The sequence below is a fragment of the Podarcis filfolensis genome (genome assembly GCF_964270895.1).
Source record: "Podarcis filfolensis genome assembly, chromosome: 14".
Lineage (NCBI taxonomy): Eukaryota > Metazoa > Chordata > Lepidosauria > Squamata > Lacertidae > Podarcis > Podarcis filfolensis.
The window spans coordinates 33,472,367-33,586,636 of NC_139616.1; the positions used below are offsets into that span (position 1 = coordinate 33,472,367).

Below are 114,270 nucleotides of genomic sequence, written 5' to 3' on the forward strand. Positions count from 1 at the left end.
TCGAATTTTAGATTGTAAGGTGGGTGACAGTGTGTCTTAGTTTACAGAAGATGGCTCTCAGTTTGGAGTGCTGTTAGAGGACAGCTCTCTGTCTGAAAGGCTGTCAGATCCAAAGCCCACTTGAAAAATAAGTTAAAGTCATAAAAGGGAGGAGGGGGTTGCAGTTGCCCACCACGAGATAGCACCTAGACAGAGGACAGAGAAGGCACACTGGTCCCCCGGGTCAGTCTTTCCCATCACGATGAGATTTGGTATGTCTGTTTAAATTACAGTAGTTATTTCTAAATTCGCATCAAATTAGCATAGTATTTGCGTCAAATTAGCGTATGCAAATTTTATGCAAATACACATCCTGTTCCAGCGTAAGTGCCCGCCTTAAGGACACAACAATAAACAACCACAACGAAAACAAGAAGACACTTGCTGCTCCTAATCTCAGGCGAGCAAATTCTGTGACTCCGCTAGTTTGCCACCAGAAGGAGCAGTGAAACCACGCTTCCTTTTTCCGCTCCTGACTTTGCCGCTTTTGAAATACTTTTCACGTGATGGCTTGTCATGTGACCGTGCGACAGGCTCAATATGGCGGCCTCCATAGAGCGCCTAGTGCATAGAGTAGGCGAGGGGCAGCGACCGACTGCTTTGGTCGTTTTTTCTATGGTGCTGCTCCGCTGCTTTCTGGGAGTTCAGGGTCACGCCGTAGCTTGGTAAGTGCTCAAACCAGAGGAGAAGCCTTTCCACCTCTAAGCATCCTGTGGGCGCGGGGGCGAGAGTTTCCGGCTCTTCCCACCCGCGCCGCATTTAGCTAATCTTTAGCTGTGCTTGTACGTGAAGGAAACTCAGGTGATAAGAGGGCCGAAGAGATCAAATTGACAATACCTGGGCTGATGTCCCGTTGAACGAGTAACACTGCTTGCAAATATAAAGGTAGTAGAACAAGGAGAGGATTTTGGAATAGCGCCGTATTCCCAGAGTGTTTGTTGTTTAAGGCTAGAGAGTCTATATGCATACGCATACAAGTCCTTGCAGAGAACTCTTTTAATTTTAAAAAAATGCTTTCATTCCCACCCCACCCCCAACAGTAAAGCCTTATCCTGCCACGTCAGTACTTCCCCATCTTATCACATTTGTGGATCTGGCGGCTGTGTGCAGGAAGCTCTCCAGTTTTCTCAAACATTCTTCTTTGTAACTAAATTAGTTCTGTTCTAGAACCTGGTGGTAGTTTTGTCAGGTGGAACTGGGGGAGTGAGACCTATTAGGATGGTTGCTTTTCATTTCCCCTGTTCCAGTTGCTTTAACACAGAGATTGAGTGAAGTTTTTCCAGTGGTGGAGAAAACTCAGGGCACCTTAATTTCTGGCTCTCAGGCTGCATTAAAAGGCACTGGAGTGGGGGCAGTAGTTTTCTTAAAACCACTGAGTGTTCCTCCATCTTCTTACGCAATGTGGGTTTCCTTAGGATCTAGTTTAGCGCAGAACTGCCTACTTACAGATGTTCAGCCCTCGAAGTGTGGTTCCTCATCCAAGCACAAGCCTGACCTTGCCTGTCACCCTTTTGATTTCTGCCCTGCTTAGTGGCAGTTGTTTGCAGTCCCTTGAGTCAGAGTTTCTTCTTTGGTCAGCCCCCTCCCCTGGCCTATTTAGCTCAATGTAAAATGACAGGCATGGGAAAAGAGCAAACTTAGTGTGTTTATTAAAGGTAAAGGGACCCCTGACCATTATGTCCAGTCGTGACCGACTCTGGGGTTGCGGCGCTCATCTCACTTTATTGGCTGAGGGAGCCGGCGTACAGCTTCCGGGTCATGTGGCCAGCATGACTAAGCTGCTTCTGGCGAACCAGAGCAGTGCATGGAAACGCCGTTTACCTTCCCGCCTATTTATCTACTTGCACTTTGACATGCTTTCGAACTGCTAGGTTGGCAGGAGCAGGGACCAAGCAACGGGAGCTCACCCCGTCGCGAGGATTCAAACCGCCGACCTTCTGATCGGCAAGTCCTAGGCTCTGTGGTTTACCCCACAGTGCCACCCATGTCCCTTAATGTGTTTATTACCTGAGCATTAATGGAACGGCTATTAATGGCTCATTAGAGCTGCCTGTGGAGAAATAGAGGCGTTGTCTCAGAAAGATCTTCACTCCACGTAGGTGGAGAGGTGGTGTTTCCTAATGGATACAAGTCTTGTAACAGATGGCATTTCTTCCACCCAAATATACTCCCAAGTTCTAAATGTCTTCCTCAGTGCATCCTATGATAATTCAAAAAAGTAATCTAGAATTTAAGATTTCACAGAATAATAACATTATGAGGCTTGCATAGTTTGGAGGTGATATCTAGCTAGCAGGAGGTCCCACTCCACAACTTTATTTGTAATGCAATGCTTTTCAGTTAAAGGGGTCATAACACTGAGGATACCAGCTATCAGTCCACATTTAATTAAATGGGCTTTGCATCTCTTGGCCCAGCTTTGTACAGATTTATTAGAAATTTGCTCCAAATAACATTTTGGGGTCAACCTTGTATCTGACATATGCTGTAAGGAAGCAAGGTGGTGCAAACAATTTGACAGGGCAAGCTAGTGAGTCTGAACCTGTATGATTCACATTGGAAACTTGCAAAATTTCAGGAATTCATTGAAGGATGACCTATTACTGCCGTATCCTCCACATCGACACGGTCCGCGGCATCACCATCGGTACGTTCGGGACTGTCAAGCTCTCCGACACGGCAACACAACACATGAGTCCTGGCCTAGCAATAACAGCACTGTCTCTCCACTGACCGCCACAAGCATCTTCATCTCTGACATCCCTCCAAAGGGTCAGAATAGTCGACATGTCTACGGCCATCTCACTACAGTGAGGGACCCCCTGAGGACGTTCTCTGTGTTGGAGCCTGGTGGGCCAGGGGGCTGCCGTAAACGCAACCGAGCAACGGTGGAAGAGACTGCCAGGCATGGCAAGTGCCTTGTGGCCCAGAACGGGGGGTACTTCAACACAAAAACCGGAGAGTGCCTTGGGAATGTTGTGAGCAACGGGCATCTCATCCAGTCCTCCGGAGGGATTCAGAATGCTCATTTTGGCATCCGGAAGGATGGCACTCTAGTCTTTGGGTAAGGGATCAGCAACTCTTCCTTTTAAACCAGGTGTGGGGAGCTGGAAATCACATAGTACCTGTCAGGCCACTGGGTCATCTAGCTTAGCATGGTCAACACTGGCTGGCAGTGATTTCAGGATTTCTGAAATCCTAGAAACCATGATCACAGACTTGGAGTTTGGAAGGGACTACGTTTTCATGCAGTTCAACCCCCTTGCAACGCAGGAAACTTTCACCCAACGTGGGTCTCAAACCCACAACCCTGAGATTACAAGTCTCATACTCTTCCACCTGAGCTATCCCTCAGGTCATGGTGAACTGTGAACTTGGAAGGGACATTGGTGGTCACACTTGGCTCAACCTGCTCTTCAGGGCTGTGTTTGCAGTGCAGAGTGTACTGCAGCATCCCTGATGGAGAGCCATTCAGCTTCTGCCTCATACCACCTCCTCTACCACCTCCTGAGATAGCCTGATCCACTGGCCATTAAAGCTGTAACATACCACAGTCATGGCTTTCACCAGAGGATCCTGGGAAGTGTGGTTTATTAAAGGTGCTGAGAGCGGGTCCCTATTCCCATCACAGAGCTACAATTCCCAGAGAGGAATTGTCCTTTAAATATTTTCAAATGTCTCTCCCTCCTTATAACATGGCTCCTCTGTTGTCTTTTCCAGCTACCTCTCTGAGGAGGACGTGTTGGCTAAAGACAACCCCTTTGTGCAGCTTGTGAGCGGGGTGGGTTGGCTCTTGCGAGATGGGGAGGTTTACGTGAATCAGAGTCGGGCAGTGGAATGTGACGAGACGCAGGAAACAGGTAAATGTGGGGAAGGGGCCTGTTCCTTTTATCTGCCTGATGCACTGGATGGTCAGAAGGAGAGATAACAGGGGGTGTGTATTGATCTGTCCATAATGGGAAGCCCTCACAAGGCTTGGTAGCCTCCCAAGAATGGAGAGGAACTGATGTGTCTTGCATCTTTTCCTTCAGTCCACTGCCTTTCTGTGCCCCCCCATGCTTTCTGCGCTGTTGGGTGGGTGAAGAGCTATGGGATTCACTTGGTTCCTTTGGTGAGTAAGGCTTGGGTGTGGGGAGAACATGTTCCATGAAGGTCCTGGCATGACATGACCTAGCAAGCTCTAGACCACCCCAGGCTCAGCAGGCTCAAGGCCAAGGCTGTCCATGGCCCTAATGGAAAAATTAAGATGTAAGATGTAAGCATTAGGAAAAGGTAATCAAAAAGACAAGTGGTGATTTGTGGTACTGTTCAATTGAATTTTGAAATATACTCAGAGTCGCAAAGTGATTTCATGCTCTTTATTCAGCTCATAGTGGTGAGGATGAATGAATGAAAGTCCCCTCAAAGTATCTGCTTTATATAAATTATTTACACAATGGGCTGCACATGATTGGCCAATTCTGGAATTCTACTGTAAGCCAATCAGGTTGTGGATTCACTTATATCTGGAGCATGATTGGGTGGTTCCTGCCAACCAATCATACTGCTGCATTGTTCTAGGACCAATCAGACTGCTGCATTCTGAATCCTATTGTTCTAGGACCAATCAGACTGCTGCAATTTGGATCCTATTGTTCTAGGACCAATCAGACTGCTGCAGTTTGGATTCTATTCAACTCAGTACATAACAAATTTGTATGCAACAAAGAAAACCATTTTGCACCTCCTCAAACACACCAGTGACTTGTGGTTAATGGACTGCAGCTAATCGTATTAATTTTTATTTCCTTCCCAGAACCAGATATCTGGGGGGGGGGGGGGGTTATGTTCTTTCATTATAATCACCATGCCCACGCTTCAGTGAAACTGAATTCTTGTATTCTCTCTTCAAATGATTCATTACATTTATGTTTCTTGTCTGTATGCTCATGAAAATTAAATACATATGTTTATATATGGTGAAATAAAAGACCAGAACTGTGATGGTACCCAGCTTCAAGCAGACAGTATTTAAGAAAACAAAACATGCTTACACCATTCTGCTGTAAGGAGAAGTTTTGCCCTGTGATTTTTTTTATTTAAAAAACACACAATTATTGTAGCAGAGTGATTATGTTTCTCAGCTGTTTGTACTTTGTCTCTCTTTCTCCCCACCCCTTTGTGGTAGGTACGTTTGACAAGTTCATCAATACTGTGTCTGCCAGGACAGCCGTGGGGCATGACAGGCAAGGACAGCTGGTGTTGGCACACTTTGATGGGCAGACACATACAAGGGGGTAAGTCTGTAGTTTTTTAAGTCATTCCTCCTAGTGGGGCAGGTGATCCATGCCTCAGACTGAGCTCTGTTTGGAGGGTCTCTTTGTCTCCTTGATGTGTTGTGGGTCAGTTTTCCTTTTTTATTTAAGTAACAATTCAGGAGAAAAGTTAAATAAGGAATCCAACTGTAGGTGCTAGCATTTAACATGTAGGTGTCTGAGGACTTTCCATCCTATGACTCAACAAAGAGTGATGAGATTTGGGCATAACACGAAGCCGTGGTTCAATAAACCATGGTGTAGGGACACTTGGTTCTGGTTTGTTTAGCAAACTAAGGCTTAAACAATTGTGGAGGACTTAGTGTCATGTGTGAACCAGGCCTGCCTAGCACCAGACAAGTATGATTCTTTAATGTATCCTGGTTCGCCCATAACGCTAAGAGGTTAGTTCGCAAACCTTAGTTTATGCTAAGTGAAGTAAATCATGGCTTACAGGCTAAGGCACTGGGGCAGGTTCAGATGATTAAATTAAACCACGGTTTGGTTAACCAGGCCTATATGAAAGAGCCTTCTTTTTTTAATGACCTGAATTGACTCTCTTCTTAAAGAAAGCAGAGCCAGGTTTGGAAGGTTGTGGTACGTGAATTCTCTCTCACATGAAAATATATGGTCATCCCCACCAACCCAACCCTCAAGCTGTTATCTTGTCTGTGCTACAGTAATCGCTGGTTCTCTTTTCAGGGCTGCCCTAAGACTTCTCACTGCCTGAGGCAGATGGTGAAGTCATGTACAAAAGCCTAGCAAACAAACAGTTTAATCTTGCGTTGACACTGTTAATGTGCCAGAACATTCCACTACACACAAGGACCACAGGCTAGCGTGGGCAGGAACAGAGCATGCCACATGGCTCATCCAGTCCTAACACTTAACTTTCGCTCCCTTCTCTCCAGCATTTGCCTCATTCCTCCGCCTAAGGATAGGGCCGGCCCTTACTCTTCTTCCGCCTATGCAAGGCATCTTCTCACAGCTATCCCCTTTATCGTTTGCACAGCCTCAGCCTTTGGGATATGGCTGATTTCCTGAAGCAGCAAGGCGTCGTCAATGCCATCAACATGGATGGCGGAGGGTCTGCAACCCTGGTCTTGAATGGAACGCTTGCTAGTTACCCTTCAGATCACTGGTAGGTGCTGTTGCTGTTTGCTAAAGGGGAACTCTACCCAGTACTCGTGGACAATGCAGAAAGAGCCCCCTGCTGTCACACTTCTGGTCCTGAAGTGGTCAGGCTATGTTTGGGGGTGAGACAGTTTTCTGTGGGTCTGCATCAGTGTCAAAAGAAGTTACTACAGCTGAGAAACCTCGCTGTTTCTGCCAGCATTAAAGAAGGCCCAGGATGCGTACTAGGGCTTAGCCTGGCTGTTGTTGTTTTTCTTTTGGTACAATCAGTATTTCTTTCTCCCCAGCGAACCTTACCCCATGTGGCGCTGCCCCAGGCAGGTTTCGACTATCCTGTGTGTCCATGAACCTGCCTGCCAGCCTCCGGACTGCAGTGGGCATGGACACTGCATCCTTGGGGAGTGCCAGTGCGACGGAGCTCTCTGGAGAGGACCAGCATGCAATGTCTTGGACTGCGGCCCTTCCAACTGCACCCTGCATGGAATCTGTACAGAAGGCAAGGCCACGTAGGCTGGGAGAGGTGTGAGCATGTGGGTCAGGTAGAACAGGTGCCTGGCCTCCAAGTCAGGGCTGCCTATAGAGATGGGGCTCTTGAAAGCACATCACAAGTAGCAAGTAAAAGGTAAAATGGTAAAGGACCATTAGGTCCAGTTGTGACCGACTCTGGGGTTACGGCGCTCATCTCGCTTTATTGGCTGAGGGAGCCGGCGTACAGCATGTGGCCAGCAGGACTAAGCCGCTTCTGGTGAAGCAGAGCAGCGCACGGAAACGCCGTTTACCTTCCCGCTGGAGCGCTACCTATTGATCTACTTGCACTTTGACATGCTTTCGAACTGCTAGGTTGGCAGGAGCAGGGACCGAGGAACGGGAGCTCACCCCGTCACTGGGATTCGAACCGCCAACCTTCTGATCGGCAAGTCCTAGGCTCTGTGGTTTAACCCACAGCGCCACCCGTGTCCCTACAGCACCCTTGATTTGGAGGCTGGCTATAGAATTAGGGTTCTAGAAAGCGCATTGCTATTAACAAGTAGGACTCCTGCCGAGACTGCTTCTGGGCAAAATGGGGTTTTTAAAAATCCTTGGATATATAGCAGTGGATGCTTTTTCACTCCTTTTTTTTCTTTTGGTTAAAGGCAGCCTCGGACTAACCTGTTCTGATTTGTTAGGATGTTGGCTCTACCATTGGGCAGAGTGAAGCAACTTCTTGGTATCCAACATAGGATCAGTGGTGGCAGTTTCCCACCTACTCCTCCTGAATCCCCCATCTTGGAGGAGAGAGCTGTGTTTGCTCCCCAGGCTCCCCTTCGCCCCCTAAAGTGGCCTTTGGCTTTTAACTATCTGTTTCCTTTTTTTGTTGATGGGTTTGCTTGTTTTTAAATAGAACTGTCTTTTAGACTTGTTAATGCTGTTTTAATGTATTTACGTGTTTGTTACTTTCTTCAAATATTTTCAGTTGCTTTGAGTTGTCCATGAAAAATAAGGTGACTTATTTAATAATAATATTCCCCAAATGTCTTCCGTTTCACCTTGGCCATGGCTTATCTGAAAATCCCACGTTCTGTCCTTTGCCGGCACTGGTGTCTCTATTCCCGGTTGTGCCACAACTTACCTCTCTGTGCCCATGATCTCACTGCTCCAAAATCACATCCATTTCTTCTTTCCCCCTTTATTGCAGAGGGATGTCTTTGTGATGCTGGCTGGCAGAGCCCCAACTGCAGTGAAGGTAGCTGGATTTCCTCCCTAACAATCCTTCCTTTGGAGAGTTGTGTGTGTTTGTGAATATTTATTTATTGCATCAGTTTGTAACTTGGGAAACCAATTGCAAAAGTTAGGGCAGCATTTGCCAACCTAGTGCCCTCCAGTGGCCTTGGACCGCAAGTTCCATTGGCCCCAGCCATCGTGGGGCAGAGTATAAACTCAAACAAAACAAAACAAACTTTTCTCCCTTTGGCCAAATAATAAGCTGAATTGTTACAGTCCTTGAAAATACGCTGCAGTTGATTGAACTGGCAGTAGCTGTTTTTCTCCAGTTTTATTGATTTTATTGCCTTGTTCTTCTTTTATTGCTTTACTTTGTGTTCCTTGCTCCAAGCATTCTTTGGTCAGGATAGAAATTAACTACGGTAAATATATATTTCCAGGGCACCTTACAACGTGATTGACTTTTCTATCTTGACTTTGCTACAGATGTGTTGGGGGGAGGCACTTTTGGTGGCCTGCATTGTGGCCACCAAATGCTGAGTTTTTTTTATTATTATTGTGATTTATTCCAAAAGAAGGAGGAGCTTATGCAAACTGCAGAAACGACATGGGCTGCATTTTCTGTCCTGGGACAGATGTGGGAGATGGAGAGATCCACAGCTCCCCTCTTATCCAGCTTACTCATGTCCATGCAAGGTCCTTACCATCTGTGTTACCAGGCTAGTGCTTAAATGCAAGGTTGGAATAACTGTGTGTGTGACCCTTCGTAGCAGGGAAAGCCTGCAAGTGTTCTATGGCTGTTCTTGTTGTTGGACTCCCGAGCCTATCAGCCCCAGCAAGTGCGGCTTGTGGTCATGCATGATGGGAACTGTAGTCTAGCAACATTTGGAGGCTGCCACGTTGGCTATCCCTGCTTTACAAGGGAGGGGTAGAACATGTGCTCACTGGTAGAACATGTGCTTGGAATGCAGAAGGGTCCCAGCTTCAATCCTTGCATTGTATCAATTGTCGGTATATAAATACATCTGTGGGGAAGGCTGGGCAAGTCGGCCATTCTGAAAGCATGGAAGCTGCTGCCAATCAGTGCAGGCAGTACTGAGCCAATTGAAGAAATAGTCTACTTTGGTATAATGCAGTTATATTGGGGCTTCCCTTGCTCTTGACCTGGAAGCTGCAGGCAATGCAGAATGCTGCTGCACAGCTGCCCATGGGACTGACTGAAAAAATTAGAGTGTTCAAAGCACCAGCATATAGCACCTCTGCTCAAAGATCTGCACTGGCTTCCTACCAGGCCAAGTTCAATTAGTTTATTACTGTTAGTATATAAAGCCCTTAACAGCTTGGGAGCAGTTTACCTGGGCTTTGCCCTACATAAGCCCACTTGACTGCTCTGAACTGGCCCCGTTAAAAGTGTCACATAATATTTGTTCAGCATTTGTAAGAAATCAGCGTTGTAGCATGGCAGAACCTTCGCTTTGGCTCGCACTATTGACATCAGGCAGAGTACTTACAGCGAAGGCACCTTTCTGGCGCCTACTAAAAACATTTTTGTTTAGACAAGCCTACCCACACCTGTGGAATGCTGGCATGTGTTTTCATTAGGCTTTTAGCTTATTTCTGAAGATTTTAAATTGGTTTTTAACTGATAATTTTATTGCTTTATTCTTTTTTTGTAAAGGATTTTAGGTTGTTTTCTTTTTGTAGAATAAAGTGCTGTATATAATTTTTGCAAAGCAAATAAACAGTAAATATATATTCCTTGCCACCCAAAGTTCTCATGGTGTTTTGCGTGTGGTCTCCTCCCTCCCTCTGTCTCTTCTGCCATAGCCTGTGCTCCTGGTTCCTACGGCGACGGCTGCCTTCAGAAGTGCCTCTGCCTCAATGGTGGTGCCTGTGACCCTGTCCACGGAACTTGCAATTGCTCAGCTGGCTACCAAGGCATGCATTGTGAAGAAGGTGAGAGATCTGCTTATTTTAACTTGGCTGTGGTGATAACGTATTTGCTCTACTCCCTTCTTGCCGAGTTAAAGCTTGCTGGTTAAAACCGCACTGTCTGCACCTGGTACTTGTGACTGTCACTGCTCCCCTCCCAGTCTTTATAATTCCTTAATGTGGGGAGGCATGCTTTGGGCTCCAAAGAAATTGGGACAGCCGGAAGACGGGGTGTAAGCAGCGAAGAAATGGGCGAGTTAGCTGACAGGAGAGGCTCAGTGGAGCCAGCTAGTGGGTGAAGAATGTCCAACCTTTCCACATCTTCTTTGTTTGCATCACAGATTCTACACACAGTGCACAGTTAAACTGTGGAACTCACTGCCACTGGAGGCAGTGAGGACCACCAACATGAATGAATTGGAGAAATTCATGGTTCTTAGCCACAATGGCTTGGTTCTGCTTCCACAGTCGGGGTATTCATGCTTCTGAATACCAGGTGCCAGAAACCACAGGAGAAGAGAGCGCTCTTGCACACACGTCCTGCTTTCTGGTTTCCCCACAGGTATCTGGTTAGCCTCTGTAAGAACAGCTTGTTCTGGGCAAAGGCAGAGAAGGGCTTTGTAAGCCTTGGCAATCAGCTGCTCATCTGTGCCTGAAAACCCTGCTATAAGACAGAGAGCCAGGCCTGATTCTGCCAATGTGTTTCCTTGGCCTGCTTGCTGTTGTGTAACCCCCAACTTGTCTTCTCTGTGATTGTTTTCTCAGCCTGTCCCAGCGGACGGTACGGGCCAAACTGCCAGGATGCCTGTCTCTGCCCAAACCAGCGTCCTTGTGATCGGAAGACGGGCAGTTGCAATGTTTCTGCTGAATGCCCCCTGCCTGACGATGTAGACAGAGGTAGGTGGCTCAGGGGCCTTGTGACTCAGGAGGAGACACAGCCTGAGCTTTTCTTTCGGAAGGTTTGGCCCTTGGCCTTTTTGCTTCCTGTTTAAAAGGGTCCTGGAAAGATAGGAAGAGGCCTTATTTTGACTCTGGCTCATTGGCCCACCAATCTCAGTATTGTCTTCCCTGACTGCCAGCTGCTCTCCAGGGCTTTGGGCAGGGATCTCTCTCATGTTGTGGAGGGGGCTGACTAAAAATCAGCCCTCCTGCCAGGGAAATATCTCCTCACTCATACATATATATATGAAGCAAAGCTTTAATAGTAGAAAAGTGTAACATGCTGACTGAGAGAAACAAAACATATTGAGGCAAGTGACAGGTAGCCTTTTTTAAACAGACAACCTGAAGAGAGGGGCCAATTCTAAAGTACAGCATAAAAGCCCAACTCACTAGAGGCCAGGTATTCTATTGATCAAATTAGGCCTCAGTGCTTTTCTTACATCTTAGCCCAGGCATAGGCAACCTCGGCCCTCCAGATGTTTTGAGACTACAATTCCCATCATCCCTGACCACTGGTCCAGTTAGCTAGGGATCATGGGAGTTGTAGTCCCAAAACACCTGGAGGGCCGAGGTTGCCTTTACCTGTCTTAGCCCTACCTGGAGATGCTGGAGGTTGAACCTGGAAGCTTTTGCATGTGAGGCTGTTGCTCTGCCTCAGCCATATGGTTCTTCTCTGTGGTGTTATACCTGGGACAGCTCTTTCTCTCCCTCACACCCCGGAGGGCTGCTGCCAGTCAGAACAGCGGTACCGTGCTGAATAGGCCCAAGAGATTTGATGGCTTCATATATCCCAGCTACCCTCTTCTTGGTCTACATTTCAGAGTGCCTGTGGATTTTGGGGTAGCTTTCTAGTGGTGCAACGTACAAGGGAAGACGACGGATCAAAAAGCTGTAAGAAAGGGGAAATGGGATGATGCCACTGTATAGAAAAGTGGGGTGGGAAGCGGACTTTATTCCTGGTGTGTTTCAGGGGTGCCTCTTTCCCAAGGAGTGTAAACACTGTAAACTGAGGCTTTGAGCCAGGTGAAGTTAAGACCTGCTTGAGTCCCATTGGAAATCTCGTCAATTTCAAGGGTGCTTAAGCTCCAGTTGCATTGTAACCAAAGTTACTATGTCTTGATCTTTGAATGCTTGCTGAAGTTGAGCAGATTACAAATGGATCGAGTCTGATGGAATGTATGGATTCTTTGAGAAGGAATTCCTTGAAACAAGTTAGAGCACTAGGGGCGTCGTCTCTTTTTTGTCGCCATCCCACCCCTACACAGTTGTCACCTGCGTTCGTCTTGAGCAAACTGTCCTGCCCATCCCTTTCAGGACAGCAAGAGAAATCTAGGCTCTTGATCTGACGCCACAATTAAGCCTTCATGGATCTGTTTCAGTCTATTTGCTGCATTGGAGATTTGCCTTGTCCCTTGTGCTTGGCAATTAAGCATCTAAATGCATCTCTCTCTCACAGGGCAGTGCTTGCTGAAGGCTGATGAGGAAGGTGTGCTCCTTGCGTTTACAATGTAAGTTGTGTGCTTTGTGTTTTTGTAGTGTGGTTGTGTGTTGTAATATTTTCTAGCCTCCTGTAATAGAGCTGGTCGCAGAGTCCTAGTCTACAAGGCCCACTCCACCTCTGCTGGTCCAGCCCCTTGCCCAGTGCAGGCAGTATAGATCACCCCCAATAGACGGCTGTCCATCCTTATCAGGACACAAGAAGAGGCCTGCTGGATCAGGCCAGTGGCCTATCTAGACCAGCATCCTGGTCTCACGGTGGCCAACCTGATGCCTACAGGAAGGCTGCAAGCACTCTGCACCTGCAAATCCCAGAAAGTAGTATTCAGTAACATTACTCTGGAGGTGGAGCATAGCCACGGCAGCTGGTAGCCTTTGTTAGCCTTTTCCTCCATGAATTTGTCCCATTCTCTTTGAAAGCTATCCAAGTTGTTGGCCATCGTTGCCTCCCACGGGAGCAAATTCCATAGTTTTGACTATGCAGTGTGTGCCTCCGCTTTGAAGAATCTGCATCATGGGAGATGCTCACCACCTCTCTAGGGAATCGGTCCCATCTGGCCTTGCCATCAAGAAGCTTCTTCTAATGTTCAAGCACAGTCTCCCCTCCTGCAGCCAAAGGCCATTAGTTCTAGCCTCGTCTGCTGGGACAAGTCTATTCTAGCAAAGTGATTACAAGGATGAAATGGGAATCTCTTGACTTCTATTGTCAGTTCGCAAGCTGCTGTGTTAAGGCACTGTAAACATGCTGATTATTATTTTCATCGGTTAACATTATTAATAGTATTTTTATTTTGTTTTTTTTACAGTAAGGAATGGTTTCTAGGAGTCTTATCTGTGCTGCTTCTGGTTAGCGCCGGGTTCAACATAAAGCACTTTTGCTGCAGCAGCTCCACAGGCCGGCAGAACTATAACGATTACTTCTCCAGGCGTCCCAACAGTTCCCACTATGAACTATTAGGGAAATCAAACAGTTTTCCACTTGCAGGAGGAGAGAATGAAGACTACACAGAAGACACAGAGACCTAACACAGACGCCTGTGATCCTTTGATGTGAGAACCAGCAGGAGGCCCCATCCATCACTCTTGTGTGATGACACACTGTAGCGGAACCTTCCAGAAGGAACTAGTGACTTCCACGTAGAACTTGACTACTGCTCCTCTCATTGGCCTCGCCTAGGGGCAACGGACCTTTTCCCAGTCCAAGGCCCCATATTCCCATCTGGAAACCCCCAGCAGCGAGCAGGGCCTAAGGCGAAAGAGGGCAGAGCAGTTAACCCAAGTTTTACCTTTTTGTGTACTGTAGGCTAGTTTCCACAAACACACCTCTGTATCCTCCATTGCGCTAAGCAAGAGGGAATATCAGAGTTAAAGGAGACATTTCAGCTGTCAAAAGAAACACCTGGGGAAGTGTGGGGCTTGGGAAGAGGGGTTGCGCCGTGAGGAGGGTCCTGACGGACAGATAAGAGAAGGATAGATTTGGCCTCCAGGCCTGAGGTTCTCCACCTCAGACCCATCCTTTCCAGAATGAGCCACTGCCCTTCCAGATGTTTTAGGTTGGGGAAAGAAGTCTAGAAGTTGCTGGAGCTGGCCTTGACCTCTCTGCTGCTCCAGTAAAGGACTCCAAATAGAATCCCCTGCGCATAAAAACAACCACCACATTACAGTATGGACTCCAGCTCCCATCTCTCTCAGCCACCATGGCTGATGGTCACAGATGAGGCAAGTTGTAGCCCAGCAACAGCAAAAGGGCTGGAGGTTCCCCACCTGTGATGTGTCATGAGCCAAAATGGCTCATGCATAACTACCAGTTTTTCCTTGCTGATAACAGGTGGATGTAGCCAAAGTGCAGAGTGGGGCTGTTTAAAAGCCTTCTTGCAAACAGCCCTGTGCTGTTTGGCAGAGGCTGCTGCCTTCCTATCTTTCCCATGCCCCCTTGACAGCCCAGATCCGGCCCAAGCCTGTATGCCTCTGCCCCACTCCCAATTGGTTTGGGATCCAGGCTTGGGCCGGATCCAGGGGTGTCAAGGGGCAGGAGAAAATTCTGGGTACATCCTTACTAATTTCTTTAAGTGGTGGTTGCAGCTTTCGCTGGGAAGACTAATGGGCTGCTTCAAAAATAATGTTAAACCCTAGTTACAAATTAACTGGCTTGATGCAAATGAGCAGTGTGCTGGTTCACAGCGCTCATTACTTGTTCTTGTATTGCTCCAGTCTGTGCCATGCTGGGGGGAGACGTACCAGAGCCTGGTTCAGCATCACATGTTGAGAAAGTGCTAAAAGAATTAATAATGAAAAGGGCTTCACTGTGAGGAATTTTACTTCCAACTCTGGTTATCAGAGTGCTTGACTCTTAACGCCTTAAGTATGATGGCCTAAGTTAGGCTTATAGCGTACGATCTTATGACAAGTTTTTTAGTAATATATTTTGTAAGATGTAGCTGCGGGTGGGGTTGCCTTCCGATAATTTATTTTAAAGCAGAAATTAAGCCTGTCTCGGCCTGAATACATAAACCACTTTTTCTTTCTGTTGCACTTTGCCTCTTCCTTCATAATGCCAGGGGTCTTTGGCAGCCCATGTGAAATGTTGTGCCATATTTTAAATTGTGTGTTTTGCTAGCTTCAAAAGTTGAAGAACAATTGCAGCAACCATCCATGTTTGGTGCAGGGATATACTTTTTATACAATCAGGACTAGATACTTTTTACACAATAAAGTGACATTTTTTCCTCTTGAGTTCTGAATCTTGTCTTTTGCCTACCTGTAAGAGGGTGCCAAGACTTGACATTGTTTCCAGATGCATAGTGACAAGAGTCTTGTCCATTTTTACATGGTCCCCAGATACCTTAAAGCCTACATACAAAATTGGAACTCTACAAAGGTTCAAATGCACAAAAATACTACTTTATTTTAGATCAAAAATTAAAAACACATCTTACTAAAAACTTCCATCTTACTATAAATTACAAACAAAAACTCTAGCAATGTAGTTATGTGTTAAGGCCACATTTGAGATACAGTAATGGAAATATTAATTGTTTCACTGCCTGGTTTATGAGCAATTCCATTTCTATCAGCTTTGCACCTCAGAAGCAAACTATTGCCCAATCATCTGTGCATTCTAAAAAAACACAAACATTTGCAAAATCTGAATTAAAAAAAACACACTCTAGAACATCCCTGATAATACTCCTTAAAAATATTTTTCTTTCTGAAAAAAGAAAGGCAAATTTCTGCTCACAAAGTTTACATTCAGTGTTTATCCTTATCATGGTCATGGCTGATTTTTGTGTGTGATTTTATACAGCAAACTGCTGCAGTGTGTGTGTGTGTGTGTGTAATCCCTTCTGGTTCTCATACAGGCAACAGAAAACTTAGTAAAGAGAACCATAAAATCAAAATTTAGTATTGGGACAGATGAGCGAGGAATAATGAACCCATTTCGGTCTCTCTTTTTGAGGGGAGAGGGAGTAATGTTCAATGTGTACACATTCTTAACGCTAATAATCAAGAAACTCATCCTAATCCACATGTACAGCAAAATTGCATCTTATACACATTTAACTTGCGTGATTTGAACCTTACGCAGTTGAAAACCAGCCAGTTGAAATCAGACAGATTGCTTGCACCCATGATGGGGGAGCTTAAAAGCTCCTTTTGCACAAGGTTTACCTGACCCAGAAAGAGCTTTTAAGCTCTCATACTTGCTTACTGGGTTCTGGGAAGTTCTTGTGGGAGAGTGGTTTGAGTATGTGTGTTTTTGCGTATATGCGCCAGCCCTGGAACATTACCCCTGTGCAGGATGCAATCGTACTGTAATACATAACAAGTTATAGTTGGGTATAACGAGCTCAACTAATATATAGTAAAAAAAATAGAATGAGATCATCTCTTTGTCAGCATTTCAAAAGTGACATTCTGGAAGAGTATCTAAATGACCACCGCTGCTCTTCACAAGGGGCTGGGCTATTTCTGAGTGACCACTGCCTATCCTTCAACCTCAAGGGGGTCAAGGAAGTGTGAAAATGCTGGTGTGTTGGAGCCTGATCCTGAGCAGCTTAGGTCACCCAGTCCTAGAACCTTCCCATTCAGAAAATGTGGATGAGGATATGCCCTGCTTGCTTGAGAAGTGGCTGTTATCAGATACCTGCATCGATGCCCACTGCATCCAACAGGAAAGAGGGCAATAGACATCCCCATAAAATCCAGGCATCAACCTACAGCTTGCCTGCCCCAAATTTCAGCAGCTCTGATCAAGCTAGCTGTCCTACCATGGTGAAAAAGGAGATAAGACAGCCAGAACGTAGGAAAATGTAGGAAAGGGGGACTCCTTCCCACCCTCCATCCCAATATGAAGAAGAGGGAGGTGACTGACAGGTAAGGGACTTGTACGCCTAAATGGAGGAGAAATGCATTGGTGTTTTGGCTCCCAATCCCTGCAGGCTCTGGCTAATTGCCACTGACCACTTTCACTTCCTGGAATGTCAAATGGAGATCATGGAATGGTCCTGCTTGGTTCCAATAGGAATGGTCCAATGGGGACAGCTGTGCAGCTCCTGGGCATTTCTGGTTGCTGAACTCAGAAACAGGAGGCTGGAGCCGCTGCACAGCATCAGGATGGGCTGTGAGGTAGAAACCATGTTTGCATCCGACTCAACTGGTGATGGAACCTGCTTTCTGCGTTCCTCTGCTGTGGACCTCCCACACCAGGATCTCATTATAGGAAGCTGTGAAGAGGCGTTTCCCAGACGGGGTGAACCGGCAGAGGCACACAGCATCATCGTGGCCCAGGTAGTCTCTCTCGGCCTTCTTTGGGTGCTCGATCAGCCTCAACATGCGCTCTGTAGGGCAGACAAAGCCACAGGCTAAGAAAACATCCTTTTATAAATCAAGGACAGTGCCATTCTGCATTTGAGGGATGTGTGTACAGGTGTAAAAATCATCTGCCCAAGAATCTCAGCCAGGGTTGGCATCAGGATTTTCGAGTTCCCCAGACAATAAATCACCAGGGTACCCAGCCCTCTGGGGGGGAGGGCAGAGACATGAATAAAGAGCACCCAGGAATCTTCTGACCAGATGACTCATGCAAGTAAGTCTACATTGCTCTGAAGGTTTTTTTAGCAGCCATGTGAAATTGGTCATTGCTTTGTTTGTCACCTGAGGGAAAGAAAAAAAGCAAAGGCAATGCAGTGCCCGAGTTGGAAAGTTTTGCTAGCTTCCTTGGACCTCCTCGGTAGGCTCCCTGTGGGCTTTTAGGCAAAGCCGACTGCCCTACTTTCTGCTCCCTGAAGGTGAGAATGATCTCAAGTTTCTAGGCTTAGTGACTACAAACGTATGCTCAAAAGCGTGAGAATAACACTCAGCACCAATGAAGTCTCCTGCAAGTCCATCCCTATGCACAACTGGATGGCTTTAAAAACGGATTAGACAAATTCATGGAGTGTAAGGCTATCAGTGGCTACCAGCCATGATGACCATGTTCTACCTCCACTGCCTAAGGCAGGACACCTCTGAGTACCCAGGACTCATAAGTGGGGAGAGTGCTGCTGCACTCAGGTCCTGTTTGTTGACTGCCCATGGGCACCTGGTAGGCTTGTGTGACAACAGGATGCAGGACTAGATGGGTCATTGGCCTGATCCAGCAGGACTCTTCTCACAAGTACCCCACCTGTCTGATAGGTGATAACACTTCTGCTGGGCACTGGAAACACAAAAGGGGAATGCTCAGTGCTAGAGCATCTGCCTTGCATGCAGGAAGTCTCAGGTTCATTCCCTGGCATCTCTAGGTAGGACAGGGAGAAACTCCCAGTCTGAAAACTTAAGAGTGCTGCTACCAGTCAGTGTAGACCATACTGAGCTAGATGAACCAACTCAGCATAAGGAAGCTTTCTATGTTCAGTGCTGTATTTCCATTGCAGGCGGTAACTACACCACTCTTGACAGCCATCCAGCTTCAACTTAACTACTTTCATCATAGGAGAGCTCCATCACCTTCCGAGGCAGCCTGAAGTGCCATAGATATTTACCGTAAGTAGAGCCTGGTGGCAGAGCATTTGCTTTGCATCCACAGAGGTCCCAGGCAGCTTCTCCAGGTAGGGCAGGGGAAAACCCTCTATCTGAAACGCTGAAGAGCTGCTGCCAGGCAGTGTAGCAATACTGAGCAAGATGGACAAATGACCTGACTCCATGTGAGGCTGTCTCCTATGTTCCTATGCAAGGTTACTTGGCTCGTTCCATACACAGAACTGCCTTCCCAGGGGTCTTCAGACACTACCCCCGCCTGCCCACTGGGGTCTTCTGAATACCCACCACTGAAGCCAACAGCTATAATGCAGGCAGCAGGAGACAAGCTTAGCGACGTGGCAGAGTACGGCAAGGAAATCTTCTCTATGACCTGCACACAAGCGAGAGGAAAAGTCCCAAAGTGTTAGAATCTATTGCAAAATGAAGAGGAAGTGTTATTTTTGCAGTGTGGAAAAGGCTGCTTATTTTTCATCCCAATACACACCAAGAAGGCATAGGAGGAGAAGCTTCTCCCTGCAGGCATTTTTGAACAGGAAAATGTCCAAATTAACAAAGGAATGCACCCCCTGTATGTGTGGGCTTGCAATAAATGTTGCAATCTGCTCTAAGATGAAATCATATAAATGTGCAGTAATGTGCAACTAACAATTGCAGCATCTTGCAGAGGGCACAAAGGGTGGAACCCATTAGGCTGGGCAATTTGACTCTGCAAAACGGAAGATTCTGCAGGAGAATCTTAGGCATTTGAGAAAATGCAAAAGAAAAGAAAAAGGGTGGGGAGAGAGTCAACCCCCCAGATATAAGTTGAATGGTCTATTGAGAAAACAGAGCAATCCATGGGTTGCTCTGTCCTGTTCCATTTCTGCTGCAGTTGGGCATCCAGTCCTGCTCAAGTCCGGGGGCGGGGGGGTTGAGTTATACAACGTCCAAATCTGTTGAACTGCAGTGACCTGCTACATCTCAACTTCCTTGGTGCTGCTTTGCTTTTCAGTCAAACTCTATGAGCTAAACACAACAAGGAGAAGCTCCCTGTAACATTTCTGGTGCTAGGGCATGTGGCATTTTTGAGACTAAAGGCAGGGGGCTACAAATCTTCATGCTTCTCCCACAAAGGAGAAGGGTCATGGCTCAGTGGCAGAACATCTGTTTTACACGTGGAAGGTTTGTAATTCAATTCTTGGTATCTCCAGGAAGGACTGGGAGAGACTGCTGCCTGAAACCTTGGAAAGTCACCGCCAGTCAGTGTAGACAGTAATGGATCAATCATCTGATTCAGTATAAGGCAGCTTCCTATGCTCACCAAACCACAAACACCTAGAGACTCACGCAAATAGCCAGAAACTTCTTGTGTATGTGAGTTTTGCATATATAACAAACATCCCCTGCTGCTGCAGCCTGAAATTGTATAGCCCAAGAACATATGAAACTACATTTTGTTGTTTGCTGGTCTTTCTAGCTCAGCACTGTCTACACTGACTGGCAGCAGCTCTCCAGGATCTCAGACTGAGCTTCTCTCTCAGCCCTACCTGGAGATGCTGGGGACTGAATCTGGAACCCTCTGCATGCAAAACAGATGCTCTAACACTGAGCGACAACTCTCATATGATGTCAAGTTTCTGCTTGTCTAGTGGAACAGCTAACAGAGCTAAAATAGACCCATAACAAAGATTAAGGGAAGCATGCCAACAGAAGGTGACCCACCACCAAGTCCACGGCTGAGCCAATAACATTAGGCTCATTGGTCAGATGCAACTCCAGCAGTCCTGCTGGTAGAACACACAAGATCTCAGACAAGCCAAGATATGAGGCACCTGTTTCTGTTGCAGGCTGTAGAAGAGGATCTCCTTCTGCAATCCAAAGCCTGTATAAGCAATCATGCTCCTGTCCCAAGGGCAAAATGCTGCTAGGCTGGGAGGCAGAGGGTTGGGTACCTGGAGGGGAAAGGCAAAAGCATGAATGACAAGGCAGGTGTGCATCATTTGGAGCTAACCAACCTCCAGTTCAGGCACAAAGTTAATGAAATCTGAACAATTATTTCTTCTGGGGTGTGGAGTGAAGCACTTTCCCCTCTTCGAAATCTGGAAGCTGAATCCAGAAACCCTTCTAAGCATTTAGTGCAAACTAAGCCTGCCATTTGAATACGTACCTCTTTTCCACAAAAAATGAGGATATAGAAACTAGCCCTTTATTTAAAGCCAAAATTATATAGATTCTTTGTGACCATGGTTTTCTAGATCTCCTGAGCTACACAGCTAGCCTCGTCCTATATATTCATTTGGCAAATGCCAAGAAGGCACTCAATCTGCTCTTGCTTCTCCCTTGTAAAATTTTCCAGCCTCAGGAAATTTCTGAGATATCCTCACCTCGGGACCTGTAGGAGCTGGGAAGCTTAGCCAGTCAATGAGCTCACATTTGTCCTTCATCCAGTCAGAGACCCAGACACTGACACGTCGATCGTCACTTGCAGCCAACCAGAGATCATCACCTTCAACGCCAAGTTCTAAGTGCTAGAGGACAGGATACCAAAATGACAATGGCTCTTGTTTTACACATCTGTCCTCTGAAACTGCTGGTGCAGGGCATGATGAAATACCATTGTACGGATAAGTAAAAAAAGGGAGTAACAAGGGCTCAGTATAAATCCAGAGTGTGTTTGTGTCTTGAGGACTAGCCACCCTACTACTGCTGAATATATAATGTGCAATAAACGTAAGGAGGGAACAAGAGAATTCATTAGGGGCACAGAACTGGTTACATATGAAATAATAATACAATTAGAAAATAGTATGAGATTGGTTAAAATGGTATACTCTTATTTTTAGACTGTCTTTCTCTACTGAAGGTTTTCCAAATCATAAGCATAAAGGCCCAAATTACTTGGAGAACAAATACTTGGAAGGAAAGTCTTTCCCGATACCAACTGGCCCATGATTCAAGAGCTGCAAGGGAGGCCCTTGTGTTGCCTTGTTGCTGGATGTAGTAAACTGCACAGTGATGCACAGCAGGATCTTCTCAGCAGTGGCACCCTGTTTATGGAATGCTCTTCCTTCTGACAGCATGGTCACTGTTTATTTTTCAGTGCCAGCTGAATAAATACCTCTTTACTAGCCTGCTGTGCTGTGAAAACTAGTTTAGGAATTTGCCATCAAATGTTTTTACATTTCATACTGCAATTTTCTTTTTCTGATTTGAACTGAATTGGTGAGTCTTACACATGAGTCTTCTTAGTGGTTGAATTATTGCCTGGAATGAGACAAACCAACAGCCCGAGTCTGGATGTAATGGGAAGACAAACCATGGCAGCAACAGCAGCACAGAGAAAGGAGTGCAGTACCTGGCACCTTTGTTCAGTGAAACCACACATTTGCTCATTCACGCTAAGTCGTGGTTTGGCTTTGTGTTATGTGCAAACTGGGTCAAAGTGGCTTACAGCACAGATTCAATTAAAAATCAAATGCTGAACATCCATTGATCTGCCAGTGAGGAAAGGTTATTCAGACGTCACACAGATTTCTGTCTCACCTGCTTTCTTGTGCAGTGGATAACATTGATAGGAGATGATCGGTGGTCAGTCAGGACACGAATGGTCATCCCTGTGCGTGGACTACTGACAGCCATCATCCCATCTTTGCCTCCAGACAAGATGATTTCCCCTAGAGAGTGAAAGGAGCACAAAGAAGGGGGGAAAGAGACTCTGGGGTTGGATGATTTCATCCGCCTTGCCCCACTCTCCAGCCCTAGGAGCCGTCAGAAGGGAGCTGCTTAATGGATACTTGAATTCACCCACTGTGTTTACTTAAAAGCTTACGTATGTTAAATGAGATGTTGATTGTTATTATTAATTTTTAATGACACCTAAGCAGTGCTTTTTATTATTTTTACAAAGTAATAATCATAAATAAATAAGAATAAAAATGTGCACCCCACCACTGAAACCATTCCATTGTAACTATCCAACTTCCCAAAATTTCACACCTCTCGCAATGGTTGGACCCCTTTCCATTTTAACAGTACAAATTCTACAAACACTCTCCATATTGCCTCAAAATCATTTCTCCTGCATATTCCCCATCTTGCCTTAATGGCACATGTTAATTTATCATTAATAGCTATATCCCACACCTCTTTATACCATTCTTCCATTTTATATTCTGCTTGCCCCTTCCACTTCCTAACTATAATAATGCATGCAGCTGTCAATAAATTTGTGAGAAAGTCCTTCAAAGCCTGCGAACCTTCCACCCCATTGCAAATTGATAATAATGCAGTGCTTTTTGGGGCAAGATTTGATGTTGGCATCTAACAAGGTCCTACCGTCTGCAGAGTATCCAAGTGCGGTTACAGCCACAGGGTGGGGGTGCATCTTGAGTTCCATCTCTGTCCGGGAAACGCTGAACACCCGGATGGTGCCGTCGCTGTACCCTGCCACAATATGCTGGCTTTCTGCCCCACTGACAGTGATGGCCACTGGGCTCCACGCCAGGCAGAGGGAACTCTAGGGGGGAGTAAGGAACATATTGGGAATACCCATTGCTTCTTTCAGGCTCAACACCACAAATATGAAACTTCTGGGCTAGGAGGTTATACCATCAAAAGAGTCACTCATCTCTAGTGAATTCTAGGGTGTTGTGAGACTGCATTTCATCTCGGCAATTACCTGATTGAGCACTTGAAACTGCACCACCAGCTCCAGGCTGGCAAGGGACCAAACTCTCACGCTGCCATCCTCCCCACAGGTAGCACAGTGAGACTCTCCAGGGCTGAAGGCCACCTCGCTAACCTGCAGTGGCAACAGAGAGGATAGAAGAAGAAGAAGAAGAAGAGGAGGAGTTTGGATTTGATATCCCTCTTTATCACTACCTGAAGGAGTCTCAAAGCGGCTAACATTCTCCTTTCCCTTCCTCCCCAAAAACAAACACTCTGAGAGGTGAGTGGGGCTGAGAGACTTCAGAGAAGTGTGACTAGCCCAAGGTCACCCAGCAGCTGCATGTGGAGGAGCAGGGATCCGGTTCACCAGATTACGAAGCTTTGATAAACTTCCAAGAAGAGTGGTCTCTTTACCATCAAGGAACTGCTTACAAAACCTCTTACCTGGTTCTTGTGCCCGCTAATCAGCCGGATACTGGTGTTGTCTGCCCAGCTGACGTACCACAACGTCCCTGCCGTCGTGCCAACAATGCCCATATCCATACAGTCGTCGAAGGCGGCACTTACAATGGTTCCATCCAGGGTCATTTCCTGTTCCAAAAGGACTGAGCTAGACCTACAGGGAGGGAAAAGCAGAACAATAGATCACACTCTGCCTGGGCTTCAGAGAAGGGGTGGGGAGCCTTCTTCAGTCTGAGGGCCACATTCCCTTCTAGGCATCCTCCCAAGGGCCGCATGCCAGTGGTGGGCAAAGCTAGAGGCATGATGTGAATTTTACCCTTGTACAGCAGGCTAGTTACTACACACATTCCAACTCTCCTCTATGTTCTCCCATCCATACATGGAAGAGGCATTCTCAGATTTCAAGGACACATTCCAGGCAGGTGCAAACACTCTGGGTAAAAAGACAGTGGCGGAGCATTCCAAGGGCCAGAAAGAGGGGCTGGGGCTTATGGGAATTGCATTCCAGAGCACCAGGTTAGGCAAGGCAACCCTAGATGCTCTGTTTACAATAAGGCCCATGTAAGAGCCATGTCTGTATTCAGTTCTTCAGTCCACACAACGTGACTGTTCACTAGAGCTTTATAATGCAAATTATTAACATGATCCCTAATATTCATTTGCAGACAAATCAGGAAAGAATCATTAAGCCACCTCAGTTAAGCAAAGAAATATTCTTTTGCTTGGGAGTAGTCATTTCAAACACAAAATATTCTTCTTTTGTCAAAGATAACCGCCTAGAAAAAGTGTGAAAGCACTTGCTGGTAAAAATATAAAGGAGCTGCTGCTCTCCAAAATCAATAAATGGCTCATTAATCAAGCTTATCTTTTCTTGATGCTGGCCTGTGATCAGGGAACTGTTGGCTCTCCAGTTGCTGATGAACTAAAAAAACCCATTAGCTCCAACAACCATGGTCAGTGGACAAGGATGATGGGAGTTGTAGTTCAGCAACACCTCAAGGCTGAAAGGCTCCCCACCTCCCTGTGATCATGGAACTGATTTTTAAAATATGGATTGTTGTTCTCCCCTCCACCCACCCACCCAGTACAGGTTCCTAAGTGGACATCTGAAATATCACCTCTCTCTAGGGCTAAGCAAACCTGAGTCAGATGATGCATTACCTGGCACTGGAACCTTTTACTCTCAGCTCCTGAACCGCTGCCACTGACCACAGCTGAATTCTTTTGGTGTTGCTGCCGCTGACTAGCCTGTCTCTGTGACACTGCAGCACCCCTAGACAAGTCAAGCGTTTATTCTGGTTAATGGCTGGGTTTCCTCCTCTGGTGATGTCAGCACCATAGAGACATCCCTTCCAGAGATCTTTGACTATCCAAAGCGGAGCATTGAGGGTACAAACCACAAGACTCTTTTCTTCCAGCCTTCGCTACTGCAGCTCCCACAGCCAATGACACAAACAACTTTGAGAAATCAGCAGCAGCTTGCCAGGGTGGCTGTGGGAGCTACAGCAGTGAGGGTTAAGGGGTGCTTTATGGAAAAAAATGACACAGACAACATAAAAAAACATCTTAAATCCAGCCACAATCAATTCTAGCATCTGAGAATCAAAACTGGGCTGGACCAAGGTGCTAAGACAAAGCCAGAACATTTCTCCAAGTAGCTTAGTACAGTCCACACTGACTGCCAGGGTTTCAGATAGGGCACATTCCCGCCTGTATCTGAAGATGCCAGGGATTGACCCAAGACCTTCTGCATGCGAAGGAGATGCTCTTCCACTGAGCCATGCCCCTCCCCTGCTTCTCCTGAAAGCTTGGTTGTGCGAAGACAGCTGCCCAAAGACTCACCAATCTCCCCCTCAACAGCTTCCCATGTCATGAAGCAACGATTCGTCTGCATGTCCCACGCACAGATCTGTCCCGTGCTGGTCCCAGTGTACAGAAGGCAGCCGGCACTGTAGCACAATGAGGTCAGCTCCACTGGACCAATTGCATCAGGGACAGGGACTCTGTGAACCTGAAGTCAGAAGAAAAGTAGTGCCTTGGGAGCTGTTTATGTCCCCCCGCTGTCAGCCTTAAGGCTGAACTCCTAACCTTTTGACTCTACTCCTTTTCTGGGTCTCAAAAACATGGGTAGGGCACCTGTTGCTGCCCAAGGGCCAGATTCTCTTATGGGTAAACAACTGGGGACCACATGTCATGAAGGGCCTGAGGCAAAAGTAGGTGGAGCAGCTATCCCAAACCTTGCAGTAGACTACTTTCTGCACACATTCACCCACCCACCCTTTCTATCCTCCATCTAGGTAAACAAGAGGCATTATCAGAGTTCAAGGATACATTCCAGCCAGTGAAGGATGTGGTCTTTGGAGGGTTTGTGTGGTCAGGGGAAGAGTCCTGAGGGCCAGATTAGGAAGGCCACATTTGGTGTCCTTGCCTGAGGTGCCCCACTGTCAGGATGCTGTCAGCGGCTCCCAGCTGGTTGCCCAGGAAAGTATAAAGACAAGGAAAAGTTTCTTACAGCTCTTTTTTATTGCAGTCTTTACAGAGACAGCCTATAGAGCCCAGCCTCTTGGATAATGGGGTTGTCCCAAGTGAATCTCCACCCCCTACCTCTCCCAACTTCCTCATTCGTCATCCTCTTTGAGCTCTTTGCTCTCCTACTTTTAAGGCTCGCTGGGTTCTGGGAGATGGAGGGTCTGGAATGCTTTCTAATGGCAACGTGTCAGCCAGGTTTTGCTCTGGTTCTCCCAGGATTTCCCAACTTCTCCCCTCATCTGCCTCTGAGCTGCGACCTTCCTCAAACTCCTGTTGTAAATCTATACTGTCTTCCTCTTCCTCCTCCCTGGAAGGGTCAGGATGGGGGGGGCAGTCACCACCATTCCTCCTCTGCCCAGTCCCTGACACCCACTCCTGCTGTGAAACACCAGAGTGTGACGCAGGTGAAGTACCTTGAGGCTAATGTCAGCTCCCTGTTGCTCCGTTAGCCAGAAGGTCACCGCTCCATTCCCCACGCAGGCAAGGTGTCCTGCAGAAAGCGGACTAAAAGCGATTTCGTGGACTGGCTCGGAGACGCGAGTGGATGACATCAGCTCGTAAGTGTGGACATTCCATAAGGCAATGACTCTGTCAATGTAGTCCCCTGTGAACCACCGAGTACACATTTCAGTGTGCAAAAACACATCAAAACGAACAAACCCTTGAACAATAAAAGCCAAGATGCTGTTCAAACCATCTCTCCCAGCCCCACCCTAGCCTGGAGAAGAGAAGATAGACAGGTGATATGATTGCCATCTTCCAATAACTTTAGGGCTGTCATGTGAAAGATGGGGCAAGCTTGCTTTCGGCTGCTCCAGGGGGTAGGACCTGAACCAATGGATTCAAATTACAAGGAAGAAGTTTCTAACTAAACATCAGGGATAACTTTCTGAGGGTAAGAGCTGCTGGACAGTGGAATGGGCTACCTCGGAAGTAGGTGGACACAACTTCATTGAGTTTTTTAAAGTGAGGCTGGATGGCCATCTGTCAGGGAGTCTTTAGCTGTGATTCCTGGGTTCCAGAGTTGGACTAGATGCCCCTTGGGATCCCTTCCAAACCTACAATTCTATACCTGCAGAGTCCAAGGATTGAACTCTAGGTCTTTCAACATGAAAAGCTCTGCCAATGCCCTGTGTGCTCTTCACTGCTTATGCCCACCTAGAGTAGCAAGGAGGCAGTCATCCCGAGAGTACGCCATGGCTTGGACTTGGGTCTCGTGATGGAACAGAACCTTTTGGCAGGATCCATCCTGGACATTCCAGATGCGAATTTGGCAGCGAGACTCTCCACGACCCTGACCAGAGGCAGAAGCAAGCGCCTGCAGGGATATTCATTCGTTCATTTTATTAGTTAGCATTTTTCTTATCCTGCCCTTCTACTGACCTGGAGTGCAATCTGGGCGGTCAACAATACAAATCACTCAAGCAGCAGCAGAGCCAAGCGGCAGCCCGCTTTGCGTCAGGGGCATGAACAAATACCCAAATGGCAGACCAAAAGCTAAACACAGCCTAAGGCTTAGCAAAATGCTTGGCAAGCACATTCTTCCTCCTCCCGTTAGTGATGAGAAAAGGGAGCAGAGCATTCATAGCCCACTGGCTGTTCAGAAGCGCTGTGCCTGTCACCAGAAGTACCCACTGCATTAGAAGGAAAGCAGGTGGTTTGTGCTAGCCAGACCACCCAGATGTTCTTCATGGAAACAGGAATGTTTGTACCTGAGCATCATGGCTAACAGCTAATGTTGAAATCTCTTCAGGGTGACCAAGCCAATGCTTCTGGAATCCAGAGTGCAGGTCTTCGACAATGAGCAGACAGCCACAGCTGTAGGCAAAGAAACCTAAGGAGAGAGAAGAGATTGGACTTCAGTGCTTGGAATTCTGCATGCAAAGGATGGGCAAAGCCACAAACCACCAAATGCAGTCAAGTTGGAAGTAGGAGCCTGTCTGGATCCACCATGTGAAAAAGCAAGCACCCTCTGAGTGTCCGCTGCCTGGCAGGCTTTTACCTTCCAATATCTCACTCAGCCAATTATTGCATCTCCCACATTTCCAGAGAGTAATAGAATTATAGAGTTGGAAGGGACCACGAGGGATGTCTAGTCTAACCTCCTGCGATGCAGGAATCTTTTGCCCAACATGAGGCTCAGACCCACGACCCTGAGATTAAGAGTCTCGTGCTCTACCAACTGAGCTAGAGGAGATAAGCCAAGGGAAGTAAAAGAAGGAAGATGTCTGCTGCTGAGAGACCTCTCCTTCTCTATCAACACTGACTTCAAGGCAAACCCCTTCCGCTCTCCTTGGAGGTCAAGAGACAGCTTTCACAAGAAGCGCCTTGCTAATGGGATGAGCAACTAGACTCTAAGACCAACTGATTTCAGAGGGCTTTGCACTCCACCCCTGAACATGCTACATAATTTCAGTAGAACTGATTTTCTTGTAATGAATTTCTGACAAAGATGCCAGCTGGTTTGGTCGTCCAGCTGAAGGTTTGGGTACAGAAGATTTACAGATTTTGGAATCTCAATTCGCAAACGCAGACTATACCTGTATCTGGATTCCAGACCATATTTCCCCGGCCATTCCCATTGTAGCCAATGACTGCTTTTAGTTTCAGGCCCTCGTTACTAGTTACAGCAGAGGAGAATACCTAGAAGAGAAACACACACAGCTTCAGCGTAACTTGAGAAGAGATTCCAGACATGTCTCTCACACTGCCTTGAGAAAACTTGACCATGTGCAAAAGGGGCTCTCAAAAGCACCGAGACTCTTATTTTGCTCAGAAACCATTTCATCAAGTCTTGAGACCAGACCAGTATCGCTCTGAACACCAGTTGCTGGGGTTTTCAAATGGGGGGAATCCTGTTGAACTGGGGTCTTGCTTGAAGACTTCCCATGGGCATACTGCTGACCACTATGAGAAGAGGATGCTGACCCCAGTTAGGCCTTTGGTATGATTCAACAGGATTTTTATGTTTACACCAGGCCATTTCTTACCTTCTGGGGTGCCGATGTTTTGAAACGAGGGGTAAAGTGCCTGTAGCAGTCTGGGCGGGTGTTGTTTTGGGGTTTGGATCCTTTGCTTTCCTTTCTACTTTCTAGCACGCAAGAGAAAACAATTGGAAAGTATCTTTTAGCACAGAGTTTATGACAGCATTATTTAAGAACCATTGTTATATAGAATTTTAGCATGTTTCCCAATACGAGCTGTGAAAATTGGTCTTAATACTTTGCAAATTTGGGAAACGTATGAAGCATACAATCAAACTGGATGTAGTAACATACATATGGATAAAAAGCAAGGATCTGCTATCTTGAGAAGAAGAAAAATTAGCAAAGCCACTGTACATGTTGACTTACCATTCCCTGCATGGCTATGGGGTCTTGGACAAGGCTGAATAACTTCAGGTTTCACAGCCAGAGAGTCTTCACTAGAGACAGTGCCCTTCAATGCAAGAACTAACCGGACTTTATCCTCCTTAACAGCCTCTCTGTGGCTGCCTTTCTGATATTCTTCCTTTTCTTCTTCAGATTCAGAAGTATCTGAAAGAGAGGAAACAGGGGAAAGTGACTGAAAGAAGAGCAACAGCCCCTTGTTGTACATAAGTTTCTGGAGCTCAAGTATAGCGATGGAACACTTTAGCTTCAGTTCTTTCATTTAGGTACTCCAAAATACAAAGCCCCCTGAGAACCATGCCTGGAAGAGAGACCAGGCCAGTTCTGCAGGGCAAGTCCCATGAATTTTAACTTACACCAAGTGTGCTACGGATGAAAGTGCCAGGAAGAAAGGGCTACTTCCAGCCTTCTGCCTGAACAGAGAAGGAATCAGATTGATGTTTTTTCATCCAGTTTGGTTACAGTGCTGTTCACAGCAAGCGGTAAGGGGGAGGGTCATATCTCAGTGGTCAAGAATCTGCTTTGAACACAGAAGGTCACAGGTTCAATTCCCAGCACCTCTAGGTAGGGCTGGAAATGCCCCCTGCCCTGAGACCTTGGAGAATCGCTGTCAGTCAGTGCCTACAATATGGAACTAGATGGTCTGATTCAGCGTAAGGCAGTGTCCTGTATTTGGATAACTTTTCAGTGTTTGTTTTATGGGATGCAATTGATAATCCTTACCCCAAACAAATGGAATGTTCACCTAGGTCTACTCGGAGTAGACCACTTGAAATTAATGACATTACTCACTTTGATTTATTAATAATAGTAAAGGTTAGCTGGATACAACCCACTTTGATTAAGCATGGAAGGGAATGAAAATAGTAAGTGGCAGACAACAATGGTTCAGGGCGCCTGAAGGATTTTAAGGGGCTGACAAGGATTTGCTTCATTTGGAGTGCTCTCTGCTCACCGCAATGCCCCATTGGATGGATGGAGCTGAGCTCCAGACAAGGCGGGGACACAATGGTTGGCCGAGGAACCACCTGGCGGGGGATATCATTAGCCCTGGGCGTCAAATCATGTGACCTTTCCAGATTGGCTTCTGTGAATAAAGAAGAGAAAAGGGGGGTGAGAGGCAGGGTGGTTTAATGGTTAAAGTGCTCAACTGGCACCAGGGAGATCAAGGTAAAACATTCCACAGTCATGAAGTTTACTGCGTGACCTTGGACCAGTCATTCTCTTGTCAGCCTAGCCTACTTCCCAGGGTTGAGAGGATATAAAGGAGTGGGGGAAGACAAAACCTTGAACTGACCTGAGAAAGGATAAGATACAATTATAATGAACAGAAGCAACACCTTTGTCACCTCTTTTGATGGTTGTAGTTGTCAACAGCTCTAATGTCTGTTAGGGTTAATCTGAAAATGGTTATGTCCCCATTTTTAATTTTTTAACCCCCCCCCCAGTCAAAACAGGAAACTTCCTGAATTTAAAAGGTCATAGTTATTAGCCCAAACCATTTTTACTGGTCCCTCTGCCCCATATATCAGGCATTTGGTCCATAAAAGGAAATAGCCTTAACCATCCGTCCCTGCTCTGCTCCCCTGGAAAATCTCTCTACTTGCCAAAGACAACCAGGAAAATGTCTGTCTACAAATCTGTGTCAAAGACATACACAGACAGTAATAGATGCAATGGCAGAGCTCTTTAGAGACTACTGTACTGATGAACACCCAGTCCAAACCCCCTGATGATCTCTCCCAGCGGCTGCATGTAGATGTTGAAAAGCATGGGGGAGAGGACAGAACCCTGAGGCACCCCACAAGTGAGGGCCCAGGGGTCTGAACACTCATCCCCCACCACCACTTTCTGGACACGGCCCAGGAGGAAGGAGCGGAACCACTGTATGACAGTGCCCCCAGCTCCCAGCCCCTCTAGACAGTCCAGAAGGATGGCATGGTCAATGGTATCAAAAGCCGCTGAGAGATCCAGCAGAACTAGGAAACAGCTCTCACCTTTGTCCCTAGCCCGCTGGAGATCATCGACCAGTGCGACCAAGGCAGTTTCAGTCCCATGATGAGGCCTGAATCCCAGACTGGAAGGGATCCAAATGGTCGCTTCTTCCAGGTGTGCCTGGAGTTGTTCAGCAACCACTCGCTCAATCACCCAGCGAAGTAATGATAGCTATTTCATTGTAAGACAGCTGTGGGATTTTGCAAGTAGCATAACTCAGCAACAAATGCAGACTTACCAACTCTGTTAGAATCTGAGGACTCGGAGGAATCGATTCTGGAACGGTAACAAGTCCAAAGTGTAAAAGACGGGAAAATGAAAATGCAGATGTAAATATGCAGGCACCTACAGACTATCGTATTTCCAAAGACAATTGCTTTATTGAGGAAACATTGGGCTCTTACTCATCCTTGAAGGACTCCTCTGCAAACACACCTAGGAAATCCCAGAGGAAGATGGCATCTCCAACACTGATGACTTGCCTTTGGTCAGGGGTGAACCTCACCTGCTGTATTGGCTCAGAATGGCCAATAAACACCTGGAGAAAGAAAAGCAAAAGCAGAATGTCCTTTGTCAGCCACGGCCTCTTGGAACTGCATTGCAGAGCATGTAAAGACAGGGAGACCCAAATTATTATAGCTATACCATGCAGACTAGTGGTTAGAGTGTTGGACTAGGATCAGGGGAGAGCAGAGTTGAAATCTCCAGTCAAACATGAAACTCCTCTGCGCTACTTAGGATTTCAATATTTCATTTTCAGGGGTGTTTACAATGGAAGCTTCAGTAAATATATTATTGCATATATTTTTGGCAGATCTATCCTTTTGTTGTTGTCAGCAATCTTGATTAGATGTAGGTAATTATTTCCAAACAATACGTGAAATGAATAAATGAAAACTTACATGCTGAGGGCTCAAATCCTAAGCATGCATACTAGATAATATGTCACACTGAACATGGTGGGACTTACTCCTAAGTAAACATGCATGTGACTGTGCTACAGAGCGACGGCACTGCAAGCCACTAAAAAGATAGACGCAAATTTTAATCATCACAGAAGACAAGCCAACTAATTTTTCTATCCAAATCACACCTGGTATGTTCTTTAATTAAATTTGCACCCCATCTCAGATCATTCCAAATCACTTCAACTGATTTACACTACGTTTTTCAACAGTCTGCTCCAAATCAATTCAACTCCCCTCCAATTTCCCCCACTAATTTACTCCCGAAATCATCTCTAGAGAAAGTCGTCCTATCTTAATTTATTCCCTCAAATTAATTTCTTATTCAGTAATCAATGTATCCACTGTATTCAGAAACATAACATGCAGAATGAAGTGGGGGTTTTTTCTCAACAACTGACCATTGCAATATATTTACATCTTTATAGGTTTGCTTCTATTCAGCATTCCAGTCAACCATTCTATTCTCTCCTCACAGTTTCTCTTTTTTTTTCCTTTTCCAAGTGAGATTCAACATTCAATGTCTGCTGAACATTTTCACCTCTCCTTAATCAGTTTCAGGGAGTTCTGCACCTCTTGGGTGTTGTTGTTGTTCGCCGAAAGATATTCCCCCGAGCACAACGATACTTCTCTCCCCTGTTTGTTTCTCTGTGGCCCTGTTCTGGCTCCATTTCATCACTTGAATGTTCTACTATGCTGTTCACTGTACAATCTAGCCTGAACACTGACAACTGGAGGGGAAAAGACTGCCCTGCTGTTGAGTGTAGTACCTGAGAGTTGACATCAAATCTCATGCCATAATCCCACACCTTGAGGACCCTATCGCCAGCTGTCAAAAGAAACCGGGCATCGGAGCTGAAGGCCAACGAAGAACAAGACTGCTTGTGCACTTGCGGGACCTGCAATCAAGACAAACCACCCCCAATATTAAACCTACCTGTTTCCACCAAAAAGACAAATACACTGAGAACAGACACAAAGAAAAGAATGTTTGTTAAAGAGATAGGAAGTAATCAAATAAGCGGAGTTAGCAACCCTGCGAAGAGATTTATATAAAGGTGAACCGTATCTAGTGTCAATATTTCAATGCTTTAATCTCCTAGCTACTGCCTCCACTATTACGGTCCCCATGGAAAACTGGGTGGGGTCCCGGGTAGCATTGGCAATGGAAGCTACCATTTCAGAAATCGTGTGTGTGTGTGTTTTTGGACAGAGTCATTATGTGGTTGCTCTACCAAGCCATCCAACCAAACCTAGCAGAGAAGGCTGCCCTAAGGAAGAGTGAACACAGGCTCCTGAGTAGGGTTCAGGTCAAAGTCTGAGCAGTGCTCTGACACATCTTTGAGAAGCGCATCTCCACCAGTCTGCTACAAAGGCATCCACTGCTGGGACTTTAAGGTCCTCTATGGCTTGCTGATCAAAAGAATAAAATCTTTGTGCAAAGCCATTAGATCATTTGGCTATGTCTAGCCCATTCTGACTTTGAAAGATAAAAGGGAGAGGAACTGCACACTGAGAAGATTTTGGTTCATGAAACACGGAGGGTCTTTCAAGAGGCTGCAGTAGACAGATCCTTTGAGACCAGTTGGAGACCCAAGGATAAGATTACTTTGAAGAGGAATGGTAAGAAATCAGCATCATTAGAGTCTGGTATTGGAATCACCATCTATGTGGCCTCATTCCATTTCTCAAGATCTGAGAAGAAGAGTCCTGCTCTGGAGCATGGGGCCTGTGGGGGTGGCCTATTTGTGGGCTACATTAAGCTGCTGGGAACCAAATGAGGACAAAGAGATTCATTTCCCTCTTCTTCAGAGGAGTGCTGTCTGATCAGGATGATTAAGCCGAATGGCCTTTGCTCATTCCTTTGCCATCACTATGTCTACAGCATGTTTCATTTTTGGGTACCAGCTCCTTAGAAACGTCAACCAGGAGAGTATCTTTTGTTTCTTTGAATAAAGAATGTCTCCATAATACATTAAGGGAATAGGGAGCACTAGCTTGATCAACTGAGAAACTTCAAGAGATACAAATAAATTGGCATCTGGCAATAATTTAGTAATTTCAGAATGACACAATCCCTAGGATTTTCACTGCAGAGGCAAATGCACATGGAAGAAACACCCTGGAAACTGTGTGCGAGCCCAACCTCAGAACACAAAGAAGTGACCACGGGAGTCCCTTACCACTCTGATCAAGCGTCCAGACTTGGCATCAATCACCAGAACCTTTTGTGAGCATGTCGCCACCAACAAGTGGTCCAGAGGGAAAGGGGCAAAGCAGAGTCTCTCAGCCATGTCCAGAACAGTGCTGTCCAAATCCAAAATGCTCATATCTACTCTCAGCAGCTGCCAGGCAGAATAATAATAATAATAATAATAATAATAATAATAATGATGTCCCATTTCTTGAAGCAAAATATTTCTGCACTAAAACAGAAGACGAGGAATATTTAGAAAGAGAACACTCAGGCCTGGTCTATACATACAGCACAATTAAGTGAAGTGGACTGTACAACATCATAAGGCATGAGATGCACTATTTATCAATAAAGGAGCAGAGGCCGACCTTAGTAATACAACCCTCATGCCACCTTCCCGAAGTCAAGTAAATGGGCTTTTGGGGAGGAGGCGCGAGAGCTCTCTGGCAGGGTCTTAGAGCCTTCCTGTCTCCTTCCCAAAGCTGGGCAAGCATTAACTGGGCTTTGAAAAGGAGCAAGGGGGACTCTAGGACCCTGTCATAGCCATTACACCTCCTTCCTGAAGCAAGTGCTTACTAGGCTTTGGGAGAGATGGGAAGGCGCTCCCTTGGCCCCTTCGACCTGTGTGGGGAAACCAGTCATGCTGTCCTCAATCCACCTCTGCAAGAAGGGATCCTGGCCAATCAGGATCAAACAAATGTTTGTCAGGAGAGAACGGCAGCACTATGTAGTGACAACGGTGGACAGGAATAGCCCCCATGTTTATAAAACAAACCGAAGGGGATGTGCATATCACCCTGCTATTACTGCAGCCCAGCAGATGTAGCTAAGGGCCACCCTGACTCAGAACAGGCCAGCATTTCAGGTGCTCCCTGGGTTTAGACAAAAAAACCCTGCCAACTTTTCCACTCTGTAACTGTGAGGGTTACGTGTTTCTGGAAGCTTCTTTCCTGAGGAACAGCGAGTTGTGGGCAGGTGTCAAGTTACCTCATCTAAGGAATAAGCATCCATGAGAGTCACAATGTATTTGGAAGGTCCCACAAAGGCCAAGAGACGTCCATCGCCGCTGACAGAGAGAGCATCAGGACCGAGGTCAGCATCTTGTGAGGTGACATTTGCTGAATAAAAGGTAGATATTTAGTATGAGAGGTTATTTGTTTTATTAAATCGGTGCATTTCTACCCCACCTTTCCCTGCAAGGAGCTCAGGATGGCTCATTTTATTCCCACAACAACCCTGTTAGGGTGGGACTCAGTGATGGGCCCAAAGTTACCCAGTGACTCATGGCAGAGGGGTATATGAACCCTGGTCTCCTGGGTCCTGGTTGGGCACTCTAACCACCACACCAAGGAAGCAGAAGGAAAGAGCCCCTAGACCATCAAGTCACACCAAAATCATAATGCAGCACGAGTTCACAAACCATTAGGGCCGGAGCGAGGACCCCTTTTCCTGTCAATGGCCACATTCCCTTGGGGGTAATTTGTTGGCTTCAGCACACCAGTGGTGGCAGAACCAGACCCCAAAATGGGTGGGGGGCACCCCTTTTCATGGAAGCCGTTCCCAAATGAGAAAATAAAAATGGAAAATGAACTTTGGCAAAAGAAACGCAAGCAAAGGCTCTTGCTGCTGGTGGAGCACCACTTAGTTAATAGCCGTTGCGGGGATAGGAATGCAAGAGAAAGGAAGCAAAGAGCAGGGTGCTTTAATGGGCACTAGTACAACTAATTGGGCTTAAGAACAACTACTTAAGAATTGTTACCTGAGTTTGCTTGCTTCCTCTTCCCTCCCTATTCCCTTTTCCTTTTGTGCCAAGTTGAAAGAGTGCAGACAGGAGCTGTCCTGTTTTAACTGATGGTATACAAGCTGCTCTGGGACCTATTGAAGCTGAAGGGCAGTGTACAAATGTTCTAAGTAAATATATTAACAAACAAAAACCTTACCTAGTGCTCTGATAACGTGGCTTTTCTGGATGGCAGAGTTATAAAGAGCCAGGGTCCCATGGCTGCAGGAACTGTACATGAAATTGCCATCTGGGGAGAAGGTCAGACCTGTGATTGACCCACGGTGCTGCCTGCAAAGTGCCAAAAAGAACAAAAGAAAGCAGAACGGGGAACCGGGAATTAAGATGGCAATCAAACTAGTTCATGCATCGATCCTTTATGAGGCAGCACACATGTCAGAGCCATAACACTTCAGATAGCAGCAATGAGCTCACATGATGGAGTTAAAGAAACATATGGAGGGCAAGGCTATCAGTCGCTATCAGCCACAGTGGCTAGGTTCTACCTGCATTGATGGCAGCAGTATGCCATTTGCTTGGAATCTCAAGTGGGAAGAGCACTGTTGAACTACAGGCATTTAGTTGGCCATTGTGAGAAAACAGTGCTGCACTTGATAAACCATTTGTCTGATTCAGAAGGACTCTTCTTATGGAATGTTCCTCCATTAAAAACCAAAACCTTTCACATAGAAAACAAGAAGGATTCTAGCCTAGCCTTCTCTCCAACAGGCAGGTTTTCTATATGGAGGGATACATATTTTTTTATAATGGAGGTGTTGTGTCCCACCATTTGATTTCTCCCCCCCCTTACACTCTAAGTGGTACAGCCCATACAGAGCTTTTACCATTTCACTGGTCAGAACCAGGTCCATGTCAACAGAGAAGCCTGCCTGCTCTCCTAGACCTCACCCTCACCCTGCACCTTTAGCCTCTTTTCCAGCTTCTCACAACATCAGAACTGGAACAGAGAACTCCAAAGTCTGCAAGAAGCTAATATCTACACAAGATAATGTTGATCTCCCACATTTCTGTTCCTGTTGAAAGAACATCCAACTGAGTTGTATCCAATGCTACTCAGAGTAATCCCACTGAAATGGATGGAGATTAGTAACAGGTTTGTTAATTTCAATGGCTATTCTTTGAGTAGATACAACCCATTGCCCTCAACTTTCATCATTTTGAATTGACACATGGAAGAACGCTCTGGATGCAACTTTGAAAGTATATATTGAAAACATACTTGTGTTCCTCAAGGAGTTTTGAGGCAGCCAGACTGATGGTCCTCACGACACCAGTATCAAAACCGCAAGCAAAGATAAATTGTGAGGGATGGAAAGAGACGGCACACGGTGTTTCATCAGAGGCAGTGAATTCATAGAGCTATAGGGGACAGAGGATCATGCTGATCAGACACAAGACGGGCTGGCAATAACAAGCTGCCAAAGTCATAGGCCTCATTCTCACTACACATTTAAAGCACTATGATACCACTTTAAACAGCCACGGCTTCCCCTAAAGAATCCTGGGAAGTGTAGTTTGCAAAGGGTGTTGTGAGTTGTTAGGAGACCCCCTACTCTCCTCCCAGAGCCACAATAACCAGAGTGGTATATTAACCAATCCGTCTATCCAGGGAAACCTGAGAGCTGTAGCTCTGTGATAGGAACAGGGGTCTCCTAACAACTCAGAGGAGCCTTAACAAAACTACAGCTCCCAGGATTCTTTGAGTGAAGCCATGACTGTAATACTTTCTTGTTTCAATAGGCTTCTGGGAATTTACTATTTTTTTAGGAAGGAGCTGTTGCTGTGCTGTTTTTATTGTAAGGATTTGAATGTGATCTTCTATATGTATATATTTGAATTCTACCATTTTTTTAGCTGTTTCAATTTTAGTTGTAAGTAGCCTTGAGTCCTATCAGGGAAAAAGCCAGGATATCAATAATAATAATGTGGTATCACAGTGCCTTACATTTATAGTGCAGATGTTGCCTTAACCTCAAATCTCAGCTCCATGTCACTGGAGCAGATAGGCTTGAACCCAACAAAACAACCAACAGGAGATAACTCATCAATTCAATCCAATAGAAGTATCAGCTATTAAGGAAGGACTAAACTATGGTGGAAGGAGGACTGACATTAGTGCTGTCAACTAGACCTAAGATAGTCACGTCCATTGATTTCAACAAGCTGACTCCAAATAGAATTAACGTTCGATATGATCCTCTGAGTCCCCGGTAGACTTTACGAAAAAGGCATTCATGACATTACCTGCTGCATAGACTCAAGGTTCCAGACACGAATGGTGTTATCCTGAGAGACAGTCACCAGCTGCTTCTGGGATCTCTCCACAGAGAATGCCAAAACAGAATCCAGATGGGAGCGCATAACGGTGCAATAGTCCTTAGACTGGATGTCCAGGCAACCCACATTCCCAGAGGCAGTTGTGCACAAAACCTTCAGGTTATCTGGGCTGATGCGGACCGAGCTCACCGGGCTGTGATGCTCTGCAGGAAGACAAGCTGCCCAATGAAGCGTCTGCAGGTGACATGCTTGCAACTCATTTATGCAAAAACTTATTTATGCAAAAACTTATTTCTCACTTCCAGGCATGAGTGTTTGTGCTTGTGAAACCAAAGCGACACCAGCCACAGGTTTGGCAGAATGCATTTTTTAAAACAACAACAACAACAATACCCGGAGGCTCAGAGGCAGCATGCCTCTAAATACCTGTCACTGTGAAACAATAGCAGGAGATGGCTATGGACTATCCTGCTTGCGGGCTACCCAGAGGCCATCTGGTTGGCCACTATGGAAAACAGGATGTTGGACTAAACAGGCTTCTAGGTAGGCCATGAGAACTCTTCATATGATTAGGGAAGCAAATGGGCACAGATCTTACACAGTTTTTCTAAATTTACATGTAGCCTGTTAATGAGACAATGAAAGATGTCCATGGTGAATAGGTTACTGGAGCCATGCCTGCAGGGTGAACATGCCACAGGGATTGGTAGTGGAATTGCCACAGAGCTCTGTTTTTTTAAAACAGGGGACCATTTATCAGTCCGAGGGCCACATTTCCTTCTGGACAACCTCCCAGAGGCTACATATCACTGGTGGGCAGGGCCAGAGACAAAAGAGGACAGAACAAAGGATGTGAATTTTACCTCTGCACAGTAAGGCAGTTTCTGCACATGTTCTGCTATCTCCTCCATCCAGGCTAGCAATAGGCATCATCAGAGTTCTAGGACATATTCCAGCCAGGCAAAAACTCAAAGAGGCTGCAAGGATTGGCCAATGAGGGGTGTGGCTTGGGAAGAGCTCCTGGGGCCCGACGGGAGAGGCTGAGAGGACCACGTGGGCCTGAGGATCCTGATCCTTAGTTTACTACACAGATCTCGTCTTGAGATGTCTCAATTATACACCTACGCAGAGCTTTAACAGCATGATCCCGAAGCTCTACGCACCTGCCTCCAAGAAGACTTCAGAGAAGTCCAGTGGCCACAGGCGCAGGTAGCCATCTTCAGAGGCTGTGGCACAGAAAGTTGATGAGAGACATATGCTGTTCAGTGCTATCCCAGGACCTGAAAGAACAAAGATCCAGTACACTCTGAAGCACAAGAGGTGGGAGTGAAGGCCTCACACTGTATAGAGTCAGCTGTAATCTGAGCAAGATTTGGAGCTGGCCCAGATACCCATGTAAGCCATTGTGGGATAATTCTGAAACCCTTTCCGTGCTAGAAGCCTTTACTGCAACCTTCCACAGCTAGCCAGAAGTAGCTTGTGTAGAGGAACCTGATGAGATCTATCCCTCAATCAGCCATTCATTTCTATAGAGCTGGGCAGGAGAATATTGCATGGGTCAGAGCCATATCCCACCATGACACTCTTAAAGGCATCAGAGCCTAGCTGATTTCTGCCGCCAACATGTTGCTATTTGAGCGCTAGGAAAATTAAGCAACACCGAAACAGAAATTATTCCTTGAAAGAAGACTGCTCGCTCCTGCACAACACCTGTGTTACAAACGGATTGTCTCCAGGCTGTTTTGAACTACAAATCCCATCACCCTTGACCATTTGGCTATGCTGACTGGGACTGATGGGACTTTTATTCCAAAACATCTGGAGGGGACCAGGTTGGGAAAGGCCAGTTTGGCAAGTTCCCAAGAGGAAAGTTCTGTAGGCAGCCATGGAGAAACCTATGCAGCCCACCTGAGTTAAAAGTTTGCTTCTCCCGCCGATGAGAGTGCTGCCCTTCCGATGGCAAGAGGCGCCGGGCATTTCTGACAGCGACATTCTTATAGTTGATTTCCAAAACGTGTCCACTCCGGCTGCAAACAAACCTGAGAGGAAAGCAGCAAGGTCACCCAGCAGCAACATCATTATAGGACCAAAAGCAATTATAAGACTTTTAGGGGTGCCAGCTTTAAATCAGTAGGTCAAGCAACAAAAGTTGTAGCTGATTAAATCTACGGCTGGCAATTTAATTAAACAGGAAGAGAGTTAAGGGAGCTCCTGCTCATTTCATGTATACTGTATTTCTCAGAGAGTTATGCAGTTATCAGCTTTTTTCAAAAGCATTCATCAAGGAGCAATAAAGTGGAGCAGCTTCTTACAGTGTCCGGTCTTGTGGCTCTCGCTGGGTGGAATGGCCTGCTTCAAAGTCCAAGTCCGTGAACTCCATGGAACGGTACTCGCCCAAATTTACTGGGCAGGAGCGCAGTACTCCACTCCGGACCCGCCACAGCCTCACGTTGTCTCGGCCACACGACACCATTCTGTTATGAGAAATGCTGGGGGTATGAAACTAGACAGGACTTTGTTTTTAAGGTACAAGTCTTGCATTGTGCATTGTCACAGTTCAGGTTCCCACAAGCAAAGGGGTGCCTCTTTCTCTCCTCCTGCGTGATGCTGCCTTTGCTTTTTCAGCCTCTGCTTGCTGCCCTGGGCTCCTTTGGGAGGAAGGGCAGGATACACATACAATAAAACAGCAACAACAAGCTCCACTCTTTACCTGGTGTCATCAAAAAAGGCAATCTTTAAGGCCTGGATGTCCACATCTGTGTGCGCTTTGGCAAGCATCACCACCTCTCCCCCATGGTTCACCTGAACAGTATTCCACACCACCACCATCTGCAAAGGGAGGAGAGAGAGAGGCAGCTGGGTGGGACACAGGAGAGCCAGGCTCAGATCCCTCCTCTTCCCTAAAAGCTCACCAAGTGGATCTAGTCAAAGTCAGCACAAACCAAACAAACACATTGCCAGGAGCTTCTGCACAGACCCCAAAGGCAACTTCTCCAGCAAGCGTTAGACTAGGGCCCTGCGGGACTTGACATCTTTCCACAGGGCCTGTAAGACAGAGCTGTTCCACCTGGCCTTTGGTTTGGACTCAGTCTGACCCTTATGTTTCCCTCCCCTTATGGTTTTGATTTATGGGCTACTATTAAAATAAGGCTGCATTTTAAATTGTTTTTCAACCCGTATTTTAATAAACTGGGTTTTTGCTTTTTTGTTTTTGTTTTTTGTCCCCTCCCATTATGTTTTATTGTAATTTTATTGGTGTTAGCCGCCCTGAGCCCGGCTCTGGCCGGGGAGGGCGGGGTATAAATAAAAAATTATTTTTATTTTTATTATTAGACATTCAGTGGCATTAAAAACACAGCAGCTCAAGGAGCAGACCACTAGCCAAAATCTTGGAAGGCCTGTGGCATGAGCCTGACCCTGAAACAACTCCAGCAACTATCTCAAAAAACAGGTCAAAGACATAGCCCTTGCAGAAGGGGCACGTATCAGTAGTGTAAAGGTAAGGTAAAGGACCCCTGGATGGTTAAGTCCAGTCAAAGGCGACTATGGGGTTGCGGCATTCATCTCACTTCAGGCCGAGGGAGCCGGCATTTGTCCACAGAAAGCTTTCCGGGTCATGTGGCCAGCATGACTAAACTGATTCTGGCACAATGGAACACCGTGACAGAAGCCAGAGCGCAACTCAGCCTGACATCCACCTGCAACTCACCCTAAAGCAGCACTTCCTTGTCATATAATCAATGCAACACTCTTCTAAGGTACTGAGATTTTTTTTTTTTAAGCAATAGCAGCTCTAGTAAAGTTTCATTTGGATCTCAGTACATTAACAACCAGGTGAATAACTGATCAGGAAAACCTTGCACCCCCTTCTTGCCACATGCTATGACAGAACTCACTCAAGAATGTTAGACAGCAGAGACCAGAGATGGGCAACCTCAGGAGAGGGCATGGGGAGTGGAATGCAGCACCGCAGGTGTTTCTAGCCAGCCCTTTGGACGCTCCGCCCACACCACACCCACTGCAAAGAAAGAAATGCTGATTCACTCACTGTTTTCCCATGTCGGTCCTTCCCAGTGCCACACAGGATACCCCCACTGTAGGAGAAGCTGCAAAAGAACGAGGGGCCAGAGCTCAGCAGCACGCAGAACAACCCGGGTTCAATCTCCAGTTAAAAGCATCAGGTAATAGCAAGTGATGTGGAAAACCTCTGCCTGAACCCCTTGGCAACCTTATGCCCATCAGAGTAGACAGCACTAGCATAAGTGGAGAAGCAGTCTGAGTACTTACTCTAAGCCAGATTCCGCTGTTCACTAAAAACCCAGTTTTGACAGCATCAAAACTGGGAGTCTTTCATTTTCTACCTTGCTGCCATGAGTCCTGTGAAGGGGTCATGAACAGGGTGTGTGTGAGAGAGAGAAAGAGAGACCTTAAGGAGGAGTTTGGGCATAGCAGATTTTGATCAAGAGACATCTGTTGAGATCTGCCCTCCAAAGGAGGCTCAGGAAAACTCTCAGAGGTGCCTTCTGTTATCTTTGTTCCAGACACACACTCCTCAGCTTTACCAGCCGAGATGTCTCCAGTGCCTTCCCGTTACACAGCAGCCTTCCCAGGAAACAGAGGGGAATACATTTGATGCCAAGCTGGCAACTAGGGCATGGAGATGCCAGTGTGCACAAACCTCACCTAGCCAACCCACTACAGAAGGAGTGCCCTTTTGCCTGCCTAGCCTCAGGGCTCTGGCTGCTTGGCTTGCTAAATGCTGTGCCCTCCTGTCCCTCAAATGGAAGCTGCAAGAGGCTTGTCACTTGTCGGTTCAATATTTTAGAGCATGCCCAACCATGCCTTTGACCTCCCATGTAACCGCTGGTTCTTGCAACCTGTGACTTGCCTTACGTACCATACTAATCTTAAAATTAAAGCCTATGGGAGTCAAGAGTTCCAGCTCCTCCTTGCGCCCCAGCCTACCCTGCTCCTTCCTGCACTTACCTGAGGCAAGAGATTGATTGCATCCCCGTTTTAAACATGCAGAGGCACCTCCCCGATGGAAAATCCCAAAGACGTATCACACTCAGTTGTCCTATCTGTGCAGAGGCCAGCAAAGTGCTGTTGCCGTTGAACGCCAATGCCGCCACCTGCAGAAAATTGAGACATTGTGGGAAAGGGTACCCTGTGGCATTAAGCAGAATTGGATTCCTTTCAGGAGAATCATGTGCCTTTTACATAGGAAGGAACTGCCTGTCACTGCTCTGCTTTCAAACCACACCAATTTGCCCAACATACAGGAGCTGATCAAAGAGCTGAAAGGTAATCAAATCCTTCTTATGGGGTTTTTATTAAACTGGTAACAAAAGCATGAAGGTCTCCAGAGAATGGCTGTTGCTGCTGTAACCTCGGCCACCACCTGCTACTTAGCATTCACATAGAACTGGAAGAGCTTCACCTTCACTCCCATCACCCCTAGCCAGCTAAGCCAACTGCTGGGAGTTGTACCTCAATCTGGATGACCACAGGTTCCGCAACCCCACTTTCACAACAGCTGGGTGAAGATACCGAAATACTGCTTCTAATTCTACCCAAGTCTCAAAATGCATTCATCTGACGTTATGAATGCTCCTGGTGCATACCAGGCTTCTTCAACCTGGTGCCCATTCCTGGCCACTGGCCATACTTGCTGGGGCTGAGCAGAGTTGCAGTACATAACATCTGGAGATCCCCAGGGTGAGAAGGGCTGGTGTATTTTTAAGTCTCTCCTGTATTTTTATTGACATGTAGAAAAACAAGACAAAAGAAACAAATATTACCTTATCAGTGTGCCCAGCAAAGAACCGCTGTCTGCCAGTGTCTAACGCAATTGCTATAATCAGAGCGTGGCAGGGGTAGACCACCACAGATCCATTTGCAGCCCACAGAGCCTGGGTGACAAAGACAAAAGGTCAAATGAGAGACTTCTGCAGGGAACGGACTACACTTCTTCCTTGAAGCATTAAGTGCTAAATACGTACGATGAATAAATTCAGGCATACTGACCCATTTGGTGCTGCAGCCTCCAAACCCAATAACTCTCTTCAGCTTCAGGATTGGATCTGGCAAGAGCTTCTGGAGGAGAAAAATCAATCCGTCATCAGATTTAAGATACAGTGGTACCTCGGGTTAAGAACTTAATTCGTTCTGGAGGTCTGTTCTTAACCTGAAACTGTTCTCAACCTGAAGCACCACTTTAGCTAATGGGGCCTCCTGCTGCCGCTGCGCCGCCACTGCACGATTTCTGTTCTCATCCTGAAGCAAAGTTCTTAACCCGAAGTAATATTTCTGGGTTAGCAGAGTCTGTAACCTGAACTGTCTGTAACCTAAAGCGTATGTAACCCGAGGTACCACTGTACTCTGCTAAGGCCAGGACTACGTACAATAATACACTGAAGTGAGCCTCCATCTTTTCCATTCAGGAAAGGAATCTCGACATGCGTAGAAGTTTCCTTTGAGGGCATGTTACCCAACCAAATTATGGGATGGGAGAGGCCTCTCCTTGACATAAGGACTGTTGTTCTATGACAAAGCGCTTGCTTTTCAAGCAAAGGTCCCAGGTTCAATCCCTGGGTAGGGAAAGGTCTTGTTGGAAGATTAAGGACGGATAAAATAAATAGCTCCCTCACACAGTGCATAGTTAAACTAAGGAACTCACTCCTGCAGGAGGCAGTGATGGCTGCCAACTTGGCTTTTAAAAAGGGAATGGAGAAATTCATGGAGGACAAGGCTATCTATGGTGACCATCCAGAATGGCTATGTTCTGCCTCCAAGGTCAAAGGCATTATGCCGCTGAATATCAGGTGCTGGGAACTGCGGATGGGCAGAGTGCTCTGGTTAGCCCCTGTGAGAACAGGATGTTGGACTAGATGGGGCACTGGCCTGATCCAGCAAGCTCTTCTTACGTTCTTAAGATTGCTGGCCGAAAGGCCTGGCGAGCTGCTGCCAGTCAGTGTAGTTAATACTCACACAGATGGACCAATGGTCTGACTTGGGATAAGGCAGCTTCCTGTTTCCAGCAGCTGCTCCATGCACACATAGCTTGTGGCCAAAATTGGAGGGTTGGCAGCCACTGCTAGCGCAGGGACTGATGTGGGCAGCAATGATCATAGGAAAGAGGCCAAGACTCAAGAGATCCACGACTTCTCCAGCCAACCTGTGGATTCAGAATTGATCCTGATTTGCTTGTACGAAAAGCTTTTGAAGTGGTAAAGCCATGGCCAGTCTTTATTGAGCCTACGTCATGATTTGTTAAAGGGGTGTGTGTGTTACATGACAATGAGCATTTATCCTGATTTGTTTACAGGGTATTTGCACATCTTACCATTAATTATTTGTTCATATCAAACTTTTCAATTCATTTCCTCGCTGCTTTTCAAACCACTAATAGTCTTGTTCCTTTTTAAAGTGGATCAGTTATACCAGGGCAGTGGTTTTCAACCAGTGTGCCGTGGCACCCTGGGGTGACTTGAATGATGGTCAGGGGTGCTGTGGGCAACACTGGTCTCTGTCCCTGTTTCCTTCCCATCCTTTGATGCCTTCCCACATCTCTGCTTCCCAAAGGCTTGCACAACTGTTTTTTTTTTTGCAGCAGCCCTGGCTATATGTTCCGCAGGTGAACGGTGCCTCTGGGAGGCACCTCTATTTAGTGGGGAGGAAGCTCACCAGAGACCAGGACAGCAGCAGCAGCTGCCTGGAGGACTCCCAAGGAGAGGGGAGAGGAGACTGAGGGAACACTCCACAAGTGAGGGTGTCCGAAAAAGTGAGAGGCTGTCAGCTCTGCAGGCAAGGGTTGCCATAACTGGACTCTTGAGCCCCACAGGGTTGCCGCAGAAAGAATGGATTTAGCTGGTTAAGAAAACAATGGCCTCAAAAAGTTTGAAAAAACTCTGCACCGGGGTAAGAAGTGTGATTTAATCCACTATAAATATGCAAATCTAAAGTTTCAGTTTGTGCCTGAAACTCTCCTGCAAAATACTGACAGTCTGCAGCTATCAGTGGCCGAAGAGGCCTGTGAAATCAAGGCATCTCTTCCAAGTAGCAAGGGGAGATGGGAAGTTAAACAGTGGCACTTTAAATAGTACTAAAAGGCAGGATCTCTCACCATGCAACGAACTGAGTCCTTGGTGGAGATCACCTTTGGTCCCATCGCTTGTGCACACACATCCTGGAAAGAGACAAATTAAAATGTTGGCATGGGAGTCAAGAACTATTTAGGGGTGTGTTATTATTTATTAGCCCTCCAGATGTAGTTGGACTGGCCAGCATGACCAGTGGTCAGGATGAAGGGGGTTGTAGTCCAACCTCTGGAGGGCGGTGGGTATCCCACCCATGTCATAGAGCGTTATCTTGTTTCTATGTTGCTTGCACTCTTTGTGCAACCTTATAAAGGTGAAGTTCAGTCTAGTGGCTATATCCCAGATGGCTCCCCATAACATACAATTTCACTGCACATAATACTCTCACAATCAAGCAAAAGGAAGTAGCCATTGAACACTTCTCCTTACAGAGACAAGAGTCATCTTGCTGCCCTGGTGTTCTTTGGAAGGAAGAGTATTATATATCTTCCCCTTAACAGGTAAGAGGTTCTCTGGGAAGCAGCAATGGTGGCTCTTTTGCTGTCTATTTCTTGAGGACTAGCAGATAAGCCTTCCTCATCTGACCATCTCTTCCAATCAAAGGTGAAAACAAGCTATGGATTTGTTATTCTAGAATGTGCACTCAAAAGTCATGGCTATGGTGCATGCTTACCTCGTCAGAATCAACACTGACAGCATGAACAGTAACATCCCCATTTTTGTGGGCGTAAACATGAATGCTGCCATCGCCCTCTGAAGGTGCTGGGAGAGAGGAATCCCCTCTGGCCTGTGGTTCTTCCCTCCAGCAGGTCTGGTCCACAGTGTCTACTGTCTGTAGAGGTGCAGAGGTTGCCCGGTGAATCTTGGGGATGCTCTTTGTAAGGAAGGGAGACCGGCGAGGAGTCTGAGAAAATGATAAGCGTTGAAAAGCAAGGATCACAGTCACAAATCTCCAATTTCTAAGGAGGGCTAAATCAAGACCCTTTGCCAGATGCCATAGAGCACTGCTTCCTGAAAAGGCAGATGCAATCCAATTCCAAAATATACATGGCTCTGGGCAAGAGAAATAGCTACCAAGGCATACTCACTCGCTTCGGACTGGTAATTTGTTGGATGAGAGACACTCTGTCCTGAACAGGCTTGCTCAGAAATACTTCCTTTGGAAGCTGGCCAACTGGATTGTCTTCTACATGAGCAACTGAAAGGACAAGCAGAAGACATGCGACAACAATCCACTGCAGGTTTGCTCAGAAATAAGTCCCACTGCATTCAATGGAGCTGTGCTGTCAGGTAATCATATCTAGGCTACATAACCTCACCTGGGACTTCCTTCTGAATAGATATGTAAAGGATTGCACCATTAGGTTCTTGAAGACCTCTAGGGTAAACTGTCTCAAATGGGAATCGATTCCAGGACCGGAACAAGCCACACATTGCTGCAAAAAGGACTGTATTCTATTGCTAACTCATTTCTTACTGAATTCAGGAAGGGAGAGCAGAAAACGTCTGGAAGCAGGCCTGAGTGCAACAATGTTCTCCCCAATTTAGGATTCCCAGAAGCTGATACGCTGCCTCCAACAGTGGAGGTAAAACACAGTGATCGTGACTAGTAGCATCTTTTAGTACAGGGTTAGCCAATGTGGTTCTCTTCAGAAGTTACTGTACTACAACTCCCATCATTCCTGACCACAGTCCATGCTTGCTGGAGTTGATGGGAGTTAAGAGTATCTGGAAGGCAGCACATTGGCTACTCCTGTAGTAGATGTTTTGCTCACATCCACTCTCATCTGGCATAAGGTGGTCTGTTTTGGACGCATTTTGTCCTGAGATGAAGAGCTTCCATTCCCCTACAGCCTCGGTTTTTTTTCTTTTTTGCCTACCTGCAGCAGGATTCAAAGTGCCTTTTTGAATAGAGTCAAACGGCATCTTGGACCCATCAGAAGGAAACCTGAGAAGAAGATCAGAGAAAGGGTGACTGGTAAAAAGCATGGAATGTAAGGAAGAAATGGTTTTGTTTCACTGGCTCAAAGGAGGATGCTGGACTACCAGACAAAAACCACAGAGTTACACTGACTATGTCCATTGAAATGTGGCCAGATGCAGCAAATTCTGCATGTTGCAATAAACAACCTGGACAAACCAAAGAGAGTGACCACATATCAAGATACTCCTAATGAATGGTTAGCAGCCAAATGGCTTTCTTCAGGGAGCTTTCTGTATTTACACATATGCGGAAAATATCTAGTTCAAAACCCCAAATGCAGTAATAGGAATGCAGCCCAATGATGTTCCTTGGTCCCAGCACCATAGAGGTGTTTATCGGGATCTTGCCCAGTGCAGTATCACTGCCAACACTAAGTTCTGGAGGGGCACCTCTCTTCCTACTGAGCTATATGCCAGACTCGAGAACCACAGAAATACAATTCAGCAAACCATACCTAACATAATCGTAGAGGTCATGCCAATTTTCACCTTTCGGCACAGGAAATGTCATTTCTCGTGGCATAGGGGAGATGACCTGAGTCGCTAATTTGGACTGTTGAGCCTCAGAGGAGGTCACACCTAAAAGCACAGAAAGGATGAAGGAGGCAGAAGCATCATTTGGGTTAGAAAAACAGCTTGCAGAACTCCAGTATCGACCTCTAGAGAACAGTATTACACCAGCCCAATCCTATGGTATGCAAACTAGTCAGTATCCTATGACTGATTGGCAGACTGAGGTCTGTTTGTGCTATAAGTCTCAACAGCTGGAATTCATGACTTCCAATTAACAAGTGGGGCTCGGCATGAACATGTTGCAATCTGGAGTGTCCAGGGTTCCAAGCAACTGGACTGCATTCCTCGCCTTCTCAGTTTTCTTCCACATTTCAGTTAGTATTCCGTGCCCACTGAGGACGCTCCATCCTCACTGGTCTATAGCTGTAGGTGGTGATTCTTCATTTTGGATTTTGGGGTGAATACAAGGGGGGCAAACTTGTGCCCAATCCCAGTTACATAATGATCTTTGATTTTCTTATGTTGAAAAAAGGCTGTTCCGTTTTGCTGCTAATGAGGCTGCTTGAAATGTGGATTTTTTTGTTTTGTTTTTCCATTTGATTTTCTTTCATGTTCTTTTTTTGATATATTGTTACACTATGTTTGTGATGTTTGAAGAAATGTTGTGAGCTGTGTATTCCCCGCCCCCCAAGTAACGTGGCATATAAATGATTTAAATAAATAAATGCCCTAGATATAAAACGGCTTTAACCATGAGATTTTAGCAGCCACGTTCATGCAACTATTAAGTCAGTGATCCTTTATACAAGTTCCTTTTAATTCTCACCTGGATCAAAGAGCAAGTCACTAGTGAACAGGTTTTTCACCAGCAGGTTGGAGCAGAGCTTGACACTCTTGAGATGGCTATAGCTTCTGTTCAAGTACAGAGAGAGGATGTAGCGGAGGTCGAGAATCAGGCAGGTCCACCGCACACTGCTGGGAGCCAGACCCACCAGGTCTAAAGGTCAGAAACACACCAAGGAAACACCTGAATTTATATAGACATTCAACACACTAAATCCCAAACCTTAGAGGCAGAATGGGCTTCACTCATTAGACCACTTCTAATTTTCAAATGCTTTGTGAGGAAGTGGCTATGATTGTGAGCTGGGATCCAGGTAGGTACCCAGTTCAAATCTCTCCTAGGTCCCAAACTTCCTAGGGAACCAATAATCTTTCAGTGCCTGCTTCCCATATAAGGTATAAGGATCATCATCATGGTCTACTTTAAAGGACCCTTAGAAGGATTGCTGTGATGACATATAGGAAGCGCTGGGAACAGTCAAAGGTGCTATTATATAGATGCCCAAAGCAGTATTATTTTGGGGATGGCAAAGCTTTGCTTCTTCATCCATAACCACGTTCTGTTCTCCCTACCAGATCAACTCAGAGTCTGACCAAAAACCTAGTTTCTCAAGGAACTTTTTTCCCCCCAAGTAAATTTTTATTGTTTTCCTTACATATTCTTTTCCAACAAATTGTAATAGCACCATACATTCCCTTTGACTCTGCCGAGTCGCGACCCCCCTCCCTCCCCACAACTGGTATATTTATCCTCTTTCCATCACGCACATCATTCTCATATTAGTACTATTATACATTGGAGGCATTATGTCAATCCTGCTAGGATAGCAGGTTTCTCAAGGAACTTTTAATTTCAGCCACCAGCATCCTGAGGACCAAATCAGAAGGCATTCAGAGCTACCTAAGCTTGCTGAGCAAACAGGAATTTGGTGGGTCTTCTTTGCGTTTTACCTTGCTTGGAAGTCTTGGATGTGCTTTCATAGACTGACCCTCTGGCTGCCCCACAAATAAACGGGAACTGCAGCCATGTGGCAGTTGACTTGAACTCCTTAAAGAGATTGGAAAAGGAAATGCGGACCACCTGGCTGTCCTGGAAATAAAGAAATGCAGACTATTCACATGGGTTAGCTATTTCAATAGGAAGGCAGCAAACACCCAGTTCTTAAGAAACAATAAATATCCATAACAATGGCTGATGAAAGAAAACCTACATTTTAAGCAAAGCTACATACTGTGACCCATGTGGACCAATGATGGGCAGAAGGTAGTTCAGGATCTACTGAGTGATCTCTGGATGATCAGCAAGGTGTTCTAACTCCCAACTGTTTGGCTCCACCTTCTTTGAACTGTGTTCATTCCAGCTTGGTATTACAGGAACAACAACAATCTAACTTTAAGAACTAGTGTCTGAGTTTTTATGGCTTCCCCCATCTTCCCGCCTCGCTTCCTTTTTCTTTTTTTGCTATGCCTTTCTGACTGTCTGTTGGTGAGGAATGTCTTTTATTGCCCCTGATTATATGTAAGCTGCTCTGGGAGGCTTTTTGGCTGAAGTGTGGAGTAAAAAAAAAAAGTTAAGATTAAACTAGTGGTGTGAAGGATTTCATTTGAGCTTTTCTGTATGCACAGCAACTGCTCTATAAGTGAGCCAGGGAGTGGGGAAGCTCTGCCGGGCAATGACTTTCCATTCATGTCCCACAGTAATCTTATTCCAGAGGACCTTTGAGATTTCTTCAGGCCTGTCTTTGACAACCGAAAGGACTAGAACTTTGCATTTCATAAAAGCGAAAGCTACAATGCTCACAAAGCCAAGTTCTGCAAAGGTGAATGGACCAAGGCCTCCAAAGAGGATAGGCCCACTCGATGGTACCACAAAGGGTACTGTAAGAGATCTGCATTTCCTCAGACCACCTAACATTGCCCTCTTGCTCATTTCATTACACAACTGGTCATTAATAAATAGGACAGAAACTCTCACCCACCTCTGTGGCAACGTCCAAGTGCACCACGAAATATTTGGTCGGTGCTGGCTTGAAGAGGATGTAGAGGTAGCGACCGGTGAGACCCAATGACTGTGTGCTGGTCTTGGGGAGCTGGAGGTAGTTACTCGCAGGCACAGCACCACTGATGCGGTACACTGTCCCTTTCAGAGTCTTGTCCTGGACACAGGAGGATAAAACAGATGGAACAGCTCAGGTAAAATAAATCAAGTCACACAAAAGCTGGAGGAAACCAAGGATGCTGACTCCCGTATGTAGCATAATGGCAATTAACACAGCATTAAGGAAATATCAGCAAAGCACTTAGTGTTCCATTTCACTCTCCCTGATGTGATCCCCAAGTGGAGGGGGACAAGGATCCAGTTCAATTCCCAGAAAGCTCCAGGTTTGAGACCTCCAGCAGATGGAAGTCCTGACACATATGAAAATGTACAGGGCTTTGGTGTGAAGGCATATGATGCAGAAACCTTCCTAAAGCCAAACAGGTCTGTGGCTGACCCAGCCTTCTTCAACCTGGTGTAGTGGGTCAGTGCGCCTGGCTGTTGACCAGAAGGTTGGTGTTTCAAATCCACCCAGGGATGGCTGTGGGCAGGATTCCTGCACTGCAGGGAGTTGGACTAGATTACCCTTGGAGTCCCTTCCAACTCTACAATTCAATGATTCTATGATTACAGGGGTTTTGGACTACTACTTTGTTGTCCAGATATCTGGAGGAAAAGGTGCCCTTATGCATGCTACTTTTGAGTTCCATTAGGGAAAGGCAGGATAAATTTGTCGCTCTTTCCCTCTCCCCCCTATTCATGGAAGAGAGAGCTCACATGCAGCAGTGGTGGCAGTGCCATACTTGGTCGTCTGCAGACTATTTCCACTCACCACAGGCGACCAGCTGAGTGCTAATACCAAGGCTACGTTTAACTACCCAAGAAAGGATCAGGAACTTCTGACGCTACCATAAAGGTTGTCACATCGCCCTCCTTCGTGGACCTTTTCCATTCCTCAACTTTAAAGTGCTTGAAGATGTTTAGATAGGGATGCTGCCACACTGTAGAGAAAACAGATCAGTTAACCCACAAACAATGTAATTCCTGCTCTTGAAACTACTTCCCTCCCTTTACACAAAGCAGGATTATCCCTATGCTATCTTCCAAAATTAGAATTAGACTCCTAAACAGAACGACAGCTATGAGTCTCGGGGGGGGGGGGGGGAGGAATTTGTATTTTTGCTAAAATGATCTCATTCTCTCAATTTTCCCACAAAACAAACTGTTAAAGAAAATCAATAGAAATGCCATCTTACTTTCCAACATCAAAAAATGAAGAAAAAGAAATAAAAACTCAGCCAAGGTATATGTGAGAAAGATCAGTGCCTAAATAATGACCTTACTTTTAGTAAGGGGATGGGGGTTGATTCTTGTTTTGTTCTATGTGACTTTTTGGAATGAACACTTTTAGTATATTCTGCTTTCCCAGATTGTATTTTACTTTTTCTATTAAGGCACTGTAAGTCCTACTGAGCATTTAACTACTGCATATCAGACAGATATCTAACAAATGAAGACCCCCCCTTCATACCAAAAAACTTCACTTGTTGAATTTCTACCTGTCATATAGCTGCAAAATGCCTATAACAATCATAGATGCAAACTATTTTTCCTAACAGTGTTCCTGTGCATTGAGCTGCATGGCAGACAGAAATATAAGAGGTTTTTTTCCAGGGATGAATGAAGAATAGTTAGCAGTGCCTGTTATGCACTGTGAAATGTACAGGAGCTCAACCCAACTAGGAAAACAATAATGTATCTCAAACAATGGAACACCTTGATGGAAACCAGAGCTCATGGAAACGCCGTTTACCTTCCCGCCACAGCGGTACCTATTTATCTACTTGCACTGGTGTACTTTCAACTGCTAGGTTGGCAGGAACTGTGACAGAGCAACGGGAACTCACCCCATTGCAGAGAAGCTCAGTGGTTTAGCATCCCGAATCTCAAACAATACTGCAGAAACAATCTAACAAGTAGAGTGGGGAGGCAGAAATGGGGGAGGGGGCAAGAATAAGCCTGTTGTGACTTATGCCCATCATACTATATATTAAAAAATTTCCCCTAGCACAGCTCCTGTGCATTTTAACACTGGTATGTGAGACAGAGATCTGATAGCTGGACTTTGTTTAATCAGGGATGGTAGAAATCACCACCAGTTGCATTTTATCCATGTTGTGCAGCTGTTTAATACAACATCGTATAAACAGAGTTCCTGTGCATCCCAAGCTTCCTTCCTCTCGGGGAGGGTGGAAGGCTGGACCTGTGGCAGCTATTGTTGTTGTTTAGTCGTTTAGTCGTGTCCGACTCTTCGTGACCCCATGGACCAGAGCACGCCAGGCACTTCTGTCTTCCACTGCCTCCCGCAGTTTGGTCAGACTCATGTTTGTAGCTTCGAAGACACTATCCAACCATCTCATCCTCTGTCGTCCCCTTCTCCTTGTGCCCTCCATCTTTCCCAACATCAGGGTCTTTTCCAGGGAGTCTTCTCTTCTCATGAGGTGGCCAAAGTATTGGAGCCTCAGCTTCACGATCTGTCCTTCCAGTGAGCACTCAGGGCTGATTTCCTTAAGAATGGATAGGTTTGATCTTCTTGCAGTCCATGGGACTCTCAAGAGTCTCCTCCAGCACCATAATTCAAAAGCATCAATTCTTCGACGATCAGCCTTCTTTATGGTCCAGCTCTCACTTCCATACATCACTACTGGGAAAACCATAGCTTTTACTATACGGACCTTTGTTGGCAAGGTGATGTCTCTATACGACTGCTCAATACAATACAGTGGTACCTCGAGTTAAGTACTTAATTCGTTCCGGAGGTCTGTTCATAACCTGAAACTGTTCTTAACCTGAAGCACCACTTTAGCTAATGGGGCCTCCCGTTGCCGCTGAGCCGCCGGAGCACAATTTCTGTTCTCATCCTGAAGCAAAGTTCTTAACCCGAGGTACTATTTCTGGGTTAGCGGAGTCTGTAACTTGAAGTGTATGTAACCTGAAGCGTATGTAACCCGAGGTACCACTGTACATGCAACTTACCGGTACATTCACTTATTCATTAATTGCCCTGTAACACAGCTCTCTGGGCAATGTAACAATAAATGTTTAAACGCAACTTGCAAAATGTTAAAAAGACCCCCCCCCAAAAAAAACCCCATCCCGATTACGGTCCAAACATACCACAGCTAAAAAGATCCAAAACATCACAGACTATTTCATATATATACTGTATATGCATATCTACCCTGGGCTCCTCCTGGGGAGAAAAGACAGGATATAAATCCAAATAAACACACACACACAGCAACTCATCTAGTCCTCCAGAAAGCCAAAATAATCTCATAAGCACTAAAAACATAAGAACTGCGTCCAGTCACGGCTGCCTACAGGCAGAAATCCAGCAGGCGAGGAGATGCGTCTCCCCTCATCACAGAGAGGAGCGAAAAGGCTACACCTGGCGAATTTCTGCCTGTCCTGTCATGCTGCTGCTGCTTTGAAAGCGCAGGAGCCCTGTCAGGAAACAGCAACAGCAGCAGCTCCACGGGTTTTCTTTGTCTCAGAATAGGGGAATCGGTGGGGCTGTCGGGGACTCTTCCCTCTCCCGCCCCGTGGATGCTCTGGCTCCGAGGAACCTCCAAACCAGCCCCGCCTGACCCTGCTGGGGTCCTAGTGCCTCTCATTTCCCCAAAGCCCAATACCCGCCCTGGCTCCCCTGCCCTCCCGCTTCCCTCGGCGGGCACCTCTGGCCATGGCTGCCCCGCTCTCTCTGCGGCTCCGCTTCAAGCCCGCTCTCCCTTCCCGCCTCTGCCGGAGAGGAGCGCGCCCAGCCTCCCACAACCATAGAGTCGCCTCGGGCGGACCGCGGAGGATGGGGGAAAAACCTACTATCCCGCTAGGGCTAGAGCGGCCGCCCCATTCCCCCTGGATCACAGAGTTCATGGAGAGAGTGACGAGCGACGCTCTCGCTTCCGATTTCCGTCTGGGCGTTCAAGAAAGCACTTCGCGCGCTCTCAATAAGGTGCGTGGCCTCTCTGTCACCATTATATCTCTATGGTAGGCCTGTTCCCATGCGTTCTATTTACGCAGAAGAATCTATAAACCGCTTGCCCGTAATGCATTAAAACCCTCAGAAAAGCAATAGGAGATGCAACAAGTAGAACTCCTTTGTTATGTCAACTCCAGGGAAAAGGAGCAAAATAATGAGAATGCAGCCGCTTGTGTTGGGTTGACTTCGCTTGGGGGAAAGAGCTCTGTTTTTGTGTGTTTATTTAGGGCACTTTATATCACGCTTTCTGGTGCTAAAATCAAACTCAAGCCGCTTGCGATGAAAATATAAACAAACGAGCAATCCCTAACTAAATGTTTTAAATAGTTTAGATAATGGGGTGTTTTATTTCGTTACTGTAGCAACTTCAGGGTGAGTGCTGGCGCCTATTTTTCTAGAAAAAAAGCACTGCACACACCATGTCAAAACCATAAATGAGAACTATCAGCTCACTGAGGGGAGGCAAATCCAGTGCTTTTTTCCCTAGGGGGACGCATACCCCTAAACATTTTGTGAATCTAAGTTTGGCCTCATTGAGGGGCAGTATTTCAATATGAGTAGGAAAATGAGAGTACCTCCTAAACATTTTTTTAGAAAAAAAGCACTGGTCAAATCCATATGACTTTCTTTAGGTCAGGCTTTGTGACAGGTCTTTTAGGAACATAAGAAGCTATCCTAACACCAGTTTGTTCCCACCTAGCTCAGTATTGTCTACACTGGCTGATAGCTGCTCCTGAGAGTTTCAGACGGGGCATTCTCAGGCCTACTGGGAGATGCAAGAGATGGAACCCAGGACCTTCTGCATGCAAAGCAGCCGCTCCAACAGACCAGCAGTCCTTTCTTTCCTTCACAGGCACACGGAATTGTTATGCATGGAATAAGGGATGTGTTTTCTGCTCTGTTCGGATTGCTACGCAAACTGTGTTTTTGCACAGAGGGTAAAGTCCACCAAGGTCACAAAGTAATTTCAGTATGGCCATTTTGGCTGCAAATGTTAAAGGACTGGAAGAAGATTCGGTAAGTTTCTTGTTGCAGATTCTCTTATTAAGCAGGAGACACTTATTTGCACTTTATTTTTTTAAATGGTTTGTTTGTTTTTTAAAGTCTGACTTTCCCATTTTCCCAAGCTGCCCTACGGACCAGAGATCTGTCCTTTTTTTTTTCTTTTCTTTTTTCCTTTTTGCAGCCAATACTGCAGTGGCAGAGATGCAGCATTTAACTAGGAACTGATTTGCACATTCCTTTGTTTTTGCAGGCATGGATCATGACGACATAGAAAGGCTGGCGGCAGAGCTGCATAAAAAGGGGAGTTCCTGGAGCCCTTTCCAGGTGGCAGCAAGCACCAGCTTGGTCCTTTATTTTGCCTGGGCCGGATCTCTTGCCCTAAGCCTGCGCAAAGTGTATTTGCAGGTATCGGGGGGGGGGGGTTACCACCATTTTAAAATGTTAGAGAGCAGAGCAAAGGGAACAGGAAAAGCTCCAGGTCTGTGGAGGGTATGGGCAATAAGTGACTTACCACAAGGGGGCAGCAGAGCACACATCCAAAGGGTACTGGATGATTGTGAGAAAGGGGATAATTAGGTGGGGGTTGGCCAAGGGCTAGGGACACAGGTGGCGCTGTGGGTTAAACCACAAAGCCTAGGACTTGCCGATCAGAAGGTCAGAGGTTCGAATCCCGTGACGGGTGAGCTCCCTTGGCTTGGTCCCTTGTCCTGCCAACCTAGCAGTTCGAAAGCACGTCAAAGTGCAAGTAGATAAATAGGTACCACTCCGGTGGGAAGGTAAATGGCGTTTCCGTGCGCTGCTCTGGTTCACCAGAAGCGGCTTAGTCATGCTGGCTACATGACCCGGAAGCCGTACGCCGGCTCCCTCGGCCAATAAAGCGAGATGAGCACCGCAACCCCAGAGTCGGTCACGACTGGACCTAATGGTCAGGGGTCCCTTTACCTTTACCTGGCCAAAGGCAGACTGAAGCTGGCTGGGCTGTGCATGATACCTCCGTATTGATCATCTTCCATGGCCTAGGGACTAGATACAAAAAAAAATCTATGGGAATCACCCCACCCAATCTCGTTCTCTGGTTTTATTATCTCCCCTTTTACATATTTTTTTGAGACTGGCCCTGGTAACCCTTACCAAAGGGATGGCAGACAAATTCATTCAGTGAATGAATGATTCATCTTAGGGGAGGACCAACTCTCAGCAGTAGAACACATGCTTTTCCTGCACAGGGTCCCAGGCTGAATCTTTGGCATCTCCAGGTAGGAGTGGAAATGTCCCTTGCTTGAAATACTGTATACCCTCCAACATTTCTCCGATGAAAATAGGGATGTCCCATTCCATAATGATAATTTTGCTATTTATACCCTACACACCTGACTGGGTTGTCCCAGCTACTCTGGGCAACTTCCAACATATATAAAAACATAATAAAACATTTAAAAAACTTTCCTATGCAGGATTGCCTTCAGATGGCTCGGGGGTCAGAGAACGCCATACCCTCCAACATTTCATGTGGTATAAGGCAGCTTCCCATGTTCCTAATATCCATGCCTTTTGCAAAACTCACCAGCTTCTTTCCTATTTAATCCAGGTGCCATATGTACCCTCCAGTGTCAAGCAAGTGAGGAATATGATGTCGCTGCTTCAGGGGCGCTCTGGGAAGCTGGTGGATTTAGGATCGGGTGATGGCAGAATTGTAAGCACATCAGAATGCACCCGAGTGTGGGATTGCCAAGGCCGTTAGTGCACGGCAAGGATCAGCATCTGCCTGCAACACTCACTGCTCAATTGTGATTGAGATAAACTAGGGATAAATGACCTTTTGTTGATAGGGTGGGGGCTGTTTAATTACAGGGGTGTTTTTTGTTCTAACACTGAGCTATATACGCGCTTCCTCAAATTTAACACCAGAAATCCTACCCTTTGCGGCTGTGCATTGTTTCAGGGGCTAATCTGCACCGTACATTTAAAACACTCTTATACTGCTTTCACAGTCATAGCTTTCTCCCAAAGAATCCTGGGAATTAAATTCTGCTAATTTCACATTTTTTTATTACTATTAATTTGTACCCTGCCCGTCTGACTGGATTGCCCCAGCCACTCTGGGCAGCTTCTAACAAAACATAATAAAACATTAAAAAGCTTCCCCTTTCAGATGTTTTCTAAAGGTTGTATAGTTACTTATCTCTTTGACATCTGATGGGAGGGCGTTCCACAGGGCAGGCGCCACTACCGAGAAGGCCCTCTGCCTCGTTTCCTGTAACTTCATTTATTGCAGTGAGGTAACTACCTCTTTGCCCTCAGTGTTGGATCTCAGTGTCCGGGCTGAACGATGGGGGCGGAGACGCTCCTTCAGTTATACTGGGCTGAGGCTGTTTAGGGCTTTAAAGGTCAGCACCAGCACTTTGAATTGTGCTCAGAAATGTACTGGGAGTCATTGTAGGTCTTTCAGGACCGGTGTTATATGGTCCTGGCAGGTGCAGTTCCCAGCAAACTATATTTCCCAGGATTCTCCATAACTATTGAAACAATAAAAGAGGGTTTAAATGTGTGCAGATGTGACCTGCGCCATGAAACTAACACAGCATTAGGCAATAGACAATGTGCCTGATTCTAGCTGCACTTCCAGGTGTTGGAGGCTTACAAACAAGGCTTCAGGCCGACTGTTGGCTATGAGCTCAATCCATGGCTTTTACAACTGTCCAACTTTCGTGCCTGGAGGGCTGGGTGCTATGGAAAGGTTTTCTTCCGGCGAGAAGACCTTTGGAAGGTAAGCTCTTCCCACACGGAGGCAAGAAGCTAGGCCTATAAGGAGCAAAGTGCAAGAAGGAGCTGTCTGCAGTAGCCATCTCACCTGCATCTTAAGTGAAGCTCAGGAGAAGCAAACATTAGCAGCAAGGCTTCCCCTAAGTTTTGCAACTTCCAGATATTGTTGGCCCCCCCAGCTGCTATGAGCACCAGCAGCATGGCCAGAAGGCCGGGGTTGATGGGAGTTGTAGTCTAACAACATCTGGTGATGGGAGTTGTAGTTCAACACCAACCAACCCACACTGGTTGCTCCTGCTATATAGTTTAGCTATGTGTTGTGAAGCAGTGTTTCCTTGTGTTTGTCCCAAATCTCCCAAGGTTCAGCATCACTGGTTGGCCCCAGGTTCTTTTAAGAGAGCAAGTTCCGTAGCTGAACTATGTGCTGCAATATCTGAGACCATGGGACTGTGCTTTGCCTCCCAAAGCACGGTGGGAAATCGTCCAGCCCAGAATAGGAAACAAGCATTGAACCAACTCTCTTGACTAATTGTCTGCCGCTGGTGCTGTTGTTGTTTTAAGGCAGATCTCTCTGACTGCAACAATGTCACTGTGTTCCTGGCTCCCAGCTTGGTGAGTAGTTTTCAGATAAGCTTGTCTATATTACCTAAGCAAAACCAAGGATGGTCAGTGCAATGCCCAGTCTTCACGATATCTAATGGACTAATGCCTTCAATTAACTGGCAGAAGTATTATGCATTCAGTCTTATGAACCTGCTTATGAACAGTCTTAAAATTGGGTCTGAAACCCTATTTGTTAGGCTCACCTCAGTATCCATTAGGCTGGTGAGTACTGGAGACAGGGCCTTATTAGTTGTGGTCCCATATCCTTGGCACTCTTGCCAAAAGAACTGCATATGACCCCATCTTTCTTAAGTTGTAAAGGTCTGTTTAAAAACAAATTGCATTCTATTAAAAAGTGTGTTGGGTTTTGAACGCCTGCTGTTTATCCTTTCTATAATTAGATGTTTGCTTTCTTGCATTTATTAATTATCTTCTGTAAGCTGCCCTGAGAGGGCTGGATCTGAAAGGCAGCATAGAAGCATTTTAAATGGATAAATTCATCGTCACAGCCAACGAGCGGATAACATCTTCTGCAAAACACTTGCTCTCATTTTCCCCAGCAGAAGGACTTATCCCCATCTGCTTGGTACTGTCCAGCCTCTGTCCTAGAAATCAGTCGAGACGTAGACATTAAAACCTTATACTAACAGTGGTGGCAGCTCCATTTGAGCAAAAGGGGCACAGCCAAACAGCCTCTGTGTGCCTGCATCTGACTACTTCACTTGCAACCAGCCTGGCGAGTCAGCTCCCTCCTCCTTAGTCCCTATACAACTCAACAGGATAACTAGAATTAGTTTTCTGCACCTGCTTAGTAAGGTGTGTTTTTTTAAAAAAAATCATACTCCTGTACTGACAGCCAAAGGGGATTTAACAATCTTCACCACATACTGATTTAGTTGTTTTGGCAGTGTCTTTCATTTTAACACTGTCTGCTGGCTTTCCTTTGTGGGACCAGGTGGCAACAACTGAGTTCATCCATTGCTAAAGAATGACGATTGCCCTAGAAGCGCCCAGCAGTCTTGCTGAGGCAACACAACTGTGTGCTCTATTTACACTGCTGCTGTGTAGTCACCACAGCCAGATGCTGAGCTTGCCAGCTTCCCCCACCCCCCAACTGCAAAGTCAGCCGAAAGCAAATAATGTTGCCTCATTTCTGCAGAGGCTGCAGTTTGAAATTCACTATTCCCAAGTCACCTTATGCTAGATGCTGGTCAGTTAAGAGAGAAATTGGCCCAGTCTTCTCTTTGCAGCTTCCAGGAGTCACCTTGAAGGGTTTCCTTTAATTGATTTAAGTCCGGAATTACCAAACTGAATTCTTTCTGAAGGACCATCTGCCCCTGTATGCATCGTCGGGGGGTGTTTTAAACGTAACTCTGCCTCTGCAGACTATCATAGGGTATGCAGACTGAAAACGGGTCTTTTTCGCTGTTCCCACTGCTGCACAGGAAGAGACATCATCAATTTGCTTCAGACACCTTGTAGAAACACCATACAGTGGTACCTCGGGTTAAGTACTTAATTCGTTCTGGAGGTCCGTACTTAACCTGAAACTGTTCTTAACCTGAAGCACCACTTTAGCTAATGGGGCCTCCTGCTGCCGCTGCACCGCCGGAGCATGATTTCTGTTCTCATCCTGAAGCAATGTTCTTAACCTGAAGCACTATTTCTGGGTTAGCGGAGTCTGTAACCTGAAGCGTATGTAACCCGAGGTACCACTGTACACTCAGATAGTTGAAGCTCCAGTTTGGCAATTATCAGATGGTGTTGTTTCAGCTCAAGAAGAGGCTGATCTATTCGTTCATTTTATATTAAAAACAAAACATTATGGCCCTGTGTCTCCTCCCATGTCCCTAATAGAAGCTGGCTGCCTTGCTTCGATGAAGCTTCTATGTTAGGCAATGGTAGAGGAACATTCACATAAACTCATCGCATACTCCACATGAATTTGGGAATCAAAGGAGCAGTTAGGGCCAAAATTCATAGAAATAGAACAATTTTCCTGTAGGTTTTCTTTTAGTTCATGCAACAAATGATTACGCTTCAGTCTGAAGTTCTGTACAGCCCAGTGGTGGCTGGTCCCCTTTGGAAATGGTAGGGCAGAAAGCAGAAAGACCAGCAGTAAGTGGCGCCAGAGCCAAGGACAGGCAGAGCCAATTCACGGCAGATCCACACCATACTTCTAAAGCCTTTTCAGTACACATTTAAAGCATGTGACTGCCCCCACAAGGAATCCTGGGAACTATGGTTTCACCTGCACAGAGCTGCAGTTCCCAGCACCCTTAAACTAGTTCCCAGGATTCTTTGGAGGATGTGTGTTGAATGTTGAATGTTCTTACATATGCATTGAATGTGCCTTCAGTGTATGGTGCGGACCTGCCCTAATTCTCGTTTCATCCCCATCCTCTTCCCTGCTGCATTCTACAAAGGCAACCCTGAGACTAAGGGGCAGAAAACGGATAGGCGGTTCAATTCCTGGACTGATAGTTAAGCAAGGAGGCATGCAGATGGGGGCTGACTGAGTGCAGATGGAGGTTGGTGGGACTTCGCCCTAATAGACCAACTTCTGCTGATAGAGAAGCACTTTTGCCCTCCCCAAGGCTTTCTTTGTCCACTCTGAGATTCATTGTTTGTCAAATCTTGCTGCTGTCAACGTCATTGTAAAGCAGACCTCTCTCAGCAGGTCCCACTCCTGGAGAAAAAACTGCTTTCAGAACTCCCAGATGGGGCCTGCGTGGTGGCTGCCCGCTTCCCTTTCCTCAACTGGATTCCTACCAGCATTGCTGGAGACAGCTTAGAAACAGCCTGGGCCTATAACATCACAGCAGTACGGCAAGCAGGCAGGCAGATGCCCAGCCAAAGGCTAAACCTGCTCCATAAAACTCAGCTGTGCAGGGAAAATGGAAAGGATGCATGAAATTGACAACAGTGCTTTTTCTTTTGCTAGTAGTTGTCTTAGCTAGTGGGGGGGGGAGTTATTGGTTTGCATTTGCTTTTGCTTTATTATATATTTTGTATTCTCATTTTATATTTTTTCTGTTGTGAACCAACCTGGGATCTTCAGATGAAGGGCGGTATACAAATTTTAATGATGATGATGATAGGTTATCATGGTCCCGCAGTTCAGACGAGAGGGCCAGTAAAATAAATTGCCCTAAATAACCACACACTTATGCCAAATGCAACACCATGACACTAGCAGTAATCCTTTTTTTTCTGTCTCCCCCACCCCACCCCTCAAATAATGGCTTTATCACCTTAAGGGGCTGGTGGGTACTTAGAAATACCAGTGGACGAATCTACCCACATTTTTTATTTCATTTTATCCTTTTCCCCCCAGTCTTAAGTTCAGTTTACCACATTGGTTTGCAATTTGTTCCCCTTAAAACCAGGTAGTGGGCCTTCTCGGTATTGGCGCCCGCCCTGTGGAATGCCCTCCCATTAGAAATAAACAACTATCTGACTTTTAGAAGACATCTGAAGGCAGCCCTGTATAGGGTTTTTTAATGTTTGATGTCTTACTGTGTCTTAATTTGTTGTAAACCATCCAGTTTCAGTGCACATTTTAATATGCCCATTTTCCAAACAACTTCCTGTTTATGTAATGCATATTTAAATGCTACTTTCACTGGCATAAACATACTTTTACACAATTTCCTCTAACATGCATGATCTTTTGGTATGAGAACTGTGTTGCAAATTTCAAAGATAAGCTGATTTTTAGTTTGCTTAATCATTCTGGGAAGTATGAGTTAGGCTGATTCCCACTGAAATGTGAACCCACCCAAGTTTCTACACTTTACACCTTTACAAACACAAGTAAAGATGAAGAAATTATCCTGGGAAGTATGTAGGCATCATAAGGAACAAAGAAATATTAATGTGACTATGGAAAAATGGAATTGGCATGATTTAGGGCAGTATCCAACTAATGTGTCCAGTCAGTGCAATTTCTGCCTGCGCAATGGAACATCCTCCCTCTGCTCTCCCTGTGTGCCCCATATCCTCCCCAGATTTGTTCCAGAAGGCTGGAGGAACCCCCATCATAGATTTAGGGAGCACACAGAGCAGAGGTCTTTGCACTGATGGAATGAGTTATTTAACACTACAGTACTTTGGATACAAGATTCCCCAAGATTACTGATTTGGTGTCAGTTAAGTCTTCCTATTTAAAAATCATCTTTTCCATGAAGTTTGAAATAAGTCGTCATGCCAGGTTTCTGCCAGGAGGATGCTAGATTTATTTTGTTGGTGCAGTGCAGAGAGATGTGTGTAATGTTTTCTGATTTCTTGAACCATGATTAAAAGATGAACATCAGGCTGCAAGCTTGTGCGTTCCCCGCTTTTCAGTTTTCATGATTTAGCATGCCATCTGCAGAGGGAAATATTAACCATGGTTACCTTTAAACAGATTTTACAAACCAGCCTCAAATTCCCAGTATCGAACTCAGCTTTGTTAAAACTAGTCATAAAGAGTGTTGACCTCAGTGCAGACTGCAACACTGTAGGACAGATGGGCAGAAGATAGATTGGAATCTCCTGGTGGTTATTTGCAGTATAGATTGGAAAGGGTTTCTCCCTCCCTAGAGTTCAACACCAGCAAGTAGAATTGGTAGGACAAACCTGTGTATTAATTGGTTGCTGGTCTTTGCACAGCTGTATTGGCAACTTTTAAGCTTGCATTTTAGAATCCTTACTCAGACTGCAATATATAGCTCTGTATATATCAGGGGCTACCAGTAAGTTCCATAGGCACCAGGTTTGTGGCATAACACAAAAGGTCTGCCACATTTAAAAGAGCAGAATAAAGAGACAAGAACATAGAACAGGGCAGGAATATTTACCAAGATCTTTTCCAGATACCATAGGAGGTACTGGTGGGCACACTGTCACACACAGGGCCAGGTTGGCAGTCCCTGCTATTTATGCTATATGGCTTCCTGGGTAAAATAGGTAATTGGCACCATTATTTTGCACCTGACTTTGAAACGGGTGGGGCAGGAGTGTGTGTGGGAGAGAAGAGCGAATGCACAAACCCATGAGGCAGTCCTGATCTCTTGACCACAAAACTGCATATGGAGATGTCACACTTTCCTCAATGCTTTAAGCCAAAACCAACTCGTCTCCAGTTTACTTTATTTTTCTCGTTTTCAGTTACAGCAAAACAGAGGACAGAAATGTATTAGTAATACCTAGCTTCTGACAGAGACACTGCCACAACATAGCTTTCGTATCACATTTGCTGATCACCAACATGCATATAGTGATCTGAAAATCTCTTTTTTTTCACAGATAGGAATGAATCTTCACTATAAAATAACAGTGACCACTACATTAGCTTTGCCGTCCGTGCATTCAGAATGTCTATTTCAGCAACTCAGGCTTTTTAAGTGCCGCAAAAAATGATTAGTCATCACACTGGAACCAGTTCAGCCCCTGTCGATACTGATAGCCATCCTTTGCAGGAGGGGGAATTTTAGCAGCTCCTGTAAATCTAATAAGGTACTATTTGCAAAATCTCTGTAAAATGCCCTTAATATAGCCTTTGCCATAGGCTGTGCAAAATGGTTTACTATCTACATTATTAATATTAATTATTTTTGCATTGAAAAGGTCACAGTATAGTGGTTTAAATAACTAGCACAATAAATAATAAATTATTATTATTATAAAGTGGAAAGAGGAGGAGTCTAGTTAAACAGCATCAAAGACAGCAGCTAGGTGTATGGCACTTCAGTTCAACGTACTGAGGGCATATCTACACTTCCTCTTGTCCTAACACTTTCCTCCGGGGTAAACTGCTCTTTAGTGCTCAATCTGGGTTTTCTCCAGGTTGATGTTTGCTCCGATTTAGCACTAAAGAGCTGGTTTTCCCTGGGAAAGGAGCAGGGGGGAACTGCTTGGACCTGTGCTTTTTAGGCATAAGACAAGCAGAAGTGTAGATGAGCCTTGAGTATCTTCACATATTAAAATAGGGATCAGCACCTGGTGGCCCAGAGACTAAACCCCCTCCCTCGGCAAGAGTTACCATCAGGCCCCTGGAGGAAGCAAAGGGTATATATGTACATGGGAATTGAGGTGATGTCTATGAAATGTTCCTTTGCTGGCAAAACCATTTGGGACTGGGGTGGGACCCTCCATCCTTTCCTCAAAATGGCTCAAGAACTAGCTACTAATCAGGGCATCACGATGGTCTGGTCTCTCTCACACTTGAACAAACCCAAACAACCAAATCTGCAGGAAATCAGGAGTCAAATGATGCAATCCTTGTGCCATTTTGATGCTTTTGAGTTGCAAAATGCAAAAAGGAACCAAGTTGAAACAAGAGCACTCTATCCTTTTTTACCAACACACTTCCCTCCGTCCCATCACCTTGACAAAGTACAACACTCATGCCTCAAAACAATGGAAGAAGCCAAACACTGAATAACCAGATTCAACAGTGGCTGGTGATCTTAAAATGAAGGCTTTGTTCCATGTGAACTTGAATGTGCTGCCCACCATGGCATCTAGAGTCTCAATCTTAGCTGGCATTTTACAAAAACCTAAAGGTCCTAGTCCTCATATCTGCAGACTAAAGAGTGAAAATGCAGGTGCAGCATCTTCTAAAAGGTAAGGTATGGAAGGGGAATCTGATCAGAACTTCTGGTCAAAAAAGGTTATCTACACAATCCCTTTCTATGATCCCTAGTTCCTCATACCTTTTTCCCTTTCATATCTCCTCCCATTAGCTTCCAGCCTTTTGCCAACACGGAAGGGGCAAAAAAAGTTAATTTAGGTTTCTGTAAATTTACCCAGGATGGATAACGTAAGTTTCCTCTGGCAGAGTTCAGGTTTTTAATAAGTACATAGCCCTGTTCTAAGGTTAATAAGAAAAACATCAGAGCCCTTCTGGGTCAGACCAAGGGTCCATCTCTTCCTGCTTCCTACAGTGGCCAACCAAATTCCTCACAGACCTGCAAGGCTTTGAAGGCAATAATAGCACACCACGTCTGAATGTGGAGGTTATCGTTATTTCAATTTACCTACCTTTCTTCATATAGCACTAACAGCTGCTGAAGTCATTGATGTACTTTCCATGAATGCATCTGAGCTCCTTTTAAAGACATCTAAGCAGTGACCCTCACCACATTAATATGGCACTGTATTCTATGAGTTAACTGTATGGAGAAGTACTTCTGCTTATCTGCCCTGAACCTCCCACAAATCAACTTTGAAGGATGAACTCAAATTCTAGTACTGAGAGTAAGAACAGCTGCTTTTTAAAGGTTTACCCTACCTTGCCTTCTGTTCACAAACACACCTGTTCATGTGGATAGCCGTGTTGATCTGTCATAGTCATAATAAATAACAAATATAAGCTTTCAAGGTATGAGCTTTCGTGTGTAATACACACTTCGTCAGGTACTCTGAAGCAGAAGTATGTATATATATACACCAGAGCTTATATTTAGTTGATCTTAAAGGTGCCAATGGAACTATTAAAAAAGATATTTTCATCTTTCATCTTGTAATTTCTTACACCTGTTCATGATAGCATCTTAAGCTCTACCCCCAGCTCAGAAATGTGCTTCTGTCATGTGGTTAGAATAGCTCCTTAACCTTCTATTAATTCCAATAACAGAAGAGTATGGTTGCAAGGCAAATTCACCCAGACCCAGCAAGGAGATTGCCTCAGATCACTTGCAAATGCAATGGCTTAGTCTAGCTAAACAGTCTCTGGCAGACTGACACACTGCTTATAAGTCAACTGACCTGGTAAACCTCTTCAGTACCATGCTCTGAGTTGGCAGAAATAATACCTATTACAAGGGAAGTGTCACGGCACACACAGGGGCGAAAACTACCCTGTCCAGCCAGCAGCCTGTCAGGATAACTCTCCTGGCTGCCTTATGGGCCACCTGGAACAGGCCAAGGAGGAGGAAGAGGAGGAGCAGCCGGCGACACGGCCAGTCTGCGCCCCTTAGACCCCTGCCATTCAGGTCTCGCTGAGGGGGCTGTGAGTGCATCGCTCCCTGCTCGACTCTTCCTTCCCTCATCTATTTTAAAACTATGCTGAAATGGGGCAGCGGTGATGTTTCAGCTACTAAATCTGGAGCTCTTGGCCCATTTCAAGCAGCAAGCATGTCAGTGACCGATTTGACAGAAAAGCTGGTACAAAATGAACAGCTGGTAGCAGGACTCAAAGAACTTGTCAGGGAAAAGGATAATGAGTTATGCCTTAAAGCACAAGAATTAAAGAAAGAAAAAGAAGCACCTGAAACCAAGATTTCCAAATTAAAGCTGCAAAACAAAGCCAAAGTAATATCCTTAACAACACAGTTAGAGGAACTCAAAAAGCAATGATCAGGAGATGAAATCCAAGAAGGAATATACAAGCAAAAGAGCTGCAAGCTGTGGAAAAATATTGGTACAATCATACTTCGGGTTAAAGTTGCCTCAAGTTGAGTGTTTTCGGGTTGCGCTCCGCGGCGACCCGGAAGTAACAGAACACGCTCAAAATGACATCAAGCGCATGCGCAGAAGCGATGAATCGCGGGTTGCGTTCTGCTCAGGATGTGAACGGGGCTCCAGAACGGATCCTGTTCGCATCCAGAGGTACCACTGTACTTAAAAAGAAAGTTGAGGAACTCGAAAAACAGAATGCCCCCATAAATGAAGAGCTACAGAAAAAGGAGGTGGCTGCATCTTTGTTCTTGGTCTTCAACTTTGTTGATAAGGTTCTGAATCAGAAATTTCATACTCTGCAATGAAGCCTCCTTTGAAAATTGACCTGCTGGGAGCCTGAAGGGCCCTGCCCTGCTTCTCTCCACCTGGCTTGGGGCGAGGCCTGACAGGCTCCATAAAGAACTGCTGCTGCTAGGCAGAGAGTGCTCCATTTTTTTGTTTTTTTTAATTGCTTTTATTTTTTATCTATGTCATTTTAAATTGTTATTGATATTAATGCTGTATTCTTAGTTTTAGATTTTATGATTTATGTGGAAATTGTTTTCCATTTGGTTGTGTACTTTTTGATGTGTTTTATTTATTGCTTATGACTTTTGTTATGTTGGTAATTATGGAAATCTTGTCATGTTGTAAGCCATTTTGAGCTTTTAACTATGGAAAGGTGGCATACAAATAAAATGATGATGTCAAGGATGGCTATCTTTTTAGAGAAATCTGACCTGTGTGGTTTTTGTGTAGTTGCTCCCCGCACCCCACCTCCTATGTTCTGTAAAATGCCTAACACACTTGTGAACATGATTAAATTCTAAATATATAGCAGCAGCAATATTGTACTTGAGTGCACCCTGGCCCAGGACCCAAGTGCTGTTCACCTGACTATAGTGGGAGCAGGAATCACTGAACACAGCAATAACATCTCGCCTTTTTCATGTTGCTATAAGGGGAATAAACTGATAGTAGCTTGGGGTAGATTCTAAATTATAGTTACAAAAGCAGCTGAATGAAAACCTAAAGAGCAAGTCCTGCTTTCTATAATTAGAAAAGACTTGTTGATGAAACTTTGAATGATTATTTAGCCAACTCAGACTGCTTTAAGCATTTAAGTAAGGGGGGGGAGGCAGAGAGCCCTTTTAATGCCAAAATATCTTTTAATTGCACAGTTAGTCTCTAGAAGAACCAAGCTAGTCTCAAAATACATTTAAGGAACCTCTAAGCCCCCACATTAGGCCCAAGTTTCCATCAGACATAATCAATGTGAGACACTATAAGAACAAAAGAACTTGCTGGATGGGGCCAGTGGTAAATCTAGTCCAGCATACTGTTCTCTCAGTGGTCAACCAGATGCCCTAACAGGAAGTCCGCAAGCAGGATCTGACCGCAACAGCACTTTCTCCTCCCCTGTGGTTTCCAGCAACTGGTATTCAGGGGTATACTACCTGCAACAATGGAAGTAGAACATAGCCATCGTGGTGCTCAAGGCACTAACAAGACTGGGCACGTGGAATAATGAGGACTGGCAAAGCTTCCCACACTTGTGCACCAGCAATTTGGAGTGTGCCTTAGACAACTAATAATGGATGTTCTTTCCATGCTAATAATAATTAAAGGTTATAGTCTTAAAATACTTATTGTACATGGGATCATACATTTTTACTTACATTTATATCCCATCTTTCTTCCATGATGGAACTCAAGGCAGGATGCATAGAGTTTTCAGGCAGTCTCCCATCCAGACACTGACTTCTGCAAGGCTGCTACATCCTTTGTGTCCAAACTATGCCCTAGGGCCCATTTGGGCAAACAACACATATATATACCTCTGTTGTTTCCAGCTGTTACAGGTCAATATGTACTGGGATCTACAATGAGATGGAAGACTATAGGCAAGGCGGGAAAATTATAGGTAGAAGCAAAGGTCTGGCTGCCACAGGAAGTCAGTAAGATAGAGCAGGCTGGTTCACGTACCAAAGCTGCCACCCTCTTCAGAGGTTGACTCAATCAAGAACTAGGCTGTTTGTCAATTAATAGGAAATTCAGGTTGTCACAGTTAAAACTGGGTTGGAGGAGAATGGGAAGGGACAGAGGACTCTTCTTCCTCCACTGACAAATGGTAGAGAAAATTGTTTTCCCCATCAATATGGGAAGGATCAGTTCAGTTATATTGGTCATGACAGGGCATCTCCAATCTTCATCTCCTTATTAAGTCTTTGCACACAAGCTTCATTCATAATCAACAGCATGTCTGCATAACCCTCTACCATCCTTCCTATCATTCATATTAGATTCACTCTTGCAGAACAGAGGTGCTGATTAAGCAGGCCCTAACCCTACTAGGTTGCAGGAGAAACATCCTCCCGAGTCTAGACTCAAGACTCCTCAACATCTGAGAAGGAAAACAAAAATTAAGCTTTAGAGAATATATGCATTTATAAAGCTGCCGTCATCATTTATGACACAAAATAGGTCTTTAAAATGAAGCAGAATCTGACAGTAACCTACAGATTAAGTAGTCTGCTGAGACCTTAGCTGAGGCAGATCACAACCTGCTTCACTGTAAGAATACTTAAAAGTGGAACTGGAGACCCTCTTCATTTTCATGGGAAACCTAAAGTACCTGGTATTTCTTCCTCTACAACCCATGCAACGTTTTTGAGACATGCCATTCCCAATACAGTCCAAGAGAGAGAAAGCAGCCATAATTTTCCTTTAAAAAGATAACTGGAACCATCTTAGACTAGGTATTATTCCAGCAAAGTTGGAATTTGCTTTAAGGATTAAAGTAGATGTTACCCCCAAAATATTAAGAAAAAGCAGCCTCAGAAGGCTATGACAGGAACCAGAACACTAATGTTTATGCATGCAGTTACCGGTAACTCTTCCTCTCCACCGTCTGGTTTTTCAGCTCAAAATTGCCCCCTACCTGTTCCCTGCCCCAAGCTGCTTTTCATTAAATCTCCTCTCAGGAGATTGCATGCAACATTCAGCCTTGGACTAAGATAAAGCAACCGAAAGTGTTACTTACACATTACAGCTATTTCCTCAAAAGGATTGCTTGGAATTAGGCTTCTAAGGCAAGCTTGGGCAGCTAATTCCCTGCAGTCCCTCTGCACAGAGAAACAGCAACACTGACACACTTTGCTGTAGTGACTGGTCCTGCTTGCTTCCCTTTTCTCTCCCCAGCACTGCAGTGCACCTTTGAACAAACACACAGGCAAGCGAAGGCAGCTGGAATCTCAGCTGATTTGTCTTCTTACTTATCCCCTAATTACAGGAAGTAAAAATGAACCTTGCCAAGGAGAACTCATGTTTCATGCATACTCAGAAGTATCTCAACATTCACCTCTCCTTTTCTTCCCTTTCTATGTAACTTCACAACAATCTTATTATCAATAAACCATGCCCACCCCACAGTGAAGTTTGTGCAGTCCCAGGTGTTATCGTTCCAGGGCATATAAATTTTACAAAATCAAGGTCCTTAATTATTCAGGGCCGTATTACCAGAGCAGTTTTCCAGTTACAATGTAGGCCACAACCTTATCAAACTCAAAAGATTAAATGGAGACCTGTGCAGGTAATTCTGCATAATGCAGTCCTGTGCTCCAAAAATATCCAGTTATGAAACCATGTTTCAGTGAAACAGCCTTACAAAGCTGAATATGATCAGAATTCCTCCTTCTGGCCCCAAAAGATCAACACACCAAAAGGGAAGGGCATATTTCATAATACATACTTGAGTTGTACCTATAAAATGATACAAATAAGTTATTAATTTAAGTCTTAATCTTGTTTGAATAAAGAGGAATTTTCATATATTCATGCACACACACACACATGCGCACACGCACACACACACACACACTCTTAAAGTGCCCACCCCAACTTGAATTTGTGCCTGCTTTCAAAAATAAGAGCTTCGTCAACACTGTGGAGTTGTTTTGTGCCTGTAGAAATTAAATATTGCTTTGCTTAGCCCTTTGTAATGGAATTCACTTCCTACCCTGAGAGAGGGATGGGGCAGAGATCTACTCATTTATTGCTCATAGACCTGAGAAAAAATGGGGGTGGGGGGGGGGGAGTATCAGTGCTTACTCCTTTAAGAAAGAAGGCGTTTCTGTGCACTGCAGGAGAAACTTATGTACATTTTTGGGGTCTCTCAGGGATGCCAAAGCATGTTAAACTAGCTAAATCTAGGTATCTAACCTCAGATATGTTTCCTACTTGAAGTAACCTGGAAACCTTGTTTCCTCCCACCCACCCCCATCTATTTATGTACATATTAGCAGTTTGCATGTAATCCCTGCTACCGAGGCACCTTATGCATCTTGTTAAAACACAAATGGCACTGGCTGATGCCCCGGTGAAACTAGACTAGTTTTTGCTACACATAAGAGACAGCTCTACAGGTCCTAATAGGTAAGGCAACACCAGATAGCTCTACATTTACGTAGAGTTAAGTTGACTGGAAAGAGCCCTTTAAACCATAGGAATCACATAAAATTCATGCAAAAATGATATGCAGTCTAATGCACAGATTTGTTAATACACGGTCCAGGAAAATCAGTCTTCAAGGTTTAGAAGCTGCAAGTCTATTCCCGAAAAAGCAAGGATTTCAAGCGGCTCCCTAGAAACATCTTTGTGTCCAAACTGCTGTTACTTGTGTTCCCCTAGAAGGTCATCCCTAGGCACTAGCATTCCGCCACAGGACTCTTTGGCTCGTTCTATGGAGCAGACCTGAGGAAAGCATCTCAGCTGAGCAGTTCATTGATCAGTGTTCAGCAAGTTCCTAGATGATGTTATCTAGAAATCAGAGAGCTGCTCTGCGATTGGTTGGAAGATGTTGTTGCTCCACTGAGCTGTGAAAATCCACTGTTGCAGGATTCCAGACTTGTCATGGATCCCCTGGAATAGAAAGAAAGAAAGAAAGATGAAAGTTAGTGGGTTGGGGAAGGGTCAACAACCAATTCACCTTCACTTCTTCCATGAAAACCCCAACAGGATTGGTAATCTCTCATTTGCTGCCAAAAATCTAATTCCACCTTGAAAGAAAACATTTTAAGTGGCAATCCTGATAAATCCTATGAAAGCAGAAACTGGTAGCAAGATTAATACCATCACCATTTTCCATGCTTGCAGCTATCCAGATATGCTTAACTGGATCACCTGGAAGACACATACCAATAGTGGAAAGAGACTGGTGGCAGAGCTCTGTTGTCCTGGAGAACTGAGTTCACATGGTGATGCTCCAAAACAGGATTAAAAAAATTGGGAATGCATTCACATTATTGGCACTTGTGAACTACTGGTGTGTTGCAAGCTTATTATCTTATTAATTGAGCAAAACATTATATTGGATTAAAGGACAAAGAAGTAGATCAAAGAAAGCAGCAAGGCAGTTATTAGAAATCCTGCTGATAGCTTTCAAGAACCATACCAAGCACTGAGTGATGCCCGTCATCCCCACATATAACAAGTCATGCAATGGCTCCTCCTGCATCCCTCCTACCTGAATTCCTTGGATGCAAGCACCTCATAGTAATACATAATCTTGCACTTGTGGTTGGAGACCTGGAGTGTAGCCAAGACATCATCAACCCGAGAGAGGCTGGTCCCAGCACAGGGCGTTGGGCTGTGCATTTTCCACTGGAGGATATAAAAGCCAGGCCAACGAGTCACATGAGAACCCTGAAAAGTGATAGATAGTGAGAAAACCAATCAGGTAAACATAAAGGATTTATGTTTGTTTGGCTTTGTTTCAAAGCCATCTTGGCATCTTGAAACAAAGGCCAAAAATTGAAGTAAAACTGATGCATGCAGGCCAGGGGAAGTCAACAGGTAGAGTCGTTAACACTTTCCAACTAACTGGGTCTTTTTAGCTGAAACAGGGATTTGCAAAGTGTGATCCAAACGCACATAATCTGAGGTTCCTTGCAAGTTTATCAGGGGCTCCTCAATGACAAGCTTAGTAATGGTAGAGGAGCTTGCTGGGCCAATACCAATCTTTCCCTGCAGTGTGCAGTCAAAGAAGAATATTGGGTGTGCACAGGAATGCACACCTTCAGTTCATACAGGGCAATGGTGAAGCTTAGCCAGGGCCCTTCATGAATTGAGCATGTGACATAAACAAGTTCCACTACAACATGCCAGGATTCCATTGCAGATTTGCAGGGATTCCTTGGCAGATATTGATATGGAAAGATCTTAAAAGGAAGAAATTTTGAAACCCATTCCTCTAAGACATAGAACTTAATTCTGTGGAATAGGTTTTCCCCCTGTGTTTAGTCAACAGTAATAACCAGGGCATTCTACTGCATAAAGTATACTGGGCTTTAATATGAGAAGCCTGGGTTCATGTCCAGCCATTAACATATTAGAGGGCTTTTGGCAATTCACTACTCTCTCTGGTTCAGTTTTCCATCTATAAAAGGTAAACAGCAGCAACAAAAATAAAATGCAGTGAGAGGGGGCACTTCACTGCACATTTAATATATTATAAAATATGTAACATCCCAGAACTAAGTGCCACAGGAAGCTTTTTTTCACAGGACAGTTGGTGGATCAAATATGCTCACTAGCAGTTGATATCAAGAAGCTCCTCACCCATGTTGGAATTTCACAGAACAATGAAATGGCCTTATTTCCAAAACTGTTTTGAGTTTGTAAGCCACCCTGGGAATATTTAATGATGGGTACCTACATTAATGTAATTTTAAAAATGAAAAAGGAAGTTCCCAAATATTTATGACAATCAAACCACAAAGGCCCAGCATGAGATCTTAGGCACGGAACCGCAACTGACCTGGATGCTCTCGCCTTCACGACACACCAGCTGGGACTCCACACGGCTATAGTCCACCCCCAGGACCCAGCTCTTGCCTATTAGCTGTATATTATCCCCCGCAGTCAAAGCATTTGGCACTGTAGGCTCCTTGCGGCAAATCTCAGGTGCTCTCTTGGAATGGAAGAGGCTGAACACGACATCTCCTTTCAGAATGTCGAAGTCCCAGGTGATCACCGATTCACCTTCCAAGATTTCCACAACTATCTAGATTAGATAAAAAACAACAGCATCCATCCTGTTCAATTCAGTGCTGGCGTTGCCCCAAAAATCAATTAACTAGTGCAGCAACATCTGGCTCTAAGCAACACAGAAATGATTCTCCTTTTTGGGAGGAACTAGCAAACTCAATAAATATATTTTAAAAATTATTCCAATTTTCTCCTGACTGTGAAGAACCTAAGCACAAGATGCCAAGCCTCACACACTAGCTCTGTATTTGTGGACAACAGTTCCTCCATGGGGTGCCCCGGTTCAGAATGTATATTAGTTGGGTAATAGGGCTTAGGGAGATCTTAAGTCACAGCCATCCACCAGCATTCCTACCAATACCAGCCTGAGAACTTCTTACAGAGACTCAGAATAACTATAAGTAGGAAGAGTAGAGTTTTAATTCTTCCAAGAATGAAGTATTTGGAGCATATACATCAGGAATTTGAAGAAATGCTTCTAGACCCCAGGCAATGTTCCTTTCCTTTACAGCATCTCCAAAACCCCACCTAAACCTAACTGCCAAATCTAGAAAAGCACAGAGCATTCACCACACACACATACATTTTGGTCTACTACTTTCAACACTTCTGTTGACCAGAATAACTTCCTCATCCTACCTCATGAGGAGCACCTTTGAATATATTTGCAGAGTGATAGATGGTTTCTGTCCAGAGGCGGATATGATCAGAGATTTCAGGCTCTTCATCTGTTTGATAGAGTGATTTGGGAACAAGGCCACCTTCAGGCACATTACACTGTGGGATGGGGGAGAGATGGGGAGTGAATTTCAAAATGCAGATCAGCACTTTAAAACAATGCCAACTGACAGAATATTCCCTACCATTTCATACAGCACAGCCTCACCTTCCTACTATTTAGCAAGTAAAGTGAGAGAACAGAAACAATCTCATCCCCCACCCTGCCCACTAAAGCACCTTTTAACTAGATGCAAACAAGAATAGATATAGCAACCAGATGAATTCTGAAAGCACTTTTATTATTTCAATCTCACTCATTCATCCACATATACATATACATACTTTAGAGAATGACCATTATTCGGACTCGCATGTCCTCAATCTTGCTGTCAATGAAGTAGAAGGCTGGCTGATAAAAAGGCTTTGCCAAACTAAGAAGGTAAGAGGGTCTACTGTAAATAGTAGGAAGCCTAGTCCAGCCTAGAAGCCAGACAGCAAAAAATCATGGAAGCATATTCTACATATTTAAGACAGACACTGCAGTCTGTCTGCTGCTCCTTCAAGACGGAACATAGCAGAAAATGGGACAATGCAGTTATGCAGTTTGTATGAATGTATGCAAACATTAATTTGCAAGACTCATTTTGGGGATTACGGTTAAAGAGCAAAAAGGCAGAATCTGAAGAATAACAGGGAGTTTGGATCTTCAATTTGGTACAGTGTGTCTGTATGCTGCTAGATGAGCTAGAATGCACTGTGAATAAATGTGTTGCTCTGTGAATTTTCTGCTTGTTTATTAAAAATATGTACCTAAAATAGCATAGCATTTAAAAATAGCATATTTTTAAATTGTCTAAGTTTGAATTTTAAATTGCTGCCCTGCCCTGTGACCTTAGGGAGAAAGGCAGGCAAGAAATCAAATCAATAAATAATCTCCAAGCAATTAACAAAACAATGCAACAACATTTAATAACACTTATGTTGAAGAGGTCACTCACTCATTTATAATTGAATCTGTACTATGATAAACCATCCAGTCTGAATTTTTACAATAGTTTTGCCAATTGCCATAAACAGTACAAGTGTTATCTGAACTATGATAAACGATTCATAAGGCAAACCAAGCAGTTTTTTTGCCAACTGCCTGAAGGGGAAAAAATAACTCACCAAAGCATCTTGAATTCTAGAAATTTTAGAAATAAATCACTAATTCTGCTCTAAACAGGGTGCCCCCTGAGGCAGGATAGAGATTACAAATTACAACATTGACAATTGAATGGATCTTACATCAAGGATATAGACAGCACTTTTCTTTTGGCAAACGAAGGACACAGAGACAGTAATGTCTCTGCAGGCTACTGAAAACATTTTTGTTAAAATAAGTAATCTTTCCAAGAGAAATATTTTGACTTTATCCAAAGGCCCACATATTGTCCTCCTGCACTGTGTAACAACCCAAGTAATACTGTACAGCAAGTACTAATAATAGCAAAAGTGCAGACTACCATGCCATATTTGTATACAGTTATTAAAGCTTCTCTAGCCTTCTCTCCAAAACTAAGAGTGAAGGTTATGCCCTGATGTTCATACAGAGCTCAGCACCAACAGGAGCTTGTATCTCAATTGCACACAGCACACTAATAGAACTAAACATTTAATAAGGATGTAATGTAAGCAAGATTAAGTCTCACCTAAGAATTTTGTACTACACACTTTCTCCAAACTTACCACACATTCTCCTCCAAGGAAGTCTGGAATCACATCTTTGTCAAGATAATCCACGAGCCCTCCAGGTCCCTGATAATTGTTGCCACTGTAAATGAGGAACTTCTGCCTAGTGTTCTCATTGATAAAGGGACTCACCTGAAATAGAATGTAAAAGCTATTCTTCTCAGGACTCGTTAAAAAAAGAACGGTCAAGTCCCAGCAAAAAGCATTTTAAAAACTCAACCCGCAAGCCAGTCCAAACAAGTCACTCTTGGTCTTTAGCAAGTCTATAACTGAAGGAATATTTTCTTGTGGTAGGGTGGACTTGAAGAACTCTCTGTAAATGCTTGAAATCTAGACCTAGTGATGTTAAAAAAGCACTCTCTGTTGAACTTAGAAACCATAAAATGAGATGAGTGAAGAGGCAGGCTTTAATGTTGGGGTTAAACCATGTAACACTTTACCAGTCAAAGTTTCTCCTATAATTGAATAAGAGGGAAAAGTAAAGATACTGGAGGAAGATGTGCTCCACAGAATCATAGAACTGTACAGTTGGAAAGGATCCTGGGGGTCATCTAGTCCAACCCCCTGCAATGCAGGAATCTCAACACACAGTCCCTCATCCAATTTGAAACCATGCCGGTCCCTGATTAGTTTTGCAAATGTGCTGGCAGTTTTTTTGTACATCACCAGGAGGTATATTCAATGTTTCTCTTCTAGGAAATAAAGGTGCTGGTACTCATCATGAAGTTGTTACAGTAAGTGACACATTTTTAACCAGTGCTTTACTTCTAGAAAAAAAGATGTCGGTACTGTGTACCCTTGAATACCCCCCAGAAAAAAGCACTGGGTATTTTAGAGGAAGACTAAAAAGTTACATAAACAAATCAACAGTGCCAAAGTTAATCAGCGCAGACCTTGCACTTTTGAACCCAAGGACTATCCCAAACAAGATATGGCATTATTACCTGTAATACAGTAATACAGTAACTCTCACTGCAAAGGTGTTTTACAGTTTACAGTTATCTTCATTCTGGCACCAAAATATAAATTCTGCATTAAATAAGTTGCTACTACCTGGACAGGAACCTGAACCCAGAAAAGACATATCCTTGTCTGTCAAAACAGAACTCATAGGTTTGCCAATTTCATTCCTTGGTGGGACCCAACAGACTAGTAATATCTTCTCGTTAAGGCCAGAGCCAAGAGTAGGTAGCATCTCCCCAGCACCATCACTCACCAGAGTCCATAGAACAGGGAACACTCTGGGTGCTCGCACAATCAGAAGCCTTCCCAAGGTCTCTGGGTAGTTTTCTTCAACCACTTCAATAATTCTAAGGAGTGCTTTTACTCCAGGGCGCCAGAGGTGGCGCATGTTCAGCCCTTCAAGGTCAACGAGACAGGTCCAAGATCTGAAAGAGGTGAAATCCACAAAGCTGTTTCTCAAGCTACGCATTTGGCATTCAAAACCAGAAACAACGAATACAATCTTCCTGTATGAGGCTTAACGGTGTTTCCACAAGTGCTGAACAGAACAGTGCATCTGTAAATGGCACTCCCACAAATTTGTAAAGTGTGAAAAAAGCCACCGTACATGGTAAAGGACCCCTGGATGGTTGAGGCAGTGTTTGTCCACAGACAGCTTTCTGGGTCATGTGGCCAGCAGGACTGAACCACTTCTAGCACAACGGGACACTGTGATGGAAACCAAAGTGGACAGAAATGCTGTTTACCTTCCCGCCGCAGCGGTACCTATTTATCTACTTGCATTGGCATGCTTTTGAACTGCTAGGTTGGCAGGAGCTGGGACAGAGCAACAGAAGCTCACCCCATTGCAGGGATTCGAACTGCCAACCTTCCGATCGGCAAGCCCAAGAAGCTCAGTGGCTTAGACCACAGCACCATAGAAGTGACAGGTTCCAGATTAAAATGCATCCTTAGCACTAGCTGTGAAAAGAATTCTGCTCTGAGGACAAGGCATCAACAAGCTTTTAAAAAATGTTCTCTTGCTGCCAAGGTTTACATGAAGCAAAAGAAGAAAGGTGTCACTGCATAACTGCGTGGATACTAACGTGATTGGGCGGCCAAATAGATTGGTGTTTTCCTCACACCTCCTTTGTCCTTCCTCGTTAATTGACAGTACCTGAAAGGAGAACAAAGGAATGACTTCAGTTACTAAGGAAGATCCTCATACCTTCTCTAAATTTTAGGCTTTGCAAGTTATGACAAAATTTTACTTAGAACTTTGCAAGACCAATTAAGACCCTGTTGTAATATTTCAGGTTATAAATGATAAAATCTCCCCATTGTGTATTGTTGGCATCAGTCTGTCTTCAGAGACAATGGAGTGCCCCTGGGGGTGATGTCAAACCAAAGGGACCTTCTCAGGGCACAAGCCTGGGCACTGTGTATGAAAATCAGGGGGTGCCCAGACAACAAGGCATTCCGCTGATGTGGTCCAAAAGAAAACAGAGCAGGGTTTTCCTTCTCCAAACCTGGGCTACGTTCCCAGATTGATAAGCCCCATCTGCCCCTCACTTCCCTCTAAAGCACATGCAGAAACTGCCTTCTTGGGTACTGGACCTACTGAAGCCTGAAGCTTTTCTAGAGAAACCATGCATAGATAATACAAAGGCAGTATCTCCTTACATGACGAAGGAGTGACTCCTCTCCCAGTGCTTTCACAAGACCTTTGGTGTCCATCTGACCAAGGCGAAGTATGTAAAGTGGCCTTCCATCTTTAAAGACAAAAAATAAACAAAGCAGCTGAATGAATATGTTTTTGCACTGTTTGTGTCCTACTGTACTTAACTGGGAATATTAAAAAATTAAAGGCATGATTGCCCAAGTATGTTCCCATCCAATTTCTTTTTGGAACACAGAGAACATCTCAGGCTGCTTCGCTACATTTGCCAACTTGTGAAATGTGAAATTTATCAACTCTGAAAATGCATGCAGGGAGGTAAGAAGTTTAGAGATGCAACACAGAAGAACAGGGGATGGATTCTACTAAACTTTACTGATTACATCTGACCATTCCTGTGTTACAATAACACTTCTTGGTTTCTTGCTTGCACACTTTCAAAGATTAAGCACAGAAGTACTCAGAGGTGTCCTTAGGTGACAGAGTGACATGTGGCCTCGGTCAACCCACATAACATAGTATGTCCCAGGGCACAGTACGCTGGCTTAAAGTGAGCTTCCCACCTTTGTCATGGTAATGCCAACCACCAGTATAGTATTCTTCCAGAAGAGAAGGTGGTCTCCATGTTTGCAGGATGTAGTCTACTTGGTACTGCTTGCGCCAGGTCAGTGACTGGCACAGCATCTCTCGAGCCTTGTCAATGTTGAAGTCACGAGCCCTCAAAAAACGGAGGATATGTTCATCTTTGGGTATCTGAGCAAAAGAAGAAGAAGGCAAGGCTCATCCTATTGTCAAAGGCATGACCCTTTAAAGAATTCCTGCAGAAGAAGAACAGCTCATATGTCAAATTTTGAAAACACAAACAAACAAACTACTGTCCTCATTAACAATCTAGAATATAGTGGTACCTCCATTTATGAACTTAATTCATTCCGGAGATCCATTCTTAACCCGAAACCGTTCTTAACCTGAGGCGCCGCACCGCTGGCGTGCGACTTCCGCTCGCATCCTGGAGCAAAGTTCGCTACCCAGAACACCTACTTCCGGGTTAGCGGAGCTCATAACCCAAAGCGTTCGTAAGGAGGATGGTATGTAACCCGAGGTTCCACTGTACAACTAAGTTTAGGCCCAAGTTATCTGTTTCTTCTGTTCTGTCTAGCGATTGCTGCATTTTAATCACCCAAATCAGGCAGCACCAACACAGGTGGACAACTTGCAAAAGAGCTGCTGGAGGAGAGATGTGTGGAGACCCTAGAAAGAACTGTGAGTAGAGGGGTTTTATATTTGCCACAATTTAGACCCCCGGGGAAACTTAACCAACCTAAGCTGCTGTAGTGGGGTGCTGGGTGTGTGGAGAGTAGCTGAATGAGACACAGCTGTGGGCAGCCTGATTGGGCTCCATCAACCTTGGTGACTGCCCATAATGGTTTTATTGTGTGTTTCTGTAACATTTGTCATTGTTTTTAGTGTTCACTGCTTAGAGATATTTATATATATTAACTGATATAGAAATGGTCTAAACAAAAACCTTGAACAATTTCAGCAATGTGTAAAATAGAGGAAAGGCAGGGTCCCTTAAATATAAAAATATGCAGTAGGTACAAGGATACTAGTTCTATAATAAAGCAATTAAGACCACCTGATTGCTTAGTCTGATTAATATTTACTTTCACCAAACAGAGAGCCTTAGCCACAGGTGCTTACCTTGCCTTTGTGTGTTTCTTGCAACCACTGACGGAGTCTGATCAGGCAGCTTTCCTGCATGGGAGTCAATTGCCCTAGGTACCTTTCTATGTAATCAGCATCTAGTTTGTCAGCTGAGGAGGCGGAAGAAAACAGTCCCATAAGGAAGCAAATCAATAAGACCAGTGACATATTTCTGCCAATTATTATTGCTTCCAACAGCAACACTGCAAAACTGCTTCAGTCTTATACAAAAAATGGTGGAATATAGTTGCAATAAAATAAAAAATTTAAAAAATCAAAATAACAATAAATGCAAAATACCTAGATGAACTGGAGTGGAATATCACCTTTATTACAAAGCAGCTAAAGGCACTATTTTTACAAGGGGGAAAATGATATTCCATCAGTGCTCACAAAGGGGACTACAGCAGGACAAAACACAAACCCTTTGCTATGTGGGCACTCTCTGGATATAATAGTGCAAGGTACTGGAACAAGAGTCAAATAGAAACATTTGGAGTAGTGAGGCAGATATGCACCAACAGGCATGCACAGCCAACCTCTAGCAAAGGGGACTCTCTAACAGGAGGAAAATATCCTGGGACTGCAGCTGTGCTGGGAGCAAATGGGAACAAACAAGAGGGAGTGAAGGAGGGGAAGGATTTTCTGGATCGGCTCCATATAATTTTTTTGTTCCTGAACTCAGTAGTCCAGAGTAGACCTGATGAAATGCCTTAGGATAAGCAGCTGCCAGACTGCAGGAATGCCATAGTCAAAATTAGGCTCTCCCAAATTATCCAGAACATAAAGATATCTAGTTACAGGTAGGTAGCCATGTTGGTCTACTGTAGTCATAACAAAATAAAATAATTCCTTCCCGTAGCACCTTAGAGACCAACTAAGTTTGTTACTGGAATGAGCTTTCGTGTGCATGCACACTTCTTCAGGTATGCACACGAAAGCTCATACCAATAACAGACTTAGTTGGTCTCTAAAGTGCTGCGGGAAGGAATTTTTTTTATTATAAAGATATCTAGAGACAGGATTGCAAACTATTGGTCAGGCATGAAAAAAGAAAGGAGGGTAAGCTGTGGCAGGTTTCAAGCTGAAAAATGCTGAAAGCATCCTAGTGAGATAGCAAGGAACTGCTGACTGGCTTACAAGCACATACCATCGGGGGTTGATGCCTCCACAGAGGAGCAGGTGCTGCCTCGCTGTTCTTTGTCACTTCCGTGTGGGGGGGCTGCTGCTGGTACAGTGCCACACTCACATTCTGATGAAGGCCTCTTAGCTGTTTTCCCTCTGACTGCTGGAGGAGTCCATCGGGGGATAAAAGTGATCCCCTGGGAAATCAGTTCCTTTAGATAATGCTCTATCACTTCTTTGCCCTGAAAATTAAATGATTTATTAGAGTCATATTCTCAGTCTATATGGCCTATACAGATTTGTCAATGAAGGATATTTACATGCAAATGCAATGTTTGCCTAGTTAGTGGATGGAGTTCTAGGTGAGAATCTAGGTTCAAATCCAGTTTTATCTGTGAACTGTCATATCCCAGCCGTACCCTCTCAGGCCAACGCCAACGCCAACACACCCACACCCTACACACTTGCAGTATTGCCTATATTCCCTTTAACAAAAATAATCTGGCAAGTCCAAGTGTTCTATCATTTGGAGACATCTATGCAGCAAACACACAAACACATTTGGATGTATAAACATTATCTCATATTCTCTATATTTAATATGTTACAATGTGAGAAATAAACAAAGTAAACCAGGAATAGAAAGATGGTTAATTCTGTTAAAAATATTTGAATTCCTGCTTAGGAGAACATCAAGAGCTCGTGTCTTAAACCTGATAGATCCATCCCAGAAAAGGCAGAGCCTAGGAAGGACATAAGGTCTCATTTGGGCACCACAACTTATCAAAACACGTTGTGGCCTTGGAGCTGTGCAAGGTCCAACTGCTTGAGTCCAATCCAATCTGCTCTCCTGAATTGCGGGCTGATTTAAACCTGCTTTCTTTTTGATGGCCCAGCCAACAACATTCTCTAGTTCTGCTGGCTTGCAGGCAGAGCAGGTCAAGACAATAAAGTGCTTGGAGTTATGCTTGGGCAGTATCTTACAGCAAGTTTTGTCTAAAGTAATTCATTTATTTTATTTATTCAACCAATCACAGCTCACCCGCTTGATGTTGGCTGTGTACTGTTTCATTGCAATTTTCTCCACTGTGTTTTCAAAGCCAAAGAATGACTTGATGTCAAGAGATGCAGATTGTTCAAAGCATGTCCAGTCTTCATTCTCAGGGTGAACCTAACCTCAGACACAGATATGTCACAATTAGAATAAGTGCAGCATACTCTAGAAAGGCTGTTCATGATAAAGGCAATGAAACCAGTCCTCAAATGTACTTTCTTTTTGTCTGTTCTCCTTCTAAGAAAACTGAACATTTCTTCTGGTGTAATTGTCAAAAAGGAATAAAGTGTGCAGTTGGCAGCTGAAATGATGACTCACCTTGAAAACTGGTTTATATGGACATCTATTGCCTAGTGTTCCTACCTGTTGGAAACAGGGTTAGCGTGGCATTTGAACTGCTTTGCCTCAAGTCACAAAGTTTTCCTGACACTTCAGGGAGTTTGTAGTTTCTGTTCCAGTCACTGTAGCAGTAGATAGGCTATCCACCCAGTGAGAATGGGTGGAAGATTCTCAGCAAAATAAATTGACTGAGGAAAATATAGAATTAAAGCCAAGCTGAGAATGAACTCATAAAGCTCAGGCTCCATAAAAGTATTCCTCTTTCCCTCTCCCACTCATCAGAAACAACAATTGGTATGCAAATTATAGTGATATTCCATAAAGTCACCCTCTTTCAGAACTCAAGTCAGGTCAAGAACTAGATGTGATGGTGGGAAACCCATGTGCTGAACAGCTGTAAAGTAGGGGAGAGAACACAATCTCCAAGTAAAAAGCTGTGGGCAGGAGGGGTTGCTGAACCCTTCTGATGGTTCCTTCATACCATTTTTCTTCAAGCCTGAAGATCTGAAATATGCCAGCTAGTAGAAAAATAGTGTGGAGGGGGAAGCGACAGTTGGAAGGATTCAGCACCACACCACCCACCATTTTCCCACTTGAAATCACCTGCCTAGCTTTTCAGAATTTGGGTAGTGACCTATATTTGAAGACAAAGGTCTGCTACCTTCATGTCTCATTCCATCCTCAGGCAGCACCTGAGATAAAGCCAAAGAGACAGCAGAATAGAAGTGCCACTGTATTTTTAAGCAGCTGCACACAACACATTTGTTCTTAGCTGTAGAGAAATAGACTGAAATTTAAGAGACCTGTAGGCTTTAGTCACAAAAGGTCACCCAAAGCAGCAGAAGTTCCATGTCTCTCAGCTTTCAAGAAGCTGCTGTCTTGAATACATGCCAACAAAGCAGATAAGTAAGGTAACACAATCTGAGCTTTTGTTTATCAAACACAAAAGGGTATTTAATTGCTTTCCCAGATAGACTAAGCTGCTCTTAAATGTCACTGGTAGAACCAAGCCATAAACCTCTGCTGCAACAAATATAGGCTTACATGGCAGATGACACACCATTGTTTTAACAGCTACCTGGCTACATAGTGGTGGGGTTGCAGCAAATATCACTAACAAAAAAATAAGTGGGAGACATAAGGAAGAAAGAACATGAGGCAGGGAATCTAGGAACTACGTTCACTTAGGGTACAGTTGTTCCTTCTGGTTTCTGCTGCTCTAATTATGAAAGTTTTGAAGTGCACAGCTATATTAAGACAATCGATAGTATAGACCAGAACAGCCCTGTACCAAATTCAGCTCCCCCTACCTTACAATCCCTGGGACCAAGATAACAGCAGGCATTTTGCTAATCTAATGTTAGATATTGCAGCTTGGTAACATGTGTGTCAGGCTGGTCAGTTAAGCATTGGCAGAACACAAATGTATGTTCAACTCAAGTGAAAACCACAAACACAGACAGCTTTATAACTGTCCTAGTAGCCCTCTGCTTATCAACACAACACCGTATTTCATGCATACTGGTTGCCACCGCATAATAGTTGCATCTCCCCTTTTCTGGACCCCCGATATGGTCCCAGAGCATTCCCCACATAACAGTCGCAGGGTAACTTATGTGGCTCCACTAGGCTTCAGGCCCCTTCATTTCCTCCTCCAGCTACTGCCACCCCTGCTCCCCTTGTACCACGCCATCTCGGCCATGAACTCCTAGTGGGAGTGGAGTGGGAGAGAATGTTTCTCCCCATCCACCTGCTGCTTTTTTATTATTGTTTCAATGGGAACCAACGTAGGGGATGGCCAGGCCATGTGCACTGAGGGGAGACATGGCGGGAGGTGGCAGGCCTGGCTGCCGGCACCACTCGTTTGCTGTTCCCACGGCATTCCTTACCAGAACTTCCTGTCCAAATTTGAATGGCTATTCCGCTCTTGCAATGCAAAATATAGAGCGGTTTCGTTCACCATAGAGATTTTGATAAATGAGCGACACCACTGCATGTCAGCAGTCTGGACAAGAGAACATACGCACAAGGGAGGCTTCATTTTTACAGAAAGGTACACTAGTGTCTTTCTGTTTTCTCTCCCCATAACAACAGTTACTTTGTCTCTGGTTCACGCTCACTCTCCCCGTGCCCCTGGCCGGACTCCTTGGATCCACCTGCTGTAGTCCCTACTTTTCCACTCTCACATAATGGTCGCACTTTCGTATCTCCCTGCATAATAGTCACACACCCCTTTTTGGAAAGGAAAAATCGTCACCAAAAATGCAAACATTACATGGTGAAATATGGTAGCTCTGGAACTAGATGATTTTTCAGCATCAGTACAGTACAGGATCTTAGCTAAAGAGAACCAAGAAAAAAAGAAAAAATAACAACACAATCCCATCTGAAATGTATGCCTCACCATTCAGCAGCCAACTACAATCCCCAGAGCACTTTCCTTTTTTTCAGTTTAGGACACCTCCAAAAGCAGCAAGCAGAGATAACTTATTTTCTTTGCCAGTATAAGTATAAGGGTTACAACCCTTCAAACAAACATACAGAGATGCAAATCCAAACCAGTAAAATCTGCATTCAGTTACAGCCTACTGTACAAGCCTAAGAATGTTATTCCTAGTAACAATAAGACAGAAAGCACTACTAGAGCCACCAAGATTCAAACCCACCCAATGCACTTTGAAGAGAAGGGAAATCTGATAGACAGAATGCTTACTGAATAGTTGCATGTCTCCAGGACAATGACACGGTTGGCAAAAGTCTCATTATGAGCTTCAATCACAAGAGTTCGCTCCTTCCAGTTGACCGTGTTTTTTTGTATGAAAAAGACATACTCTACTCCAGCAATCTGAAAAAGAGAAATAAGATTAGCATGTAAGGACTACAATGGAATATATTATGAGCACAGCCCAGGCAGCCTTAAGAGGAATCTTAGCTCTCACCTTCTTCAGTAACCGAGGTGCATCTACATTCAATTTACAGCTGCGTTCAATTATGTGGATGGCTCCATCATCACTCTTGGATTCACTAAGGATCTCACTGCCCAGGAAAACAGGGATCTCTGGGCAAGTGGGGAAGCGCTTCTCATAAGCCTGAAACACACACACACACACCCAGAGAGAGAGAGAGAGAGAGAGAGAGAGAGAGAGAATATGTTAATGCTGTAAAGGCCATTCTTCTGTTCTTGGAATCTTCTTGTTCTTTATCATACAACTCTGCAGCACACATCACTGTAATGAATGAAAATGGATGGTGTTTGAAAGTTCTTTTTTTTTAAAAAAAAAAAAAAGGTGGATGAATGCCTGTGAACCTGAACAGTAACACACACATGAAATCTGCTGTGCCTTTGCTCACTGAATGCCTGTGCAGCTGTGTTTGATTATTAAACATTAAAATAATATTGAATAAAATGATTATGATGTGATTTGGGCTGAGGTGAAACCATGGTAGAGGTCAGTGGAAGTGTTATATCATGGGTGTTATACTCAGACTTCAGAGTGGTGTAACAGAGTGTTGGACTAGGACCTGGGACACTAGGGTTCAGCATGCCCAGTGGTCAGGGGTGATAGAAACTGGAGTCCAACAATATCTTAATGGCCACAGGTACCACATTCTTCATCTACTTTGACTGGCAGCAGCTCTCCAGGGCCACAGAGGAAGTTTCCCACTACTTGCTACCTGACCCTTCTTTCTTTTCCTGGTGGTACCAAAGATTGAAGCCAAGGCCCTCTGCATGTAGAGGATGTGACCTACCATTGAGCTGTACCCACTGCCCAAACACAATATGAAAAGTCAGGACAGAAAAACCCTGGATAGCTATTAAAAATAGTAATAAGATATAAGAATGTTACATGCCATGCCTAATCTCTGCTGAGTAGTAGTTAAGATTTTAGAGGGTTCCAGGCACTCACCCAGGGTTGTGTTTCCATTGGAAAATCAAGGCACAGAGGAGTCTGTAGTGTCTTAGAAATATGGTTTATTCATACATATCTACACCTGAAGCCTTCAATGGAGAGAGAGTGCAAAACATTACACCCCAAGAGTGTCCTTTGTTGCTCCTTTCATAGCTTTTGCAAGCTTGGGTCCAAAGCAGCAGCCAATCATGCCCCCTGATTTCTCAGTGCAGCCTCTCCTAGCCAGTGCGCATGGAGTTCTCCCTAATTTCCAGAACACCTTGCCAAAAACCTCTGTGTAAGAGGACAACTTGTTTTCCTGTAACATCACACCCATGCTGCCCTGGCAACCTCCCATAAGGTCTTTTGTCTTGTGGATGGCTTTTGCAAACCACAGAGCCTAGGGCTTGCTGATCAGAAGGTCGGTGGTTCGAATCCCTGCAATGGGGTGAGCTCCCATTGCTCGGTCCCTGCTCCTGCCAACCTAGCAGTTCGAAAGCACGTCAAAGTGCAAGTAGATAAATAGGTACTGCTCCGGCAGGAAGGTAAACGGTGTTTCCATGCGCTGCTCTGGTTTGCCAGAAACGGCTTAGTCATGCTGGCCGCATGACCCGGAAGCTATCTGCAGACAAACGCTGGCTCCCTCAGCCAGTAAAGCGAGATGAGCGCCGCAATCCCAGAGTCATCTGCGACTGGACATAATGGTCAGGGGTCCCTTTACCTTTTACCTTTTTAATGGCAGGGCCATTATCTCCATCTGCCCCTCTATCTGGCAGAAAAACAAGCTCAGCCTGTCAGCTCACCTTTATTATCAAGGCTCTGATTAAACCCTAACACCCAATAATTTAGAGGGGGAAATCTGGGAGATCCCTGTTCCCCCACTAACTCATAACAAGAACTTTTGAAGACTGTTTAATTACTTTTTATTTGTATAAAGGATATTTTTAGTAAAAAAAAATGCATTTCTTTCCTCCTCATTTTTTAGATCGACTTTTAGTTTCAAGTAGCAAGGGATTATTCCCTATTGTTTGACTCCCCTGTTGCCCCCAAGGGTAATAATAATAATAATAATAAATTTTATTTATATCCCGCCCTCCCCAGCCAAAGCTGGGCTCAGGGCGGCTAACAACAATAAAACAATACAAAAGTACAACACAAACAACGCTCTAAAATCATTCATTATAAAATTAATTGTTTTGTTTTGTTCTTATTATTATTATGTATTTTGTATTTTTATGCTGTGTACTTCCCTGAGATCTATGAATGAAGGTTGGTATACAAATTTAATAAATCATAATAAATCAATCGTCAATTTCTAGCTAAAACACAAAGCCCTTGTGTTGTGTAAGATGCCCTGTCCCCAACTGGCTCTTGGAAATCAATACAGACTATGGGAAACACACAACTACTGTTATTGTTTTTTGAGCAGTTGTTGTTAGACTGGCTCATACGAAAGTCAGTTGCTGTGTGGCAGAAGTTGACCAATAGATATGTCACAGTAGTAAAGGATCTACAGTGAAGGTCTCCAGAGACAATGCTATGCAGAGCTACTATTTTGGGCAGAATCCCAAAAACACAGAACAATGGAGCATTTTAAGAAATACACAATAGTCTGTTTCAGGCCAATCGGGGGCTCTGGCAAGTGTGGAATGGCTTATACTGAAAAACTCAATTATGCTAGATTTTAGAACACGCCTTTGGACTTCTATATCCAAGACGTTTAACAATCAAGATATTTTGCAGCACAGTCGCTGATCACAACTCAGGCAAGCAGTGAACAGCTGATGTTATATTTAACATGGTTCACCTTTAACATGACAACTTTGCTAAGGATTAAATTACATTTGATGATGCACAAGTTACCATGACCTCTCAAATTTGTGTGGTGCAAAATTCCTGCATGGATCAAATAAGGGGAGAATAAAGTAGGTAAGGTTTATATAGGTTTATTACTCAGGATTTGCTAGGGGAAATGATGATAATAATAATAATAATAATAATAATACATTTAGGGATGAAAATCTTCAAAAGATGGATGAAAGTTGTTTCAGCTGGAACTTGAGAAGGAAATGGCATTATGAATAGATGCAAACCCTTTCTATAAAATAAGATGTATTCCTAGAAAAGGTTCTAAAAAGATATACATTAACCCAGCAATTCTCTCAATATATGTGATTTTAAAACAAGATTTGGAGTCCTGCTGAAATTGTGGAGCGGAGCAAAGAGAACCAACTGTATTCTGGCTGATTTTAGATGTCAAACATATCACACGGCAGAGCAAACTCAGTAAAGGCTAACAGAGCCAATGTGCATCTGCATAATTTTCACAAAGTAACAAGCCCTACATGTGAGACTTCTATGGATTCTAACAAAAATTCAGAAGTGTATTTTTTGATCAGAAAAGTGACTGCAATGACAAAAAAGCAATTATTTTGTTTGGTAAAGACTGAAACACAAATGTACAAAGGAGGACATTAGCTTCTTATTAGCTCTTGCATCCTGCCACTATGTCAAGGAGCTTAAGAGTGGCAGTTAAGCCTTACAGCCATCCTGTGAAAGGTGGCCATTTGCCCAAAGTCATCTAATGAAATTTGCAGCCAAGCAGGGATTTGAACCCGAGTATTCCAAATCTGCAGCCAATGCACCTCACTAGCTTTCTTTTAGCCAGCATTTAAGTATCTAGGCCAGTCTTCCCCAACCTGGTGCCCTCCAGATGCTTTGGACTTCAAGTTCCATCTTCCCTGACCTTTTGACCCTGCTGACTGGGGCCAACAGAAATTGCAATCCTAACATCTAGAAGGCAGCAGGTGGAGGGATATCAACACCGATTCTACCATCAGAGGACTACTACACAAGCTATTCTTTCATCTTATCATGGTCTATTTTTGCATGCCAGGTAGGACAATGAGGGAACAAAGCACAGAGGCAGTATCAAGGGCAGCAAACTAGGCAAACCTTGTTGTCAAGCAAAGGAAAAGAACAAGTTCAGCCAATGAGGACAGCTGGCTGAGAACAGCAATGTATGTGTCACTCTGTGTTTGACAAGACAGTTTCCACTTGCCAGGGACTGCAGTGAAATTTCATTAACTGGAATATGTAATCAAAACCAAGTCCTCGGTCAGAGTTTTATAGTTACCTGATTTGCATCTATTCAAAAGGCCATGGCTAGGTTATTTAATCACATGGGGTCCAAGGACTGAGTTTTGTATGTCTGAAATAGGACACTACTTCAAAGATTCTGTGTTCTACATTGTTGTTGTTGTAGTTGTTGCTGTTGTTGATAAAAGTCACTTTCTTCAAAAATGTGATCCAAACCAACTTACAAAAATAGAAATACCAATTCTATGAAAATTCTCTTTCCTATTTCAGGTTTTTCCAATATATATTTCTCCTCTTATGCTTAAAAATGGCAATTTAAATTAATTTCTTTTATTTCTTTTATTTTAGGAAAAAGAACCAGATTCAGTCGAAAAATATTTTTTTAGGCACAGGAACAAAGGAGGGCTAGGAATACCCAGTCTCAAACAATACTATGCAGCTTTCTAAATTAAATCATTGGCACCCTCATTAAAGGCAAAGTGGATATTTCATGGGTACAAACAGAAAGCACCCACACAAGACTATTGGTACATGCTCTGCCCTTCCTGTGGTTGTCTCACAGAACAAGAAAGGTGGGAAATCCATTCTTAAAAGTAACATTGATGGTGTGGTGGAATTGGAACTCAGTTTTGGCTTTTAGGCTTTCACCGCGGATGCCTCTGTTAGATCACTCCTCATTAAAACATGCAGATAAATTTAAGCAACTCCTAGATTTCGAAAGAAATGGTTTCTATAGAATTAGAGATAAGTTTGTAAGAGCTAAAGCAATCGCAAAATAGGAGCTGGTGGCAAAGACAAAAGGCATAAAATTGTCAGGGCTGCAACTGTATCAATGATGCACTTTTGTAAAGTCTCTGGAATGCATGGGTGAGGGCTTCGGACCCTTGACACTTTTTGATTCGCTATGTAGCAGACCTAGCCATGACCCAAAACATCTTCCTCCCAGAATCTCAGCACTATAAAACACCTGGCTGCAAATGTTTAACTAGGCAACACAAATTCAACATAGACACAAGTGTACATGTATAGCCGCTATCAGGTTCCTTATAGCTGCCTTGTTGAAGCTGTGACCTAGCCTGAACCTGCTTTGTGCAATACCATATTATCACAACACATGGAGATTTAGCTGTAGGCCTAACAAGGAGGAAAAAGTTGTGACTAAATGCATATTTCAGGATGAAGCACAATGCTCAAATGAATACTGTACAACAGAAGAGCTACACAATAGGAATGCTGCTATGGGGACTATTCCTTCAAGTTATTCAGGGGAAAGTTTCTATGCAAACAGACCTCAGCTATAGCCGTAAGTCAGTACAAAATACTTGGTTTTAATTTTAGCAGATAGTAGAAAAGAATTGTGTGTTCTGCAAGTTATGCCAGCTAGGGCATGCAGATGGAATGGGCATGTGGCTATCCAGAGTCCCATGTATCAGCATTTTGCTCTCAGCATAAGTAGGAACTTCCCATATCTGTATATGAGGATCAGCCTGACTATAAATGAAGCTGTCTGATCAACAGTCCTGATACCAATCACAAATGTGAAGTCCCCCCCCCCCCAACTGCAGGATAATGAGAGGAGCAGCAAAGAAACTGGACAAAGCCTAGCACCTGTTCCGCAATACCCACAGTGACAGAGTGCACTGTCACAACATCTCTATCTTATGGGCAGGATGAAGTTGTTTCCTATGCATTCTACTTGTGGAAAAGTTATTGCCAAGTCTATTTACTCATTTCAACTATATAGCAAATAGTAATGATTAACAGCCCAGATTAAAGTAAAGATAGGATCAGAGTGGCTGCTGGTTTTCCTTACTATTCCATGAAGAAGAAGAAACGTGGGCATTAGAAGTAAAAATTCAAACATATATGTTTTTGCACACAGAGTAGCAAAAGAGAAATTGCAAATGTTCAATGCAAAAAAGAGTAAATAATAATAATAATAATAATAATAATAATAATAATAATAATACATTTATAGCCTGCCCGTCTGGCTGTGTTTCTTCCCCAGCCACTCTGGGCGGCTTCCAGCAAAATATTAAAATACAACAATTCATCAAATATTAAAAGCTTCCCGAAACAGGGCTGCCTTTAGATGTCTTCTAAAAGTCAGATAGTTGTTTATTTCTTTGACATCTGGTGGGAGGGCATTCCACAAGGCAGGCACCACTACCGAGAAGGCCCTCTGCCTGGTTCCCTGTAACTTCGCTTCTCGCAGTGAGGGAACTGCCAGAAGGCCCTTGGCGCTGGACCCTCAGTGCTTGCTCAGAAACCCTTTTCCTAGTCTTCTTTTTGGTCAGTATTACGGCTACTTCCTAGTTATTTTTTCTTCAGGGAAATGCATTTGAAAGTTAGTCCTGTAAGAAAAATCATAAACTGGCAAGCAGTTACAAACCAATGATGAGTCAGACACAATGTATGAGAGTCTGGAGATGGATTAGCCTATGTATCTGCCATAACTCCCCTCAACACCACCACACACATTCCATGACAGTACAGCTGCCAGGCCACATACGAAGGGGTCAGTGAATACTGTAAGCTAGCCCCATATTGTGTCTGAATCTACAATTACAAAATACATCCCTAAGCAACAGTACATTCACAAACCACACAAAGTCATGTTCCATTGCAGATGTATTTCCTATGTGGCTGGAGGGCCTATGCTGCATCTCATGTGCAGAGCCATCCAAGGATACGGTAGGCTACTGGGGACAAGTCTGCCATTTTGACATTCGGATAGGGACAGAGCTCTGTCAAACCACTTTAGCTGCTCTCCACAAACCTCTGAAATCATCAGCTCAAGTCTCCTAACTGCTTCAAAGGAAATTCAGTCGCTAAGGAACTGCTCTTTGCTGCAGGGAGAATCCTCTAACGAATGCAAAGCTTGAGGGAGTAAAAGTCTGTCACATTATGCATATCCGAGTTAAGATTCTGATTTGAGAAACTTTAAATAAAAATTAAAATATTAGGGCCTCCTGGGTCTATATTTTAGGAAGTGGCTGTTTCAAGGAACTAGATTATGTTTGACCTAGATACGGTGACAACTTCTCATAGGATGGATCAGTACAATGTCAGTACCTGATGTTGAGATAAGTATGGGAAAACTAATCCAGTAAATTCATTAAACTCAACCCCATGGAAAGCACAAAGTATTTGCAAATAATCACAGTGGGTCTGCATACCACCCCTTTAAGCACAGTGTCTTCAGAAAGACTATCAAACCCCATGTAGTGTAGCAGTGACTACAGCATCTCTGTTACTTACGGAGTGTGTACTATTGAAAAACATGATATTGTTTTGTTTTTTATATGATTTATTATGCTTACGCACCAACAAGATACATAAAAAGAAAATATTTATGTCATTTGTTACAAATTACACCGTTAACCAAAAAGAATAAATTTGTATGACAATAAATCTTCTTGAAATACATTGACTTCCCGTCTTCTCCATACTTCATTTCTAGTTTACTAACTTTTTGCATAAATCTATCTATTCATTTTACAATAAAACATTATTTATCCTGTATCCTTATTTCTTACTTAGTACAACTACAGAGGTTATTCAAAAGCAGCAACCGAATTCAGACTTCCAGTTGTTCTTAAGATATGTTTTAAGAGGTTCTCATTTTACAATAAATACTTGTTTTGACTTATCCTTCATTCTTTCAGATAATTTGGCTAACTCTGCATATTCAGCTAGTTTCTGTAATCATTCTGACCTCGAAGGGGCTTCTCCAATTACTCGCAATTAAAATTCTCATGACAATGGTGGCATATAGAAATATATATTTCACATTCTGAGGAATATCGGGTCCTATAATTCCCAGTAAGAATGCCTCTGGGTTTTTTTGTGAATGCGGCCCCCAACATTTTTTAAAGTTCTAAACAGACATCATCCCCAAAAGGCTTAATTTTATTACATAGCCACCACATATGGAACATTGTACCGGTACAACGAAAAACATGATACTGTTGCTTGATTTTGGGGTTGTATAATTTAAAGTAGTGCTACTGGTTTTAATTTAATTTCATTACATTCGTTTAACATGTGTAAGTTACGTTTGAGTCCATTTTTACAATGAAAGACAACTAAAATAAATAATGAACCCAATTAAGTACAGTACTATCCTGAATGCCCTATTCCAGTCCTCTGGAGGAAAATATTCATTAAAGAAACACGCTTCCTATAAATCAAAGCCTCATCTCCTCTGAGCAAAAGCATCTATACAATACCCACAAGATTATCATACTGTTCCTTCAAATCTTTCTCCAAGAGATGCATTTCACACATTAGCAGATTTTGAATCATCAGATTGAGAAGTTGCAACACTTGGCACACAGATGGTGAAAACTGCGGTGAAGACTGTTAATACTAACAGAAATACTAAGGTGAACCTCAGAACAGCAATCTACAAGAGTGTGTTGACTGAACCCAGAGGCCCAGCACCCAAAGAGTTCATTCTTTATAAGGATCTTTTTTATTTACAGAGTGGGAATACCTCATTAAAATTGTTTAAAGTAAAAGCTTCCAGAAGGTAGAGATAATATGATCAACCAACACTTTGGCAAAATATTCCCAAAGATACAAAAGATGATCCTACTTTTCGGCAGCACCCCAACTTTTATGTAGTCATCCTCACAAGTTGACATTTTCTACAGTCACTTCCTAAAGCAAAATCTCCACTCAAAGTTTCTGTCTACCCGTCTGCACATTCCTCAAGTGCATTTATTGTATTATTCACAAGAACAGGCTTTAATGATCCATCTGTTTATTCTGGCGAAGAACTGGTGAATTCCAAACCAAAACAACATAGAGATCCAGGGCTCCACTTGCCTAGAAGCCAAGCCCTTTGATATTGTTCCTTTGATATTCTTATGCTCTTTGATATTGGCCCTTTGATATTGTTATGCTCAGAATCATATTATTGCTATTACAAAAATGTTCTCGGGCTAAATCCTAGCACTAAAAACAAAAGCTAGTGCTAGGTGTTGCCTTAAGTTAAATTATTTAAGCAACATATTTATGCTTAACTGTATAATGTAATCAAATTTCATTTTGGCAGTTACACTTTCTTGTAAGTAGCAATCTTTTTGCAACCTAGGCATCGTGGACAGACTGCACCATGTTTTTCTAGAAGCTCTTGAGTTCACACATGTGATTTAAGATATAGCTGAGGATTCAAAACATTCAGGATTCAGTTTTGTTTTTACCAGAGCATAATTCATTTAGCATGTTAGTTTCACTTTCTATAAAGCCAAGGGGTTACAACAGTACATAAGATTGCCTAAGACATTTTGTCAAGTAGAGAAAAATTCTGAAATAAAAAATGCAACAAAAAGAAATGCATCAATATTTGGTCTTTAGAAGATATATGCTGCCAAACCTACAACAGATTTGTCTAGCTGCAACCCTCCTGTATTAACAGCCAATTTACTGACAACCACCTGACATCAACCATCTGTGTCTAATGGAGCTGAAGCGCACGTAGGTGCTTGTTCTGTTTACCAGTGCCTTTGTGTTGAATACTGCAAAACACTCTACAGAAGGAAGTCAGGGAACTGTCACTTGAGATACCAAATGTACTTGGAAACTTTCAGTGCAATGACAACTGCTTTTGTCATCCACAACTCCACATGTTAATAGAAAATAGTTCATATGCTCGCCTGCCTCTCTCTCTGAACTGAAGCTTGCAGAGAACTTTAAATGGACTAATTCTGCAGACAAAAGTACTAAATGCCCAAAGCCATTAGCCATAACTCACAAGGGATACAGGAACATATGTCTCTTCCCCCTGGTGCGAGTCAGATAGATCTGGTAAAGATAGATGACGTTAGCAGAATAGACTTAGCCACAGTTTTTAAGACTCTCCTTCCAACTTTGTTTTTCAACAAGATCTGAAGCAAGATGCACAATACACTGGGATTTTCAAAAAGCAAATATTTAGAGAGGCCAGGGATGCCAGACCTGAGTGCAAATGAAGGCGGGGAGAGGAACTGCTAAGTTTCCTGAAGTCACTTGGTTATTTTAATTAAAAAATGAGAGCTGCTCTCAGAGGCATTCAAAATCACCACCAACACTGGCACAGTGTATTTCTACACCAGATACGGAAGAGGCAGCAAGATCTCAAAGGTCCCAGTTTTCAAAGGACCCCTAAATAAGGCAAAAGGTGGAAGCCAATTTGTACTGTAAGGACATAAGAAGAGTCCTGTTGAATCAGACAAACATCCTTCTAGTCCAGCATTCTGTTCTCACAGTAGCCAAGAAGATGGCTATAGGCAGCTCACAAGAAGGATATGACAGCAATAGCACTTTCCTACTTGTAATCTCCTGCTTCTGGTATCCAGAGATGTATTGTCTCTAACAGGGGAGGTATAATACAGCCCTCATGATTGATAGTGATATATAGTGACATGAATCTGTCTAATTCCCTGTTAGTTGGGGGCCTCACTACATTGTGTCAGAACAAATTTCATTGTTTAACAATGCACTGTATGGAGAAGTACTTTATTTTATAGTTCTTGTAAATTCCAAAATTCAGTTTCATTGACTAACCCCAGGTTCTAGTATTATGAAGAAAAAGCTACCTCTATCCATATTCTCCACATCATATATAATGTTATACACTTATGTTCCTTTCCAGCCCTTATTCACCTTTTTTAAAAAAAACTAAGACTTGTAACCTGTAACTATTGCTCATTTGGGAGTTGCTCCAGCCTCTTCATCATTTTGGTTGCTCTTTTTACACTTTTACCAGCTCTACAATATCTTTTGAGGGCCAGCAACCAGAACTGTGAACTGTATTCCAAGGGCAGTTGCACCATAAATAATAAATTATTTCCAGCCCCTTTCCTAACGGCCCCTAAAATGTGATGTGCCTTTTTCACAGCTACCACACACTGGATTAACATTTTCATCAAACTATTCACCATTATCCAATAATTATTTCCTGCTTAGTCATCAGTTCACACCCCATTTCATGTAAATGTGAAGTTACAATTTTTGCCCCAATATACATCATTTTACACCTTGCACTGAACCACATTTGCCTTTTTACTACCCATTCACCCAGTTTGGAGAGATTATTTTGGAGCTCCTAGCAGTCCCTTTTTTGTTTTTACCACTGTAACTTTTACCACAAGTTTACATCGTTAGTAAACTTGACTACCTCACTGCTCACTCCTATCTCCAAATTATTAATGAAAACGTTAAATAAAAGAAGTGGTCCCAATACAAATCCTTGAGAGAACCACTTCTTACCTATATTCATGGTGAAAACATTCCATTTATTCCTACAGTACCTGCCTTTTAATCTTATGACTGCTAAACTTTCCAAATCTAATTTTTTACATTCCTTTCTGATAATTACTACAAATAAATTCAGCACTGGATGACAAAGAAGTTAGAAATATTTTTTTGTGAAGTTGTGAAATTATGGTATCTTATGACAAGAAACCCAATTACAGGTTGATCCTACAGAAAGTTTAACCAAAAGAACAGATATAAACCTTTCATATACTGCAAATCAACACATCATAACTCTGAATACCACACAAATCAGAGGCTTCTGAATATTTTTTTGAGCCTCTAAAGCTATGAAAGACACCAGAGAATTAATGAGAAATATCACTTACCGCCATGACCAGCTCAAATGGGTATTTGTAGACCCTAACAGGAGACTGATATTTTTGCACCATTTTTACTTCACACCTGTAATGAAAGATAACAGAAGCCTATTTTAAAAAAGAAATCTACTCTGAACATCACACAGCAAGCCTAAACATACGCACTTTAGACTCTGCAGTAGAACTGCTATTTTTCCCTTGGTGATCAAAGCCAGGAGACAGAACAGAAGCAGAGGTTCAACTAAGATGGGCCAGATTTCTAATATGGGTGCCCAAGAAAAAGAAGCCGTTTGTATGTGAGTCCCATAATATTATAACCCTTTCCTTTTTATCTTATGTTTGATGTCATCATATCACCACCCTGAGACTAATGCTTTTGATTTTAAAGGCTGTTTAAACCAACCACATTCAAATTTGTGCCCAGCTGTGCTAAAGTCATTTGATTTTTAATAGAAAGGGGTGGGGAGAAAATCCAGATGCAAGCTAGCATAATTTTACAAAATGTTCCATACACAGTTGGGAAAATTACACCATTCTGACAAGTGACTCAAAACCAGCTGGTTACCTTGAAATGAACAAAAAAGCCCTGTGGGATTGACAATATCCATCTCTGCAGTTCAGTTACCCAAACCACTGGAATTCCTCCATCTGCCCCCATCAACAGCTTTTAGCCCGCACACGCATGCCAGTTACAAGAACCCTGAGAAATAATGAATGCACTCTAACAAAAAGCTCATTGAGTTCCATTCTGCAAACACTGTAGGATATGCTGCCTCCATTATTAATACTAAATGCCCAGGAATGCTAGAAGTCCAGAAGGCCTCTAGGTTTAACTTTTCTCACAAATATTCCAGGACTGAAAAGGCAAGCCACCATACAAGCAGTGAAATCAACACTGGGAACAAAGAGCTAATCAAAGAGAGCTTGAGTCAACTGTGGGAAATGAAAGAGTTAAAAACAAATAGGTTCTCTACACCCACCTTCAGGAAGCTCTCCATCTAAAAGCCATTTAATGTTCTTAAGAACTACTTGTACAATTAAGTTCTCTGATAAAGGAGAGGAAAAGAGAACATGGCCATTCATGGCCTTAACAATACCTGGAGTTTGCAAATTGCTTTAATCAGTCCATTAATTTTCAGAACGTCTCAACACTTCAAGTCCACTAAGCAACCATCTGCGAATTGTGAAGTCCTGGATAAGAGTTATCACTGGTACTACACCGATAGGAATATCTAAAAGACAGAGCACATAAAGCCAGTGTTGGTGAGCGCTAACAGGACAGTCAAGCTGCAGAAAGCTTTGCTGATATCATATAACAGACACCCAAGCTACAAAAAGTGCAAGGTACCTTACAACGTAAGGATGTAAGTCCAGTACTTGGAGTGTACAGGGGACATATGAGTAGGTGCTAACAAAGTGAAGGAATATTATCTGCAAAATAAATTTAACTGTAGTCTGCCTTGCACTTGCTGACCTACCACCTAAGAAATTCATGTTACATTCTGCAGGAGGTTCAGCATTGTAAGGAAGCCTTGACCTGCCCTGGGCTATCAAGCAGCTACCAGTAGCTGCTAAAATGATGGGAAAGTATAGGCATAAGCCAGCATTTGCACTTTACTGCACTTTGGGATAATGCAACAAGTAAATTCATACAAGTGTATTTCATAAGATAACTCTACTCTAATCTTTTAATATTTTGCTTGCATTGTACCAAGCAGATTATCACAGATTCCTTGCTTGCTTGCTTTCCTTTCTCTCTCTCTCTCTCTCTCTCTCTCTCTCTCATACACACACATACAGTACCTACCAATGGAGGCAAACTTGCTGAGTAAATTATCCCCTTGTTTTTGTTCACAACAGCATGATCACATTTCCCTTCAGCTTTCTAGGGACAAAACCCCCAATTTACCATCTGCCCAGGTAAGAAGAGGCTCCTGCCTCCATTGGATAAGAATGAAATGTATTACTCAGGCCTTGTGCTTGGTAACACTGTTCTAGGGAAGGGGATCCTATTTCCCGGTGGCAACTGCAGACCTGGTCAGGCAACAACAAGAACAAGAGAGATGACTTTTTATGCTATTGTTCCCCCAGCACCCCTAACTACCTCTGTAACAAAGAGCTTCAAAAGCCAGGAACTACTGATGCCATCTGCTAATGAGGACTACAAGATTCAAGGCACATGAATTTTTTTAGAATTAAAATCTGCTATATATTTTGGAACACGATTTAGCTGTTTGCATGTCCATTTGTTTGCTCTCTATACATTTGGATGCTTCTTGAGATACCATTCCCAAACTCAGCCTAAGAATTTCCAAAGGGGGGCAGGTGTTCATCACTGTCTTGATGATTGTCACCATTTTGAATCAATATAGTGAACTGAAGCATGACTTTGGCATGACCTATTTTTTGGCATACGTTTGGCCACCTCTCGAGATACCATCACCAAACTCAGCATGAGAGGTTCCGAAGAGGGGCAGAAAATATCATTGCTGTTTGGACACTGGGCACCAAACATCAGTTTGACAGTACATTGCCTGTTTTTTGACGTAGGCCCAGTCACACCTTGAGATATCATTGCCAAACCTGGCATGAAGGATCCTCAGGTGGGGGTCTATGTTGATGTTTGGATGTCATTTTCAATCAAGCTGGTGGACCAAAAGGTGACTTTGGCATGGCTTTGCCCATGGTTTGAAAAAAAATTGGCCACCTCATGAAATATTGTTGCCCAACTTAGTACAAGGGTTCACAAGCTGGGGGCAGCAGTCTTCAACAAGGTTTGGATGCTGGGCATCATTTTGGGCATCAATATGGTAGACCGAAACATGACTGAAATTACTTTGCCCATTTTTTTGGCTTAGGTTCAACTGTCGCTCAAGATATTGTTGCCAAATGCAGCATGAGGGCTCCAGAGCTGATGGTGGAACTCTTCATAGTGGTTTGAATGCATGGTGCCATTTTGAATCAAGATGCCATTTTGAATCACCTGATTTTTGGTGTTAGTCAAATCAAACTGATTTCTGTGGAATAGCCTTCCACAGGCAAGAACCTTTCATAGACAAAAGCATATTTCATGTGTCCAAACCCCTAAAAGTTTAAGTACCCATTCAAAAATCCAGAGACTCTGCATCACCATCTGTGTCTTGTTTCTCTAATGTGCTTCTTAAAACAGCAAATTGAGTTTGCAGCCCTTAGCTAACAGGGTTGTATTGGAAAAGCAATTCATTGAACAACTGTATGTGTGAAAGTCTGTGTGAGAATATATTTTTATTAATTTAATGAAAAACTAATAATACAATAACAAGGAACAAAAATGCCCATCCTTCCTAAGTTTAACTTTACAGCTATGTCATCATCTTTTCCTTAAGTAGACATGGAACTACTGGCCTGCCATCTCCTCAGTTAGCTGCATCCGACTTTAAATTGACCATTTTCCTTTGCCAGTCCTAAACCACCCTTAATGAATTTGTTTTGGTACTGTATTCTGAGAAATTATGGGGTTCCCTGTAAGCTTAGGAGGGGCTTGTCATTGAGAAGTACTTCCCTGCTTACTACCAATCTTCCCATGCAATGTGCAGGTAGATTCTAGGGCCTAGGCCATGCTATGAAAACTACAGTTCACAGAAACTGCAGATAAGAAAGTATAGCTGCAGCTGTGATATATATTCCACACTGCAGATTGAAGGCTCACCATTACAGAGTACTCCTACTCATAAAAATGCCTGCACACTAAAGCTAGGTGGTAAGGACTGGGAGAAGGGTTCTAACCAAGCATTCTCCCTAGGATGCTAGCTTCCTATATGCAGAGAATGTTTGGGGGGTTTTTTGCCTGAAGAAGCATTCAATCTTATGAGCCCCCCCCTTGATTCTGAAGTGATATAATTCACATGGCTTTACAGCAAACTCCCAGAATCCTCTGCAGAGATTCCTCAGTAAATAAGTCAATACGGAAAGTATTCCCTCAAAGTATAATGTATGTAACTCCCTATTGGAGCCTTGTTCAAAAGAGACTGTGCTTACCAATTATGTCTGGATACACAAGAGGCATTATGTTACCCTGTGATTTTGAGTCTACAAGGCAGAAACATTGAATATTGCTTTTAAAAATACCTAGAGATTGGTTGGTGACCTAAGAACACTAAAAAGGAGGAACAGGTAATTGCCACATAAGCCATTTACTTCGTGACAAGAAGTCACTTAAGATTGTCAGTCACTTGTCACCATCTTTAAAGTTTTACTTCCAGTTCTGCTTCCCTAAGGCTCATGACTAAGTTTTCTTCCATCTTTACACATCTAAAAGCACAGCAATTCTTTCCCACCCACACTCTCCTTTTTTCAAGTCCTAGCCCCTATAGTTATATAAGCTTTTTATTATTATTTAAGAAGTCTTGCCTACATGGCAGCAGCAAGTGGAAATCCCACTACTGAATATACCCATTTGGCCTCACCACTGGGAGCTCACATGGAAACAAGGCCTTGGCATTTATATCAGCATGAAAGTTGTTAAGCCTACTCAACACAAATGACATTGATCCTACCCAGCAGGAGTTCTTAATCAATGCAGCCAAGACAGCAGAACTATGTATCCACTTCTGAACTAATCCAGTTGTTACGTTTGAAAAAAGTTTATGTTTTCTCATCACTTTTTCTCATAAATGACTGAATTCCTATGACTAGAAAACAGCACCAGCAGAGTCTTGCGTACCTTTTTCAGATTGAGGGTCGCATTCCCTCAAGGGCAGCTTTCCAGGCCACATGCCAGTGGTGGGCGGGACCAGAAGCAAAAGTGGGCAGAGCAATGGATGGGACTCTAACCTTGTACAAAAGGGTATATTTCAACCACCACAAACTCTGGGTTTTCTATGCACTCCAACACACACATATATTTTTGTTCCCCATCCAAGCAAGCAAAATACATAATTACAGTTTCAGAACACTTTCCAGCCAGGGAAACAGTCAGAGGGCATTGAGCAGGGTCAGTGGGAGCTGTGTGCTGGGCAGAAGGGGTGTGGCCTAGGAAGGGGGCTTGGTCTAGGCAAAGTTCCAAGGGCCAGGCAGGGAGGCATCCAGGTCCCAGGTTCCCCAGACATACCTTAAAGGCTAGATGAAATAAAATCAAATGTATGACATGCAGAAATAGGTCAACTAATCTGGAGTACCAGCTGTGCTGCCTGAAGCAAACATATATTACATCCAGAATACCAACCACAGACCCACTTCCAAAATGACACAAAAATATGCTTCATCTCCTGTCTACCCCTCTCCCAGATAGCAAAGACAGAGCATACCCAGGCTAGGGGTGATCCAGCCTATCACAGCTCCTTTTGGCAAGCCAAGACAGCAGGCAGGGACCCACAAGAATAGTTAACCTATTGCTTCACTGCACTCCCATGGTGCAATGCTATAGCAACTACCTCTCTCCTCAGGCCAGTAAGCAGACTCTCTCTCTACCTACTGACCTGAGGAAACAAGCCTGGAAACCTAAAGACAGAAAGTGAGTTGCAACAGCAGCAAGCGGAGATAGATAGTCATAAGGCAAATGCAGCAGGTAACTCCCTAAATTAATGTATTACTGTTGTTATCACCAGCAGCAGCAGCAGCAGCACCACCAGCAGCAAAGCTATTCTAAATTATCTCTCTGTATGCTGCATAATGCAGGGGTGGAAACCCTACAACCCAGTTGCTTAATTTCATCTAGTTCACTGGATACACAGGTCACACTGTTGTCTGCCAGCCCAATCCACTTTCAAAGCTCTACTAAGGCAGGAGGCTGTCCAATACTGGGCAGCCTCCTGCCCAAGGAGGAATGCCTTTGAAAACATGGATGGACAGCCAATAGCTGACAATAGGGCCCTGTTGACATCATTCTGTGGATCAATATTCCCCCAATAGAAAAATGGTTTTCTACTCCAGTATAAAGGTTTGTCTTCCTTGAAAGAGAAGAGTAAATCTTCTCGATGGGAAGACTGCTTCAGTGTGTATGTTTACTCTGTAGCAGCAGCAGCTATTTAAAGCAAGCAAGTTTGAGAGCTGAATCCTTAACCTGGATTAGCTGTATCTTTAACCTGATATGCCAGACCCATCATTTAACTGCACAGTAATTTTTCCCTTGGTACGTAGCAATAATGTCAGAAACAAACTCAATGTACTTTCCAGGCTTAACTTATCCTGTAAAATATCCTACTGATTCAGGAAGAAGAAGTAAATTACACAACTGGCTATGACTGTATGGCAGCTTCTGTAGTCTCAGCAGTACATGGTGGGGGCAAACCTCTGTTGGATACTCTAGAAAGCTGTTGGCAGACACTGAAGGCAATATAAAGCTAGATGGACCAATGGACTTACTTGGTATAAAGCAGCTTCATATGTTGATTTAGGCCATGGGTAGGCAAACTAAGGCCCGGGGACCAGATCCGGCCCAATCGCCTTCTCAATCCGGCATGTGGACGGTCCTGGAATCAGCGTGTTTTTACATGAGTAGAATGTTTCCTTTTATTTAAAATGCATCTCTGGGTTATTTGTGGGGCCTGCCTGGTGTTTTTACATGAGAAGAATATGTGCTTTTATTTAAAATGCATCTCTGGGTTATTTGTGGGGTACAGGAATTCGTTCATTTTTTATTTAAAAAAATATATATTAAAAATATGAGGGACAGTGGACCGGCCCTCTGCTGAAAAAGTCTGCTGACCCCTGATTCAGGCTGTACTTGGGGAGCAGTGTTTGAACAAGGCACAGATTTTGAGAAATTACTGCCACTACAACACATACAACAATGAAAGAGGTACATGTGAATGAGAGTGTCGAGTCTGCTTTTCAGTTAGGCATCAGCAGCCTACTGCAGAGGGATAACAATTCTGATTAAATAAACACAGGCAACAGTGATGTGGTACATAAAGGAATCCATCATATGTATATGCACATTTATAATTCAAAGAACTGAGGACAGTAAGTGAGCCCATAGGTAAAGATGACTATTTTTTGGACCTTTCTGTGTTACACAGAAAAATATATATGATCTGGAAGAAATGAAAATGGATATATATATGTAATACTTGCTCATTAAGCTTAAACTTTATTTGCTAACTCAAATACATAGCAAGGCTTACATATATTTTTAGCATTCAAAATAGTGCCTTTCATATTGTTTTTATTCAAACAGTTATAAGTATACCTAAGATTAGAGGTGGAGCTGCAAGCTGCTGCACCTTAAAAAATGTTATGCCAATTAACAGGAAAAAGCTGTTAAAGCAAACTATCATACAAACAAAAGGTTGCACTACTTTGGCTAAAGTACTTGTAAACTCAACAGCATTGTGTATAAAATGATGAATCTCTTCTGTATCTAGTAAAATGCTCATTAATGTATGTCCCTATTATGTTGTTAGCATCTGTCTGTCTCGAGAGACAATAGAGTGCACCTCCGGGTGGTAGTAGGAGTCAAATCACTGTGTTAGCAGCATTGAAATGACCTCCCTGGAGTGCAAGCTTGGGCAGTGTGTATGGAGGTCTTGAGCTGCCCAAACAACAAGACCCCACACTCAGCCTTGCTGATGTGGTCAAAATGTAAATAGAGCAGCACATTTGGCACCAGCTTGGCTGCAGGAGTTGCCAGAAGGAGACGTACAAGGTATCACCCAACCACCCTAGGGACTCGACCCAAGATTTGTGTATGGTTTACCCCTTAGCCTTTTCTTGTCCCAAAGATATCCCACAAGGCAGTGGAGGTTCTCCTAGATGGGCTAACCAGGTTAACAAGCCCCATCTGCTCCTCATTTCCCTCTACAGCATGTGCAGAAACTGTCTTCTTGATCATTGGACCCACAATTAGCCTCATCCGCTCAATCTGCCAGAGCCGGTCTTCGCATGCAGAACTCCCTAACTCACCAAGGGGTTGAGACCCATCAGCTATCCTCACCTGGTATAGATGGTCAGTTGAAGCTATTCCCAAGATATGGCTGCTGTTGCAGGGTAGGGCTCAAAGGTGGACAAACTACTCCAGTAGGAGCACAACTGGTGCCCCACCAGAGGTGCTGCCCCTCCCCAACATCCCATACATGTCCTCATTATGTAATCAACAGATAGCATAAGGACTAAGTGTGCATTTGACTATTGAGCAAAACTTCATAACCATACTAGACTCTTAGACATGCTTCATGAAACAGTTGTGCATGCTCCCAACAGTGTAGATTACTGCCACCGCCATTGTGCTCTGAAAGCTTTCTAGAACTTTCCAAGTGATCACTGTTGGAAACAGAATGGAGGGCAAGATGGACCTTTGATCAAATCCAGAAAGCTTCACTATCAACAAAACTAACTGTCCTGAACCAGTATACTATATATACTAGAAAGAAGACCATGTTTTAAGTTTCTTTCTAATCAACAACTTACAATTTTATACCTGAATTTTGAGATATGTTTATTTATTAGAACATTTTTACTCTGCATCAGTAAGAGACAACCAGTTTAAGAATTAGGGGGACTGAGAAGGGAACCTAGGGATTCAAATAGTGTTTATTAAATGTTCAGTTCATCTTTCTAGCAACCCCGTGAAGTTAAGTTGCTTGGGAAGAGCATGTATTAAGAGGAAGAAGGGCTAAGTGCTTAACTTCTATAAAAAGAGATGCAAGAGTTCAAACTTGACAGTATCAAATCTAGAAGCCCTTTCCAACTCCATTTAATGTTTCTAAAGTTCAAGGAACTCAGTAGTTACCAAGCAGAAAATAATATACACTGCATACCTTCCCCCCACCCACAGAGAAAGAACTGAGATTGAACAGAAATTGCCTATATAACATATATTTAGTGCGTACTGCAAGGAGCAGCATCAAGGATGAGGCTTGCTTATTTGTTATTGTTAGGGGCACCAAGCTATTGACAAGTATTTTTAGCCCTGAGAAGAGCCTGTGTGTTTGTGTGAGAGAGAGACACACCATTCAAAACCAGCCACCTGTCAAATTCTTTTAACTATTAAAAATATTAATAACATTACCACACAACTGCCACTGAACAATTTAACTGGAGATGCTGGGGATTCAACCTGGAACCTTCTACAGGCAAAGCAGGTGCTCTACCACTGAGACCTACCCCATAGGAGAAGTAGAAAGAGAAGAGTGACGGTTTGTGGGTGGGTGAGAGCACATGTATTTGTGCAAGAGGCATCATTCAAAGCCAGCCAACTGTCAAATTCCTTGTTCCACTAAGAATCTGACAGGTGGCCAGCTTTGAATGGTGCCTCAAAACACACACAAAACCTCTTTTCATAGGGAGATGGGGAAGGGCTTATTGCAGCTGAGTGGCAGAACACCTTCCTTGCATGCAGAAGATCCTGGGGCTCAATCCCCAACATCTCCAGGAAGGGCTGGAAGAAAGCCCTGCCTGAAACCTTGGGAAGCTGCTGCCAGTCCATGTAGACAATATAGAGCTAGATGGACCAATGAGTCTTGAGTCAATATCAGGCAGATTCCTGTGTTCATCAGGAGCACCCATAGCTGAGCGGCAAAGCAATTGCTTTGCATGCAGAAAGCCCCTGGTTCAACAGCTAGCATCTGCAGGTAGAGCTGGGAATGTCCCCTGCCTGAAATCCCCAGAGAACTGCTGCCAGTCAGTGTAGATAGTACTAGAACTACTTGGCCCAATAGTTTAACAGAGTATAAGGCACCTTCCCAGTGCTTTTCTCTGGGGACACGCAGGGGTACACATACCTCTAAACATTTTGTGAACCTTTGTACTTTTGTCCATTTACTGTATTTATTTTTCCCAATTTGAACTATAAAATGGTGATTTTCTTGGGTCAAAATGAGAGTACCCCTAAACATTTTTTTAGGAAAAAAAGCACTGCACTTTCCTATGGTTCTCTGATTGGGAAAGGGAGGAGATTATTTATTGCATATATTAGTAGCCTCATAGAAGATTCGCTACAGGGGCAACCTGCAGTTTTACAAACTAGTAACTGCTAAGGTGGAGTGAAGCTCCCAATGGTTCTTCCTCATCCTTCTGAAGCCTTTTGAGGTTGCATACACACCATAATTTTAAAGCACACCCCTGCTTTTAAGGAATCCTGGGGGGGGGGTTTACCCCATTTGGTAAAGGTAAAGGGACCCCTGACCATTAGGTCCAGTCGTGGCCGGCTCTGGGGTTGTGGCTACAATTCCCGGCAAACTATAGTTTTTGTCACACTGTGTGTGTGTGTGTGTGTGTGTGTGTAAACGGGCTTTAAATGTGCTCTCAAAATGTATTGGGCCCCATTGGTGGCTGGGGTGAAGGGATAATGGGGGGGGGGGGTGAGTTGAGATAAGAGAAAATGCCCGTCTTCTGTAGTTGGGATTGTATTTCTATTCGGGATTATTTCTTGCATATTTCGAATATTTCAACCCCCCTCTTCCGCCCTAAAAGCGAGGGGGAAGGAGGTGTCGCTAAGGGGGGGGGGTAGAGGTGGCCCTGTCAAAATCGGGGGGCAGCGCCCTCAGCTTGTTAAGGTGGTGGTGGGGAGCACCCTAGGCCTGTCAAAATGGGAGGGGTCGGCAGCACACAAGGCTTGGTTGTTGTTGTTTTTTTAAAAGGGGGGGTGGCAGCACCCTCAACCAGAGCCATGGGAGGAAAAGGAAAGAGACCCGGCCTCCCGGTTCCCACCCCCCTCTCAGAGGATACTCACCATCATTCACACCAAGGAGAAGCCGAAAGAAAAGCCCGCAAGCAGACCCAGACCCAGCGCTTCTGCCCGCGCCGCCGCCGCCATCCTCCTGGTCCTGCCCAGAAGGGTAGGAAGGTGCAGTTTACCTCAGCGCGACGGTTCCCCTCAAATGAAGGAGAAGCCGGGAGAGGATCGAGGGGGGGAGAGGGTGAAGGGGAGGGGGTAAGGCGGCGAAAAGGCCGGCCGGCGCGCCTCAGCCAATCAAGAGCCCGCCAAGCTCGCACGCGCTGCGGGCTCCCGCGCCCCTGCGATTTCTTGAACAACTGACTCCCCTTCGCCGCCGCGGCTCAGCGCCACGCCCACTGCGCGCGGCCGGGCCACGCCCACCTACGAGAGGAGAAGAACAAGGAGCGAAGGCGGCTTGGCGGACTCCGCCCACCGGCTGCCAATCTTCCGAGAAAGCCCGCCCCTTCTCTGTCCAGGGGAAGGTGGTAGGTTAGAATTAGATCGAGCAGCCGTAGCGCTGCGTGTGATAAGAAATAAATATAACGATCGGAAGGTTCGCAATCCAGAGCGAGCTTGCTTGGGAAGGGGCACAGCTCAGTAGGAGGATGTACTTATTTATTTTCTTGCGTTTGTGACCCACATTTTTCTCCCAAGGACCTCAACGTGGGCATACATGGCTCATATGCCAACTTGCATAAAATATTCAAGAAGGTGGGGGCGGGGAGGCAGGTGAGTCATGACCCACACAATCGATTACACGAAACGGCACACGCACAACACTTGAATGGCAATGTCTATCAACTTGGGGTGACCCCCTCAAATATTTTATTGAGGGGCCAAAGGGCCCTATGCTCATTTAATCCCCATAACAATACTGTGTGGTAGGTGAGGCTGAAAGGGTGCGATCGGCTCAACATCACCCAGTGAGGTTCATGACCAAGTGGGGATTTGAACCCTGGTCTGTCAGGTCCTCCTCATACCCCCAAACCACCACACCCAGCTGGCTATCTAGTACAGCAACTCCTTTTTTCAGGCGGAAGGCCCTGGGTTCAGTTCTAGACATCTACAGTAAGGGTTAAGAGAGACTTCCTGTCTGAAATCCTAGAGCTGGTGTTTAAATGTCTTTGCTGAATTATGAAAAAGCTATCAGTGGTTGTGGGATGGTGGTTTTCTGGACAATCATCTGCACTCCTGCTTCTCAGAAGAGGTCCTTTCTAAAAATGTGAACCATACTGTTTAGGAATTTCCAGAGGGGTAGCCATGTAAAGCTTTGTTGCAACAAAGACAACTCCTTAATAACAACATATCTTGTGGCACATTGAAGATAAGCTCTCTAAAGTTTATTATGACATAGGCTTTCATGGGCTACAGTCATTTCCACCAAAGCTTATGCTGTAATAAATGTGTCTGTCTTTGGCCTGGTTTATCCACAACACTAACCTCAAGTGGACCCACAAACAATCAAACAGACTATGGCTTTTCTTCTACTTTCAAGCAGTTCTTAACTCATGATTTTGTAGTTGGTGAGCATCTGGGGTAGGGTGGCCAAACAAACCATGGTTAGGGGGTTGGGTTCACACATAATGCCAAGAAATAAATAGAAAAGCTATGGTTTGTAAACCAACAGCAAACCATGATTTCAGATAGTGGTTTGTTGACTATAAACAAAACACAATTCACCTGTGGGGCAAGGTTTGGATGATCAAACAAATGATGGTGGCTTTCAAAAACAAAGACGAAATAACTCACCCACAGTTTAATAAGCCATGGTGTGGCATTGTGTGTGAACCAGGCCATTCATGTGCCACAATACTTGTTTTTATGTACTGGGAAGGAAGTTCGATTGAATGCATAGTAGCATGGCTTCTCATTGTATACAACTCTATTTCTTTTGTCTGCAAATAAATGTTGCAGGTTTTTGAAACCCCGGTTAAAAACAGACAAACCCTGCAGAACCTGCAAGGGGCAACAATGGATCAAATGAAAGGAGTGTGCACACAATGGAAAATGATGCTTCTGTCCTTCTTAAATACTGTTGACTGTCTCCAGCCTAGGAGGGAGAAGGACAAGCTGGTGTGTAAACACTACAGGTAATTGAGACTCTTTTATATATACAACCTTAATCCCAGTCTAGTTCTACCTCCACTGTGAGAGGAATCATGCCTCTGAATACCAGTCACTGGGAATCACAGGTGGGCAGATTGCCCTTGAATGTATGTCAAGCTTGCAGGCTTCCCACAGGTGTCTAGTTGGCCACTGTGATAACAGGATGCTGGACTAGATGGGCCATTGACCTGACTCAACAGGTTGGTCTTATGTTTGCAGATGTAATAAGGGGACTTAGATCAGTGAATGCTCCTTCCTCATGAAAGAGAAAGAGCACCCAAGGGGAGGAGGATATGAAGTAGGGCTGATGGGGAGTGTGGCTCAAGAGTCTGTGTGGCCTAGGGACACATGAAACAGCGTTGCACCCCCATTGATCGAGCCATGAACTGTTGGTGTATGTTTTAGTGGCAAAAGTGCACCAGAAAAGATTTGATATATTCAAATGCAGAAACCACCAGAGTTTGAAGTCTACAATTTTGAATATTCACAACCACTTATATTTAAGAAAATGTCACAAAGCTATATCTAGCATCTTCACTGTACAGCTTTCACCATCAGTTGAAGATGCACCTCTTTACCTGGCTTGAACAGCTAAGGTATTTTGATTTGTGGGACCCACATCTTTTGCTAAATTCATCTTATTCTGTTCCATTTTGATTTTTTCACACATTTTTTTTTAAAAATTGCAATGAGTTTATCTGTTTCTGTAACTACATACTGTAATGTTGTAAGCTGCTCAGGGATTGTGTGGGGAAGGAATCTTACAAATAAGCTATTAAAATACAAATATAATATCAAGGTCTTACAAACTGGGCCATTTGAAACTCCTGCCCCAGGCTTTCTTGCATTTTTCTTGAGACTCTCAGCCAACTAACAGCACACCCATTTGCAAATTCAGCAATCTCAAAAGCTGTATCGTCATTTTATTTGCCAGAACTGTGTTCTCACATTATAGCTCTACCATATTATTTGCTAATCACATAAAAACCACTGCCTAATTTTTATTCTCTCCCCCCTCTCCCAAGCCTGCCCCTGCAATATTTATTCTTTTTACAATGAATTGCTGTTGAGATGGGCCAGGTGGGAAGTCTTCCTCAGTCATAATACAGTATTTGATGCTCCGTGTTGCTTTCAGTATTTTGTACATCGTCTTGTTTCAGGGACATCTACCATACAACCATCTGGTTGTCTTCTCCTTAATCAAGGGACACAGTTCATATAAGTCTTTACAATCGACAAGAGATTCATCCAAAGATAGCTATGCAGACCTAATACAAATGACTACAACACCCTACAGCCTGAAAAATGTACTTTAGTTTTTCATAAGAAATGCAAACGGCCTCTGGGTAGCCCCTCAGCAGCAGGCTGCTGCTCTTGTTGCTATAGGCTACTGGTTCTTCAGCCCTCTGCCTGGGAAATTCAGACATCCTATGGCAACACTT

General features: G+C 44.2%; 4 protein-coding genes across 6 annotated transcripts; 2 read left to right on the forward strand and 2 right to left on the reverse strand.

The window, feature by feature from the left end:
* The first annotated feature begins 522 nt into the window (after positions 1–522).
* Positions 523–15,272, forward strand: NAGPA (N-acetylglucosamine-1-phosphodiester alpha-N-acetylglucosaminidase). The gene is made up of 11 exons (XM_083585466.1): positions 523–704; positions 2,618–3,103; positions 3,760–3,899; positions 5,207–5,315; positions 6,346–6,474; positions 6,755–6,963; positions 8,143–8,190; positions 9,996–10,124; positions 10,866–10,997; positions 12,499–12,550; positions 13,346–15,272. The coding sequence occupies exons 1-11, from the start codon at positions 580–582 to the stop codon at positions 13,563–13,565; spliced, it is 1,779 nt and encodes a 592-aa protein (XP_083441592.1). The 5' UTR covers positions 523–579; the 3' UTR covers positions 13,566–15,272.
* A 146-nt stretch (positions 15,273–15,418) lies between these two features.
* WDR90 (WD repeat domain 90) lies at positions 15,419–56,137 on the reverse strand. The gene is made up of 44 exons (XM_083585465.1): positions 56,036–56,137; positions 53,208–53,299; positions 52,240–52,416; positions 51,212–51,350; positions 50,244–50,414; positions 49,360–49,483; positions 48,802–48,869; positions 48,010–48,119; positions 47,595–47,825; positions 46,948–47,010; positions 44,850–44,918; positions 44,624–44,734; positions 43,809–43,954; positions 42,871–42,928; positions 41,533–41,651; positions 41,135–41,296; positions 40,731–40,861; positions 39,986–40,102; positions 38,790–39,025; positions 37,765–37,904; positions 36,685–36,815; positions 35,732–35,862; positions 34,731–34,892; positions 33,318–33,446; positions 31,987–32,120; positions 31,821–31,858; positions 30,543–30,674; positions 29,552–29,734; positions 29,189–29,289; positions 28,739–28,841; positions 27,911–28,032; positions 27,357–27,516; positions 26,612–26,802; positions 25,512–25,680; positions 24,831–24,942; positions 23,652–23,823; positions 23,218–23,340; positions 22,875–23,055; positions 22,083–22,213; positions 20,924–21,067; positions 20,372–20,491; positions 18,846–18,930; positions 17,195–17,377; positions 15,419–15,657 (listed from the first exon to the last, which is right to left on the reverse strand). The coding sequence occupies exons 1-44, from the start codon at positions 56,043–56,045 to the stop codon at positions 15,623–15,625; spliced, it is 5,646 nt and encodes a 1,881-aa protein (XP_083441591.1). The 5' UTR covers positions 56,046–56,137; the 3' UTR covers positions 15,419–15,622.
* Positions 56,138–57,220: 1,083 nt separating this feature from the next.
* On the forward strand, positions 57,221–69,872 carry LOC310748773 (adenine nucleotide translocase lysine N-methyltransferase-like). Of its 2 annotated transcripts, XM_083584631.1 has the most exons (6): positions 57,221–57,357; positions 57,596–57,750; positions 58,934–59,038; positions 59,972–60,112; positions 60,670–60,720; positions 63,392–69,872. In XM_083584631.1, exons 2-6 carry the CDS (start codon positions 57,598–57,600, stop codon positions 63,623–63,625), a joined length of 684 nt encoding a protein of 227 aa, XP_083440757.1. In that variant the 5' UTR covers positions 57,221–57,357; positions 57,596–57,597; the 3' UTR covers positions 63,626–69,872. The 2 variants fall into 2 exon arrangements, with proteins under 2 accessions (XP_083440757.1, XP_083440758.1); XM_083584632.1 differs by lacking the exon at positions 59,972–60,112 and having other exon boundaries at positions 63,392–65,034.
* A 2,718-nt stretch (positions 69,873–72,590) lies between these two features.
* SEC14L5 (SEC14 like lipid binding 5) lies at positions 72,591–111,044 on the reverse strand. 2 transcript variants are annotated; one of them, XM_083584629.1, is made up of 17 exons: positions 110,738–111,023; positions 101,187–101,321; positions 100,099–100,174; positions 88,418–88,567; positions 88,192–88,323; positions 85,128–85,256; positions 84,111–84,327; positions 82,958–83,070; positions 81,817–82,006; positions 81,259–81,347; positions 80,682–80,752; positions 79,850–80,021; positions 78,631–78,765; positions 76,822–76,959; positions 75,953–76,198; positions 74,660–74,838; positions 72,591–74,055 (listed from the first exon to the last, which is right to left on the reverse strand). In XM_083584629.1, exons 3-17 carry the CDS (start codon positions 100,159–100,161, stop codon positions 73,950–73,952), a joined length of 2,130 nt encoding a protein of 709 aa, XP_083440755.1. In that variant the 5' UTR covers positions 100,162–100,174; positions 101,187–101,321; positions 110,738–111,023; the 3' UTR covers positions 72,591–73,949. The 2 variants fall into 2 exon arrangements, with proteins under 2 accessions (XP_083440755.1, XP_083440756.1); XM_083584630.1 differs by lacking the exon at positions 101,187–101,321 and having other exon boundaries at positions 110,738–111,044.
* Positions 111,045–114,270: the final 3,226 nt, after the last annotated feature.

Coding starts and splice junctions, on each gene's coding strand:
- NAGPA (XM_083585466.1), top strand. CDS start 580: ATGGCGGCCTCCATAGAGCGCCTAGTGCATAGAGTAGGCGAGGGGCAG. Junction 705..2,617: donor CAGGGTCACGCCGTAGCTTG/GTAAGTGCTCAA, acceptor GCAAAATTTCAG/GAATTCATTGAAGGATGACC. Junction 3,104..3,759: donor GATGGCACTCTAGTCTTTGG/GTAAGGGATCAG, acceptor TGTCTTTTCCAG/CTACCTCTCTGAGGAGGACG.
- WDR90 (XM_083585465.1), bottom strand. Junction 29,735..30,542: donor CCATCCAATGGGGCATTGCG/GTGAGCAGAGAG, acceptor CCTCTCTTTCAG/ATACTTCTGAATCTGAAGAA. Junction 23,056..23,217: donor AGTTTCAAGTGCTCAATCAG/GTAATTGCCGAG, acceptor ACTCCCCCCTAG/AGTTCCCTCTGCCTGGCGTG.
- LOC310748773 (XM_083584631.1), top strand. CDS start 57,598: ATGGATCATGACGACATAGAAAGGCTGGCGGCAGAGCTGCATAAAAAG. Junction 60,113..60,669: donor GGCGAGAAGACCTTTGGAAG/GTAAGCTCTTCC, acceptor TGTTGTTTTAAG/GCAGATCTCTCTGACTGCAA. Junction 60,721..63,391: donor TGTTCCTGGCTCCCAGCTTG/GTGAGTAGTTTT, acceptor CTCTCTCAGCAG/GTCCCACTCCTGGAGAAAAA.
- SEC14L5 (XM_083584630.1), bottom strand. CDS start 100,161: ATGGTGCAAAAATATCAGTCTCCTGTTAGGGTCTACAAATACCCATTT. Junction 82,007..82,957: donor AAGAAACACACAAAGGCAAG/GTAAGCACCTGT, acceptor TCTTTTGCTCAG/ATACCCAAAGATGAACATAT. Junction 80,753..81,258: donor AGGAGTCACTCCTTCGTCAT/GTAAGGAGATAC, acceptor TTCTCCTTTCAG/GTACTGTCAATTAACGAGGA.